Source organism: Brienomyrus brachyistius, chromosome 18, assembly GCF_023856365.1.
Source record: "Brienomyrus brachyistius isolate T26 chromosome 18, BBRACH_0.4, whole genome shotgun sequence".
Classification (NCBI taxonomy): Eukaryota; Metazoa; Chordata; class Actinopteri; order Osteoglossiformes; family Mormyridae; genus Brienomyrus; species Brienomyrus brachyistius.
This window is the reverse complement of record NC_064550.1, coordinates 20,183,776-20,292,260: the sequence shown is the minus strand read 5'-3', so window position 1 is coordinate 20,292,260 and position 108,485 is coordinate 20,183,776. Positions and strand designations below refer to the sequence as shown.

Sequence of the window (108,485 nt, the reverse complement as noted above, 5' to 3'; positions counted from 1 at the left end):
TAAACCCATTGATGGAACTAGCCCCGGGCTAATGCAGAAAGTTTTTAGTTCCCTGAAAGCCATGCAAATCTGCAGCCCAGTTAAATAAAAGCGTCCAGCATTTCCTTAATATGAGGTGAGGCATAGGATTGTTGTATTGTATTTGGTGTTAAGAGTTTCTGTAGGTCGTCTTTGGTTGTGATGTGAGCTTTGAGTGGCTTCGTCCTGCGTGACCAGAACAACATGCTGTGGTATATTGCATCCATCTTGGTATATTACAATTGCTAAGTAACCAGGGCCAAGCACGCTGCTGAAGTCAATAATTTGCTGTACGGAAATATACTTGAATAGGGCTATGATTTTGTTGTCATGGCTTTAGAACATTCTCTGAAAAGAGACAATTCTGAGAAAAGCAGGTTCTCTTGATACATCATCCTTTTGTGGGGAATCAAAAATATTGATGGTCGTTAACATGGAGTTAGGAAGGGACTTGGTTTCTTTGTGCTGGGATGTGGGGTGGATCGAGGTCAGAGGGAGATATGAGTTTCTTCCCCTCACCCACCCCTGTTCCCTGCTGCTGCCTTTGCCTGACAGCCTCTCAACTCAATGTCACATTAATAACTGGAGCCCTGCCAAGTGACTGTCCCCTCCACTGCCGGTCACCGTATAGGAGAGTGGCCTCTGAACCAATTTTAGCATTGGCTTCCTATTGTACTAGTGAGATTTTGCTGACAGTGGAAGCTAAGTGGCCACTTGGGCTACGGTGTGTCGGTACTTAGTCAATTTAGGTACTGGCTGCCTAGGACATCTATACTGAACTACACACACCTGGGATTTCTCCTCATTTAAAACACCTGATTCAACTCCTTGTACCTCTTTGTGTTAATCACCACACAGCTCTTGAGCTGAATCATTTGTGGTGGAACACGGAAAAAACTAAGCTACACAGGACTCTGCCCCCTAGGGCTGGAGTTTGACATGCCTGGCCTGGGGGCTCTAAGGTTTACACTCAGAACAAAGTTAGGTGTTGAAAAAGACAAGGAAGTAGGTCTACTCCACTTTGATTCCAGCACTGCAAACCTCTGGTGGGAGTTTGGGCATAACTTTTTGGAAGCTGTTAAGAACAAGTATGCCGACTTTCTTTCATCTGCGACTGTCCTTAGAGCGGGATGAAGGGCTCTCTGCAGGCCGGCGTAGAAGAGGGTCAGCGAGTGTGATTGCTTTCGGACAGAAAAGTGTAAATAACCCAAAGGCTGCCATGGCAACGCTCAGTGGGGCAACACATAGCCCGTGAAGTACATTCAGTGACACCTCTCTGGCGATTCATGTTTTGCCAAATGCGGATCTGAGGGTAGTGTTGGGGGGGCCGTGGATGATGACACCTGATGGGGGTTCATAGTGACTGCTGAATATTTCTCTTCCACCAGCATCATTATCAGCTTAATGTGCAGTGAAACGTTAGCAGTGGGGCACGGAACACGCACGGAAGCGCCAAGAAAGGTGGTAATTGGGCAGTCATTAGAGGCTACACTGGTAGTCTAGCCACACATGAAGATGACCAGTTGGCACTCTCTGAGACTGAATGCTCAGGCCCAGATTGTGGCAACAGATGACCTAAATTCCTGTGGGTCATCCCACAGCAAGGCTAGGCCTTTTATGTTGGCTCTCATAACCTGCAGATGACCACTGGAGTCTGGCAGGATGTGTCTGGGTGGGATTGCAAATGCTATGGGTGCATGAATGAGGGAAAGATGACAACAAACACAGCAGGACTTGGGTTAAATGCGCTGTGTGTCAGGGTGTCTTATCTATGCGAAAGAAAACTGCTGAAACTTTCGTGCCGTAGTCTAGGTCACTATGACAACCTTGGAAACAAACCCTGAAGGAGACTGTTCTCCACAAACAAAAGCTGCAGCTGTTTTCATGGTCGACCTGACAAGGCCAGTCTTTGTGATTTTTGTGTACATATCTTCCAGAAATGTTTATTCGCCTAAGTACAGCGGTTCCTCCTAAAGTTTAGTCATTTTACATTTCTGCTATGTGATACCACTGTTTAAATTAAGGTTCTTTTTGCTTCACAGGTCTTGTCGCATAATAGTTTATTTATGGAATATATTTATCTCGCCATAAATCGTATACTTTGTGCTGTGTCATGGCAATATGGTTAAAAGTAGGTACACCAGTATGTTGTAAAGCTTTCCTGATGGCTTTCAGCGAAGACAGCAAGAGAAATCAGAGCCAGAAGTCCTTACGATGCTATTTTAACGCACTGTTTGTGTGACGGATTCCAACGTAGCATTTTTTTCATACCTATTCAACTGACTAATGTATCTAGTCAACTGCTGATTACCAGTGCTAACCATTATGGAATCAAGGAGCCAGCAGATTGAAATATATAGGCATTGAATTTGGTCAGATGGTGTTGACACAGCTAATCCTGGCAATATGATGGTGGGCAGGCCGGCTGATGAAGCTAAATCACGTTGCTGGTCAGGACAAACTAGTTTGGTGAAAGACATCGTTTTTTTTTTTTTTTTTTTTAATTCTCCATTTTCATTTTCATTTACACAGCCAAATGCAACACTCGAGTGCTTAATTAACAAGCTAAATTTAGTGAGGTAGTAAATGCTTGTCAGATTAAGGTCCAGAGTTAAAGGCTGCAATGCACCCAGCTCATTATGTCAACATTTAATAGTGGCTACAGAGTTGCCTCGCATGGAGCAGTACTAACAGGATTTGCAGACCTATTGTTCAGCGAAATGCCTCAGCAACTTTTCCAAAACTCAATTTATCGCAGGTGCTACTATGTCCAACCAATAAAGACATTTTCCAATAGCAAGTAATCAGGTAATGAGATTATTGGCATTTGGTTCAGACACCCATGTGACTGGGATTAAGGATTAAGTGCGCTGGTGGCACTGTTTGTCTCCGTTTCACGCCAGTGGCATGTTGATCTTTGCTGGTTTTGTCGCCATAGAGACAGTTGATGCCATCTCAGTTACAGAAAAAAGCAGATGCTTGGATGAAATGATAATGTGTGTGAAGGGCAAGCAGAAAGCATACCTTTGTGGAAGCCCCAAAGGTGTCAAGTGTCTTGTGTGATTTTCATTTACGAATCAAACTGTACAGCCTGTGTATTGAACAGAAATGTCTTTTTTGGAGCTTCAAATTAAAATTGTTCTAACCCAGATACAGCTGCATGGACGAGTAGCCAGAGGAATAAATATATCCACTTGATCAAGATCAAAGGCTTGACAGCCCAACAGTAAAATTGGCTCTAAAGCAGCTTTTGGCTAGTTGAGGAGAGAGGACGAATCCAACCCATTTTGCCCTCCAGCCTAAAAGCTATATCAGAGATGAGCACTACTGAGAGGTAATTTTGTTTGTTTGGTGTTTGTTGCATTGACAGTACAGAATGGAAGCAGGATGACTTCATAACGCATAATTTCCTGTCATTCTTATTTCCCATCTTAAACTGCGGAAATAGTTGCACTTCTCGCACACGCAGGTTTTTACACTTTGTCTCCATCTCTTGAGCAAACATGGTTTCCTAGGGAGAGGGGTACAAGAAGCAGTTCATGTCCACCCAAACAGTTAAGTTCATACAGATCAGTTAGCAAATGCACAAAGACTCTCTAAATAGTGGGGCGAGTGGTGTTCGAGGGGGGGTTTCTCCATTGGAGTTCTCATCATTGTTATGCTTGAATCAAGTCTGGATGAAGTATATCCACATTCCCCTCTGACTCTTCTGCACAGCTACGATGCTTAACATCCAAGACCCTTCTGCGCCCAGCATTTCAGCACTAGAATTATGTTCCTTAACCTTGATCCTACAATTTCCATTCAAGGTAACAGGTTCTGAATGGTGGCGAGATCCTTGATTTCCTTTTGAGTCACAAGTGAAGGAATGGAGCCACTTGCCATTGTCCTTGATCTGACAGTTGGCCAAATAAAAGTGAGCTGACAAGGAGCAATTTCTCAGGCAGCAAACAGACAAAAACCTGAGCAATGGGTCCCCTGTGTTAAGGTATCACGTTAGAAATTACCCAAGGCTTGCCAACGTACGTTTGCCATGTCTTGATTAGGGAACCCAAAATGTAAGTATAGTTTTCAATGCAGACAGCCTACTTAATACATTTTGATATTGCCTGTGAAACTTTAGTTTTACAGTATTTTTGTACTGGAATACATTTAGCATTATCTTGTGATTCACCTTTTTTTTCTTTTTTTAATGAATCACATTGTATGAATCACTTTTCGACTGGAATAGTTATCCTCCACCCCCACCACAGGAAAGGTTCACGTAGGCCAACGTGAAATTATGAGAAGCGCTTACCACGAGTCTATAAAAAGGCACAAAATTTGGCAATCGTTGGGTCTGAGCGAAAGCGGATTCGTGACTGCAGTAGTGTCATCGCTCTGGGTAGATGCACAAGGAGTTGGGGGGGGGGGGGGTGGGGGGTTGCTGATGAAGACATGGAAGAGTCTGCTTGCGCAAGAAACGTGGGTCCATGGAGGACCATCCAACCTCTGAAGCTCAGACGTCCCCTATGCTGATGGAGAAGTTTTATAGCTTGGATGGGAAACAGGAGACCATGTAGGACTTAAAGAAAGTGTTGAATTTATCACTACCAGATTCACTGCAGCTGGCTCCCAAAGGCAGGCTGTAAACAGTGTAGCTCGTAACACTACTGTGGTTAACTGTACTCTTTTAAAGAAATTTATGTTGTTGTGGAAGTGGTATAATTTTTTTTTTAATCGCAAGCACATTTGTTCTGTATAAAGCAAATTGAACAGACAGCAACAGGTTCACCGCTTAAGACAAAATGTCTCTGATGAACCTCTTGCACACAGACCAACTGTTACCATGCAAAGGACTGTTTTTGCATGCAGTAGAGATGATAGCATGAGACGCGGTCATATAACTTTTTTTTAATCTCAACAGCAAGTTAGCTTATGTGTGGTCAACAACGAAGATAAAACGCTGAAGTCTGTATTTCCAAATAGACGCCAGGTTTTCCTGCATACATGAAATGAAATGACACAGACAAAGAACACATTCACTATCCGTACTTTCATCATAGTCATTGTTTATAAATATTGCTATAATACTTTTTAATGGCATATACTGATAGACCAAAATAGCACTGTCAAAAAAGGAGGGGCTAGTCCATAACTCCACACAGTGGGGTTCAGACAGAACTTCTGATGGGGGGGGGTTGTTTTGTACCTTCCTTAAGAACAATTTCCAGAAAGGAAAAAAAAAATCAAGTATTCATTTCTAAATCAAAAAGAGGGAAAAGGCACAGCACTATCACACTGGACACACCATCTGTTGTTTCTTCTAAGCAGATTTCTGGGTCTTAATAATCTAACCCCTAAATTCTACGGTAGCGCAAAACAACAAACCACCAACACATAACTGAACTCCCACTTAGGATGAGGGACCTGTGGTTCCTTGTCTGCTTTTTTTTCTTGAACACCTACAAATGACTGTTTCTCAGTTCTTGGTGGGGGGATACAAAAGCCGTCTGTTGGACAGAGGGGTCATGGGAATTGGAGTCCAGAGCTATAGTGATGCAAACCAGTTCCAGGTTTCGGCTTTTTAATTTCACTGAAAGTCATAAACGGCTGCCTTCTTAACTCACCCCCAATTAGATTTTCTTTCCTCCCTTTCATCTATTTCTTCCTTTGAAAAAAGTGCTTTAAGCCAAATCTCAGCTCTGGTATGTACGCTGCAAACGCTTGCATACATTTTGTAAGATATATATATATATATATATTTTTTTTTTCCTTAAAGAATAAATCACCTTTTTCCTTAGCCAGTTGATTTTTTTTTTTGCAGGCCTACTTCTCAGAGACACCGAGTTCTTTTTTAACTTGTGGTGAGAAAGACTGGTGAGCCTTTGAGTCATCCGATTCCAGTGTCACATGACCAAGAGTCACGCCTGCCCGTGAAGGAGGACACCTGTGAAAGCTTAAGGCTCCTTTCCCACTTCACATGAAAATATTGCTTCAAAATTACTCACAAAAAGACCCGAGGCATGCATGGTCACTGCCGTTTCACACCTCCGGCCCATGCAAGCCAAGACTTCTTCCTATTCTCATATAAAATTTGTGCTCTTACGGGAAAGTGGTCATCTAACACCAACCCCAAGCTGCCTTCACAGTCAGCAGATCCTCACTTTGGAGGGCACGGTCAGCACTCCGGCTGCCTGAGGCTCCTCTGTGTGACGTCACGCACGGGCAAACGCACACGTACGCTGACCACAGGAGCACACCGGCCCAGCCACTCGGCTGCACCTTGTGGGAGATGGTAGCTTATGTGAGAGGGAGGTAGGGAGGATTCGGTAGAGCCTCTGAGGTTTAAAATGTACAAAGTAGAAAAGTCAATATTCTGACTATCATTCCATTTGTGTGGTCAAGTCTCACCTCCCACCGCACCTTAAACCCCACGCCTTTCACACAGCCTTGGCATTTCCAGTGTTTGGTAATACCATTGGTGTTTGGTAATACCATTCCTTGCAGGTGTTACGGCTTAGTTCACCAGCACAAAGCCGTGCTGCGGATCCACCGTCTCCATCATCTCGCAGTCCAGGAACGGGTTGTCGAGCTCGGGCAAAGCCAGGCTCTCGTACCCCACAGTGCAGCCCTCGAGCTGACTCGATGGTGGCGGAGGCTGGCCCGGGTCCAGGGGGTACTGGTGCTGTTCCTGGTGGTGTGGCTCTTGAGAGACCAGACAGCTGAAGTTTGGGGGCTCGGGGAGCTGCGTGGGCAGTGGGATGGGACCCAGGTCTAGGTAGGGGCCCAGGAAGGGGTTGTAGGGCTGGGCCTCAGCGCTGGGTTCCATTAAGGGACTGAGGGGATGCGCACAGGCGAAGGGGGGAGAAGCTTGTGGGCCGCTTTGCGACTGCCCCAGGGGGGGCATTCCCTGTGACTGGCCAGGAGCTGCAGCTTCCAGGTGGCCCATCGAGGGACGTGGAGGGTAGGAGCCCTCCACAATGTGCATTTTGTTGAAATAGGTCTGCAGCTGGGACTGCTTCTGAAGGTGGAGCCTCTTCTGGTATAATCTGTGCCGAAGGGAACAGGCATGGTTGTCGGGCAAGAAGGTGGGCTAAACATAGGAGCAACGCAGCGTCACCTCCCACTGCCAGCCCCGGGGAGAGATATACCTGTGCTCCTGCAGCTGCTGCTCCAGACTCCGCGGGGCCTCCTTGCAGAACATCTGGCAGCTCCCAGGGCTGCTGGCCAAGGGGCCGATATTCTGTGGATACAGTGAAGGTCAGGTGAGACGTCACGGCTTTGTCTTTAAGAGGCGGGGAAGGGAACTATATCCTCAGAATCCTCCATCACAGTCAGACATGTACAGATAAACCTGCAGTCGGGCGCATGCATCACCATAACACCCCCGGCAACCTGTGAACTGCTTGCTAGCTGGCGTTTGGTCATCGCTCACATACCTGCAGTCTGTGTGCAAGATAGTGTGTCTCCAGGCTCTGTCGCCGGGACAGCAAAGGGGGCTGGGCTCCACCGGGGAGCCTGGCCACTCCGTCCTGCCGCAGGGAGACACACGGACATTGCGGTGTGACCATGACGGCCTTGCATAGTCTAACAAGACTGCTTCCTGTCTAACAGGAAGTCTGCCTGTGCTGGACCTTGGATCTCTTCTAGATGCTGTATCCATAGTCATACCCCATTATTATTTTATTATTGTTATTATTATTATTATTATTATTATTATTGTAGTAGTACAGTGGGATTGTATACTGCCATGTATTCTTCAACCAGATTAGGCACCTTCTTGTGAAATCAGCCACTTGTTCAGCCACTTCCTATATGATGCCTGCCCTGGCTTGGTGTCCTGTCGCCTGGCTTTTCATCTGTCAGTGTTTGTGCTGCTAGGTGTCAGAGGTGGACGAGGTGGCACTGACCTGCTGCTGGGGATCCAGAAGGTCTTGCAGATGGGGGTAGGCTCCAGCAGGCCCCAGTGACAGCTCCTCTTCTGGGCCCATCTGACCGTACAGCATCTGCACCTTGTTCAGCTCCAGGATGCCCTTGGTACGGGCGAGGTTCTGCAAATGCTGCCTGAAGGCGACCAGGCCTGGTTGGAGACAGAGGGATGGGGAGCTCAGTCTTGAGGCCAATCAGGTGAACCCTTTGGGTCTGAATAGGCAACAACAGCCTCACATACTTTGCTTCTGAGTTTCACGGATTTCCTCACAGGGATTGGGAAAAAAACCCCCTTATTCTAAGCCTAGCAGTGATTAAGAGCAATTACACACGCTAGGTGATTAAATGTGATGTGGTGCAGCGTGGGCTGCCATCAAAGCGGGGAAAAAAATAGTCACCGAAGAGCTACAGTCATACCTCAAATAATTAGCATCTGAGAGTGTGAACAACATGAGAGTGGGCATGTAGGCAAAGACTCCCGAAACGGTGTGGTACGGTCCGGCCCAAGTTCACGCACCTTGAGTGAGGGAGGTGTCAGAGGCGCGCCGACCCTCTCGGAAGCTGACGGGTGAGTGGTTGTGCGTCTCCCGGTACTGGGAGCTCAGGGCCAGCATGGCGGGGTTGGCGGGTCGTGCTCCCACGAAGGGTGGAGTCACGCGGCCCACAGGGACCGCCTCACTTAGCAAGCTGGTGTCCTCCAACAGGCTGTGGTTGCTGAGCACAGAGCCCATATCGTACTCCGAGTCCATGCTACCCAGCGATGGGTTGTGGGCCAGGCTGAAGAGCTTCCCTGTGTCGAACACACACACATATACACTCAGCAAGCCGGACACACACGCCCAGCCTCCCCCGAACAAACCGCGAATGACTTAATGTGACGTCAGCGCCTTAACAAAACCTGACCGATCCTCCAGAGATTTGACAAACATAAACCCTTGTGGCTGACCCTGAACCAGGCCCGATAACAGGAATTAAACAGATAAAAGTAACAAAATTTTCCACTTCCTGGAGCCGACCTGTAGGGGGCGCTGCGCCAGGCTGGTTGGAGACCTCAGAGAGCGTGTGCCGGCGCTGGCCAAAGCGGGATGCCTGCAGCGCGGTGAGGACATGCACGGGGTCGTCCTCAGTGTCTGGCTCCTCCGTCTCGATGCCCTCATCAATGGATGTCTCCATCATGTTGCTGGGCAGCGAGCCGCTGGCCTTGCGCATTCCCATGGGGGGCAGCGGATCCAGCAGGCAGCCGTTGACCTGGGGGGGAAGGTTGCTATGGTGTCATGCCAGCTCTAGACATGTGCTATTCTCCATCTGCTCCATTTCGCTCTGCGGGCTACAGACTCCATGGAGAGATGCAACTCGTTCTTTGGGAAGAACCCAGCCATATAACTCCCCCCCCCTCCTTTCCAAACCAATGTGAGCCTCCCCAAAACTGCCATCTGCGGGGCCACAGCGAGCAGCAACCCCGTGCTATGAGGCAGCTTGCTTTGACCAGTATGCGACTGGGAAGGACAGCCAGACCATTTCTCCCTAAGCAGAGCTCCTGAGCTTCAGCGATTAGTCACCTACAAGCACGCAGCCAGCAGCGCAGATGCGGCCTGTCTGCGCATAGCTCTCTCAGCAGACGGCGGTCCATCGAAAAAGGCCGGAGGAGCGGCTGCACGCAGAGAGGGGACGGTAGGACACCGGGAAAAGGGCAAATAAACCAAAATGCCTGCAATCACTCCGACACTGCCCCCCCAGCCCCCATACACATGGTATAGCCAAGGGGAAGGGGGGGGCATGTCTGGAATACAGGAACAGGAAGTGTGTTTTGGCTGAGAGGCCTGTCTCACAGGCACACGGAGATGAGTAAGTGTGTGCCCACAAACACACACACACACACACACACACACACACACACACACACACACACACACAGATCATTTGAATGTTGCCAGGGAAACGGGAGCCCTGATCCTAGTTTCCTGAAATGCCCGAAGCCAGGAACGGAGTTGCTCAACGCACAGGGGAAATGCTGCTGCAACAACAGACTGCTTCACCCCCACCCCTCCATGGCTGGACAGCAGCTGCGGCGGCTACGATGACGCACTTGTGCCTTTGCCCTCAAAAAACGGCCACAGAGGCTCTTCCATCCAATCGGAGGAAGAGAAACAATCACCCCCAAAATGAGACACGTAGGAATGTGTCACAGCAGCAGGGTGTGGACCTGCTTGAGAGCTCCACTAAAGGTGACAGAAAACACCCGCAAGAACCTCCTGTTCAAATCTTGGGGATACGTGGTGGTGGCAGGGAGCTCCTGATTAATCAGTATTCAGTTCTACACATGCAGCTATAATTTCTGAGCATGGGGGATGACTGCATGGTCGTGTCCAGGACTGGACCTCTACTGACCTTGGGCGTGCCAACCTCCTCTTCCATGAGGCTGTGCTCAGGTGGGCAGGGGGATTGTGGGAAGGTGAAGGCGTCGGTGGAGGCTGGGAGGAGAACCGGAGAACGCAGGAGCCTCATGTTCTGTGGAAGGAGCCCCACCTGTGGGGGGCCACTGCTTGCCTGCTTGGGAGGAGGGGGGAGGGACTTCATTGTAGTTAAACCCATGAGCGAGAGCATCGCTACAGACACGTTGGCGTCACGCGGACTAGGCCCACGCCCACAGAAGTGGCGCCATGCGGTGGCCAGCGTGTTACCTTGACGACTGTCTGCTCGGCGACGGTGCTGGGGCGGCGCTGCCGGCCGTCGAGCCGCTGCTCCACGGGGAAGCTACAGCGGTGAGCCTTCAGCCTCTCCACCAGCAGGTAGTAGATAGCTGCAAAGTGGTTGTAGCTCTTGCTCTGCAGGGACTGCGAGGGAACAGCTGGGGTCTCACACAAGGCCCGTGCACACCCCCCCGTCCCCCACCCCCCCCCCCAGTCAGCCACATACAGGGGCCTCACCTCGATGGTCTTGTGCTGGTCAATGCCTAGGCTGTGCATGAGCCGTAGCACCTGCTCACTGTACTCGCCCACGCCAGCCTCGCCGCTGCCCTCCCCAGCCGCAGAACCCTGCTGGTACAGCAGGGGGCGCCGCATGGGCACCTCCAGCGCCATCCAGCGGTGCTCCTTGATCTGCGCCACTGACAGCCTCTTGGACGGGTCCAACACAAGCATGCGGCGAATCAGGTGCTCGCAGTCTGGGCATGGGGTGGGGCGAGAGGACGGGAAGTAGGCGTGAGGCACGTTCGGCGCCCCCTACTGCACGCACAGACCCCTCACATATCAAATTTCAGCTCCAGCTGGATTAGAAACATGGAGGTTCCAGTGTGCTGGGCTGGTAATGTGCCACATGTGAACGGGGGGGGGGTTGGTGAGCCAGCCGCACTCTGGTATTGGGCCAAACTGTTGAAGAATAAGAGAGCTGAGGCGTAAAACCAAACACTGAAAACCCTGCGGCTGAACTCAGTGGGCCAGTTAATTTTGTGGGGGGGGGGGGGGGGGGGACACGCATTAAGCCGAAGTGTGTCCCCATTGGCTGTAGGTTTACTGCTGCCGAGCCCGCCCAGGACCATAGGTAACCCAGGAGACCGAGGAAACATCCTGTTTTAATCAACTGTTCAGTATGAAAGGAATGCAGCACGCACGCCGCTCACTGCAGGCTGCCCTCGCTTTGCGGGCGGGCGGGCCGCTGTAGGAACGCGCTCTGCACATTCTGTTCCCTTTACCTCGGGGGGCGATGGCCGGGGGAGCGCCCCACCGGGGTCCCCATCAAAAGCTTGTTAACCTCCCCTGGCCAAAACCCCACGCGAAGGCTTTACAAATGAAGGCGACATTCGGGCACCAGGAATAAATCTGTCAGGATGACTTGTTAACTTTGGTCGAGCGGATCCCTGTCAGAATATGGCTGCGGGCCCAAGGATCACGACTGCTGGTCTCTCATTGGCTGTGAAAGCCTCCACCAAAACATTCTTGTTACCCACGGGCAGCAGGCCCTGAGGCCTGGTAGATGAAATGAAGTAGGACCGATGGTTTGAAGAACACATTCTTCTTGCTGTGCAGTCAAACTTCAAAATGTATGTCTCCAGAGTCGGTTTGTACCTTCGCTCATGAAGTAGGGGATCCGGAAGCGGCCCTCCAGCACACGCTGACGTAGCACGGGCAGCGTGGGTCCATCGAACGGGAGGGCGCCACACACCAGAACGTAGAGGACCACACCCATGCTCTGCACGGACAGGACATGCGGCATCAGTGCATTTGGCGCAGGGACAGCTCTTTCTGTGTGTGCGTATTGGGGGGGGCAAAAGGCATCACCGGGAGGGACTCCCACTGCAACGTGTAAATACCGCATTGGGCAAATACTGCATTAACCCTGAACACTCCTGCTTGACACTCAAACACAGATCCTTGGTGCTATAAAATAGCTGAATGTAGATTTTGGGAACCACAGGCTGATCACACATGCAAATCCACCAGGGAAAGGAGTAGATCACAGAAAACTCCGGATGGCGAGTTCAGGCGGCTGTTAAAGGGATGGGTAGTTTGGGCAGAATCCCCCACGGCTGGATTTGAAGAGGTGATGGACCGCATGACATCACCTACCCAGATATCCAGCTGGGGGCCTTCGTACTGCTGGCCCTCGAAGACCTCTGGGGCGGCGTAGGGGGGGCTGCCACACCATGTGGCCAGAGGCTCCCCCGGTTGAAAGAAGTTGCCAAACCCAAAATCTGTGGGTGACAGGAAGGTGGTTGGAAAAAAAAATCCAAAATTACCCAAAACTTGAAAAGGTGGAATGAGAGGACCTCTGGTTCGGCTCAAGGACACATGCAGTCATTATGTAGGCTGCATAAAGGGGGGAACACATGCATGCACACACACACACACACACACACACCCTTTTGTTGAGTGACTAAAGCGGTAAATAAGAAGGAAAGGAGGAAGAATCCCGAGGGTAGAACTCACAGCCTGCACCGAGCGTGAGGTGCAGTATTTCTGCTGTGCACCAATTCTGTGAGTGAGGTGCATGGTGGTGAGCTACTCCCATTGGATAAAAACGAATGAAACCCCGCCTCTAGTCTCGCTCTGCCTGTTGAAGTTTATCATCACCCCACCCGATCCTGATACCCCCCCCCCCAAACACACACACACATATCACCAGGACGATGGCATCCCAGCATCTCACTTGCACATGCACTCAAGTGTGCACACAATCCTGTTACACAAGCAGGGAGAGACAGCACGAGGCACGGCGACTGCAAGCCAGTAGCCAACAAAGAGCGTGGAACAGGCTGGAAATATCCCATAATTTGCGGCACCTGTACAAGCCACCAAGGATCAAGAACAGAGGCGATGGGGTCTGTAGAGAGAGGGGCCAATTATGTGGTTTTTTTGTGTCATTTTTAAAATGATACGGGTTTCGGCTCAAAGAAATGGGACCCCAGCTGCGCTCCTCATATGGAGAGCCCCCCCAGCACTACCCCCATCGCCCCCACCCAATTTCCTCAGATCTTGTGGCTGTATAACAACTACAGAGTCCATTACAAGTGTCACACAGTCAGGGGGTCAAGTCCCAGTCCGTTCGTTTGGGAGATGTGCTCATCAGGTAAGGGGATGGGGAGCCAGGAAGAGCAGCGCGTCACACCGACTCACGGCAGCCAGGCTGGGGGGAGGGCTGTCACATAATCCCCACACTGGTGTTGGGGGGTGGGGCAACATGAGGAGGCCAACATATTTGTGGCAAAAGAGTGGAAACCGAAAAAACAGTAGCATACAGCCTGGGGGGGGTGTTAAAGAGGTGTTTTTATGGACAGCAGAAGCACCTTATGGGGGGGGTGGAGGCAGGATGTTACTCTCATGACTGAGCGCGGCATTCCAGCTAATGCGATTACTACAGCGTCACTCTTAATACGCTTTTCAGCACTTCGGATAAACATGCCCCCCACCCTCCCCTCCGTAAGCCATCCGGATCAGACCCCCCCCCCCCACCCCGCCGAATAAATGAGGGTGTGTGCAGGGAGGGATCATTCAAATTGACAGCATCAAGGTGAGACGCAAGTACAGCCGGGACACAGCGCGGATGCGCTGACCCAGTTCACGGCTGGAATACTGAACAGGCCGACTGACGTCAATACTCCGCCACTGCCCAGAGGTGGGCACCCGGAGAGGGATGGCGGGGATCGGGGGGGGGGGCTATCAAGTCGCTCTCTGCTCTCCTCCTCGTCCTCCCGCATTTAGAATTGCTTGCTAGCAGCCATCAGGTGCATTTCCTGCACACTGCATGCCTGCAGAATGACGAGTCACCGCGGCGACACAGCTGGACTTTGGGCGGTGCTGTTTCAGTCCCCATAGGAGGCACTGTGGAAGCGCTCTCTCTCGAGGTGATGATGGCGGGTGCGATGAACACAGATTCTGCACAAGGCAGGATTTTTACCCATATAGTTTGTTGGGAGCAGAAAGTGGGTGTGTCCTCCAGACTGAACTGGAGCGCCATCTCCGCACATACACACAGGCAATGTGCATCGCAGGCTGGCTGACTGAGAAGCTCTTTCATGTTTAAGAACAAGGGCGACCCAAAAAAATGTGGGGGGGGGGGCGGAGCAAGGAATTAAATAAAAAAAAAAAATGAACCATGTAGAAAATCGCTTCAGCAGTAAACACACAGAAGCAAACAAACCCTCCTAGCCAAGCAGAGGCTTAGTTATCCTCCAATTTTTAATATTACATGTTGATGCCATTCGATTTAATTTGGCTTTCTGTCCAGAGCCCCATGCAACCCAAAGGGCCTGAATACAGGAGTCAATGAAGGACAATGGCCCCTTAGAGGGGCTGGGGGGCAGCTCAGGTGGACAGGAAAAGCCACCAAGGCACCGATAAGATCTTATCGGCATATGGAGCCGCCCCCGCTAGCGGGAATTCAGGCTCCAAGGTCCAGGCTCACGCGGTGGAACATGTGACCCTCGTGGAAGCTCAGACACCCCTCCTCATGCACACACAGGTAACATATTTAAAGGGAAACTCACAGTGGACAGCGCGCGCATACAGAGCACACTCAGAAAGGTACGGGAATGTCAGCGTTATTAAAGAGGCACGGGGTGCACAGGATTCCGAAGTCGGCCGCGTTGCTAATGTGGTTTATTACGCGACTGCGGTGTCAGTGGGTTTTACTGCCCACAGCTTCCGTTTAAATTCATCCTACGAAAAGCGATTAGACCTAAACTGAGGAGAGAGGAGCAGAGAATGCACAGTAGACTAATTATCCTTATTAAAAAAAAAAAAAAAAAACGCACCTTGGTGAATTTGAGCAGAACCAGCTGAACACTATAACAGGACTCAATTACGGAAGCCCCAACCGCCACTACCTAATTGTATTTCGGGTTTGCCACTAAGCTGCCTGGAAAGCGGCCCCCAGAGGTCCCATAAAGGCAGCTCATCTGGCCTGAAAGCCCACCAGTCACACTGCCTTCTGAAGGGCATTTTGCAGCGGGTGGGGGGGATTTGCTGGGACACTTAAGGACAGTGTAGGTGGGCCAAGCAGCCTGACAGGAGATAATATCATAAATAACAGCGGCATCTGCGTGTCAGTGAGTGAGGTATCTCACGGCGCCTTCACCTGACCTCTGCAGGAGTCAAGCACAACGCGGAGGACAAGGGACCGGGATGCATTAGAGCTCGGAGCCGTGCAGCACCTCCCCTCATTTAACCCCCCCTGAAACGCCAGGCCTCTGGCATCCTCACACAGCCAGTATATAGCTCTGCTTCCCTCATTTCTCAATTTATGGGTGTGCGCCTCTGAATAATATGTATATTTTTTGCAAATTGCAGCCTGGGTCTTCTCTGTTTCTCATTAATGAAGGGCTTCTTCCTTGCTTTATAGGACTTCAGTTTCAGTTTCTAGTAGCCAGATATGAACTGTCCTAGCAGTGCACCTCACACATGCACTTAATGTTTCCCATTCCTTTTGAAGATCACTTGATGTCATCCCCCGATTCATGAGAAACTGTCGGATAAGTTAACAGTCATCTCTGCCATTAGAGAGTCACTTCCGCCCTCTACCTGGCTGGTTTCTGGTCGTTCCCAGTGTCTCCTGCTTCACCTTATTCTTGTGACCTGCTGTCTCAGAAATGTTTTACCTGGAAGTGACCTGTTCCTCAGTGTAGCCGTCTGCCAGCAGAACCAGAATTAAACCAGGATTTAAAAATGCAGATTTGGTTTAAAAATATAGAGTGGTCTCTTAATTTTTTCCAGAGCTGTATGTCTCTCAGCTACAGCACCGAGCACCCTGCCAACTCAGTTCCTCTGGGGCTGGAACTAACTGCTGTACCTTTGAATAAAATGTCAATGCTAAGTATTTTACAACATAGAGAAGCCAAATGCAAATGAGAAAACAACAACAACAACAACAACTATTCTATCAGCACCTGTGACCCGGTGACACACACCCGCACACAAGGGCCTCGGCACCTGCCCCGTTACCTGCCCCATTACCTGCGATCTTGATGTTCATATGTCCATCCAACAGCAGGTTCTCTGCCTTCAGGTCACGGTGGACGATGTGGCGGTTGTGGCAGTACTCCACAGCGGACAGGATTTGCCAGAACTTGCGCCGTGCGTCGGCCTCGCTCAGCCGCCCGTGGCCTGCCAGGTAGTCTGTGGGGAGCAAGGAAGGGGGGGGGGGGCATGTTTACAGTGCGATTTCCAGAGTCCAGGAGTGACACTGACTAACTGGCACAGCAATTTCATAAGGAAGGATAAGAAATCGCACAGAGATCAGAAATCTCCTCGGTGACTGCGACCGGGTCAAGTCCACAAACAGCCCAACAAACAGGAGACGTGGTCCAGGACGTCAACTGGGGAATAGATCCAGAACTGGCTCAAACCGGAGTGTGGCGCAGACCGTGGGATCAGGCTAACAACGACACCAGAAACCTAACATGTAGACACGGCAGTCCTGACCTCTCGTCTGCGTCTCAGATTTTCCGATCCCTTCGGGCCGCCATCTCGAATCCTGACCTGCCGCCAAGGTAGCAGAGCACAGACGAGCATGCCGCGGTCCTGACAGGGGGCCCCGTAGACCCGGTCCTACAGTGATTCCCTCCCGCCTGTCCAGCTCCCCCCCTACTCTTTAGGCACCGTTAAAAAGCATCTGTTTAATGGGGAAAACTCTACACACAGAAATGTCACTTGTGAACCAGAGGCTGTGAAAAAGGCAAACATACAGGGACCACAATACAGGCCCTTACACCCCTCCCCACCAAACCCTCATGCATGAAATGACACGTCTGTGTGATTAACAGTGAGATGAGACTAAGCCAAGGGTCACAGTGAGGTGAAGACCAGCAATACATAGGCTCCAGGCCGCTTCCAGACTGCAATACACAGTAGTAACCGTAGAGACCACCAAGGTGAACATAAATATGAGATCAGAGCACAGTGACTGAACCGTATGGGAACCAGGGTCCAGGACGGCAGTACCCGCAAACAGAGGTATGAGCTTGGAGGGACGATCACGTACACGATTCAGAGTCACAACCCCCCCTAAGCAAGTTGCAGCCACGTCCAACATTCCCATGAACTCTTCTCAGGGGAGGATGACTGAGGGGTGGGTGTGTGCGTGTGGGGGAGGGGGGGGGTGGGATTTGCATGCGACAGCCAGAACAACTGCAACCCTGCGTCGGGGACCCAGACACTAAAAAGGATGGATGGGAAGGGAGGGTGTACATTAATATACAAATCACTGATTAATGCAAATTAGCAAGCGCACTGATTCCTGGGGAGGAACAGAGTGAAAAAGGGAGCCAAATGCAGCTATGTCTATTGCTTTCCTGGGGTGGGGGGCACCCCCTTTGAAAGCCAGGGTGAGTAGAGCACCCTGCAGAGCCGCTCTAACAGGACATCACCCCTCCCCCCCAAAAGCAAGTCAGGAAACACAACAGCCTTTAGGTTTTTAGAAGTCGCACCCCCCCGCCATGGATGCCAGCCTGCCTGAAAGGGCACAAGTGCCCCCCGATGACACATCATGGCCACGTGACCCATGCACCGCGATGACTGCGGCTGCCAACTTCCAGCCCACTTGCTGCAGGGCTTGCCACGCCTCATTAGAGAGCGTTTTCACGGCCCACCGGTTACGGGAGATGGGAGTGCACGCTCGCACGGCCACCTCTCATTGGCTGGCAGTCCCCAGCACCACCAGAGCAGCTGTACCACATCAGGCAGCGGAAGCAGCCTGCTCCCCTCTATACCATCACCGAAAGCACTTTTTCAGGTAACCCTGACCTGATGTGACACCCCACCCCCCACCCGACTTATCCCGCAAACAAGTTGCAGAATCTCTCCCACTACTGAGACCGTTATGTATGTTATGCTAGGGAGGCAGGAACCAGACAGTGTGTGTGTACGTGTGTGTGGGTGTTGGCCCCGGTTGCCGAGAGACTGCACCCAGCCTCTCACCAGGGTAAGGTGATGAATCGGCACCTCCAATAGTTGACGAGGGAGCAGGGAGTCGCTGACATACTTCTGGAATGGAGGGAACCGGCTGTGCGGAGGGGGTGCTGTTCGGTGAGATCTTGGGGAGTGTGAAGCGGTGCGTCATGAAAGGAGAGCAGGGCCGCGTTTAATTAACACCCCGATCAGTCTCCCTGTGTGACAGGCATGAGGCTACGCGTGCGTGTGTGTGTGTGTATGTGTGTGTGTGTGTGTGTGAGGAAGGCAGTGATCGCCCTGGCAGATGGTAAAGCGCAGAGGTGGGATGGGTGGCTAAATGTAAGAGCCGGTCAGACACGTGCCGTCACACTCTGCACGGTGACCCTATGCGGCCACACAGCTGACCACAACCGTGCTACTAATCGGGAGAGATGTCAGCATTGGGAATGTAGTGGGGGCTTCCGAATCGGAACGCCCCTATCCTCCATTGGAGGGGACAGGGACTTAAATTTTGCATATTAATTCTGACCACAACAGGAGTTGACGTAAGTCTCCCATGGGCATTTGCTAAATTTGAGGGGGGGTGGTACGGCGTGCCATTTGGGTTCCTGGGGGGGCAGCGACCAGCGAGGGCCTTGTTGGTGCTGAAAAACAACAATGCAGGCTTCGGTAAGCTCCCGGAACAGCTGCACAGGTTTAAAGGGGATCGAGAGCAAAGTCTGAAGGCCTAAACTCAACTGCGACTTTCAAACACAAACGGCAGGACGGGCTAAAGGTGAGGGGGTGCTGGGGCGGGTGTTGTCATAGCCCTCTGGGAAACACATGGGGAAAGGCGAACGGTGAGGTGACCTGACCTCGCTAACAAGGTAACCATGGACATCGTCACTGCGCTCGCCTCCCAGGGTGATGTGCTCGCCTGGCATCCCGCTCAAACAGAAGAGCTGCTGTCGTCGACCTGCTTTAACAAGGTTTGACTCCTTCTCAGACTCAGATCTGCTGACGAAGGCGTCTGTGTTTCTGACCCGGAGGCCCAGAATGCAAATCTTTGCAAGCCTTGAGCCAGAGGACAAAAGCTAGGCTGCGCCGCATCGAGTCAAGGACGCTGCGCTGCTGGGTTTGGCCGGGTTTCCGTGGCAACGCCCCAGCGGTCACACGGCACATTACGCAGAAGTCAGTCGTACATAATCCCCACTTAAAGACCCCACAACAGCTCCATTACCATAACGCAGGAACTCTCTCCGCATTCAGAGATTCAAAGTTGCTCCAAGGTGAGTAAAGCCTAAATCACGCGAGATGGACAGTTTGGCGGAGATGCTGCAGAGTCTCAAGACATACAGATCATTCCGGTTTGGTGCCGGGTCCGCTAATGATAGATGCCCATCCCATAAGTAGGTTCTTTAAGTGACTTCACGCTCTATGGTTCTGATGGGAATGGGTGTCTCACCACTGGTCACTGACACAACCTGACCACATCGGGGTCAACAAAGCGGGAAGTGGTCTACTGGTAAACGCTCCCGACTGCAAGGGACCCCCAAGTCCGCTTAACCCTTAAGGATCAGTTCCACCATTGCAGAACCACGTATGCAATAACCCATGTTAAAACTAAAGATACCAAAGCAGAAAGCAAAAAAAAAAACAAAACACAACACAACACCAGTGCCTCAGACAGCTGCCTCTGGCTGTCAGGAGCAACAAAGGCATCGTTTGGAAAAAAATGACGGGCGACTCTGGAGGAACTTTTGCAAGCTTCCTTGGTGACACCGTCTCGCCCAAATGCCCGAGGGAGGCTCCTGCCTGCCGGATTATGAAACTGTCCTGCTGTATGGGCCTTCAGCCCTAGACAGACACCAGCTGCCAGATCTCGGCAGTCTTCATGTTCCCCTGTATTATGCGCTGAGAGATTGGAGGGGAAAAAAATTATCATGAAATAAATAACGAAGCGATGAAGATGTTTACAGCAAAGTATTCTGCTGACAGAAAGAGGCACTTTGCCCTCAGCAGCCCCCGTGATCTAAATCCAGCTCGGTGGCTATGGTCAGGCTTCCACACGCTAAAGGTTGGGGGCTTCAACAGAGGTCCAGGCCACTCTACACCACTGACTGCTGTGCAGTTTAATCCCAGGATACCTGACCGGTCATCCACCCCGCTGAGACCAATTCACTGCCTCCCCCCCACCGGACCAATTCACCTGAGATCTTCGGCTGGACAGTGTGAACACACCCGGCTTGATTACCCTCACTGCGAGCATCAAAAGAAATAGTCACTGTGGCGTTACGCTGGATTCCCGAAACGTGACGCTTAAGAAGCAGACCTGATGCCTCCCCCTACTTGCACCCACACTCCTGGCTCACTCCCGCTCCATCTGACCCCGTTTTTCTGACAAGGCGCTCAGGCAGCACACGGCTGACATCGTTTTTTTTTTCCCCTTCTCCCCTTTGCCTGGGAGACGGAGCTGACAAATACCTCTGTTCGGCAGAGTATAATGTAAACACCAGGCGTTTCTCCGCACCGGGATCTCGAGGGGCCTTGAGACGAATGCAACGAGATAATGATTCAGGGTTTTGCGAAAATCCATGGGGCGAATGCGGCAGCTGAGGCATGTAGCAAGGCACGCAATTTCAGACTGGCTGTCGGGGTCATTTTGTGGCTCTGCTGTGCCCAGCAAGCACAAGCCAGCAACGAGAGGTGGGTCCAGACTTATTCACTTTTCCCTGTTACAATCGGGACCCCGAGTCTGAAGGGTTTATTTACTCACAAGTAGCAGGCAGACACAAACATAAATTAGGACGTTCTCAAACCAAAGCACCGGACATTCAAATCTGGGTATCTAGTAGCACAGAAAACATAAGAAATGCAGTAAATAATCAGACCTGCAAATTAGATTTTACATCCTTTGTAGCCTAATGCACTGGTGCCTTAACATCAGAATAACACCATGCTTAGGTTCAACTATGTGTTCAGTCAGTGTGGTCAGTGTGCTCAGCAGGTCAGGATGCTCGGCCTGTGATTGGAAGGTCACCAGTTCATACCCCAGACTCAGCAGATTGATGTCACTGTTGGGGTCCTTCAGCAAGACGTTTAACCACCACAGTTCCTTAAGGGACTATTTTACCCAGCTTTCTCTCCAAAATGCATCTCACTTTGGATAAAGGCATTTGCTAATCAAATATAAAGTTGCAAAAACACAGTGAGCTCACGCAGGCCAAAGCCACAGACCAGACGGATGATCTAAAACTGCCTCGTGGTGTTCATATGAACACTTGCGTCTGCGATCCGTTTTCGCTGTCGCTGAGAACCGGAACCAGAGAGGGCTGAGATCATAACGGCATGGGGGGGGGGGGGGGGGGGCTGAGCGAACAGGCCGAGTGTGGTGACCTCCCAACATGGGTCACATGTGGTCAGAGAGCCGGCTGTTGGGTTTTGCGTATTTATTCACAGCTGTTGTTCCGCAGCGGCATGCCGGGCTGCGCGTGGAGAAGAGACGTGGCCGGGGTCAGGAGGGCACTCACCGAAAATCTCCCCGTTTTTGGCGTACTCGGTCACCAGGTACAGCATGTTCTTCGTCTCCATGACCTGATTGGAGGAAGGAGATGGCATCGTTAGGAGGGGAAAGCAAAACTATTTGCATTTCACATTTTGCTGTGTATGCGTATGTGCCCCCAGCTGCAAGGTGCTATTTGACCGGAGGTGGGTGGGATGCTTGCATCTAAGTGACAGGTCCCCCTCTCCCTTAAAATTCACGGCATCCACCACTGTGTTTGACAGATTTTTGTAGCATGATCAGAATAACAGCGACGCTTTAAATGCTATGATCTGCGCTCCCACCTTGACCACGGGAGCCCCCCCCCCCAAAATTAAGCAGTGATAAGCTGTGTTTTATGAAGCATATTTAAAGTGATTGGGATTAATGCCCAAAACAAGTCTGCACACAAGCAGGATTCATCAGCTAATCCTCCTCAAAACATCCTGGAAGGCATCTGAAGGCCCCGGGCGGTGCTGAAAGAGCGAGTCATAGGGGTCAGAAGTTCACTGCACTTGCTGCTCACTAAAACGTTAAGGCTGGGGCTCCAAAAAAACACTGTCCTCCTCGACATCTTCAAATGCCTGTCAGAAATTTGGCACGGCTCCCGAATATGTCGACCGCAAAATGCTTCTCAGTCCAGACAGAAATTCCTTTCGCCGTGCAGTCAGAAATGTGAAACTCTACATATGGGTATAAGCTCAACCCCCCGCCCCCCCTCCCCCAAACCTGCACTGATTCTGACGCACTTTGGAAGGGAGTAATTGGGTTGGACTACAAAAGCCATGTTGCTTTGCATTTAAACGTGTCATTAGTAAACAAGCCGCGAGGAAAAAGCGAGTAACCCCAAGCCACGCGGCACTGAACCGGGTGTTAATTACAGCTCCTCTGGGTTCAGGAGGTCAGCTTAACGAGGCGGCAGGAGCAGCAACACCTTCAGCTATGGATCCAGTTTTACTGCAAAGATGGAAGCAAAATGGAGAAATCGCTGCAGTGAGCGCACATCTCAGTTCAGTGGCAAACAACATGCCGAGTAGCAGTTATGGAGGTGCCCGGGGCCGGCTACACAAAATATCGAAAGGAATTAAAAGAAAATATTATTTTCCCCCCTCTGTCCACCCACTCCAGATGGGAGCAGTTTGCACAATACCCCCACTTAAATATTTAAAGTTCCCTGAACAAGAGCACGTCTATTTTAATAATTCAGGGACGTGTCCGAGTCCACTTAAGCATTTCCTTCGATTACCTAAATTACGTGACAGCTGTGGGGGGGGGGGGGGGGGGGGGGGATCATGGAAAGGCGGGCAGGAGAGCTGGACGCAGCGCTCTCACCACCTGACCTCACAGATAAACTTCGGGGCTTGCTGGCTGTCCATGCTCACCTTGCGCGATATCACGATATTATCGGCAATCGACGTTGTGAAACAAGTAACCCAGTGTCGGTAACTGACGGGAACTAACCGACGATCATCAGCTTTGTCAGGGAAGGAAGCCAAGGCTACAAACAATAAGACAGCCGAGAGATTTATGGCTCTCAGTTCAACCTTGTACCCTACACTTCCGATGGAGTCTTCTTAATAGATGGACCTCCCCCATTCCCTGCCCCGTGGAACTCCGCAATGCGGAAAGCGGAAAGCGCCACCAGCACTCCTAATCAACCATTTCTTTCTTTCGGTTACAAAATGTAGGTAGCCCTCTTTGTCCACACATGTACTTGCCTGTTTGTGTGTCTGATGATGACGACTCAATTTAACTGTTTAAACGATATTTTAAAATTCTAAATTCTTCTAGATATCACCAGGCCCAGTCCAGGCTCATGGGGGGAAGGGGGGGGCGGACATTAGAAATATGTAAATGAAACTGCAAATTCCACTGAGTGACAGTGAAGTCTACCTACAAAGGCTTGTTTCTGAGGTTTGTTTATGAGTGGGAGCTGCTGTTCCTACTTACAGCGTCTGGCAACAAGCTCGGCCAGGCAGGATTATCGACCGAGGCAGAATCACAAAGCCCCGAAAGCTACTGTAAGCACCTCATGTGACTCTTCGGACGGGGATGGGGACGCGGAAAGAACGCTGTGACGCTGCCGAGGGCCAAACCGGCACTGGGTCGGGATGGGGGGGGGGGGCACTTCAGTGACCTGGAAACCTTACGTAACGGTGGTGACGCTGCCCCAGCTACCACGGCCTCTCGCGATCAAGGGTCTCTACAGGGGAGCATGGCCTGCTGTTAACCTTGGGATTGGGACAGGCGGCAGGCCAGCTGGGACGGGGGGGGGCAGAGCGTTTCATTAGCTACCCATTTATTGCGGACCTGAACTTAGAGGCGTAGTGAGTTTTTCTGAAGCAGAAGGTGTAGAAAAGTGTTATATCAGGATAGGAGTAGAGTGACGCGGTGTATTATCAGTATGCATGGCATTAAAAAGCAAACGACGAAACGGGATTAAAAACAACCACGGCACCCAACGCAGGGCTGCCACGCGTTCCAGCCGGCGCGGGTCTCCCGGGGCGGCGTTTCTGTCATGTTCCTCACAGTGCTGCACACTCAAAGAGAGCTCAGCGAAGCCTCGAGAAGGTGCCGACGGGATCTGGGAACGGCACGCAGGCGTGTGTGTGCCAGAATGGGGGGGGGGGGGGGGGTTCACCTGGTACAGCTTGATAATATGTGGGTGGTCCAGCATCTTCATGATCTTCACCTCCCTGTAGATCTTCTCCAGGTTGACTGCGTCCAGCTGCGTCTTGTCAATGATCTTGATGGCCACCTGCACGTCCGAGATCAGCAGTCAACAATTAACAGCAGGACTCCTGGTCCAGAATTCAGGCAGGATCTCCAAGCCTCAGCAACTGACAATAGTAGGTCGTCATAGATGTACACACACATAGACACACACACACACACACACACACACACACAGGCTCCTGGAGCTGCCATTTTCCATTGATCAGACCATTGCGGGTGAGACACTAAACATACAGCAAGAGAAATGAACGAGCTCTGGGGGAGAAAGAGAGGGAATCTAACACAGCGAGGGACCTGTCTGACCAGATTGGCTATACTGACTTGCCCAGCACAGATCTCCCAGACTGATAGGGCACCATGGCAACATCACCAGGGCTATGCTGGTTTTGCGACCTTTTGTGTACATGCAGTAATCACCTGTGACCATCATTCTGCTGGGTTTGACAATGCCCTGTTAAAGACTACCACTCTATCCAAATAACTGCAAGCACACCGGAGGTTAAATGAACCACGTCAGCCGAGATAGAGAGAGACGAAGGCCAGCAGACACCTGGACTGTAAGTGGGCGAACGAGATGTGGAGGGGGCGGTCCTAGAAGCTGGAACAAAGGCGAGACAGGGGATACAGTCGCTCTAGAATTGGCAACCCCCCTCCCCACCTACCCCAGCAGCTGAAAGCCCTCTTGCACACCAGTGCCAGTGAAAAAAAAACTGTGAGCACACAACCTCAAACCTGGAGGGCAGCACACAACTCAACAAATCTCAGGAGAGGCCCTGCAGGCATTAAAACCTCAAATCAGGGTTGCATGACCTAAATGGCCTCCGTAAAGCCCCGGCAATGTGAACTAGTCACGGTGCGTAACTGGCAACCAACTTGGATTGATGCAAACAGCAGGGTTAACGTGGCGACTCAAGCAGGTCCAGCAGTGACGTCGTACCCGGGAAGCAGATTACACAGAGGTCGTCGCCCAGGGGACGTGCTTGAATGCCTCCTGACCCTGACCACGCGAATCCCCGACTGCCGTCACGTCGGGAGGCTTTCGGGGAATAATCAGGCATTAACGATGCAGACGAGTGGGAGGATTAGCATCTTCCCCAGCTGAAGCTACGTCACTGGTGTAACGAGGACACCCGGTGAGAGAGCGCTTGCGTGCTTAATTACGCCACATGCGGCCAGCCAGTCACCGACCAGGCAGCGTCTTTTTTTGGGGGGGGGGGGGGGGGGGGGCAGACGGGAGTCCTTTGTCTTTTGCCTCCCTGAATGATAAGTGCGACTCTAGTAAGAGGAACCAAATTATTGCAGGGAGGAGGTTTAAACAGTCAGTTTAAGGGGAGGGGTGCATCCTGGAAACCATCTTTAGCTAACAGACACGTCACGCAAGGCAGATGACACGCTTGCACACCCATCGCTCCGACACACCGCCGTGATGCACTCACAGAGATGCACCTCCCTCAGCCCCCGCTGTGGGGCGACCGATGAGCCTGACACATGACCTCACTGCCATTTACCATGTGGACAACAGCAGAGGGGCAAAAAAGCAGCATGAACGATATCGGCGGGTGGCAATCCGGCTTCAAAACGGCCACCCCGGGTGACACGCTCTGAAATAGCGCGCCTTTTCATCCATCAGGTCATGGCCTTCAAGCAACACAAAGCTAGGAGGCTCTCTCGTCACCGGCCTCCCATGTCTGTGACCCAGCTCCATACTGTGGGACCAGTCTGATGCAATCCTATCTTCCAGAACAGCATGAACCATCCCACAGCAATGACAGAAAAGGCCGGGAAGCATTAACAATGCATTCATGTATCTTCTCCTATAAGGTCCCATTAACTCACACGTCAATCATTAAGATGATCAGCAATGCAGAGAATCCTGGCTTCTAACTACAGGGCATTTGTGCTACTGAGCGATTTACACCAGGTTTCAATATTCACAGGGCATAAAACAAGCAATAATCACAACGGAGAAAAAAGTCGTATCTTTCAAGAACAACAACAATCTAATAACATGCTAACTGAGGCTGAAGTCTCACCACACTAGTGAGAAAAGGTGCCTCTACGTCACAGCACTGATATCAGCGGCGTCTTTAATAGGTTGAGGTGTTTCATTAAAAGCAGCCCCTCCTGCTTGCTAACCCGTGGAGCTCCGGCAAAACCCAGGATTAGATTTAATGAAACATTCTGAGAAAACCTGCGTGGATGCCTCCGTGGACGAGGGGCGCAGAGTTGTAAATCGTGGTCCAATGGATGACGAAGATAGCGCCTCGCGGGCCGGCTAACTGTCAACCGTTAACAACGCTAGACCATTTTTGCGGAAGTGGGAACCGTTTGACCACAAAAACAAGAGAAACAGGGCAAATGGAGGAAATCCAAGTGTCAGAATCTCCCGTGGCTAATTTGGAAGGAGGGAGACCTCTGGTAGAAGTCAAAAGAAGAGAGTGTAGTAATAAAGGAAAGAAATGGTCAATACGACACACACCGAAGGCAAAGTTTACCGCTGTGATAAAGCTGAGAATGGTACCAGCATGTACGACGGGCCAATTAGAAAGTAGAGTATAATCGCTAATCAGTTGACACAGGAAAGTCAAGGACAGGCACCATAGAAATTAACAAGTTACAGGGAATAATTAGGTGACCGTGGGTACTCATCTTAATGAGTTTATCTGCTGGGTTCACTAGAACACATTTAGCAATCTTTAGTCCTGTCATTGGCCATAAAACACAACACCCATGGCTTCTTAAATTACATAAGCCATGCAAAGCCTTTTATTTCTCTGCACTATGGGCCCATAGCGTTCACTCTACATGCCGGGCACAACACAGAGGTGAGAGAGGACAGGGCTGATGCTTTATTTGGGATTTTTTTTTACTAAGACTCAGAAAGCTGATGCTTGCCGCTGCACGCCGAGACATTTATGATTGTGTTTCAGTTTTCAGGCTTCCAGTCACGAGGTCAGTTCCCATAATCATTAATGCACGATGCTGTAATACATGGGTCACACTAAAATCGTGTTGCCACAGCACAGCTGCAAAAGCGACATGTGGGAAAGCGGCCAGTTTTGCATGTGTGCCTGCTACTTAATATTAATATTTACCACTTCACACCACAGTACATACTAAACGCAAACATGACCTTCTCCACTCACACCACAGCAGGTAACCTGATGTAAGCACACGCCTTTGAATGGTATCTTTTATATGCTGCATAACCTGGACATCAGCATTGACCTGGAATCATTCAGCTCACGAGTAGCTTTTCAGACTCGCACAGGTCAAATCTGACCTTTTTTGACAGCCTCTGACAGATCAATCCGAGTCGGAATGGGAGGTGAATTCTTAGAGGTGTTGCAATGCTTAAAATCCCCGTTTTATAGAACATGAAATGTCACGATGGGAAAATGTGCTTCACAGAAGCACAACATCCCATCCAACAATTACTTGTGTTTTGTGGAGCAAGTGGATTGCAAGATTTCTTGATGTGTGTGTTCCAAATAAAATAAAATCTGAAGATGCACTGGGGAGAAAGTATGTTTAAATAGCTACATTTTATTATCTGAGCTTACTGAAAGAAGACAATGTGAGTAAATCTTTAGCCATCCCCCCCATATATAACATTAAAAAACACAGAGCACCATAGCCGTGGAAGGACTCAGAACAAAAGCAGAAGTAATTGTTTTAAAGCTAGGGGTAAAAAACCGTTCATATTTTCAGATCACACCTGCAGCTGCGGTTAGGAATAGTGGGAACACGATGTACCTTTATTAGCTGCATGCTGGAAGATACCTGTGGTGGGAATGGACCGGCCATTTAGCACGTCTGTGTGCGGGCTACCGAGCCAGCCAACAACCCTCCCACACACGGAGTCTGTCCAAAAGCGAAAGTTACTACGAAAGTACAGCGAAACTCCCGGACAAGAACTAGCCACCGAGGTGAATCCTATCCTGGGTCAAAACCCGTAACCGTAAAATCGGTTCATTTCTGTTCCGGACCTATCCGGTCCAATCCGGGCCGGACAGGTCCGGTTTCCTCCGGTGTCCCGCAGCTGGAGACTTTAAACGGACGGTGGGCGCACTGACCTCGGGCGGACCGCGGCTGCATTTCGGGGACTTCAAGTGCAAGTTATGCGTTTTTTTCCAAGAAACTACAAGAATCAAAGTGACACGGTGGGTAATTAAACGTGCTCAGCTATTTACTCATTTTTAGGGACTATGAGGAATGGTGCAGCCAAAGCCCCAAGCAAGCAGACAGCTGTTTTACTCACCTCGGTCTTGGTGATGCGGTGTCTCGCCAACTTCACCACGGCAAAATTGCCTTTTCCTAAAGTGCGCTCGATATCGTAAAAACCCACTCGGACCGGACCCCGGTGCGCTGGCTTTAGGTGACAGTCCGCCATGACCATGCTGTAATAGGGGTTGGAGGGTGGCGAAGTGGTTGGGGGGGGGGGGGTACCTCAGCAGTTCCAGCCACCTAACGTGGGTCAGTTAGACAGGGAGTGGGAAGATAAAATAAAACATAAACCCTACAGTAAAAATTTAACAGTTTTAAAACGTGTAGGTTAAATGGTCCCGAGGTAACTTGGAGTACTCTGAGCGCAACTCGGAGAAGCGCAAAATTAAAAAAAAGGAAAGGAAACCCCGCGAACGCGGACACCCGACGAGCTCGGCGGGTCAGTCACATCGCTCCGTCCCCGGCACAAAAAAAGAGGAGGGGAAGCGAAGGGAAGGCGGACAGCTCCCCGACCGTACCGCTCACGGCCCCGCCGGCTGACTGGCCGCAAGACGCGCCGCGCTCTCAGCTCCGCGCGCATTGACGTCAGAGCCACTGGGGGTATTTGCACAGGGGGCGGGGCATTTCGGAGCGGCTCCACAGCTCCCTGCCAGCTCGTCTCCAAGACAACCAGATCCGCCTTTTACGTCAAACGGCGAAGCTATTGCAATCAGCTGTCAGTGCGCTCGCTTGCCCGATCGGCGTAAATATAACACACATTAAGCATATACAGCGAAGAGAAGCTGTAAAAAAAAAGCTTTCAGTAACGTTGACGTTCAGTTACGTGGCTAAAAGGAACGGAGATGGGGGGCGCGTGCTCTTGCGATGTCGTTGGCTTTGAAGTCTCAGGAACAACTTCACAAATTATATTCTAAGCAAATAGCAAAGCACCAAACTTTTGCATCAATGTCAATGGAAATTTTTGCATTTTGTGTGTTACATTAAGGAAGATTTGATTTTATATAAAATAAAATGTATAAACCAGGTGACTGATTACTTTGAATATTGCATAATGTTACTAGAGCACTGATTAAACATTGCACGGCATTATTTCGTCAGACTTAAAATACGTCGTTTTAGTTTTACTTCTAGCCTGAAATTTAGCAAAGCTTATTTTTCCAGTGTTGCAGAAGGCTTGCCTGATGCAACGATCTAATCTTCTCAAGGATGTATACTCCAGAAATACACACGGAATATTGCTAGTCTTTGTCTCGCACTACAGCAATGAAGCAGCGTCATCTGCTGTCTGCTTTGCGAGGAAATGGAAAAATGGCAATAGTGGACAATGGAACAGCTCCTCGGCACTGAAATTTTAAGCACAAAGGATGCATAGAAAATTAACAGTTCTTCAAATAAAATTTTAAATATTTTAATTTCTGTGATTATGGGCACGCACGCACTCACACGCAGGATATTCGTATGGCGCTACAGCGGCGGCACGAAAGGAAATACTTCGCGGAGATCGCGCTGGAAAGTCCCTCTTACTGTTACGTTTCCTACATGTGTGTTCCAGATGTGCTTCCATCATTCCAGTCACATCCTCCTCCAACGCACGCGGTGTCCCCTGCGATTCCTATAATTACCTTTTGAAAATACCAAATTTTTTCCTTTGGTGCATGGAAAGAGACACAAGGTTCCCAGGAGAGGATCCCAGCATATCGCCAGATAAATCAGAGCATGAGGGTAGAGTTGCAGAGGTGACCCCCATCCGATCATCATTGTTATTGTCAATCGATATGTTTGCACAACATGCTATAAACCATATAATGCCATATTATCAATATTATTCCAATTATGCAATCTAACATCGCGCATTGCCAAAAATCTCTCTGTTGGAAACAACGGGGTGCAGACTCATTACCATTAATTTGTTGTTTTGGGTTAAAGTTATTTCTACATGCGTAACAGATAAGTCTCGTCAAATGTGGCTGACAAATGAACAAACGTAAACCGATAAAAAAAATTCGCAGAGGAAGTTATAAATTCATCTCATATTTTCCGTCAGATTTCATTAACGGACAAAAGCTTGGTTTTCCTCTGAGTTTATACATTGGTTTATTGTGGTCTCATATGCAGAACTTGCATCATAGCAAACACATTCCAATATCAATAGGTAAAAAGTGCAGGAGTCTGTATTAAGAGCAGCCACCATTCAGGCAAAACGATTTCTGTATGGTTGTGTCAGTGGGTCTTTTCAGCAGTGACCCTACCTGAACAAATGCATTAAAAGAAGCGGAAAAATAGTCCATGCAAACCTTGCAGGAGCTCTGCTGACACCTGTTTGCCCTGAATTGACTTAAAGACTGCATTTATTTCATCAAGGGTCTGATTCAGCAAGCAACTCCCGCTGGTGTCGGAACAGTCATGGGAGATGGGAAAGCGGACCTTGGGCCAGAGTGGCACATTTCTACTGAAGAGCGAGTTCCATTTCCATCTGAAATATCTTTGATGCAGAAAGGAATCCAACGGGACCAATTGGCTTGCCTTCTCTGATGGGAAACAGGACCAATCGGCTGCCTTCTCTGATGGGAAACGGGACCAATCGGCTGCCTTCTCTGATGGGAAGCGACCGGGTGATTGTATCAAGGGGCACGTGACAGACATGTTTTAGCGGTGAGAAGTGAATCATTGTGAGAGATGTTAGTGTCGGCCTGCCACATCAGCTCTCCGACGAGTTTCTCCAGATCTTCAGGCCCCTGCCTCAGCACAGGAAGTCCCTGGGGGATGAACGGCGCCGGGGGGGGGGCTGACCCCCTCCACCCCACCACTCCACAGGAGTCAGAGCAGCGTGGGTGGCCTGTAGCTTGCTGCAAAGTAGCCGAGCCGAACGTATAGAGAGCTGCTTCATTCGGCAGGGGGGGGCGAGGCTGTTGTCCGGAAGGATGGAGTATGGAGCTGGACATGGGACAGGTTGTGTGTGGGGGGGTGTGAGGACTAGGATCTCTAACGGCTGTCATCTCCCCCCCCCCCCCCCCCAGCGCCTTCACCACAGCTCAGTAGCTGTAAATCTCGTTCTCCACCCATCCGGCCTCGCGATAGTAGCGGCCCCGACCCTGGCACGTCTCGTAGATGTCGTTGGTCACGAAGCCGCTCTCCGTGCTGGCCAGCGTCACAAAGCCACTTTCCGTGTCCCTGCCTGCCAGGTTGTCGTAGTCGCCTGGGGGCGTGTCCGGCGAGGAGCCCAGGAAGGAGGTGTTCTTGATATCGGGGCGCGTGCTGGTCAGGTCGGCGTCATGCTGCTTGCGGATGACGTTGTAGACGTCCGGGCTAGGGCTGTTACAGCGGTCCGCCCAGTATCCCATCTCCTTGGGGCAGGCTTCTTCGGTCTGCTCTTTCCTCCTACGTGAAGACAACCGCAGTGAACACACCGCAGCCATGCCCGGACGGAACCACGGGACCTTACACGGCTTGTCATGGTCGTCCTTACTTTCTGGACAGCAGCTTGAAGCAGAAGACACCGAGGGCTACCAGCAACAACAACAACAAAGGGATGGTAGGGAGCACGATGTACACGATATTCAAGGCATTGTCTGAAATCGACAGAGAAGAGGTCACACAGGCGTCCCAAAATGAACGGCAGAATCTATACGCTTACATCTCCAGCCAATATGCTACACTCTCTTTACATAGCTGGCAATTGTCATCAAAAAGAGAAGCCCAGTGCACAGACAGTGCTTTATAAGGCCACAGTAACCCTAATTAAGATGCAAAAAAAAACTATATTATACAAAACATGTCTAGCATAGTATTTTGCAGTTCTGGCTGCTTGGATTGTGCATATATCCAGAATGACATTGAATTGAGCTTTTTTATAAAACTGGATATTTTACTAGTGCAGTTAAGTACCTTCCAGGCTCCAGGGACAAGGACAAATGTGTGTCCTTAACCACCCTGATACCTACTGCCAGTTTGGCCGTTGATAGAGTTAAAAAAAGCAGAATGGTGTGAGCTATTGTTTACAGAGCTTAATTTTTGCCAGATTTTTTTCCCTCAGCATGCCTCTTTCCAAATAAAAAGTGAATCCAGTCGCTTTGATACCTGTCGGGAGCCTTATTTTAATTTCATTGTCGGCCTCTGTAACTGAAGTATATTTTGGCTTCGGGGAAACAGCTGGGGATTCTGCGAAGAGATTAACGGGCAAAACAAGTGCTTACTTATACAATTATTAACATATAGGGGAAAGACCTTGCAGAATTGATGCCTTAAAACACAGACTCTCCCCAGGTTACGATGGGCTTACATTCCAATAAACCTGTCGTAAGGCAAAAAGATCGTAAGTGAAAATGCATTTAATACAGTACACCTAACCTAACAATCATCACAGCCTAGCCTCTATCTTACCTTAAACATGTTTAGGACACTTAAATTGGCCTACAGCTGGGCAAATGCATTAACACAAAGCCTATGTTACAATGAAGCATGGGATAACTTATGTAATTTATTGAATAATGTACTGAAAGTGAAAATCATTTACCCATCATAAAGTCGAAATATCGTAACACGGACCATCGTAACCCAGGGAGTGTCTGTATATTTATATAACATGAAAATCATTTGAATGTATTGTTTGGATGTTCAGTACGGTAATATCCTGGCAGAGATTTCAAGTAATTTAATTATGTATCCTGGGAAGCAGTTCTGCCTTGAATGGTAGGACATCTACAGTACAGTATTTTAAGGGAATATTTAATTCAATTTAGCCAGCGAGACATAAAATATTCCCTCATATGAACAAAGGGCCTTATATAACAGCTCAATACAAAGTGAAGGAGGAAATTATCTGTGTTACTATCTATGGCCACAAGGTGTCCTCACTTCCACAAACTCGCATTGACAGAGACAGGAGACTATGAGATGGTGGGCTTGAGAAAGCTAAATGGGAAATTTTAAAGAGCATTCATCTGTCCCCAGCCGTGACAGGTCTTTGATCCGCACAGTCCACCGGGCCGTCACAATCGCACGAGCCGGAAACACATTCTGACAGGGGGATGTGACCCTCGGGCTCATACGAGACACTTAATCCAGTGGCAGTGACACGACACGCTGCTGGGGCATTGTCAGGGAGCAAGATACAGCTCCCAGTTCTGAAGGGGAAGGCGAATTTTTACCTGTGTTTGTTGAATTTCCTAGAGCTGTAGGAACGGGCCGTTTCTCTGGAAATGCAAACATTCTATTACTCATCTGCTTCACAGTCAGTCACCTTCAGCTGGCGTCTCTAATGTAACTATTTACTGTGGAGCATAATTAGTGAAACAGATCAGGTTAGGCATTAATCGACCGTGGAAAAACAACATTGTCCCAGTAACCCAATCCAAAAATCATACTCAATTCATTTTTAAATTGTCCCAATTTTCTGAAACACTATGTGAAAGAAACTGAACAATACATGTTGCTAAGTGTGGAATCTATTTGTTTTTTTTCCCCTTCTGTTTCAGACTTGGTTCCAAAAATGAACTAGAAGCATCAGCTGACCTCGTGAGTACTTGCAGATGAAGTTGTTCTTGGTGTTACAGTTGTCGTCGTTCCACTGGAACATGTAGAGGCCACCAAGGCCTGGAGGAGCTGAGGGCTGGTGGTACATGACCACGCACACCTCATACCCGCACGATGGCTCGTCCCAGTGCCAATTCCTGCAGTGCACAAACTCTGTTCAGTGACTGCCGTGACAGTGCCGAAGCTCAACTGCAACATGATCAGACCTCAAGTAAGACCAACCAGTCTTTCTGAGATTAAAATGAAGATTAAAGCTACAGTTAAGCCAGTAGCACTGCACTGCTTATCTCTTGGGATTTGCAGGTTCTGATTCGATTTTCGTTTGTGATTTGCAGTGTTTCCTCAAGTTAAGCGTCTTTGTCCCCAAATGTAAAGACAAACAAGCAAGGTTAAATGATTGGGTGTGTTGTAAATAGAGGACAGCAGATACCTTTCATTAAGGATGTGGCCCTGAAGAGGCAGACCTTAAGAAAACAACTTGAGTTGAGTTGCTCCAGTAAATAATTCAGCTATATAAGTGGGTAAAAATGCTAAGTGGGGAAACTTGCTTTGGAGAAAACCCTCAATTAATCTGCAGCATTTGACACGTGGTTCTTTTCCACTGGCATACGGGAACCAGGCTGTACCCGAGCCGTACCGCGAAAATCTGTAGTTTTAGCATGGTTTCAACTTGCTTCTGTTTTCCACTTACAGAAGGGTCAGTTCAGTAAAGGCGTTGTTGGGCTTGGAGAGTAAAAGTGACAAAAAAACCAAAGAGACTCTTATTTACTGTTTAGATGGTGTATATCTTGCTTTTCCATGTGCTAATTTCCACTAGCATGTCTGCGAGAATCGCCATGTTATGTTAGCATCAAACGCTAGCAGAATTAGCATTAGCCTGCATACATTTGCATTACAAATCCATTATATTCAGCAGTTGTGTAATATTTTTTTTTAAGTAGGTGGTAAGAAATTCTCAAATTCCAAGTTATGGGGAATTTATCAATACATCATGATCTGCGATATCACTAATAATAAATCATGTATAGAACATGCCCTTTTTCCCTTCAGGTAATCCATGCATATCGATGCAGATCACCGGTATCTCCATGCATTTCGACCAATCAGGTGGTGGCGATGCAACCAGCCCAGTTTAGTCATGTTTTTGGCCCTGCTAGCAAAAAGGGCCATGTCAGTTTAAGCATGGGAAGGGTACGGCTCGCCTAATTTACAATGGGATACTGTCTCTTCATGATACGACTCGGGTACCTCAGGTACGATTCGGCTCTTGGTGGCAGTGGAGAAGTACGAACAGTGCAGCAGTGTATGCGAGTTGGATCCCTTCCTCTCTGAGCTGGATCTTGTACCCTACACTTCTCCTGATTCTACACTTTCCCATATTCATTTAAAACAGATAGCCTGCAACCAAGGTTTCTAGCTAGTGGTCAGCGGACATCGCTATTAACCAGCACCGGTAATTCCGCATCGGTCGAGCGTGGGACATCAGACTCGAATCAAAGTGAGAATCGTGCAGTTGTTGTTCATCATGTGGGGTGTAAGTTATCTACGCTGTCAGAAAAAAAAAGAGTAGCAATTTATACCTTTGCTTGTCACTGGGGCTGTAGCCTCAAATGTCTGCCAACGGTACCCTAGCTGAAAGTGAATGTACCTTTTAGTCTAATCTAAGGTACAAAAATGGATTCTGAGGAACATCCCCAAGATACAAACAACATTAACGTACCCCCGATGGTACAAAAATGTTCCTCATAGTCCAATTTACCTACAGGGTACAGCGCCAGTGATAACCAAAGGTACAAATTAACACTCTTATTTCAGACAGTGTACACTGTCAGAAAAAAAGGCTACAGCCCTGGTGGAGTTTTGTTCCCCAAGGTACAAACAACATTAATGTACCCCCGATGGTACGAAACTGTTCCCCAGAGTCCATTTCTGTACCTTAAATTAGATTAAAAGGTTACCTACAGCTAGGGTGCAATTGGCAGACCCTTGAGGGTACAGCCCCAGTCACGTTTCACCTTTCTTCTGACAGTGTCGTGGATGTTATGGGGCTGTATTGGACCTGAAGGCGGCCTTGCTGCCATCCAGCCAGTGGTACTGCTCCGGGCAGTCACTGCTGGCCTCCTGCGAGCTCTGGTCCCGGCGGAGCCCGATCCAGAAGTCGCCATCGTTGGCCCGCAGCTCTTGGATGAAACTCTGGATGAGGCGCTGCTCGCTGTCTGACTCGATGCTAAGCAGCTCGCCGCCGTCGCTGCGGCAGGCCTGGCTCGCCTGCTCAAAGTTCACCTTGCGCCAGCTGTCCTGGAAGTAGGCGATCTTGTAGCAGGGCCGTTCTGTGCCACGCCGGCAAATCCTCTGACCTGGCGGGGATCGTTGGTTTGGGAGGGTCAGAATGCAACTGCCAAATGAAGCGTCCCAATCTGAAGATTCTAGAAGAGCACATGGGACTTGACACCGCCCCCCCGCCCTCCATCCCCCCACCCACATAACACAAAGCTAACTTGTGGTGTAATGTAAGGAGAAAATATTCATGACAGGGGCGTAATCTGCATCAAAGCTCCTAAAGGAGTATGTAGAAACCAGATAAAACAAACATGACCGTAAATAAGTATGTAATTTCATAGTTTCATATTTCAAATACCCAGTTCATACAGATTCATTGTATTTTACTCTAAAGTATTCGGTTTCATCTCAACTGATTAAATCATTTAGGCATTTATGTTTCCATTTATGTCCTGTAAACCGAATCCTAAAGCTCTTAAAATCGAAATAAACTCTCGGCAGCAACTATATGGAAATGATTGATTCTGAAAAGTGTTTGATCACGGCAGCTTCTGCACCCGTTCGTTCTACACAGCCAATTTTTAAATATGCCAGTGAATATTGACCGCGCTACTCCAGCGCGTACCATGCAGCAAACACATCCATGCAGTCATGCAGCGGGACGAATTAAGTGCAAGAACGTACCTCTTGGCTCGTAAAAGTCCGCTTAATTGAAAAAGCAGGATGCAACAAGAAACAGTGCTTTACAAAAAGCGTGGTCACGAAAGAAACCCGTCCCAAAATCCAAAAAATAAACTCGAGTTTCCTCTACAAACAATACAAACACGTAGGGGTACATGACTAAAATGATTTATCTGCACTCAAAAAGTATTAAACAAAACACTACTGCAAAACCGAATATCCCAAGTCTCCTCCTACACAGAATGGTTCGCAAACGTTATTTCCATAAAGCGTCTAGACAAATAAAAATTTAAAGCGTGGTCTACTTTATGTCACAGAAACCCATCTGTTTTAGAATTATTTATAAAAACACTTAAAAGGAAATATCACTTTTAATTTTTTTGATATTTTGTTCATTTAAGAGTTTTGAAAACCCACAGGGAAACATCCCAGGCGTTTTGTCCTCCATACTTACCGCTGAACAGTTTGGACGCAGAAGCCGAACAGCAGCAGAAAGCCAGCACAGCTCGCAACAGCCTCATAAAATCCATATCTTCATATTTTCCACCGTGCAGACCATCCGACTGCTGTTTATATTAGCAGTGTTTGTTTGTTTTATACTGGAAGTACCACGACGTCTCGTCCTTACTATTATTCAGGTCCCTGAGCAAGGAAATGATCGCGGAGGGACTGGGGGCACTAAAGTGTCGCCCCGTTATAAGTTAACATGCCTGCGGATGTCCAATCAGACGGGGATAAAGAGGAGAGGGAGGCAGGCGGCATTTCGGACCGTAAGACGGCGTCATCCATCTGGAGCAGAGCATATGCTGATCCGGAGGGACTGCAAGTTTCTTTTCTAATCGATATGCTCAAAGAAGCGGTCGTTTATAACGGTGACTGCATACCCCAGCCTTGCGTGCTTTAAAATATTTTCTAAATCACTGTTTTCTAAACCCCTATGACCCTCTGCTAAATAAGTGGTTGGATGATGAATTAATGTTCTGAGCTATTCATGTAGCAACAATTAAACCTACAAATAGGCCACAGGAACTCCAATATTTTTAATTAAGTTTAAAGGAAAATGATTCATGTTTACAGTTTGTCGTAATATGTACAATCGTACAACGACAATTAAGTATTATGGTTATGTGAAATTGTTGAATTAAACACACATTTGATGCGTAAAACTTGGCGATACCAATGCAATTTTACAGCCTAATGTTTGCTACAGATTATATTTATATGGTTACATTTTACGCCACTTCAGTAACAAGTGCAATAGTTCGTAAGATGTTTGGCTGACATGTTGCGTCAGGTTAACTTTCAACCCCAAATGCGTCAAACGAAAGTGTGTCAAACGAAATTGATATAGATAAATAAACATATTTTTCTTCTGTAATCTAAATATGTATTTTCACCTTCTTCGGTGATGATTTAGGCTCCACAAAGGTTACTTCAAAAATAGCGACAACAATGTTTTCTTTCTGCTCCGAAACAATTTATTCATTTTGTGGGCATGTAGATCAGGAGGCTCGGGGAGTGGGACTTGCTGACATGTGACAGTCGTTCATGTCTCCTTCGTGACACCAGCCATTAGATCAAACGTCGCACTTCCTCTGCATCCTGGCGTGACTGTTCTGGTGGAGATCTGCTGTCAGACCTGCCACAACACGAAAATGCCCCGAAGAAGTATCTCTCTGGTTGTAGTCCGATCAAACCCGCCGCTCTATCCACTTCTGGATGGATGGACAGTCCTTTACTACGCGATGCGCACATTAATTAACGGTATGTCAGTAAGAAACATGCAGATACGCACAAGTCCCCTCTTAAGTGAAACATATAGGCTAATAATAAAAAATAAAATAAAAATGTACCTGGCATTCCCACTGACTGCGTCCAAAGAGCGACATGTCAGTGGCAAACACGCATTAATAAAACGCACATTAATATTGTGTCAGTCAGCAGTTAACTCGCAGATGTGATTTGTGCTGCGTCTCGCAGGAAATTCAAAGAGAGCATTAAATAATTCTCAGTGACTTGCAATGACTGATGAAAAGGCCCCTGTAATGAAACTGAATTAGCCATCCCGTACTGTAATCGACGTGGACACCATTTAATACAACAGAGCAGAAAATCAATGGCCTTTAAACTGGGATGGCTTCGGCCCACCAGCATGGCAGTTTATTGCGCTATTCTGGGGGAGCCGTAGTGGCCTCTTCATTAGACAGAAACGCTCCTATTGACTCGGGTGGCGCTGTGCGACATGCGCTACTAAACCGCCAGATCTATTCAAAGTTCATTAGCCGCGCCACAGCGCTCGTTAAAATGCATGGGCGTGCAGACAGACGGACGCCTTGTTTAAAGCGCGCTCCATCCCCGTTTCCTGTCGCAGAAAGCTGCACGGTCACCCAGGCCATTTCGACTAAATAAGATTTTCATTAAATCCCCACCCCTCCTCCCACAGATCGGGGGAGAAAAAAAAATCATGGAAATATAATTAGATGCATCTTTCCAATTACTTGTGAAATCTGGCCCATCAATTTGGAAACGCTGGGTGAATTCAGCGTTGTAGAAGAAGGTTCGCAAACTTGCTAATGTGGACACACAGCTATACACACGCATACACACACAAGCACACACACAGAGTAAGAGGGAGAGAGAGAGAGAGAATCCATTTTAAGATGTAGCTTGACTGTATTTCACAAGCCTCTTAGATCCATTCTGTGGTAAGTTCATCCCTAAACCCTTCTATTACAATGTATAGCAATCTAATATCAATTTATTCCAACACTATTCAGCTGTGGTAAATGGACAATCCATTAAAAAAAATGACACATGCAATTCCAATTCATAAACTATGGATGTGTGTATAAACTGTATGTCATAACGAGAATGTAAAATAATGTAACCCAACATAAGACTGCGTATACAATTGTAATGTAATGAGGATATAATGTAGCATAAGAATAGGTCCTGTATTTTTCTCTCACGAAGCAAATACATAGATACAAGCACACTTGCACGTCCTTACACTAACACTCACTCTTCCTGTACACAAACAAACAGATGCGTTTGCAAAAAATACCATCCTTCCTCTACCAGGAAGCTATGGGAAGCCATCTTTGAGTCTATTTCCTGAATCCTCAGAGATTTACTCCAGCGTTATCAGCAGAATAGTCGTAGGCACGCTTTCTATAGCTGTAAATCACAGCCCGTTCTCGGGTTACCGCTCACTTTTGAAAGGATCAATACAAACTGTCCACCCACTGTACAAAGCAATCTCCTCCATTTCAAATTGGGGCTTGTGACACACTTTTAGCAACACTCTCTCGTCTTGACCACACTATGGTGCTTGATAAATCGTAAAACTATTGAAATGACAACATCACCCATGTCATGCTACGTGACATTCATTCCCTAAGAGTGAGAAGAAAATATCTGAAATGTAGTATTGGATGCGAGGAATTATAAAATGTGGAAAAATCAAACTTCTGGCCTTAAAAAAATGTTTTAAGGAACAGTAAAAACCTTACCTTTCAGGCTTGTCACGTTTCCTTGGCTTATACGGCCGGGATACCATCTCTTTCTGTTTGCACATAACAACAGAACATGGGCAAATGTGTTTGAGTGCCGCAGCTCAGAATCCGAGGCCCACAATGAAATGGAAACACAACCTTTCACTAAAAGTGCTAAACGAGGCGCTGAAGTCCTGTATACAGCAAACATCACTGCAGGGGGTGTAGATGGGTATCTGCACTCAGCTAGGGCAGGAACACAGTCACTTTCACTTTGGTCTGACTGGAACTGACCAATGGCAGGGCAGCATAAAATACTAGCAAAGCAAACGAGTGGTTCCAGGTTAGGGCTTCTGGAAGTAACAAAAATAATAATTATTATTGATGCCTAATCGATCCATGTGGGGAAATTCTCTGTATGTCTCTCTGCGGGTGAGAGGAAGCTGGCCATGAAAAGCATGCAGCCAGCCATAGCAGTGCCTGGGGAGCTGGTGGGGGGGTCAAGGGCCTTCCTGAAGATGCGCAGATGTGCTGAGGCCAGGCTCAAAGAGGGGACCTTGATCACAGGCAGACTTCTCCCACTGAGCCACACGCTGCACCATCAAATAATATCGAAATAAACACCAGATAAATGCATAGATACACTTTACTGATCTCAGAGGGACATTCCTTAATATAGATATACAGTATAGAGTCCCATTCGTGATTTTCCATTTCCTTTAAAATCACTCCAGCTCACAGTTTTGAGAATCATTATAGATTCGCATATCACCCCCCCCCCCCCAACCCATCTGCCGCCATGATTTTAGTCCCTGAGGGGCAGAAATACCCCAGGGGAAGATAAACGAGAACAGATCTTCTTAACCCATGTGACCGCCAAGCCCCCCCCCACCCCCCCCCCAGCCTGGCTAACAGTTCGAGAAAAGAGCTGAGACCCAGAGGAAAAAGTGCTGAGGGTTTAAGGGGGGGCCCTAATGGATAGGAGTTAAATAAAATGCCTGGCAGTCAAGGGGGAGGCGGGGCTGCGTTTCTTTCCATTATCGCTGCTGTGAGTCTGTTAGCAGGGACTCAGTTGTAGTTCAACCAACTTTCCCCCGACCCTCATTGCGGTAAGTGCAGGAAAAAAAAAACCTTCCATTATTTTAAGTTATTTTCCGGGAGGCTTTACCTTAATCCGATCCTCTCTTTGTTTTTTCAGCAGCGCCATGATGTCCTGCCTCTTTTTTGCCTGAAAACACACAGCGGGATGGGAGGGCGAGACAGACCGTCAGTCGAGTCAGGCTACCATGACGGAGCTCCTGCACGGACGGCTGTGACTCTTCTGAAGAAGCTCAGTGCTTCCAGCTTATTGCGGTCATGGGTGCCTCCGCTCTAGCGGAGCACATGGGGGTCTCCCCTGAGCCGCGAGGACCCACCGCACCCGGCAATCACGAAGCGAGCCTCGTTACTTTGATTTAGCACAGAGCCCGTGGGCCACAGACGGAGGCGGCGTGACAGCCAGTGTTTAATGTTGCTTGATTAATCCATTACGAATATGGGATGTGTCATTTGTCTAGCACTCGCACTGCACGGCAAGCAAGCTCGCCTTGTAATCTTGTTATTATGACAATGTACTGCGCCTTATAACAAGTCACTAAATCGCCACTTCGATGAAAAACCATGCCACTCCCTACAAGTACCAAGTGTCACATTCCCATATTATTCCAAAATATAAATAATATACCGAAGCCACCCCTATGATCTAGGTAGATCTATCTATCTATCTATCTATCTATCTATCTATCTATCTATCTATCTATCTATCTATCTATCTATCTATCTATCTATCTAATCAGTATGATTATCTATCTCAATCAGTATGATCTATTTATCTCTCAGCAATATTGATAAACACTTCCTAAGACTGAATGTTCTTCAGCATAGGCTTCCAGAAGTCTCTCCGTAATATTGGTGTCTTCAGCCAGCCGCACCCAGACGGCTTTGAACAGGACGCACTGCTTAATACGGCTCCGACGCAGCGGACTGTCACTCTGGAGACTTTGTGAGCTTCGAGGCTGATTACTCTCCATGAGGAAGGAAGGGAAATAAGCATCACGAATCCGCCAAAATCACAGCAAGAACAAAGCAGTTCAAATAATCCTCAATTAATCAGTTAATGAGCAGAAGCTCACTCACCCATAGACCATTTAACTCACATATTTAGTAAGTAAAGCCTTTTCTACTATTTCTTTTTTACAGGCACTGCATAGGTTGATGTTACATTATAAACTCTACACAAACACGGAAAGAAAAGTCTAAAACTATTTGTCAGTTCTATTATTTTATGACTAGCCAGTTGATACAAGAATTAATATCCCCAAACCTGGAGACTGATGAGGTTTCCTGGCTCCCCAACAGGGGGTGCCACTGGAGATTGTGGGCCCCATGAAAGAAAATCATATTGGGCCCCTAACCCAGACCAATCCAATTATGTTCTAAATTTGTTACGGCACCTGTCACTCAGGGGTCCTTGGAATCGTCCCGACTTCTCCGCTCTTTACGGCACCCCTGCTACCCACTGATCCATTTACAAACCACAAAAAAAGGAAACATCCCTATGTATCTAAAATCAATATAAAAAAATATTTTTTTTTCAACCAAATCAGCAGAATTATCACCTGAGGCGCGGAACGCGTCCTCCCTGGGTGGTGGCACTTTACAGTTATTCTCTATTGCTTTGGAGCTTTTCGCAAATGACAATTAACACTTGTGAAAGAAGAAGTGTAATTCCCACACCGTAATGTCACTTCTGCACAGCAGAACGTCATCTCTCATGTAAAAATATATCCCACAGCAGGGGCGGTTCTGCGGGGGGGGCAGTATTGATATGCATGACTCTCTGGGCCCCCCCCCCAATTATGTATGCTACTTGGGTCTGAAATAAATGTATTATTATTACTAGTATTGCTATTTACATTTATATATGTGCGCTAAAATTCTTTGTGCTTGGAACAGGAGAAACACAAACACCTGCGGATTATCTTGACAGACCCTTAACGCGGGTGAGCTGGGTGGTCGAGTCACACGAGTTGGTGAAAAGCGAAGTTAACAGAGAAATAAAAATCAAGCTTGTGGAAGCGAGACGGTCTAAACAAGAAATCAGAGTGAGTTACATGTTTGTAAAAACTGTAAAACTGAATTACAAAGCATTGCATAAATAATCGATTTTCAAAATTGTCTTTTGCTTCATAATACTGGCAATCTAGTGTAAGTACTACTTGACATAAAGGTCAAATGGCCTCCCTAACAGAACACCTGGCCTTAGTCAGACCCCCCACTGAAATGGTCTAGAACCTCACGCTTTTGTTGCCCTTTTGTCATTTTTGTGTTGCCATTTTGAAGTTCTGTGTTACAGTGCTGTGTGACTGTTTTGTTTGCTAATTCACTGTGCTTTGAGATCTGAAGAAATTGCATGTGCATGCGAGTGCTTCCTCTTGCCAGTGAACTTTATATATTGAAATATAGAACCTTGCAATGTTGAAATTGGTGTCTAATGAGGTATCAGTTTCCTAATGAAAAGTGATCAATCAGCGACAATGAGGAAGTGGGAACCAACTACCATTCAGCATTGTGGAGCTCAAGAGTAGTGTCACCCCTCCCTACACGCAGAACACGCGCTGCGTGTAGAGCCCCACGATCCATGGGGGGGCCCCATTTTCTGCAAGGGGACGCATTCCCTGCAAATGCGCAAAGGATGCGCATCGCTGCCGTGAGGCGCGCGTCGAGCACCAAGTCAGCCCAAGGCAGGGCATTTGACCAATCAGCGGTAAAATGCGCCGGTAGGCAGTTGGATCCATGCAGGTGGAGAGATGGCCTCCAAACGGCACTATGAACCGGGAGTCAGCAAAAGAAAGAAAGAGTCAAAACAAGAGGAGGCTCCTGCTTCATTTAAAGGTGGGTTTGTTGTTGAAATAAATAAGAAAAACTTCGTGACATAAACACCCCAGCTGCTAATCATGAGATAGAAGAGAGGATCATTCTGTCTAGATGTGGACTGAAGATTACATTTTCCAGTGGCCCTGATTATCATTTATTGAATGTCTTGTTAACTGCATATACATTCACCTCTGTTGGAAAAGACCTCAGCTTTATAGCCTATCTATGCTTTCAACAGAACTTTTGGGCAATTTTGGGCTTGTTCCATTGTTGAAAGAGGCTGTTCATTTGACTTGTTCCTACTACTAAAGGTTGTAAACCTAAATGGCATTTCGTGATAAAGTCATTTTGTAATGGGGGGGCTCAAAATAAAATTCTGCTTAGGGAGCCAATCTGGCCAGGGGTGGCCTTGCTCAGGAGCAGACTCACACTGATACACTGACAATATATCTAAGCATTTTGATGCTCGTGGTTAAAAAGATACTGATTGTTCTTTTCATTTTGCTAGCACTGACTAATTCACTGGTGGAATCATTTGCTTTTGACACATGAGTTAATTGTTTTGGGTGAGTTACAGGCTTTTGCAGCTAAACCATAGTGTTGTGCTATATGCATGAATAGTTTTGAGAAATGCTCTTATAGTCTGGAGAATGTTAAGCATGTTTCATGAAATGTGCCAAAGCGATCGAGAAAAGCTGTGGTTTACCCAGGGTGATGCCTAGGGGTCTCTGCTAAAAAGGGGACCCAACTAACCTTGCTTAATAAAATTTTAAACTGTACCCCCCGTCAGCAAATTTTTACTGTTGCCAACCTCCCCCTCCCCACCCCAGTGGATAACTTCACCATTGTAAAAAATAGTAGGGGGTCTCTGGCAACTGAAATACCCTGGGGGCTTGTGAGTGTGTTATCCTGCCTCTGTACATAGGGGTATGCACCACTCAGTGGGGATTAGATTCATTTTTGTCTTGCCATCGGCACATTGGTTTAACCCAAAAGCAACACCAGGGATATCTAGGAGAAAGGGACTGGATTACAGCGTGGAGTGTCACAGATCGCTAGCGGGAGGACCATGGGGCCAGAGACGGCTATGAGGAAGGCTCTGACTACAGCGTGAACTGTCACATCACTTCGACAGAAAACAGAGCTCCATCCCCGGCTGGCACTAATGTGCTCTTCAGGAAGATAAATCAATACCTCTCTAATTATCATAAACTCTCTCAGATAAATAGACCCTGAATACATGGCCCCCCTCCCCCCCAGCCTACCCCAGTAATCGGATTAGTGAAGGTGGCTGCTGGGAGCAGCAGCAGGGGAGCCACTGCAGGCAAATTAATCAGTGTGGGACGTGAGTCCCGACCAGGGATGGGCTAAAGCCAGGATGTCAGTCAGCGTTAAGGATTCTTCTGTAGTCCCATGATGCAGCGGGAGGGTGCAGTGTGATAGAGAAACTAAAAGACTAGCAGGCTCACAGGCTCTAGTGGGCTAGATCTCGACCTGTTTCTTCTGGCGCAAGGGGAGTGGTTAAGGATTGAGGAAGGTTGTTGGTTCAAGTCCCTCTTTTGATGCAGGACCATAGAGGAATGAAAAGACTAGCAGGCTCACATTATACTGCAGCACGTAAGTTCTCGACTTGTTACTTTCTCCTGCCACAAGGGGAGTGGTTAAGGATTAGAAAAGGTTGTTGGTTGAAGTCCCCACTAAGATGCTCACTGCTATGCCCAGAATGGTGCTGGATCTGAATTTCTGAATTACAACAAACACATAAATAAGCAAGCTGTAATATCTTCTTTAGGTAAAAGCCACTCAAGCCACTCGAGCACCATGTAAAGAACCGCACTTGATATTGTGCATCTTGATGGTCATTTTAAAGTGTACTGTCACTGTGGATACCTTCTTTCCTGACTGCGGCCAGAGATGGCACCCAGAGGAGGGTATTCTCAATGAAAGACTTCGACCGCATTCCGTAAGAGATTTCAGCCCAGCTCTGCCTTAACTATCCCTTGGCTGTGTTCTTAAGGAGTGCGGTAGAAAGGTAGTGTCAATCATCTTAATCAAAGGCTTTCACTGGTTGCTGCAGGATGGCCACAGAAGTCCTGACTCGTTGCCTCATCCGCCGTTGCTTAGGCCATAAAATGCAAAACCCTGAATGGATTGGCTTCAATTTAACAACTGAAGACCACTCAGGCTCCTCACTATGCCAGGAGCACAGACAGACTGGCACCCGAAGCAGACCTCTTCTCCCCGTGCCACCTCATTGGACGCCGTCACTGCTGGCAGAGGATGCGACACACATCTCCTGGAACAGGGGACTCTGGCAGGAAGGAACTGGTTAGTGCCCGGTGTTTGAAGCAGACGGGCATCAAGCAGCCAGGAGGACAGGAAAAGGATAAGGGCAAAAAAGAGGAATGTGCAAGATATTTCCTATCGGCCAAATCCGTTCTATGTCAGAGAAAGGAAAATTAATGGTACGACCGAAAATAATAACTGCGATCCAAATGTGCGCCGTTTAAAAATATACTAAAGGTATGTATTTCTCCCTCTCAGACCATATGATAGATACGTGGTCTAAAGTATGATGCAAAAAACATACAAACAACATGTAAGGATTTCAATACACAGCAATGATTCAATAAGGATTGACTTGATAATGATAAGGATTTGATTCCACTCCAGCTGGACACATTTTAGATGAATTTTAAGTTTTATAGCGTCCAGCTTATTACATAAAAATAGAGCCAAAATGTTCGTCTTCGAAACAAGTCACCAGAGCTCTGCAAAAAAAAATAATTAAAAAAGACCACAGCACAATTTTTTGTTCACACATTTCTCAATTTCTGGGTGTGGGTCTTTGAATAATATATGTCTTTGTTTTTGCAATCTGCAGCCTGGTCCTTCTCTGTTTCTCATTAATGATGGGCTTCTTCCTGGCTTTATGGAACTTCAGTCCTGCTTCTAGGAGCCTGATATGAACTGTCCTAGCAGTGCACCTCACACCTAAACTTAATGTTTCCCATTCCTCTTGAAGGGCACATGATGTCATCCTACGATTCATGAGAAACGTAAGATAAGTTAACAGTCATCTCTGCCATTAGAGAGTCACTTCCACCCTCTACCTGGCTGGTTTCTGGTCGTTCTCAGTGTCTCCTGCTTCACCTTCTTCTTGTGAACTGCTGTCTTAGGAATTTTGAACCTGGAAGCAGCCTGCTGGTCTGTGTAGCCGTCTGCCAGCAGAACCTCAATTAAACCAGGATTTAAAGATGCAGATTTAAAAAAATACTGAGCGGTCTCTTAATTTTTTCCAGAGCCGTGTACTTACTTTGCACTGCAAAAACTCTCTGAGACTGCATAACTGCAAATGGTAAGATCTTAGCATTAAAAAAATTAAAAGCCATTAAAAATGATAGCAATAAGCAGTGATGGCGATGTGGCTGGTGCAGAGCACGAGAGATTTTAGGCCCCATGAAAGCATATCATATGAGGCTGACCAATCCAGATTTTTTAGGGCCCCCATCTTCAATAGGGCCTTTTATTTAGCCCCCAGCCCCCCAACTCCCTTTATGACCCCCCCCATGCCTGATGTATAGGTTTGTAACAGCTTTACCAGTTTTTGGTCAATTTCCTTCTAAATTTCTTTTCTAATCAATGCTACTGTATTGTAGAACCTCAAACCAGATACTGCAAATACCAATTTAAGCCAGCTAATAAGACCAGTTGCAGCTTCAAGCCTCAAACGGCAGATGTTGACAGCGACTCGGCAGTGCAGTGCTGCCTCGACGGGAACGATGCCTCAGGCCTCCCTTTAAAAACGGCTGAGGACGCGCTTTTTCCGTGATGCGCCCGCCCGTTTTCCCTATTAAGCTGAGAAGACCCAATGTGATTTAAGGCTCGGCAGCCATGGGCGGCCCCATCAGGTTTAATGGTGGAATCTCTCGGCCTCCGCTGGAAGATTCATTTCCTTAATGTGGCGCACGGGGCGGCCGGCAGGAGCACCGTGTGCCAGTGCACTGCCAGCACCGCACTTTGAAAACTGATGATCCCCCGTCATCTGCGGTCAGCACGCCACAGCAGCAGATTCCGGCGGCCCGAGGAGGGCCCCGCTGGCCCGCGTTACGCTCCGCCCATTAACGACCCATTAAAATCCAACGTCAGGGATTCCGGTCCAGTGAAATGGGTTAAAGGTGGTCAGGCAATCTGAATTTCACACAGAATCTTGAAAGGTTTCCCCTAAACGTGCCGCAGTCCTTCACAAATCCACTGCTTCTATTCAGAAGACATTCAGTCAGAACCTGCTTTGATCTCCATCAGGGTTTCCCATCCCAGCCCTCAGGGACCCCCAGACAGCCCATATTTTTGCTGCCTCCCAGCTCCCAGCCGATCGAAGATGCTAAATACCTTGTGTCAGGAGCTAGAAGGGGACAAAAACACAGATCTAAGGGTCCCCGAGGAATGAGTTAGGAAACACTGATCTACATCAGTTTACATTTCTAAAGGTAAGACACCAAGACGGTGGTTGTGTTTGCTCATTGAATTTGGTGAGTGGCAGTGTTGCAACAGAAAGCTCTTCTGGTAAATGCTTAACATTCATTTCAAAATACGCAACAACCAATCAAAGCTAAATTGCAGCATATGAACGATGTAGGTGCAGCTTCCATCCAGCCACCCGACACAGGCCGATGTGGAGGACTGTCTCACTGATGGACTTTAACTAGGACCGGATCACAGTTTACACCTTGCTCTTAGCAAACAATCCAGCTACTTCTCTACCTTTGTCCAGTAATGTTAGCATGCCCAGGGGGGGTTGGGCTGCCAGTTGACCTTGGACCCCCAGAGGTTTTTTTCCACCCTACTTGGGAGTTTTTGGTTCCTGTCCTCCGCTGTCATCTGACTTTCTCTTTCATTTTTCCATTTTCACTGTTTCTGTGTTCTGTCGTTATCTCTGTTAAGGATCTTCCACAACAGACTCCTGTAAAGCGCATTGGGGCAACTTTGTTGTGAATAGTGCTATATAAAAATAAATTGAATTGAATATACTGCAGAGCGGATTTAACATGAAGGAGAGCACAGGGTATTTGATGCAGGCAGGACATGTATAGTTTCTCCCAGCCCTGCAGATGATCCGTGTGATGATGAAGGGACAGAAGAAAGAGCAAAACTCAGATTATACACAATAGAGCAGTGTTTCAGAGATCCAGTCCTCGAGGACCCATAGACGGTCCACGTTTTTGCTTCCTCCCAGCTCCTAGTAGGGAGCAAAAATTAGGACTGTCTGGCAGGTAGCCCAGAGGGAGCAAAAACGTGGACCGTCTTTGGGTCCCTGAGGACCAGATTGGGAAACTCTGCAATAGACCATCAGCATCCATCAGTTGAGGGGGGGAGAAGAGAGAATCAGAGTGGAGTCAGCTAGAGAGAAATTAAAATTTGGTCACTGTCTGCTTCCCCATTGCAGGAAAGGAATGGACATCGATATGTTATTGTTGTAAAATTACCTACAATAAAAGAACATTTATTTCTGAGATCTCTGAGTCGGAATGGTGCTGAGCGGGTTACATTTTATCTACCGCGGCTCGATTCTCACCATCTCCAGGTACTTCTGCTTTTCTGCTGCCCTCTGCCTGCGGTGTGCTGTCTCCAGCAGGTCCTCCTCTTCTGCTGCACAGTAACCAGGGTCAGGTGGCAGAAGACGTCTGTATACCGCGTATAGCGCACGGGAGCCTCAAACATCGTGCTCACCTTTGTTCGGTGTAGATTGTTCAAGAGCTGGAATGTAAAATCAAATGATTTATGAATAGAAATAAATGGCAACTTCACTGCATGCCACTTTTCTCAAATATACTCATTTCGTTAGCGATTTCTTAGAAACCTATGACAATACACCTGACATCCTTTCTCTTATGGTAACCATATATTCCCTTTTTCCCGCACTGCTCCTCATTTTTGGGACCGAAAATGGCTAAAATGTTCGGGATTTTACATTGTTTTATGTTGACATTTGCTTTCTACAGTCAGAATACTGTAGCGCATGTATGGGTTGCTTTGATGCATCTCTGACGCATCTCCGCTGCAAAGTAAAATATGGTCACCCTGCTTTCTGTATTTAGGTACATTTACATACGACACAATCGCTATTTCTGGCTGCACTACCCACTAAGCTGAAATGCATTAAAAGCAGACACCTGGATTCCTGACAGTCAGCGTACACTTACAGGGCTGGGGATCTCCCGCTACTTTAAGCCGCTGACTAATACTCGCAGAAACCAAGCGGGATTCAAGAGGCGGCTGTAAAGTGACGGAACTCCAGAAGACTTTGGCGTAGGTCACATCCTCTATGGAGGATCCGGCAAAAACGGTGAAAAATGCATCCAGTTCATCAAAGTCATCAGCATCCAACTGTTCGGACATGCCTGCTCCCGGAAATGGAAAGGGATCCGTTACCAAGGCGACAGGACGCTACAAGCGGCGAGTGCGGCGTCAAGTAATGGGACTTCTCTAAAACTAAGTGCAAAGTTAAGGCTAAGTATGAGCCTTAGTCTTAAATAGAGCGCACCCGTAAGCGCTTATGTCATTCCTAAAATGCAGCATGTGAGAAACAGTGACATTTTACAACACTCTGCGGGCACGAGCGTATACGAACTAACTCATACCGGATCACAGGAAGTGTTAAACGACCATTATAAGTAACACGTTCAGGGCCGAAAGCACCCTGTTGTGCACCTTTACATTTTTGTATTAGTAGCCAATCCGTTAAGTTATGAAATTCAGTAATAGCAAGAACTCTTAAAGTTTTATAGCTTGGATCTCAAGCCAAGTGTCCAGTTTCAAATGGTTTTTCGCACTGCTGCGCTCCTCTGCTGGTTAATTAAAGAAGTAATGCAGCCCGTTTGCGATAAGGAGACATAAGGAGTTTTAGCTTCTATTGCTCCTGAGTAATACTGTATGAAATGCTGTAGCTCGTTCGTAATTTTCGTATGAGAAAAAAAGAGAAAAGGCTGAAATAAGATTTAAATGGGTAAATGAGAATGTACTTAATATTGACAGCTTTAAGCAGTTAAACCCTGAATAAGTAAGAGAACACCAGATAGAATACCAAACATATTGGGTTTTATTACGCTACATTGGGAAAATGAAACCGTAAAGTTTAAGATAACGTGTGGCTTTTTTCCAGTGAGCCACAGATTACGATACTCCATGGCTAGACAATCATTAGGCCTATACAAAGTGATTTTAATTGATATTACAATCGAAATTAGGGATGAATTTACCAAAAGGTGAGGGTAGACAGTCACCTGGGCCCCCTGAAACTGGGGGCCCCATGAACACAGAATTTCCAGAAGTTACATTTATGGATTGGATTTATGATAATATGATCATTTAAATTATAGCTGCATATCTGTTATTAATGACAGTTTTCAGAATAGACAAAGTCGTCCCTGGTCCCAGCTGTAATGGACTATTCCTACTCTGAAGCTTAACGCTACCCAGCTTCCTTTTTGCACTGGAGTCTAGCAGTAGGCTGCTTGTTGTTTCACTGCCAAGCGAACTGGAACAAAGCAGCCTGACAGCAGAAGAAAAAGGCGTGAAGATACAAGGCTAACATTACATTTCCGGTGTCTTTGCTCCTATCCTGCTAGAGAGGCAGACAAATTGTGAAAAGCCATAGAAAGAACACAAATAAAATGAACGTATGCAAAATGTAAGACTAACCTTTGGTGAGGAGTAAGGCATAGGCTATCCTACGCTACAGCGTAGGGCCAGGACTGAAGATGGAATGGTTGAACTTCTTAAATTTGGTCCATTGATCCACCAGTCAGCAGATTTTAACAACAGCATTCCCAGCCCCTCCCTGATTGGTTAGTTTTACCGCTGGCATCCTACACTTTGATTAGCATGTTATTGATTAGCATTGTTATTGTTATTGGCAGTGCCCTATCCATGTCTCCATAAGAAAAAGTAAGATTAAAAGTACAACTAAGATGACAAGCAGGGAAGTAGCAGAACACTAGCTGTAAGGAGTTCGGTCTAAACCAAAGTACTGAGGTGCTTTGGCCCCACGAATGACCTGGCTGACGCTCTATAGACTTAGATGTTTGTGTTGCTGCTGATACCTCACCGTGCCACAGGAAACTGGTACGTGATGGGGCTCGGGGGCGACTGATTAGCGGAGTGGCTCCAAAACAAGGCGCAAACAAATCAGGCTAAAGAAAATGTGGCTGAAAAATGCAAACAAAAAGGTAGTATCACAGCTGGTCATTACAATTAGGCCAATTTTAAGCCGAGGTATCACTTAAGTTCTGCACTATAGTAATGGATACTTTATTGATCCCCATGGGTAAATTCACTTTACACCTCCCCCAACTTGCTCTCCATAAATGAGAGCAAGCTGGCTGCAAAGGGCGGCCGCCCATAGCAGCACCTGGGGAGCTGGGGGGGTTAAGGGCCTTGCTGAAGGACCCGCAGATGTGCTGGGGCTGGCGCTCAAACCGGTGACCTTCAGAGTCACACTGAAAACGACAGAAGCGTACAGAAGCTTTGTCTGTGGATTAAGGTGAAGAAATGCATGCTGTTCCTGAGTTCTATTGAACATTTACATATACTGAACAAAAATATAAACGCAACACTCTTGTTTCTGCTCCCATTTTTCATGAGATGGACTTAAAGACCTACAATTCATTCCAGATACACAATATTACCATTTCTCTCAAACATTTCTCACAAATCAGTCTAAATGTGTGATAGTGAGCACTTCTGCTTTGCTGAGATAATCCATCCCACCTCACAGGTGTGCCACATCAAGATGCTGATCTGACATCATGGGTAGTGCACAGGTGTACCTTATACTGCCCACAATAAAAGGCCACCCTGGAATGTGCAGTTTTTTGCTTTATTGGGGGTCTGGGGACTCAGAACCGGTCAGTATCTGGTGTGACCACCATTTGCCTCATGCAATGCAACACATCTTCTTCGCATAGAGTTTATCAGATTGTCAATTGTGGCCTGTGGAATGTTGGTCCACTCCTCTTCAATGGCTGTGCGAAGTTGTTGGATATTAGTGGGAACTGGTACACGCTGTCGTATACGCCGGTCAAGCACATCCCAAACATGCTCAACGGGTGACATGTCCGGTGAGTATGCTGGCCATGCAAGAACTGGGACATTTTCAGCTTCCAAGAACTGTGTACAGATCCTTGCAACATGGGGCCGTGCATTATCTGTCTGAGTGGCTGGTCTCAGACGATCTTGGAGGTGAACCTGCTGGATGTGGAGGTCCTGGGCTGGTGTGGTTACACGTGGTCTGCGGTTGTGAGGCCGGTTGGATGTACTGCCATATTCTCTGAAACGCCTTTGGAGACGGCTTATGGTTGAGAAATGAACATTCAATGCATGAGCAACAGATCTGGTTGACATTCCTGCTGTCAGCATGCCAATTGCACGCTCCCTCAATGCTTGTGGCATCTGTGGCATTTTGCTGTGAGACAAAACTGCACATTCCAGGGTGGCCTTTTATTGTGGGCAGTATAAGGTACACCTGTGCACTACCCATGATGTCAGATCAGCATCTTGATGTGGCACACCTGTGAGGTGGGATGGATTATCTCAGCAAAGCAGAAGTGCTCACTATCACACATTTAGACTGATTTGTGAGAAATGTTTGAGAGAAATGGTAATATTGTGTATCTGGAATGAATTGTAGATCTTTAAGTCCATCTCATGAAAAATGGGAGCAAAAACAAAAGTGTTGCGTTTATATTTTTGTTCAGTGTATTTAGTGGTTGGTTTTTCTACAGAAAAAAAATCTCTAACTATGAATTATTCAGTATAACTATTTGAAAAAAATACGGATGTAAAAATGATCGAGACAGACGATTTGTTTTTCAGGTTTATTTTTGAAACACACAGCCACGCAGCACAGACAATATTGTTCAAGGCTTGATTCCTGACCACATCCCATGATGGTGTGACTCACTTTGGTGCTGACCAGACCTGTTGTTCACCTGGCCATGTGGTTAGTGATTACTCAGGGTGCAATCAGCTAACTACACTGCCTGGTGACCACACAGGACAATCCACCTTCATACGTACTTTTATCTCCTGCTATGCTCTACTCACTCAATAACCCCTTGTCAACTGGTAACACTAATGCGGGATTCTTATCGAGCCCCACTGAGTAGGTGCATTACTCACCCAACCTCATAGAGTATTCACTTTACTTACCCAACCTCATGGAGTATTCACTTTACTCACCCAGCCTCAAGGAGTATTCACTTTACAAACCCAACGTCATGGAGTATTCACTTTACTCACCCAACATCATGGAGTATTCTCTTTACTCACCCAACCTCATGGAGTATTCACTTTACTTACCCAACCTCATAGAGTATTCACTTTACTCACCCAGCCTCAAGGAGTATTCACTTTACAAACCCAACCTCATGGAGTATTCACTTTACTCACCCAACATCATGGAGTATTCTCTTTACTCACCCAGCCTCATGGAGTGTTCACTTTACAAACCCAACGTCATGGAGTATTCACTTTACTCACCCAACCTCATGGAGTATTCACTTTACTCACCCAACCTCATGGAGTATTCACTTAACTCACCCAACCTCATGGAGCATTCACTTTACTTACCCAACCTCATGGAGTATTCTCTTTACTCACCCAGCCTCAAGGAGTATTCACTTTACTCACCCAACATCATGGAGTATTCTCTTTACTCACCCAGCCTCAAGGAGTATTCACTTTACTCACCCAGCCACAAAGAGTATTCACTTCAATCACCCAGCCCCAAGTAGGACATATATAACATACCCAGTCCTAGTGAGTATAAATTTCCTCCCGAGATCCAGGCAAAAGCATTTTTTTTATATTATCGTTTTTTTTTTTTTTTTACATATTTAAAAAAACATATTTGAGATGAAATTGGCAAGGTTCATAACGCCACGTATGTCATCTTAAACTCCAAACTGTCCTCTTTAAGGAACATCAGCACTTAGATGAATGGTATTTGTAGTAGGAAAGATATGAGCAAAAGCATAATGTCCTCTACAGAGGAGGAGAATGAATTGCAGGAAGTTAAATTACTTTACACACCCACAAGCCTGTGCACATTAATCCCCCAAGCTCGTGCCATAAACATCAGACTTGGTAATAACTAGAGAAACCCTCTTAAATTAACACCTGAATCTGAAATGAAATCTACTGCAAGAAAAGAACAAAGTATGGAAAAATACAAGCATTCCTGTTTCACCAAGGGAGGTCAAAGAGGCAGAGAGGGAACAGCTCTGCGTTTCATGGAAACGGCCTGTTGTGTTGGCAGTATAGCTAGTGATTGTGGTGTGTGTCAAACAATCAATAACTACACTGCCTGCAGACCAGGCCCCAGCACTCATCCCAGCAGCAATGGAAGCCTAACAGAGGCTGAAAATGCAAATTAGTTGAACGGCAAGCATACAAGTAATAATTTCACAGGTCAGCTTATCTCAGGAATGTAGTTTCTATTAATGTGTCCACTGAATAAAGTTTTAAACTCCTTTGTAATAATTCACGCTATTTATGTCCATGACAGCCTTGGGCAGTGAGCCCTAGGCTCTCACACCTGGTGCCATAAAAACCATTGTTGAAACAGGCTGTGCTTATCATAATAAATATGCTTTAGAACTCATTTGCCAAATGGACATTATAGGTTGTATAATGAATTAGGCTTCAATAGCAATGAAATAGCAATAATTCCAGTACCAGCTTCCAGGTGAGGGGAACAGTTATGGCTTCAGCCCTAGTCGTACAGCATATTTCATATAAGAATTTGGAATGAATCTATCTATCTATCTATCTATCTATCTATCTATCTATCTATCTATCTATCTATCTATCTATCTATCTATCTATCTATCTATCTATCTATCTATCTATCTATCTATCTATCTATCTATCTTCCAATTTCCAGTTATTCTAATGTCCAAATACCTATTATTCACAATCCAGTACACTTTGTAATTCTTAGATGTACCTGTGACAGCGGCCGCTTGCAGTGACCAGCCCCTCCGCGTCTGTGCCGCAGTCCCATGCGCTGGCGTCGGCTTTATAGCGGTAGCGGCGGCAGAACTTCAAACTAAGCGCTCGCAGGAGCGGGACTTATTGGACAGCGGGAAACTGGGCGCTCGCTAACTGGGACGAAGCGGGCTGATTGGCAAGGAGACCGGCCAGCGGATGAACCCCAGCCAAGTGCTGTCAGTGTTTTAGCAACCGCAGCCATTGTAGGCTGCCATAACTGTATACGAACTTCTGACATGTAATATCACGTCCATGTAATACTATCTCGTATTGTGTACTACGAGACAAAAACAAGCTTCCATTCTCTCCTATTAAACATTTCGGCATTCATTGTAAGGATTTAAACACTCTCCCATAAAATATGTAAACACACACACACGCACACACACACGCGCACGCACAATAGGAGAAAAAAAATGTTGGAATATATATATATCGTACTAGGGCATTCGTTTTTTTTTAAATTCACATACATTAAAATTAGGAGTAAGATAAGACTCAAAACACAATATACAGAAGAATAGAAGCTTCAAATCTGGTCAGTCTTCACCATTATTGTTTTTTGTTAATAATTTTTTCGTCCTGTTTTTTATTTTTATTATTTATTTGTTCTGAGACATACCACACCAGAGTCTGGTCCGCAAGACCGTGATTTGTCCACTCAGTCTGCGGTTTTACTGCCGTCAGTCTGCCTCCAGGTTGGCGGCTTGGACTGGGCAGAAGCATCATTCACGTCTGGATATTTGTTTCTGTTGTCATTTGGACTTAATGGGTTCCAAGAGAGTAACACCGGCATCATCTGCGCTCGTGTAATATCTGGCAGTTGGTGTGAAAAGCAGTTGGTATATATGAGGAAATGAGGTAGAGCAGCCTGTCAAGGTCTTAAGCAGCTGCCAGAGGAAGTCACTGGCGTCCGTAAAAGGAAGCGTTCGTCTTACCTGTCTAATTAAATAGCCTGGAGACGGAACTCAGAAACCACAAGGCAGGTCTTCATCCGGAATCCTAGATCCAGGGAGGGGTGGTAGGGGTGGGGGGGATGGGGGAAGTGCAGGAATTAAATAATAAAGTTTAGCTGTGTGGACCGCCTTTGGAGACAATAAAAAAATGTATCATCTCCAGTTGCATTTCCTTCATGTTGTTATGCTGAATTCAGGGGGCCGTGCTGTGAGCGGACAGCGGCAGTGTTGCCTGAGTGTTACCAGAGTAACGCTGTTTGTATGAGGATGCTTTCCTTTCCCTTCATGCCTGGACTTGCCCGCTCAATGCATACTGGCTGCTCATAATTTAATCAGGGTGTATGAGTCTCTGTTAGGCTATTCCTGTTAGCAAACAAGCACTTAGCCTTAACCCCTTACGTCCTTAAGTGCTTTTAATCATATTATAGCTTGTAGTCCCTTAGTTGGTGGCACCCGGTGCCCTGTCCTCTTTATCCCCTTAGGCCGTGGTTTACTTGATGAAGAATCATACTTTCATTCAGGCACGCTACTTGTTCGCCTAGTTTCCATAAACGGCCAAAGTGGAATGACTTCCAGCTATTGCACAGGGAGCAAAGTAGGAGAAAATAAGAGTTGCATCTGCGTCTTTGGGATCTTACTGTTAAATTACAGTGAAAGTTTTCCTGATATAAGCAAAGCTGACTTAAGTTTTACAACTTTTGTTTCCTTTTGGGTCTTTCTCTAGTTATATTCACACTCATTAAACCCTTATTTTAATCTTTTTTTTAAAAAAAAAACAAAAAAAACAAGCATTTTCTACATATATAGATTATAACTGGGTCGTGAAAATTCTGATTGAATGACCTGTAAGTTGCACCTGTTGAGGTCCTCTCCCGAGGGCCTTCTGTAAAAGGAAAAGCTATTTTGTTCTGTTTGACGGTTGTTAGCTTGCCCTGCAATGCATGCTGGGAAAGCCCTTTACCTATCTATATTAGGGGTGCAGCACCGTGCCCTGTGTCTTCACTGCTGTGAGTCACCGCTCTCAATGGGCTCCTGATCACAGCTAGGTGGTGGTGCATTTGGTGCCCCCCTAACTGAGGCTCCACATCATGACCCCCCTCCACCCCCACTCTCCATTCCAAATGGCATATCTGAGTGCTGCACTCTTTGTTCTGTGTAGAATATGTACAGAGTTGGGTAGTTCAGGTCCAGAGCGTAAAAGTCCAGACCGGGATTTTGTTTCAACCAACCAGTTGAACATGAAGAATCACAGTCATAAAGTACTCAACCGGTTGGTTGAAACAAAATCCCGGTCTGGACTTTTACTCTCTGCACCTGAATTACCCAACTCTGATCATATACCTGTAATGTATGTGGTTCTGAAACCAGGGTTGGGCTCAGGGCCGGAATGGGACTGAATTTGAACCCGGGAGTGTTGAGTGGGGGGACAGGGGCGCTGGCAATTCAATTTGTTGTACAGGGTATGATATTCAGTCTGTTCCACAATCCCAGCAGATCATGCCTCCCCCCAGTAATTTTCAATGCATAGTTTGAAAACCACTGACCAACTAATACCTTAAACATAAAGTTATTCCATTTTCCAACCCTTGTCACTAACCCACGACCATAACAATGCACCCAATTCTCCCGCGTAGGCACTCCAGCATAGCTTGGGCTTGTAAACAGCTGTGCTTTGGTTTTTCAAGATAGTCCCAGTATTTATGTCCATTTAGTGCCACTAGAGGGAGACAAAGAACAGAATCTCCAAGCGTCGTCATTTGGGATTCCATCGGAAGCTTCGCTATCTATACCTGACCCAATAAATAACTAGCTGTAAATGAATCAGTATGTCACACGTATTCGGGCAGTAACGAAGTACCATCCTTTACTTGAGTTTTGTACTAAAGTACATTTTCAGAGTATCTGTACTTTACTTGAGTGTTTTTTTTTTCCTCCACTACATTTGTAACAGAAATACTGTTCTATTGATTCCACTACATTTCTATGAAGGTTCTCATCGCTCATTCTTTTGACGTATAGCTTTTCTTAAATGCGATAGGCCACATTGTGTTCGCACTTGGAGAAAAACCAATCTCGGTAAACTTACGCTGTCATTCAAGCTGCTGTTGGGCAGTTATAAAGCTAGAGGTGAGTAACTGGGCTGGTTGTTTTATTTATTTTTTATTTTCTGATAAAGTTGCATCTATAGTAATTCCACTCTATCCCTGATGGACGCATGTGCACGAACACACACACACACACACACACACACACGTACATGTAGGGTATATCTATCCTTATGGGGCCGGCTCATTCACTTCTCTGGGAAAAATGCTAACACTAACTATGACAACCTTAACCCCCACCCTGCCCTAACCATAACCACAAGTAACCAAGCAAAATACAAGAATTTATCCTTTTTTAGTTTTTTTATAGCAGTCACTGAAATAGAGTTTTCCCTTATGGGGACCAGGAAACAAAAAACGTATATTTATCACGTTATGGGGACATTGTGTCCCCATAAGGATAGGTATACCCGCTCGCACACACACACACACACACACACACACACACACACACACACACACACACACACACACACCTGTGTCAGCACACTGGAGGTGGGGTGGGTATTAAGTACAATAATGAAAATGACAATGTCTGTCCTTTTGTCAATTCAATTGTGTTTCTATTGTCATTGTATCATATTCCACAAGCTTTTTATTCTACAGGCTGTTTCAGAGTCATTAGATTCTGTAACTGCACTATGACAGCAATAAAACAATGCATTGACATTAAAAAAGAAAATTTTGAACACTTAAGTATTTTAAAAATCAAGTCCAAGTACTTTGTCCACCTCTGCACTTATTATGGGGAAATTGACTCGAACCAACACCGTACTGTGTTGTGAAGTACTTGATGCATGTGCTTAACCCTCCCCACACAAATAAATATTGGTCTGATAGAATTTTTATATTGTACTACATACATCTCACACACAACCGATTAATGTTTTTTCTTGCATTTAAATTAAGTGTTTTTCTTGTGTTTAAGTGCAAATATCTTTCAAATTTCCCAAAGCCTAAATATTGTTAACATATAATGATGATTAAGTGAATCTAAAATCCCAAAATTCGTCCGAAATCACCTTATTGTCCAGCTGGATAAAGTTCTGTTTGAAAAACACAGACTCACTAAATATTTAGCTCTGTTGAAACTAATTCAGATCTGGTTTAAAATAAGTCTAAAATGAGGAATGATTTAAAATTCCATGAAAGTGCACACCACAGTAGAAATATAATGTGAATATCAACCAAAATATAGCACAAAATACCCAAGCACACTGAAATGAAGGCAAAATTCAAAAAGATATTTCTATTCAACTTTATTGTCTGTTTATTCCATGTAATGTCTCACCAAGTCTGGAGTCTATTCCATGTGTCGGGACACATGGCTCTGGACACTCCAGTCAGGATGTCAGATGAAAACATACCTCAGATAGTATTTAATTTGAACAAACCTTGATTAGAATTTAAAATTCGGGGGGAAAATGTTTCCTGGTTTCCCTGGAAACTGATTGGCTGTCCATCTTCAGTACTAACTTGCCCAATCGGTGTCATAGCGACCTTGAGGTTATCCCAGTGTAAGGCTGAGTGTGTCGTGAAATGAATGCTGCTCCGCGGACCAAGAACTCCCAGTTTCCACGTCCTCGGCCAGCGAGATAAAATGGAGCCTCTCTGCACACATGTAACTAGGCCAGGATTCGAATCCTCAGCTGTGCATGTCAAACGCAGAGACCCTGTACGAGCAGTGGCAGCGCACATCGTGATGGTTTGCTGCTCTCAATCCCCAGGTTAGGACCTGCGATCGGCTGCTGGAACAAACAGCAATGCGCCCTTTTATTTAATTCCGCTCACAAGGAACAATTCTCAGCATATCTTGTTTCCATACTGAATCAGTATTTTAAACAGCCATCATTGCTGTTTCTTACTTCATGGAATATGATCACATTACACTCACTATTGTGGGCTCTTGAGAAATAGCAGCGTAGACATTTAGTGGTGAAGTGATTTATAATTGTTCTTCACTGCAGCTGCTCTCCTCTGGGAATGTGCACATTAGCATTTTAGTTAAAACTGATAAATGCTTGGATATTGAAATTTTACAGTAAAAGCCTTTTTTTTTAATTAAGATGCAGCTCTTAACACTTATTAAATGCATATCTCACACAAGTCTATGACTTGCTATGCATGTTTACTGTCACTAAGCAATCTATCCATCTTCGAGTCACTGAACTGGGTCATGGGAGGCCTGGATGACAGCCCCTCCAGCAGGGGGCATAATGCTGTTTTACACCCTGGAGAAGATGCTAACCCATCCTCCTAATAACATAGGAACAAATGAACGGCGTGGTACAGCACTGGCCAACACCGTCCCTTTACACCTCATACACATGCAGCACTTTTATAAAATGATATTCTATTACAAAACAATAATTTTCAACTTTAACTGTGATAAACTGATGTTCAGATAATAATGCTATCATGCTGATATTCACAGAAGTTTTGTTAAAATGTAAAACATGGAAATTTTTATGTATTAATGTTACAGTAAGAACCTTCTCTGTCCCCTTTGAGACATAACGCTGGCTGGTGTTCTGGGGACGTTCCCCGTAAGCTGGGTTACTGGGGAAGGATTCTCAAGTTCACTTCCTTAGCAGTCCAGTTTGCAATTTTCCATGTCCACCACAAGGGGGGGACAGTGGTCCATGCTTGGTAAGACTTGCACGTCAGTCCCCTCTTTTGCCATGCCTCGGTAAGCCTATGGAACATGACAAATGATTCCAGAAGCCTGGGACACAATGACTGAATGGCATGTGCGATATATGGCCACTATGTCAAGTTGAATTTAGCTTTCGTTGAAAAAACTTTGGTTCACATAAAGATGATCAAGTTCAAAACAATAGCACAAATGTCATGAACTCCCTGAGTGCATAAGAATGGCGTCAGTCGGTTTTGAACCACACTAGCGTCTTAGTGATTGACCTGTAAAAATGTTTTTCAAGAAAGGAAATGTCACTCATCCACCTCACACTTGAGTATCGGGTCACAAATATGTTCTTTCATAAATCTGGGTTTTGGCACAAGTGAACTCACAGATTCCTCTGTTTAACCACCCAAAAGCCAAAGTTGTACATGCAGGAGATCTGAAACAGACATAGCTTTTGTTGCCCACTGAGCCATGCCTTGTTGTCGGCACTATCACCTGTCTCACATGGTGCTTCATTTCTGCAAGGACAAGCCATACCCTGCCATAGGGTGCCGAGGGCGGTGGAAGTGCTGTATCCAATGCACCTACTGTCTAGACAGATGCTCATATAACCAGGATTCACCACCAGCTTTTCGCTAAATGAACATAAGGATCCCAAAAAATCACACACATAGGGTATTGGGTGAATATTTCAGAGAATTACATAACTCGTGCACCACCTGGTGTCAACTATGTGCGCGATTAGACACAACACCTCAAGGGAGTCCTGCAGGGGAGTAAAGATGATGTTCATACGTATATTTACATTTTATTTATTTATTAGATATTTTGCACGTTACATTTTTCAGAAAGTGGGGTCAGACCTGGAACAATTCGAGGTTAAAGGCTGTGCTCAGGGGCCCAACGGTAACATCACTCTGATGAGCCGGGGATTTGAACTGGTGACCTTCTGATCACTATATGCATATAATATTTATATAAAAAAAAAATATATATATATATATTTAAAAATATATATTTAGATAATTTCAGCTAAAATAAAATAAACACAGGAACCCAAGCTGACACATTGTATTTATTTATGTGTATATATATTTATATATATGTTCATATATCATTAGCTCAGCTCTCCCTTATATATATATATATATACCAACTTTGCAACAGTAGAAACAGGTAACAGGAGTTTAATTGCGTTAATTTATTTGGTTTTCCCAGGTAGAATATCCTGATTTCGAATAAACATAAATATTTAATGTATTTTAGGAGTGAATGGATTGAAAATGCCTTCAGTGTGTGTGCAGTAATTCCATCTTGTTTTGGCTCTTATAAATCCATTTCAGCTTCTTGTTTTCCACCTGACTTGGGTGTCTGATGCCTGAAACCACGTCCCTCAAAATGGATCCCGCAACCCAAGCTGATACATTGTATCTGGTGGCATGTGAACTGAGCATCTCCGGAAAGCTGAGAAGGCGAGATGCATTTTAACAGCTGGGGTGTGGTTTTAGCCTTTAGGTACGGGATACACCCAAGTGTCCCCAGGGGCCAAGGTGACCCAATAGGAAACTATATAAGCAAGAGCCCAGCACTGCCCTGTCATTGCCCTTCTATGCCGGGTTGAGCAGGTAGGACTCATGTACACACCATGCTGATGAATATATCAGACAGGAATGACCCCAACAGGTGAGATTCCTGTTCTTGAGTGCTTTACGCGTGAGTCAAAGCTCATTGATCAAATAGGATTCATACTTCTCTCAGTAATCATATATCATAGTCAAATTTGTCAATTGTGTATTTTTTTATTCAAATGGCTCCATTTACTTGACTGTTTTGAACGTTTCTAATATTTAAGAAGCTCTCTTGGGTTTCCTTGGATGTTTTTCTTAGTATTTTTTTTGGGGGGGGGGGGGTGGCAGTTGCTTGCTTGAGAGTGTAATTCTTTGGAGCACGGTAATCCCTTGTTGTGTACAAAACTTCCTAAGTGTGCAACCGAGTTATGATGGCTTCTTCTCTGCATTCCCCCCGCCCAGGAGGCAGAGAACAGAGATGCTTGTTCTGGTGACCTCTGTGATAGCTGTTCTTCTGCTTCCGGGACAGTCTGCCACATACAACTGCTCATCTGTCTACAACAGGATCCCAGGTGAGCTTATCCCACCAAGTCTGAAGCTCTTCATCATGCACCTATTAGAAAATGAGGGATGGCAGCAGTGGCTGGAGATGCTGTCCTACCTTCTGTCCCCTTCCTGTTCAGGGAATGAAGACCTCAAGGTGATCTGTGGGACTGCTCTGATCACGGTGGACGTGAACCTCTGTGCCGTTCAATGGGCAGGCTTTGACCCAGCAAGGCTGGCCGTGAACGGCAAGTACAACAACAGTCTGTGCCGTGGCACCATTGATACCCAAGCTGACCCGCCCATCGTTCGTTTTGAGCTAGCAGTCAACCACACCGAAGAGAACTCATGCTGGCAGACCATGCAGGTGAGCTGGACATGGTGCTAATGCTAACGTTAGTGGTAGCACATTTACCATGATGATCCTCCTGCATGGGCAGGCATGTGAGAATGAAAAGACTGTGTTTAGTGCTCCTGGTGAACAAAATATGCAAGTCATTGACCTAATGTGAATTATACAAGATTATTAAATGACTCTGAGTGATCATGCTAATGCTAGTGATCATGCTAATGACTAAAACCATATGACTCCATATCATTTCGTCCTTTATTTTTTTTTTGGATTCACGGGGACAGGAAGCGAGGCTTAATGACAGAGAAGGGGCTTATCTCCGCAATGTGGCACTTTCTCAAAGGTTGATTAATAAAGACAATTTGGGAAGACAGCCAGCATGTACAGATTTGCCATGTGGCTTCACCATCAAACGGTAGATAATACTTCAATAGTGTTTCTCAAATTGGTTGCACAGTCCCAGTTTATCTTGACATCTTATTACATTCCCATGTTATTAAGCGAAAGCTGTTCTCTGCGACGCTATAGAGTATTTCAAACAGAATTTCACGATAAATCTGGCAACTTCAGGATGGGATCGAAAAACACAATAACGGCAGTTATTCTTCACTAAACTGATATTCTTATGGGTGTGTGGGTAGACTGTAGTGTTCAAACTTTGTTCTAATTGTCGTTCTTTTAATGTTTTTTTGTGACGTGTTACACAGCCTCTCGATCCAGATGCTAACTTGTACGATGTTCATTCATCGGAAGCTCAGCCTAGTTGCATTCGTGCCTATTTGGCTCCCAGATGCTTGTGATGTAAAATGGTTTGTTTCCCTGAGAGACACTCAGAGACAAGGATACTAGCGAAGGTACTTTTGACTAGACCTCCGGCATCCAGGCCTTGGTGGTTGGCAGCTACATCGACATGCCAAAGTCTGCAGATGCTGTCATCAGCTACTCCACAGACCTTTCCTACCACTTCTCCTGCCATTATCCCCTCATGTATTTCTTCAACAACAGCCAGATAACAGCGTGAGTCTGGCTGCCAAGACACACACACACACACACACACACACACACACACACACACACACACGCACACAGACATCGGTTTGTAATTATATCTTTGTGGGGACTCTCCATTCATTTCCATGGGGAAAACTCTAATCTCAGCATGACGACCTTAACCAGCTATAAGCCTAACCATAAGTAATCGAACAAAAATCTTTTTGGTATTTTCAGTCTTTTGATTGCATTCACAAATATTTGTGGGGACCTGAAAAATTGTCCCCACAACGTGAAAATGACAGGTTTTTATCACATTGTAGGGACATTTGGTCCCCACAATGTAATATGAATACAATGCATACACACACACACACACACAGACACACACAAATATATATATATATATTTATATATATATATATATATATATATATATATAAATGAAATGTTAATAGATGCTGTGTCTCCTCAAGGTCTTCAATCTCAGTGGGTACCCATGAACACAATGGTCACTTCTTCAGCAGCCTCAGCATGGGTGTTTACAATGTGAGTATCGGGTTCAGCAGCTCCTCCCACATGACAGGAAAGAAATCGTGAGATCCCTGAATAAAATCACATTACACCACAATGTTGAGTTAAAAATTACTTTAGAAGTCTCCGGAAATGTCTCAAGTCATCTTGCGAATCATGAAATTACTTGAAGATTTCATGCACTACTTCACTTGATTACATGTTTCTAAAAAGTCAGTCATTTCTCATGCAGCTCAATGGAATCTCCAATTACTTCTGCGGTAACACTTTCTGGGGAAATAGCGTAAATGACAAAGGTACTTGCTTTAATTAGAAATGCGATTTCCAGCACACCTGCCATCCATTCAGCACAGAGCCTGGAGTCCATCCTAGGAAGCAAAGGGCACAGCAGCATCCTGGACAGTTTGCCACCCCATTACAAGGCACTTAGTCACATGCAATAAGCAATTAAACCTGCATGTTGTTGCACTATGGGAGGAAACCCAAGCAATATGGGGAGAACATTCACACAGGCAGCGCTGCAGCTCATCAAGTTATTGAGTTAACTGCATTACATCCATTTTCTGAAACTGCTTGTCCTATTCAGGGTCCGGGGGAGGTCTGGAGCCTATCCCAGAGGCTATCAGTGCAAGGCAAAGAGCAACTCAGGATGGGGCACCAACCCATAGCAAGGCACACTCACACACCATTCACTCATGTATGCACTATGGGCAATTTAGTAACTCCAGTTAGCTTCAGCATGGTTTTGGATTGTGGGGGGAAACCAGAGTACCTGGTGAAAACACCATGATGACATGGGGAGAACATGCAAACTCACGGAACCCTGCCGGAGACTCGAACCCAGAGGTGTGAAGCAACAGTGATAACCCCAACACCACCATGCCATCACTGCATTGCTCCCAATAAATGCAAAATGCAGTACTGATTTTTTGCACTTTTCCAAAGGCTAAAGAGAAAGTCCAGCTTACTTTTAAAGGCACTAAATATCTAGTCAAACTATAACTTTAGCGGGCAACCGTTGAAGATCCAAGAGTCAAAAGCTACTGTCAGGCTCTGTCCTCAGACTGACGACAGTCTGCCACGTCCTGCCACACCCTTGACCGTTCCACCTTTGCTGGAATTCCAGGACACTAGCTATAGTTACCCACTCATCGTTCCAGAAGCCGGACTCGCCTTACGTACCAAAGTCTTTGTTGAGGTCAAAGCCACCAACCTCACTGGGAAGTAAGATATGTCCTTTTTACACGCAGTACATTAGTTTCTCCCTGTGAGCCTGAACTTTTATATTAACAATATGCTCTTCTCCACCCAGCTTTCACGTGCTGCTTGACCACTGCTTCGCAACACCCTTTCCTTACAATGTGTTGAGTGGTGAACATCACAGCTTCTTCACGGGGTACAAGGCCATTTTTTTATGTGGTATCTCCTACGTTTTGCCTCCTCCTGTTGATATTGCAGAATGTGAGCTATTTCTGAGTAGCAGCTTGGCTTTAGTTCTGCTATCACTTGACCAACATGCATCTTGCTACCGTAGGTGTCAACTGGATAAGAGGACAGTCATGGAGAAGAATGGAATGGGTTTAAGTGCAAGATTCTTCTTCGAGGTTTTCCGCTTCCTCCAGCACCAGGGCAGGGACAAGTCTAGCATCTACCTCCACTGCATCGTGAGGCTCTGTGAACCCAGCAAGTGCCAGGTGCTCCTCTGCAAGGATACAGCAAGGATACAGTAGAGTCCCTTCTCTCACTGCCCATGTGTTGTGTACCAGACAGGGTGGGGGGAGGGAAAGGGCATGAGGTTTAATGTGCTAGTAGATGGGGAATTTCCCCAACCAATAGAAATTTCTTGTTTCAGGTGTGCTCTAGAAGGAGAAGAAGGTCCCAGGATTTATTTGACTTGCCATCGGCTAATTCCACAACAGTGTCTGCAGGACCAATCCATACCCAAAATCATGGTATGGGCTCTCTGCTTTATAAAACTGTAATGCATTTGCTGTCCTTCATCTCCAGTGAACCGGTTCAGTGGCCCGCGATTGAAGCTCAGTTGATTAGTTAATTAGACCTGCCTGCTGCGGTTGGCCTACATAATTCTATGCCATTTACAGACACTCATGAATGTTGTGATTATCGAAGTGCACAAGACCTACTCTGAGCATGTATTTCATAACCTAACAAATTCAGATTAATATAACCGTGGCATATAGTCTCTTTTTCTGTTATTTTTACAACAGATGAGAGAAAGCAGCCTTCCTTGTTGGTGTACAGTAAGTAGATGTGTCTAACTTGTCTGCCATAAATAGATTGACTACGCAACAGAATTCCTTTAAGATGTCCATACATCCCGGCATGCATATTGAGAGAGCAAGTCAAGGTGTTTTTCTGCACTCCACAGGTGTTGGGGGTCAACCGGAAGACAAACTCCATAATCCTAACCTGGTCGGTGGGGTATTGTTGGGCTCAGGAGGCACCGTACTGCTGATCTTGGGTGGGAAGTTTGTGTTCAAGAAACTTTCCAGGCAAGAAAATGCATTCCGTGCTTCCATTTGGCCGCGCCAATGGCCTTGCTGCCTGGCTCTGTGACCTTGTGTGCTGCAATCAATCTATTAACGGCCAAAGTCATTAGATTCCCGATAGGATTTATTTTTCAATTTATCCTGGTTTGGGGGATAGGGGGCCTGCCCTGGAAGCCTGACTGTCTTTGGACTGTGGAAGAAACCTGGTGGTAATGGAGGGTCCCTGCTGGAAACTCGCACAAAACTTGGGGAACATGCAGACTTCATGCAGGCAGAACAGCGATTCAATGCCCTAACTCTGGACGTGTGAGGCATGAGTGCAGCAAAATGAGCTACTGCAGTACTATAGGGTACCTCTGGCCATTGTAGAATGTTGCGTGCATCCTCTGTCTTGCAGATTTATTTACTGGACAGTATAAATATGCATTGCCCTGGCATGCTGGCTTCACCTATCGCTCTGTAGTCTTCTTAAAATCTTAAATGGGCAATACAAAAATGCCCTGAAGTTGGATGCATTTGGTATTGATATGTGGTTTGATCCACTTGGGATTAACCAGCGCTTGGTAAGATGTATGAAATATAATAACGTCAGTCAGCGTACTGAAAGGCAGCACTGTGGAGAGAAAGTGAATGGAGTATTTGATGAAGTGAAGGGAGTTTCAAGTGTTTTTTAATGGACTGCCGTATATTACAGGCTCAAGATGAACCTTCAGTGAGTCACCACATATTTGTATGGGTCTTTGTGTCCATTAAAGGGGCCTGGTACATTTAAAATGAAAGAACTGTAACTTGCCAAATTGCCCTCTCATCCTCGTCTTAATACATTTGTGGTGTTAAAACGCTGATATTTTCTCATAAATGTTTAACATAACTTAGGGAGCTCGTCGCAGTTGCTACGGAGGTGCAGTGGTTAGTGGTGTTGCCTCACGCCTCCAGTACTCGGGTCTGAGACTCACTGCATTGAGTGAGCCCCACCTCTATGGGTGTGGAAGTTCCATGTTCTCCTTGTGTAGTTCTGGGAGTTCCCCCCCCCCCCCCACACACTCCAAAGTCATGCCTAAATTTTGGTACGTGTAAGTGCCCTGTGATGGATTGGTGGTTTCTGGGACAGGCCCCTTTGATTAAACAAGCATGGAAACTAAATAGCGTATTAAGTCTAACCAGAACAAAAAGTAACAAGAAGTTTGATGTATCAGCACCCAGAACGCTTAGCACCAACTTATCAATACTGAATTTTCCCCAGTAAATAGATATCAGTGTGTTGTTTTGTGTGGTTGCTGTGACATCACAGCACTAGCAAACCCTCATGCTCACATTATGCTCCACAAAACAATTTCATAAAATGAGGAGGATGCAAACCAGGCAGCATGCAAGGACTGGATTCCTTTAATAAACGGTCCATAAGTTAAGCAATTGCATTGAAAACATTAAAAAATAAACTGACGGGGAAACACATGCAGAGAGTTTTGAGTGCTTGACAGTACAATTTTGTGAGCAATCAGAAATTGAAACAGGGAGCGTTTTATAAGTCGAAATTCAAAAATGTTAAAGGCAGGCAGGTAACCATGGCAACATCATTTCGCAACATCATTTCTGAGTGGCACTTATGCTGCGAACGGTAGAAGCTGCACTGGTGTTTGTTGATGATAAACTGTTGTGATAAACAGTGCTTGTGGCTCCCCGACTGTGTCGTCAGCCTTGTTTACCAGTCAGACACAAAGCTGATTCAGTTCAAAGTTTGCCAGATGTCTGTGAGGAGAGCGTTCAGTGTTCCAGAGAAATCCCCACTCAGGGTGCTCAGTCTGCCATGCAGGGGGTGCTCTCGGACCCACCGCGTCTCCGGTCCCTCTGACTGCCGTTTGACCCAAGTGTCAAAGTGCTCAATATAGGCCATGGATCTATGGCAGAACTGGGTCACGCCTTGGGAGAGCTGCTCACCCAAGGCCCCTGAGGGGAGCCTGGCGGCTGCGGATCGCAGTGCCTTCGCTGCCTCCCCCACCCCCCGGCCCAGCTTGGCTGCAGCGTCCCGCCATCGATCCCTCTTATTGGCGTCACCCAACTTGCCTGCTGCCTTGGACACCTGCGTGTCAAAGTTGTCCAGGTGCAACTGCAGCTCCTGTATACCTTGATCCAGCGTACGGACGATCCGGCGCGTGGACTCCTGGCAAGCCGCAGGGCCCGAGGACTCCTCCAGCCTCCCGACATAATGATGGAGTCTACTGCAGAGTTCCTGGACATTACTGCTGAAGATGGTCTGGAGGTGGTGGGTGTGGGTGGCCAAACAGCTCTGGAAGTTCCCGGAACCCAGCCTGGACTGGCCTGTGTAGGATGACAGCTTCTCCTGCAGTCTGCTCAACTCCTGCATCAGGTGGACATGCAGTTTCTCAGACGCTACACTCAACTTGTGCTCGACCTCCTCCACCTGGGGGCTTTGGCCTTCCGATGTGTCTTGGGTGTTCATATCCCTACTATCCATGTGGTTCTTCAAATATCTGAAATATTTATGAAGGAATAAAGAGAGTTATACAAATTTGGAGATTCTTGCTTAAGGCATACAGGCTACAATTGTCTACGAAAACAAATTCTGCATGCCAGTAAGGCGCCCTTCACTGATGAACCTACGCAACATCCTTTGGAGTTTCCGTTTTCACGTTCTCGGTTTTATCTATTATCCAGTTGAGGGATATATCCCAGGGGTCTTCTCTGCTGGAAGAGCTGCCGCCGTTCGGAAATGGGTGTGCTGAAACGGGGCACAAAGAGCTGGTGAGCATCAGTCTCGCTAGGTTGGACAGCTGTGGAGGAGATACTCACCTGCACTTGTCAGGAGGCAGATAGCTAGAAGAGCAATCCACAAGTACTTCATTTTGCTAAACACGAAGAACAAACAGAATAGATTAAATGTAAAAATTCAATATGCACCCAAATAATTCTTTCGTTGGAAAATCCCAATTCAAAATGTCTTGCATTGACGTCCCCATGCTGTAGGGGGCAGTGCAATGTGTCTCTGTGTATCTGCTATTCGTGTCTCAGTAAGGCCCTTACCTGTAAGTTACTGTGTGTGAGGACGTTCCTCTCTCGAATTCCTTCCTTTATAGTTTAGGGCTGTGCTTATCTCTACGACCTGCAGCCTCACTATGTCAATAAAGACCACGTGGAGGGTCAGGCCAGGCATGGGAGTAAATTATAATCAAAACCAGCCAAAACAACCCCCTGGACACCCTTAAATGGGTGGAGACCTCAACCCCCCCACCCCCCAATGCTGCATCCAAAGTTATGTCCATGGGGTTAGGGACTCCTATCTCGGATGTCAGCCATTGCTGAAGATGGGTGGAGGTGGTGGTGTAACCTGGTTTTTTTTTGTCTTCCAACCTTAAGATTTGAACACGATTCCACAACCAACATATACGACCGACAGCAGCCACAACTCAACTCTGCTGTAATGGATCACAAATAAGTGGGCCATCCGAAATTGCTTGGGCATGTCTGTAAGGATGATCACATGCTTATCGTTATTTTAACGTTAAAATAACAGATCGTGCAATTAAAAGAACTGATAGCCTTGAGGCGCTGCGTACACTGTGCTCCAGCCAGCCCAACCAGAATGAGCATGCGATGTATTTGTGTCCTATTGTTTGTTATTGGGTTGGCATCAAGGAGGTGCCAGGCGTTCTTGAGAAAAAAAAACAAGAAAGCGTAGATGCTTGCTGTGGAAAATCACACCTGACCAATCGGAACAGACTTGGTGACGTTTATTGGTATAGGGGAGGTATATTGCTGTGGATTGACTCCTGAGCAGTGTTGCTCTGTTTTCGAGCGCAGGTGCTGTCCGTAACACCTGTGCCTGAAAGGTACACGGAACACCTGGGCCCTCACAACACAAAGCCAAAGACGTCAGAGTTCATGTGGGCTGTCTAGCTCAGTGCAGCGGTGTCTGTAAACTGTGCACGACGTTCCAGCCCGTGCCCTGCTATGGACTTGCATTCAGTCGCGAGTTTCCTTTGCCCCATTCACTGTGCTTCTCAGGATTGCAGGCACATTACGACCCTGTAATGACTTATTTGATAAATAAGCAGTTATTGGAGGTTTATGTGTGGATATTTGGAAAAAAAAAAACTTTTATCATTGCCTCATCCAATGCCCCCCCCCCCCATCCTGGGTGACGACTTGTACCGTTGCCCCCACCCCTTCACTGACTTAATGACCAAGAAAGCATGTGGGACTTAAGGCTAAGCTAGCTGAGAACCACCGATTTATAGCATGGGGTGCTGTTACTGTAATGGAGTGTAACACGTCTTGAAAGCTCCACACAGGGATATTTTATGACTCAAACGTTGCTCCTCAACATGTCTGATCTGGCTGCAGTCCCAGTTTGGCACGTTATGGGACCGCGGTGGATGAGCAGGAGTGCTCTGAGAGTGACGTTGACACCCTGACCACTCTTCTACGTGAAGTCAGGGGAGTATGTGAAAGTTCAGTGATCTTGTCACGGAATTATGACGTGAATGTAGTTATGAGACAGACTGCTAATCAGATTTGGGCTAAAGTCCATGCAAACCACACTGGTCATAAATACGTTGTGTCATACTGCTTGAGTTGAGACCAAAATTAATCACCTACAAATAACAAAGAACTTGTAAAAAAAAATAAGAAAACCTTTTATCAGTTATAGAACGGATGTCCCAGTAAACTGTATATGTCATCTAAAAGGCTACCTCTTAGAAGACACACAAACAACTTGCACCTTATACACATCCAGTAGTGCTGGAAGGAGTTTGACATCGGAGAGGGACTGAATTTACCCCGGCAGGGGGCGTGGGGGTGCGATCTATATCACAACATCGCAGTGGGCAGATATGCACTAGTCACACCAAGAAAGGATGCAATACAAGAAAGATTTTTAAAATGATTTTAGAATAATTAAGATTTCATCATTTAAAATAAGTCTAACACTGTTAAAGGTGCAGTTGCACAACTAAACATAACTAAAAAAAATAACGGATCCATTTGACAAAATGAGTTTGTTTACTCAGATATGACTGCAATCTTTGGTGGGTATATATTGTATCCTCACTCTCTGCATATGCAGCAAATTGGTCTCAGTAATGTGTAGATTCATAATAAAAGATAAGGAACATGCTATTTTTTTATTGGGAAGGGGGGGTATGCTGATATTGGGGCGCCTATTTCTGACACCCCTGAACACATTCCATCTTATTCACTGTTACCCACTGTTACAGACTACGAAGAATGTGCTTCAAACCAGAACTGTAGAGGTTTTTAAAGCCCCGTGCAGGGAAATGTAGTGTAAAGTCATGTGGAGGTGCAGGGAAATGTAGTGTAAAGTCATGTGGAGGTGCAGGGAAATGTAGTGTAAAGTCATGTGGAGGTGCGGGGAAATGTAGTGTAAAGTCATGTGGAGGTGCAGGGAAATGTAGTGTAAAGTCATGTGGAGGTATGGAGGAGCGTCAGGAAGTGAGATGTTAGGGCTTGATTTTATACATTGTGACATACATAAGTTTTAGAGACGTTTAAGGAGGTAGTGTGTAGCTCAGGGGCTTTGGGATCTGTGCCTGTATCCAGAAGGTTGTGGGATTGAATCCCATAGTGCATGGAATAATCATATCACTGTTGGACCTTTGAGCAATATCCTTAACTCCAGCTGTTCTTAGGGACACCGGCTGACTCTGCTCTCTGACCGCAGCACTTGTGCGATATTCGGAACAAAACCAACTAACACATAATAATACTTATCTCAGTGCAACACAGCAATAACACCCAGCAGGGGCATTCAAAGAACCACAACAGGAGTTTGCTTTAGATTGCTTATTTTGCTCAAGAACTTTGTCGAGATTTTTGCATTCACTGGATTAAAACGAAAACTAATTATGAAGAACTAAAACAAACATAAATGACACAAATAATCATACAGTATGGCGTCCTATAACGTGGCATTCATGCAAAACTGTATTAAACAAATTCACTCTATAGCAACAGTGATTATGGGGGAAATGTTTTTGGGCCAAAACACCTAAAAATCCCAACATGACGACCTTAACCATAAGGAATCAAACGAAAGATGAGTTTTTTTTTTTCCTGCATTCACAGATCTTTGTGGGGACCTGAAAAATGGTCCCCACAACATCAAAATGTTTTTTTTACATTTTGGGGGACATTTGGTCCCCACAATGTTTATATAAACATAATATGCACATACACAGACAGACAAACAGACAGACAGACAGATAGACAGACACACACAGATAGACAGGCAGACAGACACAGATAGACAGGCAGACAGACCGACACACACACAAGATAGAAACTAAAAAAGAATTATTAGGGATAATAAATTGCTTAATCTCACAATAAATATGGCCCTTTAATTAAAAAAAAACACCTGAATTTTGCTGGTGTAAGTGGATGTCGGAAGGATGTTACTTGTGAATTAAATGTGCTATATTACCGTTTTAGTGTGTTAAATGAGCGTCATGCAAACAATTGCGAGATGACACACACTGTAGGGATGTGCAGACTGATTTTGAAATATCGATTTTTCCAGTGTAATTGTTTTCTAAATGGATCCATTCTGCCTTGTATTAACAATTCAGGCTGCTGCTGGTATAATGGTGAGGGTGCTGAGGTGTTCTGCATGCGCAGCCTCTGCATTCGCCGTGAGTGTAGCCTGATTGTGTGGCGACATCTGGCCAGATGGGGCAGCCTCCTCTCCCCAAAAACGCATAAAAACATCACATCTCGATCGTCAATATCAGCCTAAGAAATAATTGACATGAATAGACACGACGTGGTGAAACTACAGGGGGAAAACGACTTTTGGATACCAGCAGACCTATTCTGCGAAAGAGGTATCTGGGAAGGTTGCCGTTAATAACTGGGGTGGTTAATAAAATCCCAGGAGAGACCCCCCCCCTCCCGCGTTCTCATTTAAAAGAGCAGACTGGGTTCAACCTTCCCTAGGATGAGTCAGTAACACCATCTACCTTCACGATTTGCCCAAGGCAAGTGCTTTTGTTACCCAATCCATCAGTTTTTCCTTTGTTCCAGATAATTAACTCAGAATTTTTTTTTTTCGAGAGTGGCTTAATTAAGTTCATAACGAGACGTAGAGTGACGTTTTGACGGCCCGTCTGCACCCGATAAATAAGCCGCATACGGAGCTGCGCACCTGCAATTCGACTCGCTTGTTTTGATGCTTTAACAGGCAATCAGGGACGGCCCGATGACCCGAGAAATTACTCCCGCCACTTCAAGGCGAAGTATCTGGGCTATTACAACACAAACCCTGAAAATGTCTTACGTCTGGATCCAGATTTATCAACATTTCGGCGACACAAACCTGTTATCCTGCCCGTGTCCTTGTTTGGCACGCTCCTGTGGGTTTCAGGAGTTTTAGGAAAGTGTTTTAATTAGCACCTGACTGGCTTACTGCCCATATAATTTCTTCAGAAGAGGAAAGACATTTTACTTTAGAGAAGGTTTTTGGAACAAGGTTATATTTTGAGGAGATTAATGATAAAGTAAGAACGCTGTCTCCACCTACTGGTTATAACAAAAATGGATAGTTCTACTCCAGCTGCTCAGCGTGTCAAACCACACGGTGAAACCGGCTGTCGTAGCCCACAGGAACGAGAAGGACTCGGGGGTAACTGGCACCCTGTTTTGGGTGTTTCCCTGCACTGTGGTTTAGCTTGAGGCGTCTATCCTGGACAAACAGTTGGAAGATGGATGGAAGGACGGATGGATAGTGATGAATGGATGGACAGACTAGGGCACATGAACAGTTGTATAGACAGAAGCGATTCTTTGGACTCTGGGGGCCTTAGGCAAAAAAAAATCCATGGGTCCATGGCTGTCTAATTCACCCTTCCCCGGCATGGTAACATTTATTACCTTTACTGTAAAGTGTAAATTAATAATATCAATAAACACAAGCCTTTAATAAACACAAGCCTTTATTTTTCCTTTGGTGAGAAACAGACCACACAAATATAGCTATTTTGTCATTGCAAAGAGCTATGTAATGAGTTCATTGGGGGGGGGGGGGGGGGGGCGTTGCTTGCCCTGCCTGTCTTGTCGCTATACATACAGACAGACTGCCAGAAATGTTCAGACTATATTAAACATACAATAATTTGTCAGTTTCACCAGTTTTACTGCTAGGGTGTGATTTCTTTATAAAATGAAGCTACAAAATATGAAAAATAAAAAAAATGACACTGAACCATGTGGTCGGTTAAGAAGGTTAACCCTTTCACGTAATTATGTAATCGAGTGGGTTGAAAAAGAAACTGCAAAGTTGAAATGGTTTTTTGTGTGTGTGTCTCCCACAAGCAGGGCTTAACTTCTTTGGGGGCACTGGGCTCACGTGGCTAGGATCATCCCCCCCCCCCCCCAAAAAAAAAAAAAAAAAAGAAACAAGAGTGAATTAGAAATGATGAAACATAAATAATCTGCTAATCAGCATTTGGGGCTCTTTCGGTAGAACTCACCAAACGGGGGTAGGGCTGCATCTGATCAGGTGACCAGATTTTAACCGTCCCAATTTTTCCCGATTACCCCAGTGCCCTAGGATGCAATCTACGACCACCTCTCCATTAATCCACCCGGGGGAAAATTGGGTGGGTGAACCTAACATGCTCAGCCCAGTGAGACTCCATATATTGTATTTTCGTCTTGGTTACCAGGTTGAGTGACCTCAGGGCACGTGAGAAAATATTTGCAGCCCGATTTCCTGTGGCGTCAGTCAGGGAGGAACGGTAGGTCACCACAGCAAAAGCAATCATAGCAAGGGCCTGCAGAACTGTGGTTCACTAGGAACAATTTTATAGGGTCGGGACAAATGGCTGGAGAAAAAAATGACAAGCCTAGCAATCTTCAGAAGTTCAGACAGGTAACATTATTTAAGGGGCCATAACAAGAAGTTAAAATGGGTACAGACTCACAGGTCGAGGTCATAATCACACTAGAAAAGAGTGCTGATCTCCGTTTTCGTTCGGGTGTTCCTACCGTTGGATTGTCCCATTGGGCGATTTTTAATCGGCATTAAAAATCGATTTTAATCGATTAATCGTTTTCAGTCTGGTAGCTTTGCAGCACGTTTCACGATTTGAAAATACGATAAGTTAAAAAAAGTTATTGATCCACTGTGGGTAAATTTTTGTTGTCCGAGAGAATTACAAAAATCAATAACTCTCAGTGCAATACCCCCCCCCCCCCCCCCAACACCTCCCCAACCTGAAATAAACATATAACAAGAAAACATAGCGTTCAAGTACAAGTGAGGACAAAACATGGAAAGGTGCATAATATAGTGTATAATTCAGACAATACAGTAATGCATCAAAGACACCTTGGTTAGTGTCCTCTGAGCTGGTGGGGGGGGGGGGGGGAACAGTAGATGAGTGGGTGTGAAGTTGTATCTGAAGAGTATCTGAAGTGCTCAGGTGCCGTTCAGACACACCAGCTCTGTGGAGAGGATGGACCTTGTCATTCAATCTGGAGTCTCCTGAACATCAACCTGCTCTGAACTTTCTTGTGACCTCCCTCTGTGTCGATATGGCAGCCTGTCACTGATCGAATCTCAAAGGCTCAAAGTACCTGTATTACTGCGCCGTTTCTACACATCCTCCTTGGATGGGGACAGCGCCTTGCTGATCCACTCCTGGAATCACTGGACAGACGTGGAACGGGAGCTAGAGACTGACAGGGGAGGGTCCTGGTGGACTGTTTGTAGGGGGGAGGAGGTGTTGGGGATGAGGAAGTCTTTGTCAAACTTGTTAAAGAACAAAGAGGTTTCACACATCAGCCCACTCCTGATCTCCAGCCTCGCCCGAGCCACCGGCCTTGCTGTAACCAGTGACCCACCTCCTCCCTTTTCATACCTCCGTCATGCAGTTGTTTTTAAACTTACATTCAGTCTTCTCTCCATATTCCCTTCTCCCCACCCTGATCTTCCTTTTCATATTTGTCTCTGTGGACCTGACATCCGGCCTCTCAGGCAAAGTCCTCGTCGTCTTATGGAGGAGCCCTTCGGTATCTATCGTAATGCAGGCCCTTTTATGTGGAGAAGGCTGACTCAGTGACGCAGTGATGGAGCCCATCAATGTCCACACAGCCTACAAAATGAGTCTTGGCCAGGCGCCCCCAAGCAGTCCCACGCTGTTTGGTGGTGTAGGGTGGAGTGTAGGGTGGAGTCAGGCGATTTAAAAACATGCCAAAGAGGTTTAAAGCAAGAAGATGCAAGTCTTTTTTTTTATTTGTTGCTACAATAAACTATTTATTATAACATGAATGTAAAATAAAAGAGTTTAACACATATTCATCATGTCCTAAATACCATATTGCTCCTCAATTCCAATTTTAAAAAACCTTTTAGAATGGCTAACAACAGGAGCTTCATTTAAGAAATTATCTTGAAGCTACACTTATATGTGAAGGTTTCAGTGAAAGGAATATTAAGATATTTAGCTGCTTTACTGATGGAAAGCCTTCTTCCTGGCTGTAGTGTTTATGCACTGTTCGTCCTTGTCAAAGAAAAAGAAATGTGAGTATTCAATTAATTCTAACTTAAACATAAACACGTAGTTTTAGTTCGTTCTAATAATCCTAGTTAGTTTTTCCATTCATTTTTAGTTTTTCATTTATATGAGCTCTCAGCCTTGTTCATTATTGTAAAAGTCTGTATCAAAGTGTTAAAATTATACTGATATAACTCTTCAAACTCTGACACCTTTAGAAAACGTTTGCAGGAACATCGCCGATAATCAAAAGGACCCCAGTTCTCCCTGAGGCCGAATACGTTTCTTAATTGCATGTTCTCATACTATCTAAAATATTAGGTTCCCGAGATACGCTCAGAGAAAAACATCACAGTGCTCCCGTGAGGAAAACTGGTATTCTTGGGTTAGAGTCGTAAATTACAAAGATTGCCGGAAGGCCGTTCTTCAAACTGTCACACCGAACACTGCATAGCAGCAGAGATTTTTGAACTATTTCACTCACTTTGCTTTAAGTTGAAAAAGTTGTGGGCAGTTTCTTTGAATCGCATCATTCCCTTGTTGCCCAGGAAATCGCACTGCCCTGTAGGAAATCTTGCCTGGTTTCAGAGTAGCAAGGCCTGGAACAGCCACTGCTGCCATCCAGGGATACATCTGAGTCCTGGGCTGTGGGGGAGAAATGGGGAAAGCCCCCCAGGGTCGAGGGCAACCATCTGTAGACATATGAAAGTCACATGACCCAGATGTGCTTCCTGATTCTGTGGCACTGCACAGGTGAAGATGAAAGCTAGAAAACAGGAAGGGAAGCGTGTGTGAGAACTAGCAGTTCTTCTGCTGTCAGCGCAGCATCCCGCATGGAGATCTGCCCGCTATTTCTGTTGATCTCCATTACGCAGCTTTCCATTGAGTTAAAACCAGTTTCTTTCCAAACCTCCTCCAGTTGTCATCAGCCTTGTGAAATGAGCCTTGGACAAAGATACTGATCTGGATTTCCTGGCAATATTAGGAACCCAATGAGCTGTGTGGATGAGGGCCAAGTCTGATCCAGGATCGCTAATAAATTCAGAAGCCTGTTGTGTTAGCTGCAGCATGGACTAGCCTAATGGACAGGGCATCACTCTCGACATGGTCCTCTCGCAGCACGCACATCGCCAGGGCTGCCTCCACCTGTTCACGGACCGTACTACGCAAATCTTTATTTGGGAGACCCCCTGTCCAGAAAATTGAGGGTTATTCCACTTCCTCTGCAGCTCAGGAAATCCGGGACACCCAGAACCCCAGAAGCCTGTAGCTGGAGCAGGCCCTGGCTGGAGCCCCAATGTCAGTACCACAGAGTCCTGGTTCGGGTACTGAAGTATGTCAAAGTACACGCAAAGACAAGGTACACTGTCCAGACGAAGACGCGAATCAGTTCCGCGGCTCCATGCTGGCTACTGGCCCATGTCATCCGTCTCTGAAATCATGCTTAATGGCTGCTAATTGTGGCATAAGTAATTCTGAGGCATGTCCCTCTGAAGGGTAACAGGAAGCCTTTCCATCTATCCATCTTCCAATGAATTATCATGGTCAGACTCAATGTGGGAGGGAGGGAATCTATCCCTAGCAGCATATGGCACTAGGCAGGGGTATTCCCTAAAAGGGGTGCCAGTCCATCACAGTGCAAGCATACACACACACTACAGGCAAGTTGGAGATCCAGGAGTCAGGTGATCTTTATGTCTTTGTGTTGGCAAAGGAAACTTATGAGACATGGGGAGAACATGAAAACTCAACAGGCGGAGTGGAGGGAGAATTCGAGTCCCCCAGCCTTGGATGTCAGGCAACAGTCCAACACAGTGAGCCTCCCTGACTAGGATATTTTAAGGTTGGGGGCATGAGAGGGGCCACAACTCCTACCGAGAGCCCAAGCTTATCATTAGCCATTGATATGTTTTGAATCAGTGAGTGGCAGCGGAGGAGGCACTCTGGGAGCCAATCAGCTTTCAGCTGGGGTCAGTGTCCCTGTGGCCCCACCCCCCTTTCACGGGATAAGCTAAATTACCAACATAGTGAAGGGTCATGTGGATAAGAATATGCAGTTTACTATTGCAGACTCCATTATCCTTAGTCTGAACTGGTAACTCATTTTCTATCTATCTTGACAGAATGGATGTTAGTAGGACATGGCAGCCACCAGCATACTGACGTGTGATGTGATGGACAGGCAACGGGGGGGACAAAGTGGCCCTTGTTTGCTGGGCTGAAGTGTCCTGGGACACAGTGAGACTTGGGACTGAAGAGGCAGCAGCACCCCTGGGACTCCTTAAGAGTCACTCACCGGAAATGACATTCTACCCGTCCTGTGTCTCTGCCATATCTTGCGCATATCTCACATGCCCACTACTGGGTTTTCACCATGTCCAGGAAGGCTGGCAGGCTGTCAATAAATAGAGGTTCTTTCTGTAGTTATTGTTTCGTGTTGGGAAATTTTATTGGCATCTGATTAATGATTCATTCCTGGGTTTTAACGAATGCTGTGGCTTACTTACAAATACTACCCACACACACAATTTTCTGTTTCACTTATTTCTGAAATTATGGGTGTATGCCTGTGAATAATATGTGCACACACACACATACACACACACACACACACACAAGTTTTTTGTAAACTGCGGCCTGATGCCTCTCTGTTTCTCATTAATGAAGGGCTTCTTCCTTGCTTTATAGGACTTCAGTTTCAGTTTCTAGTAGCCAGATATGAACTGTCCTAGCAGTGCACCTCGCACATGCACTTAATGTTTCCCATTCCTTTTGAAGATCACTTGATGTCATCCTCCGATTCATGAGAAACTGTCGGATAAGTTGACAGTCATCTCTGCCATTAGAGAGTCACTTCCACCCTCTACCTGGCTGGTTTCTGGTCGTTCTCAGTGTCTCCTGTTTAGAAATATAGTGGGAATTCACAGGGGTCACGCACGGCCACAGTACAATGGCTTACCCTCAACCTGGGTGAACCTGGGTGCGTGATCATTGTATCTCCCCTGCCAGGTAAATAAGCATTTTATAATATTCATGAGAGGCCTTCCTGTGTAACTCATGCCCCCTGTTGTGCTAAGAGAGTAAGGGTAGCCAATATTCACAATGAAAGGATTAAAGGCATGCTTTCGTTCACGGTCAGCACATCAATGCTCTGGACAATCACAGCCCAAACTCTAGCTTCAGCAACAAAAATTCCCAGTTTTCCTCTCCATTCTCTGTCTATCTAGCCTTTTCCTTGCAAAAGTTCACCTAAAGATCAGATGGCCTGATTACCCAGAATGCCGGGTGCCCCCTATGAAGCAGAACTTGTTGTAATCGGATTCTTTGTACAGTGGCTGAATCATCACTGGATCCACCAGGGAATGGGTAAGTCTGCACCCCCCAGGGATGCTCTCCAAGGCTACTGGTCTCTGTGTAAACCAGACAAGCACCCAAAGGGGCTGATAAGATGTTACACAAACATACAAACTAAGGCTTTCCTTCTCTGCTGCCATCTAGGGACATCATTATAATCTCCCTTTATGGTCAATACAGAATTAGCTATATTTAGTCTACAGCGTAATAAGCTGTAAAACTGACAAAGATGAACCATTCAGACTAAAACACCTCGCTAATCGTGATCTACATTAAGCTACTGCAGATTAAGAGGGCATTACCGGCATATTTGTATTATAATTTTTTTGCGGTTTTTGTAAATGCGTAAAATCTGTGCTGCGATTTCATCCCTTGTTTCAGTGCTTGATATGTAAGAGTTTATAAAGGAGGCATTTGTTCTTCTGGTCAAATGACTGTGGCACTGTATGTATTAAAAACTCACTGCAGAACTTTGAGTGTGAACCCACGTCACGATGGTCTGACGGTGTTCCATTTCCAAAACACTTCCAAAGAACATCTGGCCGAAAACATGCATATTTGGTCCCAATACACGATGCAGGGACGGTTTATGGCAGAACAAGAAAGGAGGCGTCTGTTTCTGTTTCCCAGGCTGACCTTGCCTGAAATGTGACCCATCACCACGAAATGAGTCTTACGGGTGTATTTCTACCAGTGCGACTTAAGACTCATTTTGTGGTGACGGGTCACAAATGTTTGGTGCTGGAGCCATGCATTTCAAGTCATGTCATGTTTCATTGGCCGTTTGGATCTGGGCGGAAATCTCCCTCGCAAATGCCCCAAATGGTTTCTCCCGATGCCCAACCCCCCTCCCCTCCCCCAGGGACTCACTCGCAGGTTCTCCCACTGTGCGCCGTTCCCCGCTCTTTCCAGTGAAAGGGTGCATGACACATAATGTGGGGAGGATAATAAACAGCGAAATGCCCTGGCTGACTGGGATGGCGACGAGGGACCCCTTTCAGGCTAATTTGGCTGGGGGTGGAAGGCGTGCTTCCGAAAAAAATGCCAGAGAGGAAGATGCATTTGGAAGAACAACAAATCTCTATTCACATTATCACATTTCCCTGCTCAGCCTTTGAAAATGAAATACGATAACTGGAACTGGGTGTGATGCTTAGGATCCGTATGCCAGAACCAAAATGCTGCTGTTTTCCGATTGCCGCCCACGGAACGTCAGTGATTTCACTGTTGTCACAGTACTGTTCTTGCAAGGGTTATATTTGCATAGCTTTTTCATTCGTCATATTGTAACTGATCTCTCTAATGGCAATTCTCTAATTCACAGGATGCCACGATGCTAATAAGCATCATTTAGTGAACAGATGGAAGCCAGTCTCTATTGCTGCGGTTAGTTTGTTTTCAAGCTGCTTGCTGGCCTCCTAAGGGCAGCTTGGAGACTCAGTGGGTTGCCTCACACCTTCAGGGTTGGAGGTTTGAATCTCTCCGAAGCTGTGTGTTGAGTTTATGTATTCTCCCAGTGCCATGTGGCTTTCTTAGGGGTGATTGCAGTCCAAACACATGCTGTTTGGTTAATTGGCATCTCTAAATTATTGGGGGGTAGAGGCCTTGCTCAAGCTTCCCACTGCGACATTGCACTGGGATTTGAACTGGCAACATTCTAAATACAGACAGTGTGCCCTAACCCACTGCGCTGTATGATGATGCTTCACTGGGATCCCAGGGTGTACGTCTGCACTGTGACATGCTTTAGTCTGCCCCCCCAAAAACCTTGAACAGGATGAGTGGAATGGAATGCAGTGCGGCTGGGCAAAGAATCAAATTTTAAGATGAATCGATATATTTTCATATGAGATATAGAACTGCACCCTGCCCCGCCCCTCTCCCTGTACTGCACCCTGCCCCACCTCTCACTGTACTGCACTCTGCCCCGCCCCTCTCCCTGTACTGCACCCTGCCCCACCTCTCACTGTACTGCAGCCTGCCCTGCCTCTCTCCCTTACTGCACCCTGCCCCGCCCCTCTCCCTGTACTGTGCCCAGCCCCACCTCTCACTGTACTGCACCCTGCCCTGCCTGTCTCCCTTACTGCACTCTACCCCGCCCCTCTCCCTGTATTGCGCCCAGCCCCATCTCTCACTGTACTGCACCCTGCCCTGCCTGTCTCCCTTACTGCACTCTATCCCGCCCCTCACCCTGTATTGCGCCCAGCCCTGCCCCTCTCCCATACTGCACCCTGCCCTGCCTCTCTCCCGTACTGCACCCTGCCCTGCCCCTCTAACTGTACTGCACTCTGCCCCGCCCCTCTCCCTGTATTGCGCCCAGCCCCACCTCTCCCTGTACTGCACTCTGCCCCGCCCCTCTCCCTGTACTGCACCCTGCCCCACCTCTCACTGTACTGCAGCCTGCCCTGCCTCTCTCCCTTACTGCACTCTACCCCGCCCCTCTCCCTGTATTGCGCCCAGCCCCACCTCTCACTGTACTGCACCCTGCCCTGCCTCTCTCCCTTACTGCACCCTGCCCCGCCCCTCTCCCTGTACTGTGCCCAGCCCCACCTCTCACTGTACTGCACCCTGCCCTGCCTGTCTCCCTTACTGCACTCTACCCCGCCCCTCTCCCTGTATTGCGCCCAGCCCCACCTCTCACTGTACTGCACCCTGCCCTGCCTGTCTCCCTTACTGCACTCTATCCCGCCCCTCTCCCTGTACTGCACCCTGCCCTGCCTCTCTCCCATACTGCACCCTGCCCTGCCTCTCTAACTGTACTGCACTCTGCCCCGCCCCTCTCCCTGTATTGCGCCCAGCCCCACCTCTCCCTGTACTGCACCCTGCCCCGCCCCTCTAACTGTACTGCACTCTGCCCCGCCCCTCTCCCTGTATTGCGCCCAGCCCCACCTCTCCCTGTACTGCACCCTGCCCCGCCCCTCTAACTGTACTGCACTCTGCCCCGCCCATCTCCTTGTACTGCACCCTGCCTCATGCCTCTCCCTGTACAAAACTTTGTTCCCCCCCCCAAACAATTGTCATGAATTGGGATTTTGTGGTTTTGAGCCATAAAGCACCAACAGAGGGCACTGGTCTGCACTGTCATCTCCCTCCTTGCCACCAATGTAACAAACTCCTCTGTCTCCTCAAAGTTGCAGGTCGCATGAATTTTATGATTCTCCGTTCAGCTTCATTACCGACCTTGTTAGCATTTCGCTAATGTTACCTTGGGTTCGTCTGATTTGTCCCTAAGCGACAGACACTTGACAGTCCTACCCTTCATCAGTTGCCTCCCTTCTGGGGAGGCAGGAACAACACACTCTTGTTCTGAGCTCCATCTAGAGAAGTGACTGCAGTACTGATGATCAAGACAGCATCCATCCCACACAGGTGCCAGCAATGTTCTTAAAGGCAGGGTGAAGACCAGGTGTACAACTCTTCGATATGTGAAGAACTCATTTTTCTTGATGCAGATTTCCTTCCAAGCAGCCCACCCACAGAGGACTGGGAAAGGTGCTCCTGAAAGCATCAGAAAAAACCTGAATTATAAGGCAAAAGGCAGGCTGGAGGAGCCCATCAAAGCCTCAGTGCTGAAGTTCTGGCCTTTTGTGTAGAACAAAGGTGCGTGTGAGTGCTGCTTGGGCAGCGAGCTTAATTGAATTTCTCTTGCTGATCTTTTCGCATTATGTAAAGATGATGTGCAGTTATAAAGACCAGGTTTTCCGTAATGGGTATAATTGCTATATTTTGTTAAGTCACAGAACATGTTAACTGCTTAATGTAAGTCCACAGGATGGAGTAATTGGAAATTGTTAATGATACACATAGGGGGCCGAGAGGGAGGGGGGTGATGCTGCATAATCATCATAACATGCAATATAATCTGAAATTTTAAGAAAAAGGCAAAATATTCTCAGTGATTTGGTGCAGATTAAGGAATTGTCATCTCCACAGTTTTGGTCCATCCAGTGGTTATGCCAGGGCATTTAGGGCGGGCACCAGTGTTTGCTGTGGCACTGGGGTGGTGGTGATGGTAAATGTCGTCAACTGGGGGAAGGAGGGTGGAGATGGTAAAAAGGGGGTGCGACTGATTGGTTAAATTTGGTGTCCGGTCTCCACCCCGAGCCACGCCTCTCTGTCACGTCCTTCTCTGGAGTGGAGGGTGGACTTCGTAGCATATGGTGGGGCTGGATAATTGGCCCACCCCTTCAGCACTCGAGAAATACTGACTGAGTTCAGCTAGGAAGCGAGGAGCCTCTGGGCAGGGAAAATTGCCCTTATTCTTTTAAACTCCACCAACTCACACAAATCAGTCAGCAGGACTCTGAATGAATAAGGGAAAAATTCATATGTATGCACCTCCCATTGCTGGGAAGCCAATTTTCACTTTCCAGCGCTCCTCTCATTTCTGTCTGCTCTCAGTCATTCTCAAATATCTTTTTCAGTGGTATGTTTTTCAGGCATTTGCTCTGATTTAATTTAATTCTTAGCGGCTTGTGTTTATAAGGAAACTGCAAATACAGCGCTTGCAAATTATACACATCCTTATTTCTTTTTAAATGCATATAATTCTATCTTTTATGAACAGCTGGATGTTCAACTGAATGCATGTTTTGATGTTTTGTTGTAAAAGTCACGGCAAAAATGGCGTGTATATGGGAAAATGTGAAGGTTCTGAATGCCCACAGGGAGCAGTGGTCCTCCCATGCAACGCAGAGCCAGATGTTTTATTTGCAATTATGTAATGAGCTGTGGAGGCCCAGTATCACCTGAAATGTTTGTCTGAATGGAATATTTATGGTGTGTAAATGCATGTCACGAGAGTTAGATTTAACACAAGACAGCCAGCGTGCCAATGGGCAAGATGCTAATTTATTAACTGAATGAAGTTGCCCTACAGCCTTCTGAATTTTACACGGGAATGAAAACATGGCAGCAACGGGGGAAGTGAAGGTTCACAACCTCAACTTGTATGAATGACTTTTGGTTCCCAATAGGCTAAATAATGTGATTGACGGCACACAATAATCCCGCCCACTGCACACACCTTTATTGTCATTGTAAAAGCACACAGTGACGTTTTCTTTGCCAGGCAGAAAAGCATCGATCTGGGCAAGAAGACTCTGCATAACTGAGATAGTTATCAAAAAGGCACAGTGGGTGGGAATATAAAAATAAAAAGGAATACATTATGAAAAATTAATAGTGCAGAGAATGAGTGAGTTAAAGTAACAAAATATGATTGAAATAGGCAGCAACAATATTCAAGAGGTAGCAGCAATGGGTAGATAACTGAACAGCAATATTTATTTCTATATGGACTGTTCCATATATATGGACTGGACCACCTGACCACCATCATAGAGCTAATAATAATAATAATAATAACAATAATAATAATAATAATAATAATAATAATAATAATGATCCATCAGCCCATTTCCAAAGAATGCCTATGGAGTTCTGGTCCAGCTGATCTGAATCTGCAGGACTGCAGAGTAATCAGCTGGTGAGGACAGCCATTGCTACAAAATGTAGAGTTGGACTGGATTCAGAAAAGTACTAAAGACGGATCCCTTTCAGAAAGAAACCCTGCAACATTAACCGTGAGAATAGGACAGCAAAAGGGAGCGTATTTCTACAGTGTGGCAGTAATGCTTGTGAGGCTCGTTGTTGAATGGAATTTGCAATATCTTCTTGACAAACTTTGCAAGCAAGTCCTGACTTGTTGGCTCCTTTTACGCCTGAGCGTCGCACTCGGCAAATCGGTGCTAATCCTTCGAGTGGAGAATGTGCCCGACTTTACATGGTCCTTTTGTTTTTGGAGACAAAGCCACGAAACATCTGAAAATTCACGTTTTAAACACTTTCCAATTGAACAAACCTTTTTTTCCCCCACACTATACATATAGGGAGCAGCACTTTCTCACTTTTTTTGGTCCAAATAGTACAGAACCCACCTTCCATGCTGCACTGGAGAGGTACGTAAGCTACTGTGACCTCATGGAGAGACATTTGCCACCTGCTAGGACGGGATAGGATAAGACAGGACAGGAAAGGACAGGACAGGATAGGACAGGACAGGACAGGACAGGACAGGACAGGATAGGACAGGACAGGACAGGACAGGACAGGATAGGACAGGATAGGATAGGACAGGACAGGACAGGATAGGACAGGATAGGATAGGACAGGACAGGACTGGATAGGACAGGATAGTATAGGATAGGATAGGATAGGACAGGACAGGGCAGGACGGGACAGGACAGGACAGGATAGGACAGGATAGGATAGGACAGGACAGGACAGGGCAGGACGGGACAGGACAGGACAGGATAGGACAGGATAGGATAGGACAGGACAGGACAGGACAGGACAGGATAGGATAGGATAGGATAGGATAGGATAGGACAGGACAGGACAGGACAGGATAGGATAGGATAGGATAGGATAGGATAGGACAGGACAGGACAGGACAGGACAGGACAGGACAGGACAGGATAGGATAGGATAGGATAGGATAGGATAGGATAGGACAGGATAGGACAGGATAGGATAGGACAGGACAGGACAGGACAGGACAGGATAGGATAGGATAGGATAGGATAGGATAGGACAGGACAGGACAGGACAGGACAGGACAGGACAGGACAGGATAGGATAGGATAGGATAGGATAGGATAGGATAGGACAGGACAGGACAGGACAGGATAGGATAGGACAGGACAGGACAGGACAGGACAGGATAGGATGCAAGGGTACAACCAATGACGGAAATGTTCAGTCTGGCTATCTACAGGAAACATTGTTAGTCTTTCTGAAGACTACTGTGCTACTGTGACCTTTGGCTGCAATAATTCTGGACCCTAGTCCCCCCAGCCCGAAACTAAACACCCTGCCCCCCCTCGCAGTTTGGTAGAAAGTTACACAGCATTAAAAAAATCTGCATCTTTCTCCAGTCCATTTGCATTTCCTGTAACATCCATACTGAAGTGTGCACCTTATATGTCTCTTTCTGCATGTCAGCCTCTGACCACATAACATGCAGTTTTGCATAGTTTTGTATCAGTGTTGTGCACCATCTGTTTTGTATTGTTTTGCACTTTCTGTATTGTTTTGCATTAGCTACATTGTCTGCACTGTGTTTTGTAACTGAGTGTGGCCAAACAAGTGAGTGATTTGTCGAAGGGTGGAGCAGCTGGGATATGAAATCACTACCATCAAATTTGAGAATGTGGTTCTTTCTCAGAAAGAGAATGATCTGCTCAGTTCCAGGTCACAGGTTCAGGAAAGCAGGACTCTGAGCATGGGAAGATGATTGGGGTAGGTGGAGTGGAGTTTCTTGACGATGCTCATGGTTGACTAATCAGTGTTCACCCCATCTTGACCCAGGGCTATGATCTTTGGGTAGTGATGAAAAATGCGAAGGTCGTGGTGACTAGATGAAATTTCTCTGCAGGACTGCAGAGTTGATTCTCTGTGACAGTGGAGTTCAGTGATCTAGGGGAGCCTTGGTGTTGAGTCACTTTTCCTCTGGGTTGAGTGAAGGCCAGCCGGACTGGTTTAGACACCTGATGAGGAGTCCTCCAGGTTGGCTTCCTTTGAAGTTTTACTGAGCATGTCCCTCTGAGAAGAGACCTCTGGGAGAGATGAAGAACAGCGTGACAACCTGAGTAGCTCTCACTGCTGGCCTGGGAGCTCCTGGGTTGTCCACTCCGCCTGCTGCTGCGTCATCGTATGCTTTGCATTTCAGTCACGCGTTGACAGCTCCAGCATCATCCAGTGCCTCACATGACGGCTGCTGCCATTTTCCCAGAAGATAAGTATAATGGGGAAACAAGGTGACACACACAGTATGGTGTGAAGAAACTCGCTTATCGCAGAGGCATGGTCTTTTTCTCGACCAACCTTTTCAATGGGTTAACCCCAGAGGAATAGTTGATAGCTGCGGAGACCTGACCAAGCTTTCGAAATCCCACCCTTCCCCGCCGGTCATTATTTTTCAAGGCTCGAAGGCATAAAGAATGTCCTTCCACTACCATATAAACTGTAGGTGCCAGATGCTGGTGATCCTGTCCCTTATTAAGCCGTCTTGAGGTTTTATGGGGCAATCAGCTTGCAGATGTTTGCGATTTGGGCGCAGTGCCTGTCTCCAAGCCTGGGCTTTTATCTGTCCCATAGCTGAATGTGTTTAGAGGAGGATAAATCCTGACCACAGGGTTGGGCTGCGTGGAGCACCAGACCGTGGTTTAGTGCTGATTGATTTCAGGGTACCTCATGATGGGGCAATTGTCTCATCTCACCTCATCTTTTAGACTTTTTGCAATATCATAATCCCACAGGCACATTCCCTTTATTGCACTGGGGAACTTTAGTAAATCATTTAAAAAATGACTAACTATCATCTCCACTTTCTCTTCTCTGGTGTTATGCACAACAGGGCCCAAGCTCTTTCATCTTCTGCTTGCAAAGGCACTTACTGTCAAAATCCACCATCTCCTCGTAACTCCTACATAGTGAGACCCTCCAACAACCAAGTCACTCGACCCAGAGAAATGGTCCCACCTCTGTCATTGCTCGAGAGTCGACTTCATGTGTTTCTGTGACTGTAATCTGCCATTTTCAGTTTGATGCGGATTAGAAGTCAAATGCTATCTCAAGAGTAAGGGAATGATTTTCAATTTTCCCATACTGCTCAGCAAAAATCTGTTTGGAAAAAAATGTAAAAATGAGCTGAACCAAATAAAGATTCTTAATTAAAATGATCCTCAAGGCTGCATGACTGAATGTCAAGAGTTGACATCAACAACCGTGCTCATATCTCTCACACTTATTATATAAATCGTGCATTTTTGTTTTCGCTGTCTTTTAGAGTGACTGTTTTATTGGAAAGAAGAATTCAAGGCAAATCAAACCATGCTTATACAAGTATAATGTGGGAAGGAGATAACATTCACCCATAGTAAGTTACAAAATAGGGATTCGCGACGATGGTAAAAAGTGCGAAAAATGGTGAACAGTTCTAGACACAGGGGAGACTGTATATACAGTGCCTGTGAACTTAATCAATGCGATTGAATAATGTAGCACAGACCCAGTGCCGTAAATATTGCTGTAAAACAGCAATCAATACATGGTAAAGTAGGCATCTTCTCAAAGATTAACAGGTTAAGGAACTTTAACGTGTGGCAACAATGTAGCAGGGATAAGTTACACCAACAATCATTGCAATCAACAATCACCATCTGGCCATACAAATTGATTTATGTGATGTGAACTAGGGGATGAATGTAGTGGGTAATAATATGAATGAATGTCAGTTTTCTTTGGGATTATAGAAACTTTCCGAATCTGATGTCCTAAGTATTGATCTCAATGGCACAGCTACTCGCACCAGGAGAATTTAATGTTTCAGCTGTGGAATTTGAGGATTCATTTACCTGATTTCAAAGCATCTGAAGTGAGGCTCTTTAAAATCGAGTACGAGCAGCGTGCAACTGGATAAATGGGATTTGCTAAATTTAGCGAGATTTAAAAGACTAAATTCTAATTTTAATAACACATATTATCATGTTAATAATTTTGTGCGTCTGTTTCTTTATGGTCCAAAGCTTAATATCCAAGTAACTTCAATATATTTAGTTGAATTATTAATTTATTAAAATTGTCCAAACCGTATGAAATCATGCATTGTTTTCCAAATGTATTCATTTGATTTCAGTAGTTATATGACTTCTTTGTATAAGAGTTCCAGTCCTATTGTTGGTTGCTTTGGTACTTGAGACCCATAATTCCCCAGTCAGACTTGGCTTTATAGGATTAGGTTTTATGTACACAGGACTTCTGGGACTGGAGGTGCACCTCTCATTCCACGCATGCTTGCCTCACGTTGTTTTTTGACTGATTGCTGCTGTCCTTCATTCCCTGAGATGTGAAACACAGGGGTGTTTCTGTGCTAAGTCTGATCATGTGAAAAAGGGCAGCGGGTTTGTTTCAATATTTGGCAACGACTAGTAACGATGATGACAGCGTAGATTGTGACTGGAGAAAGTGGCAAATATATAGATCTATTGACATCCAATTAGCCTCAGCATGTTGGTGGACGGAAACCGGAGTACCCTGAGAAAGTCCCACGACGACATGGGGAGAACATGCAAACTCCACACATATGTAACCCAGGGGGAGACTCGAACCCAAGTCCCAGAGGTGTAAGGCAACAGTGCTAACCACTGCACCACCACACTGCGCCATATATAGAACTGCTAATCTCCGATTAGCCCGAGCAGTTTTGTATGTGTTATTGAAGGAAATATTATGCATGTTACTGTAGATGTTCTGGTAATAATAAAAAAAACACAATACATTGTATGTAACAAATTTCAATTTAACTCAGTCTGCGGCCCCTCTGGGACACCCTTGATATTGCCAGTTTTTTTTCAGATTTTACTTATCATATTTCACTACTCAACCCCAAGCAATACTCTATGTTTGAATCAGGCAGTGGGCTGGACGGCACAAATTCCATCGCACCATGGCCTTCAGTAATGCCAGAGGTCTTTTAGCATTTTTTTTCCATTGCCTGTTAGAAGCTTCTGAGGACTCGGCTTCTGATTGTATCCCCCTCTTTGTCGTCGGGTCTTCTCAAAGAATGTAGTAAAACACTCTCATTGTTTTGGCAGTATTTAGACCTCTGTCTGTGCACAGCAGGGGCAGCCTGGATCTCTGATTAGCGAAGCCCTAGATGTGAGGAAGACACCCACACATTTATATTTCAGTTGCTTATATGAATTATGTTATATTTTAATTCTGTTAGTAAGCAAGCGAGTAAATTCAGATTTTTATGCAGCATTAACCTGCTTTTTCTCTCAGCCTTCAAAGCTCTGCCCTTTGGCAGGTGTCACCTGTGCTCATTTTAGGTCGTTTGGACAGAGAAGACAACTGGAGTGGAGAGCGGAGGTGAGGGGAAGGTTGTAGCGTTTCACTGGGACTCATCTGTGTGTAGTCAGAGAGAGGGTGTGATTGCTGACGCTCTCGTGGGGAGAGAAACCTCGTCACTCATTTGATCTCTTGGCAAAGACGTCAGGCCATTTTATGCATGAACATCCTTTCATCCTGTCCTATGCGGGAGTACCTCTCATTATAGAGCATTTGCAATTTCTGCTTAAAACGGATCTGAGGTGGATTCCAAAGACGCCGGCAGTAGGCGATTCGTTTGAGTTGTGCCCCATGGCCCTGTTTGTGTGTCATGCTTTGTTTTTGGGTAAGAGTCGTAGGTCTTTCCAGAGCCAGATTTAGCAGGGCGGGGGCCATGGTCATGACCCTCCCCCCAGCATAAAATATTGCTGTAACAGCTCGAAAAAAACAACTTGGGGCCCGGGTCAACAGTCCAAGTCAGCCCGTGCATAAGTCTGGCTTTGGCTCTTGTTAAGTAGGAAGCCTACAGTGGCAGAGTGTATGTGTATGGATGTGCATGAATGTGTGTGTGTTCGTTTGTGATTTTGGATGCCTCTCCTTTGTATTTTGCTAATGTCGTATAATCTTTGCCCAGTGCGTACATAGGAGATAATCAGGAAGAGGGCAACCAGACCTACAGCACCTCTCTCCACCTCTCTCCAGCTTTAACTCAGGCTGAGTTCGCCCATCAGGCATGTTGCATTGGCCCTGGTTGGTTGAGATGTAGATAGATAACACATTCCACCTCCCCAGTGAATCCGTACGGACCACCGACATGACACATGCAGCACAGTGGCACATAAAAGTCAGGAATGCAGAGCAACTTATAGGTTTATTTAGTTTGCTTTTGCCGTTCGGAAAATGCAATGTCAAGATTTATCCCCCTCTGTCAGTCCTCAATCTCTGGCAAAGAAGCTAATTTTTCCATCCTGCGATGAGTTGAGCACACCTGTTGGGAACATCTCGTGGGTCTGCACCTTCAACGCGCTTGGGGAGAACTTCCCTAAAACAAATTACATGGACATCTTTAATTTATTTTTTATGCACCTACGGCTAGTCAATGATCGAATGCAAGCCTGAGAAAAGGCCGCAAAACAAAACCTGAAGAGGTACAAGGACACTTTATTGCTTTGTCACTTCGCGCCAAGGTGGGGGACAAACCGCTCGCCGTCGTTGATTAGTTTTATTTGTTCTGCCTGCCCGACTTTGACCTGAGGCGTTGTGTTTTCTGTAGCTGGCTGGGTCTGCTTAGCGATGATATATGAGCCTCGGATCGAGAAGAAGATGCTTCCATGCCCCCATGTCCCGCTGTGCATCTCAGTGGCGGCAGACGGAGCTTTTCCGGCATAAACAATAGTTTCCCCATCGTCAACGGCGATGGCCGTTTTAAATAGGGGGTGACGGAATTACCCAGAGGCCTCTGATTGTTTTGGATAATTTGCTGCCAAATGGTTTGTGGCAAAACAAAAAAAAAAAAAATGAAAGCAAGGAAAGAAAGGGTGGCTTGTTTAAAGTCACTTTGTGGTTTAATTTTTTTTATTGTATTAACTGTTGTCCGAGTACAGTAATTTTGGTTAATTAGTCTTGTCACAATAGTATGTGACAAACTGCTAGTTTGTCTAGTTTGCATTCATTTAAAAAACAAGTGTAGGGAGTCGCCCACTGGCCCAATGGCGGAATCCAATGGCGCATCTGAAGGCTGTGAATGTGTGTTGGACCTTCCGAGCGCTCCTGGGAATTACTTACCCTTTTTAATGTATAAAGTATTCTTTTAGACACATATCTGATTCCATTTTATTAAAGACCTTATTTCAGCAAATTGTAGTCATGATGTTTATATTGTTCGGATTACTTCAGGACTCTCCTTTATATTACCAACTCTAATTTACCCCTGATGAAGGAGTCTGATTCGCCTCGGCCGACCGGGCGATCCGCGGGTCTGCTCCACAGGGTTTGTCTTAGAGTTTCGGAAGTTGCCACCATTTAAGACAATGGCAGCCTCTGATTATTCAGGTCCCTTGACTTATAAAATTACGCAAAGGCTCAGTATCCGCCAATCACTGAGCTTGTGGGTGCCTCGGAGATTAAGCCGATGTTTACCCAAACCACACGTACGTCCACCTCAGGGGCTCAGCCGGGGGCAGCCCATATCATAACATGTGTCAACCTCAGCGGCAGTGAAGACGCACGTTTCATAGCGGTAGTTTGTACGAGGCTCACTTTGGGCTTGTCTCAGGGACTCCTCCGATGCTACCCGGTATCTACCTTGTGAACGTCTCAGGGACTATGCCCGGTGCCTAGGAACATAGTTTGTACGTTCCTCAGGGGGTAGACCGGTACCTTTCATCAGCATGTGTTGACCTCAGAGGTTACGTCGGCCTCAGAGGTAACTGAGCGTGTGCGAGCTCCAGAGGTGTAGTTTTGGTATCCACCTAACTTAACCTGGGCAGTCGAGTTTGGGACCCGGATAAAGGGGATTTAACCCAGTGGCTGCAAGATAGTATTTACCACTTTAGTCCTAATCAGGATAGAAGTCCAATCTGTAAAGTTTATAACAAAGTTAGCAAATCAGACAGTCATAAAGTAATCAAAACAACATTTATTAAACATACTACAATATACAATTATTGACATATAGCCACATACTCTTAAATACATTTTCATCAGGACAAATACAATATTAAACAATCACATTCCTCAGCTGAGAGCACAAAGTTCTGCGGAAAGTATCTGACTACAGATGGACTTTCGCGCAGTTCTCTGTCAGAGCTCTGATTACAGAGTGACTCCCCGACTTCTTCTGAGGCCCTTCCTTAAGTATCCAGACCAGGTGATGGCATGTCTCTGAAGACTGACCAATTTCGGTCAATGGTTAATTTTAGGGGCATTGCTGACCTTGGTTCTCAGGTCCCCAGCCAATCAGATCACTTTAGGGGGTGGTCGTAATCATCTTGTTCTACCATGTGAGAGGCTCTCTCATTTTGGTGGGTTTCTATATTAATAATAAGTTTCTATATTTCTCTTAGGGAACGCTATACTGCCTTAAATCTGAGAGTATGATACTCCTCGTCTCATGCCAATTAAAATGAGACCAAACATGAGTGTATTTGTCCCTAAAACCTATGTGTGGTGAGTTATCCTGTTTATAGTGGAAAAGGTGTCTGTGTCTGGAGGCTGACAGCTGTTGTTGCTGTGGATTGACTGTAGGGCTCTGGTCACTCTGGGGGTGAAAGGTCTTGCTTTTCCTGTATTGCTCCAGTTATTCCTATCCAGTCTCTCAGGAGCCGGCAGGCCTTTGCCTTCCTTAAAAGGGGAGGTCTGATGAGTGGAGTCCAGTCTTGCCCGGGCCAGCAGTTCCTTTTCTTGGGGCTCTGAAATTGACTGATGTAGACTTATCAGAGCTGGGGCCGGTGGGGCCTATAGGTTTTATGTCCTTAGACAAGGTAACAAAAAGACACATTTTATCCCCAAAGAATTGTGCTAAACTTTTAGCCCAGAAATACCAATAAACTGTTGCATGCATTTTTTTTCAAAGACGCATACTTCTATATATAACACCTCTATAAAGGTTTTGCCTTAATTTTTTAACTCTCTGTACTTATCAACATAATGAGGTTGGCTGTACTTTTTCATTTTCCATACATTCTTTACATTAGCAGAGAGTGTAACACATATCGCAAAACTCACACTATTTCTGCTCGTGCCTCCTCCGTGGTTTTCGTCCAATCCATCCTTTGAGCTTATCTCAGACAACAAAGGATGCGAGACTGGGGATACCCTGCAAAGGGATTTCAACTGGCGGCTCTGGAGGTGTGACACCACAGTGCTACCCACGGAACAGCCTTGCTACTACGATTGTTGCCACTTGCGGAGACAAACGTGGAGGCGCAGGGCAGCCAGAAAAGCGAGCGATGTGGCGTAGGATACGGTGAGCAGGACCAGTCGGCGGCAGAGATCCGTGCTGCTATCATCCCCCTACTGCTAATCCCTCCCAGTCTCACCCTGTGCAACTTCCCATCTAATTGCTCGCCAACTAATGTTCAAAGACACATCCATCTTCCGCCTTCAGAAGGTGCTACTGAGACCGAACTCGTCAATCCAAACGAGTGAAGGTAATTATCTGGTCTTTGCGGTGCGTTTCAGTCAGTTCTAGGGGGAAAAGGGGGGAAAACTTTTGGGAAACCAGCTTCTCCAAATGCATACACAGTGTCTCTATAACACTTTTGAAATTTTCACATAGTAAATGGACCTTGAATTACCGAAAACTCGGCTGCAATGGGAACTAAAGAGCAGAAATGGCACAAGTGCTGGAGTTAATTAAAAAGAGCTCAGAGGTTCACAGTTCAGTTAAGGACATAACTAAGCAAGCTTTCTGTATCATGTTCTGGCAAAGCGTCTTCGCTGAGATCATACTCACCCTTTACTGTCAAATGAAACATCTATGCAAATGTGCTCTGAAAAAAATCCTCATCCAGGAATTACACATGAATCTTGGAATAATAAATAAAAACCTCACAGACTGTTTTTGCTTTTTGTGGGTAAGAATTATTTCTGATGACGACGCAGGATGAAAACAAACGATCCGTTTCTTAGGGTGACCGAAAATGAGACATGTACAGTCCCAGCAAAAGGTCAGCGATCTCTCAGCCTGATTCACATCTCAGCAACGTGAAAATGCATGAGAAACACACTGTATGGCAGTGGTGTTGTTACTACATCTACAGCTGCACTGTGGTGACCTGAAAAAACAGATTCATGAATGTGTTTTTATGCAGGAACAATTTACATCTGCCTGGGACTTTTTTTTATTGCCCAAAGTAACGTGCAAATCATATGCATTTTTAAAAGTGGAATATTACTAATAAGGATGCAGCTCAAAGGTACAACAGCAGAGCCCATCCCAAACGTGAATCATCAGCCATCAGCTTAGCCATTACCACCCCCTGTTATCCATGTAAACCTACCGTCACGTGGCGTAGCAGCAGAGGTTAAAAATCTGCGCCGTTGCACGACCTCCAGTCATATTTGGTTTCCTTATCATATTTTTTTTTCATCGTCTGATGGATGGTCAATACTCATCCCAGGCTAATTCGAAATGTAATGAACTTTCGATTCACTGGAGGAGATGCTGCTGTCCTGTCTCTGCATCCTGTCCAGGTGCCTCTGTCAGAGGCAGACAGCATGTAATTCGCAGGTGGAAGTCAGGCAAAAAGGCACCGTGAAAGTTGAGGATGAAATGAAAAGCTTGTCGCTGCTTCCTCGTTCCTCTTTGAACGTAACCCTCCCCCCTCCGACACCCCATCCTGGCTTGCACTGGCCATCTGGCATTCCAGTCATTTTCCTGGGTTTGTGGGCCAGCAAAATTAATTGTGGGGGACCCCCTCAATTGGCAAAATTCATCATCACCCCCCTGCCCCCCAGATCGACAAAATATATCATGGAACGTGTGTGAGATGATGGGCCTGTCTGAGTAAAAATCCCAGCCCAGCCCTGCTCCCACTAACATATATTGCCCATTGACGGATTTGTATTGCTCCCCCCCCCCACCCCCCTTTCATGGTCCCGGTAAATGGGAAACGAAGGCAAAAGGGAAAGCTGACGCGATCCATCTGGGAAAGCAGGCCTGGAATAGAAGCGCTCTGAACTCACAGCTCAGTCCGTCAAAGACCAAACATCGCAGCTCGTCTTTGGCTTACAGGACCGGCAGAGAGGTAATATGCGGAGGTAAAGAAAAACACCTGAAGTAGATGCAAGCATTCAATTTCTTCAGCAGGAAAGTCACGCCTGATTAATATAATGTATTCCCTTCGTCTCGGCCGTTTCATGCCTATTTTATAGGCTGTGAATTTCTGCATTTAGATTGTAAATAAAAGGCGATGCCTTTTCTGAATTGGCGTGCGACGGCAGCACAATGACATGGAAATCGTTCTTCTTGACAGAGAGGTACGTGTGCTGCTTTTCAAGGGCTTTTCATAGAATTCCTACAAACGTTATTAAAATCGTTTACTTTAATGTTGATTACAATTTGCCAGATTTTGCTATTAATGGGTAATTTTTGGGCTTGTGTTGCCGAGCAGAGCTGCGGCACAAGGATGAGAGAAAAACCGGAGAGGTTAACTCACTGTCCCCTTTTTCAGCTCAGGCATTTCAGAGTCCATCACCGATAAGGGATGAGAATAGAGCAATGGTAGGCGCACGGACCTGACCTGATCATAGTTTCAAGAGTTGGCACGGGTGAGTGGCTCAGCAGGCTAACTCTCTCTGCCTGTGATCAGAAGGTTGCCAGTTCTAGCCCTTCATCTCAGTCTTGTGGGTGTGAAAAATTACTTTGGCGATATCTTCACTGCCCGATAAAACATACTAAAGGTTAATTATTTACGTGATACTTTTATCCAATGTGACTAAGAGTAGTGGAAAGCTCCAACGGTATTTTTGCAGTGGCTCAGTTAAATCTCTGTGTTTGTGAACGGAAGATCGCTGGTTCCAGCCTGGGCGGCGCAGTGTGGTGGCGGAGTGATTAGCGCTGCTGCCTTACAGCAAGAAGGTCCTGCGTTTGGTTCTCGGTCCGTCTTGTGTGGAGTTCGCACGTTCTCCCCATGTTCACGTGGGTTTTCACCGGGGACTCTGGTGACCCCAGTTATGTTTCAGAAAATGGATGGATGGTTCAAGCCCTGGCTTTAGCAGAACAGTTGCATGTCTGTGATCCCTTGAACAAGACCATAAACCCCAAGCTGTAGGGGCATGTTTGCTGACCCTGTGCTGTGACACCCCCCCCCCCCCCCCACTAAGCTTTAGAAAGCAAGAAGGGGTAGGCAAAGAAAAACATTCCAATGTACTTGTGCAAATGTCAAATAAAGTATTTAGCGTTAATGTGTGGTCGTTGGGATTTTAACTCACAACCTTTGCATTATTAGCAGAATGCTACAGCAGCCAGAGAAATTAGCTCTTACCTCTGCAATCGAAATACTTGACAGATATCTTCTTCTGCTCAGGGTAAGACAACCTGCAGGGCACAGCGGTCCATCTGGAGATGCAAAGGCCTGGATGCCATGTCTCTTGCTCTCTTGCATTGCTATGTCTGAAAGATCTCAAAGACCAGTATTATTATTAAGATAAATAAGTGTTGATTGACTCATAATGGCTACTGATGCGTTCAGCTTTCACTGAGTACAGCTAGGCAGAAAACTCTATGTCAATATATCAATGCGATGGAAATATATTTATTTATTTCCCCTGCTTTGTTTGTCCAGAGATACATGAACAGCGCGTCACTGCACTCGAGGAGTTTCTTCTGCGTGACGTCCTTCGTGGTTTTCTAAGGGACCCGTCGAGATGCTCTGGGCATTAAGTTTCTAACTGCTAAGTTTCTGTGCGCTAACACAGTTTGATCTGCATTTTGCTGACAAGCCTGCTGAATAATTCAGACTGCAAGCCTCCAGTGTGTGTAATTTAGGACTGAATTAACAGTGGTAAATTTCAGCATGAAAGTGCGCTCAGTACTTTAGGTACACAAACCACCCGTGACTTTCAGATTAGCAAAAAAAGGTGTCGGCCTGTTCAGGAAACGGTCAGCGTTTGCCCTGCCTGGAACTGTTAGCCGCAGAGAATGATGTGCTTTCAAGATGTAGAAAGTGGACAGCTTTTTCACTATCTGTGTGCCCTGCCCTTTGAAAAAGAAAGTAAATTGAAACCTTTCCATGCGTTACCGCAAGGTAAATGGTATTATCCCCATATGAAAGGAATCACTGTTCATTTGTTTTGTCCTTGGGTGACCATACGCTCCATATACTGTAACATGGTGGCGCTAACCTTTGTAACTGTATGTTTTAGTGTGAGGGTAATGTAATGTGATGTGAATTCTATTGTTGTTACACATGCCGCTTGCTTTCCGAACACTGAAAAAAAGAAACATGCCAACTGGATTTGGGCTAAGTGTTGCCTTAGGTGCACCGTGCACTCACTGCAGAGTCCAGGTGTTAGGGGTTGATGGATGTAAGCGGAGATTGCCACACTGCCCAGGGATTCCAGTGGCTGATGGCTCTGCCGTAAGCTTTCTTGAGCTGCAGGGGAGCTGCCAGTGGGGCAGCACCTTTCCTTCCCGGGGAGATGGGAACAGCTTGCTTCAGCCAATTGTACCGGAACCAAGGTCTTATTAACGTGCCTCTGATGCATGCTTGAGAAGGTCACTTACCTGTCACAGCTTCGCCTCCAGGTACCTTGTGATCCCGGAGGTCCATTTCCACTTCCTTAGGGAGAAGAGTCATCAGACGTGGTCTTCTCTTCCATGCAAGTGCCGATTTATTAACATAAACCTGAATACCGCTTTGTGGTACCACTGAAAAGTCTATATCCTGCACTGTATTAATAAAACAACGCGCTAAAGCGGAGGGGAAGGAGACATAAACAAGGTTGCTGACTATTTTAGTGATGCTGAACCTTTGTTGCTTGCCATAGCCTTTATTCTTTCCTGTTTCTAAATCCCTGAACAATCATATTTCGATATGCTGAATGCCTTCCACAGCCCCAGAACAGAGATCAGCCTTGACCCTCTGGGAGGGTGGCAGACCCCTGGTTCAGGGCTGTTTAATTGCAATTAGCCCCACCATTAAAGGTTAATAAAGCCTTTTGCCACAGTAGCAGGATCAGGAACGTGACGAAGTGGCCAGAGAAATCAGCCTACAGCAGGGGTCTCAGCCTCTCGCTCAAAGTGCTACATAATGGGCTGAAACTGAAGAACCGGAGAGGTCCACAGCTTACATTTTGGCTACTAGGGAACTTGAAAGGGACAGAGAGCTTCATGTGATGGAAGGATTTCAAGACTGAGATCTGCATGTTTGACATGTTAGTGTGTGTGTGAAGGTGGGTGTGCATGTGACCATCACATGGGAAGCTATTTGGTTTTATATATATATATATATATATATATATATATATACATACATACCACACATATGGAGCTTCATACGTCTACAAGCTGGATCTAGGAGGGATCTTTTCAATCCTGCAAATCCATCTGCTTTTTATTTGCGTTCATTCACCTTGAACTAGATGTTAATGCTGCCACGAATACAACGTCCTGCACCTAAATCTGTAAGGACGTCGAACATGTTGGCATCCTTGGCAGCTGCGCGGTGAAAATCCATTCGTATTTCCGGCACGTTCCTCGGGTTCCGGTCTGTCGATGCACTCGGGACAGAGTGAGCCCAGGGCACTGGGTTGCAGAGGTGACAATAGGACGTGGCTCTCGCAGAATACATTGTAAAACTCACTTGTTTACGAATGAAAATGAATGCGAAAGAATCCTTTTCGTATGTCTCCTTGCCACAGGGGCCGACTGCATGTATAATAATGAGGAAGCCCGTTTGTTCCGAGCACTATATCCTTAAAGTGACAGCAGACATGCTAATGCACAGTCGAGACGTTCAGACGCTCCTCTGGCCACCTTTTCTGGCCCTAATTAGCCAGCTGTGGTCGTCCTTGACATTCTCCCCTCTTCCAGTGAGTGGTGGGAAGCGCAGGAGGGTTAGGAAACTCCGGAAATGACTGTTTGACTGTTTCGAGTCACGGGCCTCAGGCGCTTTGGCGTAGGTCGCTAGTAGTGGGTGACACACACGTGCTCACACAGCAGTTGGCCATTGATAATCGGCTGATGTAAGACCCTACCTTACGCTGTACATTTATATTCATTCAACTCAACGTGCTCCACTTCAGGGTCGACAGACACGGCTCACAGGACAAAAAAATAGACAGCACTGACAGTATTTAGGTTTGCCTAGCATGAGCGTTGCTGACAAGTAATAAATGGCAGAAAGAATGGGCAAGGAACCGCCCACTGGCCCGATGATGGGATATGATTGGCTAGCTGAAGGCTCTGAAGGTCTTTCCAAGTTACGAACCCAAATTAAATCTGAAATTTATACAACTTGGGAGTTGATGTAGTTGTGATCGGCAGATAACTAAATTTGTTACCGGATCGCAATGTCGCACTGGCTCTGATCAAAGGCTGAAGCTGAATTTTTTTTTCTTTGGGAATCCGTAAATATTATCTTTGTTGGAAGGTTGTGGTCATATGGTAATGGGTCTTTGGACACCCAGGTCCCCAAACTATTTTTGTAATTTTTTTTGCACCTGCCTGCCAACAAGGAAAGATTTCCCTAACTTTCTATATCTTTATAGTATTACAATATACTGTTTCAAGACTGACACCATTCAAATGGGATCAAACATAAATACGTATATCAATTGCGTTAACATCAGACAACGTTTCTTGACATTTAGGCTTCCTGTGTAAACTTTGCATGGCCTGGCATAGAGAGCAGAGGATCGAAAAGAGAGGAAGAATGGGATTATAATCAGAAGGTCAGTGAGAATCAGTTGGGGTTGAGATGAAGACATTAGGTGTGATTGGTCCAGAGGTTCAGAGAGATAACCAATCGGATTGTAGAGGAGGTGGGCCCAAGCAACTAGAAGAGGCGGGGCCAACCAATCAGATGTCTTGGTTCTGCCTACTCTAGTTGCTTGGACCCACCTCCTCTATATATAATATGATTGGTTGTCTCTCTGAACCAATAATTTTTCAGTCTGCCCTCAGAACATTTTTGTGCAAAGTGAAACTCCAATCAGCTGGCAAGAGGCTCTTCATATATAGTTTGAAGACCTGCAACCAGTAATTCAAGAAATGCATTATGGTCTAAAAACTGCACGGATGTTTGTTTCTTAACTTTTCTGAATCGTCAGCCTATCTAATAATAGCTTTTGTCATTTTTTTTCTATCCTACCTTCCTGTTTTAAATCAAGTTCTCAGCGCAGTCATCATGTTCCCCAACCACCTCGCTTCCACAGCATAAACACGGGGCGTCGGGAATTATTTATGAATAATCTGCCTCTGAAGAGTATTGAGGTTGCTTGTTTCGGAGCGCGTGTAAATGTTTAGCTGCAGCTGAGCACGTTACTTGTTGCGGCTTTGAGAAGAGGAGAGGAGGTGAGGAGAGGAGGTGATGGCTGAGGAGGTGATGGAGGCGAGGGTGTACGCGTCAGCGCACCACCATCGGGTACCAACAAAGAACGAGCAGAGGTTTCACACTCGCAGCCGGAGAGGATAAGAAAAGCTTTTGCTCTCCCATCTGTTCTCAAAAAACACGCTGCCTTACGTACGCACGACAAAGCGCCCAATTACAAACACGCCCCAAAGAAACACATTTCTCCTGGAAGAGCACTCCTGTGGAGACAGGATTATACATAATGCCTTCATTTTACAATTACGCTTCAATCAAAAATCGGTCTGAATCGTTTGTAAGATAAGTGCTATAAGGTATAATACACATAAGTGTTGCAGATATATGAAGCACGTAATTTATTAGATATTGCAAGGATTCTTTTATCTGTAGCTTAACTCAGGCCTTCACCATGAACAGGACAATCATAGTACTATTAGGCACGCCCCAAATAAACTTCATTTATAGGTAATCTGCATGTCTTCTCGCAGTCAGTTGGATGGTGGAGCTGTAGTGTCAGATCAATGTGACGGCAAGCAAAGGAGTCCAATCTTGTCACCAGAAAACTAAAATAAAATTAAAAAAAAACTTGCCACCCTATCCACATATTCAGCGGCTGCTGAAATGTGCCATGACTGCACTTTCCAAATGGAAGCTTCCTTCTGTAGATCACTTTTACATTTTGGCGCTTTATCCAGAGAGGCCCACGTAGTGAGAGGACATGCCAGTCTTGATTAGTGTGTACACACATCACAGACGCCGCTCGTCCAGCCAGCAGCGCTGAGGGCGGCTGTCTGCGGGCAGCGAGGGCCGTGCCAAGCTGGCAGCTCTCTTTATACACCGCGGGTTGCATGGTGCCCCGGCCGACAGCGGGCAAAGGCATGGGGGGTATCTGCTTCGTAGGCTAATCATGCAGGTAAATGTATTATAGGTGAGAAGTTAAATCGATGATTAAATCTTACCGACAGCTACTGAATGTGGCCTGTTCTTACTGTAAAAAAGAAAACAACCAACAAAAAAAAACGATAAACTGGTATATTAGCTCGTTTGGATAGAGAGAGCTTATCGTGATACTAAAAAGAACATCTTTCTAAAACGTTTTTTGTCATATTGACGATACATTAATTTATCACAGTGTACCAGGGAATCAGCCTGGTAAGAAGTACAAGGCACACAGTACAGGCAGTTTATAAACACCTAGTTTCGTATCTTTGGACTGTGGGAGGAATTATGCACAGCACAGGGGTGGGATTTAAACCCACAGCCATGGTCCCTTATTTATCATTTATGAGATATGGGACAAACAGAGAGTGGGATAGCCTAGAATCGAATATAAGCTGGAGTGCGCAGATCTACCTCGGTCTGAGAAGCTGTCTGTGCTGAATTTCAGAAAAAATATTGCTTATTTTAACGAGCCTTACAAGTTTTTTGAACAATAGCAAACAGTACCCAAGTTTTACAAATGTATCAGTTTTCCGCATTAGAAAATATACCTAAAACCTTTATCTACGTGTCGTTGTCACTGTCAGCGTGACCCAGTAGCCGGCTGTTTTTCTTTGCCTGCAGAAAAAAGGCAGCGTTCGGCTGCCTTCCACATCGCATTTGTATTTTAGCTGACATGTTCATTTACAGCAGCCTGTATGTGCATGAGTGGCACAAAGCAAGAGTAAAATAGATGGAAATCATAGTGCATTATCATGCTGTAATTTCCTGTTGTACTGTAATGCTAGATGTAATTACGTGTGCTGTGGGGACAATCTTCATAAGAGGAATATTATACATCAAACAAAATCATGCATTCATTCTTCAATAGCTGCTTATCCAGTACTGGGTTACCGTGAGCCTGGGGTCAATGGTACCACGCACAAGACACTCTGGATAGGATTCCAGTCCATTGCAAGCTTAAAAAAAAGCCATTTGGATTACTGTATCACTTCCAACTGCTGGCTTATGATGCGAGGATGCTGGACTCCCATAATGAAGTATGGAAAGCGGCAGACGAGCAGGAGTCAGAATTGGAGAGAAATTTTGCAGTTTAGACTGTGAAGCACAAGAGAAACCCTCTGCAGTCCTGACTATCAGTGGAAGTCAGTTTCTCAAATTTATTTATTTAAATGCTTCATGCCAGCAATATGTCACACTCATGGTGATACTTAATAATTTAATTTCCACATCCTTAAGACATAATCTTTGTGTATATATGCTCACTGTGACTGATGATGTATTTAAAAAAAAATGTTATAACATGAATAAATAATTAATATAAATACACGTTAATGTGCATTAGCTCGGTATGGAAACGATCACAGTGGATAAATGCATGTAAACACACTTTATTTAATTTGTGGAAATGTAGCCAGCGAGTCACGTGTCTCAAATGAAAAATCTGTTTTGTAAGTTATTGGCAACGCCCACAAATTTACCCTATACTGCTGAAAAAGCAATATAAAAAAAAAGGAACAACTGCAGAATATTTCGCTTTGATATGGAATTCACCCAGGGCCCAGGGCCGACATGACCATCCATCATCGTTAAAGACAGATACTTAAAAGCAGACTGCCTTTAGCCAAACACAAATATGTTTTCTTCATACCCAGAGCGTTTGTTTATCGTGAAACGCTGCTGGCTGCTACCGCACCTATGAAATTCAAGAAGGAGACAGAGGAAAAGAGTCAACATTGCTCTTAATCCTGAGGCCTGTATCACAGAGCTGGATTTCTTGTTTAGATGGATAGCTAGTGACATTTAACATTACCACCTCCCAGTACTCCCATCATAACTCGACAGTTAGCCTGAAGAGACCAGACTATCTTTGAGGCAAACAGTCTTTCTAAATATATAGTAAATATTACTGTCTACCAAGAAGCCCCCAGTGCCTGCTTTAAATACATGCAGGCAGTTGCTGATATTATAATTTGACTGACGCTGCTTGAAATTCGGTACGGACCGAAAACGTCACCTCCTACTGTGAGCTGAGCATTCTGTAACACAGTTTATAAAATGTTTCCTTTATCCACACGGAAGAATGGTTGTTTATAACTTGTGGTGTTTGAAAAAGGTCCAGCAACTAAATCTGTCTTAATGAGATATCTTAATTCCCCAGCAACTGTGCCCTTCTGCTTTTTTTTACCCCCAGAGTCCTGTATTATCCTGGAATATTCCGCCCCCCTGTACCTTGTCAGTAACTGGACGTCTGGTCAGGATCTTACAGCCTCCCATTGGCCTTAAATCACGGTACACAGTGGATGGGGTGTCGGGGGCATTTCAGGAGAAACACACTCACTTTGATTTTAGCTATCAGCACGGCGTGAACAGATGCTTTGACCAGTCTGGGTCGGCTGATATATGCACTTTTTTACTGATGGAAAATGTGTCCCGCCATGACTCCATCAGCTAAAAGCGTTTGCCCGGAGAGTATCAGCAGAAGTTCACCTCACAACAGAGCAGGAGGAAATGGGGACCTGTTGTTAGATAGTATTCGCCTTCCTCACCATGAACGCCCCGCAACTGTGACCAGGATAAGTGTGGAAGATGAATAGATATGTGGCTCAGCATGGTAGGCTTGTAAAAACTTACCTCAAAATAGTCAATGAAATACTAATGACGTGGTCAAAACAACGGTTTGATCTGAAGTGATTATTAGTTCAAACATGAGAATAACGGGCAGAATGATTTATTTCCAGGTATTAATCTAGATATATTATTAATCTAGATATATTAA

At 46.1% G+C, this 108,485-nt stretch overlaps 4 protein-coding genes and 1 long non-coding RNA gene across 9 annotated transcripts; 2 read left to right on the top strand and 3 right to left on the bottom strand.

The window, feature by feature from the left end:
- Positions 1-4,891: 4,891 nt before the first annotated feature.
- Positions 4,892-29,358, bottom strand: LOC125712728 (serine/threonine-protein kinase SIK2-like). Of its 2 annotated transcripts, none has more exons than XM_048983116.1 (15): positions 28,829-29,358; positions 24,473-24,589; positions 21,821-21,884; positions 16,377-16,538; positions 12,495-12,619; positions 11,994-12,117; positions 10,857-11,092; positions 10,611-10,763; positions 10,318-10,479; positions 8,946-9,177; positions 8,447-8,719; positions 7,911-8,080; positions 7,440-7,532; positions 7,152-7,243; positions 4,892-7,049 (listed from the first exon to the last, which is right to left on the bottom strand). In XM_048983116.1, exons 1-15 carry the CDS (start codon positions 28,964-28,966, stop codon positions 6,518-6,520), a joined length of 2,673 nt encoding a protein of 890 aa, XP_048839073.1. In that variant the 5' UTR covers positions 28,967-29,358; the 3' UTR covers positions 4,892-6,517. The 2 variants fall into 2 exon arrangements, with proteins under 2 accessions (XP_048839073.1, XP_048839074.1); XM_048983117.1 differs by having other exon boundaries at positions 10,318-10,476.
- Positions 28,364-36,452, top strand: LOC125712751 (uncharacterized). Of its 2 annotated transcripts, XR_007383389.1 has the most exons (4): positions 28,364-28,730; positions 34,269-34,537; positions 35,720-35,824; positions 36,356-36,452. It is a non-coding gene; the product is annotated as an uncharacterized LOC125712751 (long non-coding RNA). The 2 variants fall into 2 exon arrangements; XR_007383388.1 differs by lacking the exon at positions 35,720-35,824 and having other exon boundaries at positions 36,356-36,391.
- layna (layilin a) lies at positions 30,875-38,180 on the bottom strand. Of its 2 annotated transcripts, XM_048983136.1 has the most exons (8): positions 37,742-38,180; positions 37,291-37,311; positions 36,386-36,683; positions 34,306-34,463; positions 33,942-33,986; positions 32,872-32,952; positions 32,261-32,363; positions 30,875-32,172 (listed from the first exon to the last, which is right to left on the bottom strand). In XM_048983136.1, exons 1-8 carry the CDS (start codon positions 37,815-37,817, stop codon positions 31,827-31,829), a joined length of 1,128 nt encoding a protein of 375 aa, XP_048839093.1. In that variant the 5' UTR covers positions 37,818-38,180; the 3' UTR covers positions 30,875-31,826. The 2 variants fall into 2 exon arrangements, with proteins under 2 accessions (XP_048839093.1, XP_048839094.1); XM_048983137.1 differs by lacking the exon at positions 37,291-37,311.
- Positions 38,181-38,312: 132 nt separating this feature from the next.
- hoatz (HOATZ cilia and flagella associated protein) lies at positions 38,313-56,888 on the bottom strand. 2 transcript variants are annotated; one of them, XM_048983146.1, is made up of 7 exons: positions 56,704-56,888; positions 50,900-51,097; positions 50,427-50,453; positions 50,272-50,342; positions 41,950-42,009; positions 40,800-40,852; positions 38,313-38,926 (listed from the first exon to the last, which is right to left on the bottom strand). In XM_048983146.1, the coding sequence occupies exons 2-7, from the start codon at positions 51,093-51,095 to the stop codon at positions 38,860-38,862; spliced, it is 474 nt and encodes a 157-aa protein (XP_048839103.1). In that variant the 5' UTR covers positions 51,096-51,097; positions 56,704-56,888; the 3' UTR covers positions 38,313-38,859. The 2 variants fall into 2 exon arrangements, with proteins under 2 accessions (XP_048839103.1, XP_048839102.1); XM_048983145.1 differs by having other exon boundaries at positions 50,272-50,345; positions 56,704-56,886.
- A 7,167-nt stretch (positions 56,889-64,055) lies between these two features.
- LOC125712735 (zona pellucida-like domain-containing protein 1) lies at positions 64,056-69,830 on the top strand. Its single transcript, XM_048983129.1, has 11 exons — positions 64,056-64,135; positions 64,483-64,592; positions 64,704-64,930; positions 65,784-65,932; positions 66,382-66,454; positions 67,566-67,663; positions 67,752-67,835; positions 67,974-68,133; positions 68,292-68,391; positions 68,668-68,700; positions 68,829-69,830. The coding sequence occupies exons 1-11, from the start codon at positions 64,098-64,100 to the stop codon at positions 69,014-69,016; spliced, it is 1,260 nt and encodes a 419-aa protein (XP_048839086.1). The 5' UTR covers positions 64,056-64,097; the 3' UTR covers positions 69,017-69,830.
- Positions 69,831-108,485: the final 38,655 nt, after the last annotated feature.

Excerpts from the sequence above, each read along its gene's own strand:
- LOC125712728 (XM_048983116.1), bottom strand. The coding sequence starts at position 28,966 with ATGGTCATGGCGGACTGTCACCTAAAGCCAGCGCACCGGGGTCCGGTC. Across the intron at positions 12,620-16,376 it reads TATGAACATCAAGATCGCAG|ATTTTGGGTTTGGCAACTTC; the intron begins GTAATGGGGCAG and ends TGTCACCCACAG. Across the intron at positions 10,764-10,856 it reads ACCAGCACAAGACCATCGAG|TCCCTGCAGAGCAAGAGCTA; the intron begins GTGAGGCCCCTG and ends GTTCCCTCGCAG.
- layna (XM_048983136.1), bottom strand. The coding sequence starts at position 37,817 with ATGGATTTTATGAGGCTGTTGCGAGCTGTGCTGGCTTTCTGCTGCTGT. Across the intron at positions 37,312-37,741 it reads TGCGTCCAAACTGTTCAGCG|CGGACTTTTACGAGCCAAGA; the intron begins GTAAGTATGGAG and ends TTTTCAATTAAG. Across the intron at positions 32,364-32,871 it reads TAAAATAAGGCTCCCGACAG|ACAATGCCTTGAATATCGTG; the intron begins GTATCAAAGCGA and ends TGTCGATTTCAG.
- hoatz (XM_048983145.1), bottom strand. The coding sequence starts at position 51,095 with ATGTCCGAACAGTTGGATGCTGATGACTTTGATGAACTGGATGCATTT. Across the intron at positions 50,346-50,426 it reads ACAATCTACACCGAACAAAG|CAGAAGAGGAGGACCTGCTG; the intron begins GTGAGCACGATG and ends GTTACTGTGCAG. Across the intron at positions 42,010-50,271 it reads AGCAGAAGTACCTGGAGATG|GCAAAAAAGAGGCAGGACAT; the intron begins GTGAGAATCGAG and ends GTGTGTTTTCAG.
- LOC125712735 (XM_048983129.1), top strand. The coding sequence starts at position 64,098 with ATGCTGATGAATATATCAGACAGGAATGACCCCAACAG. Across the intron at positions 65,933-66,381 it reads AACAACAGCCAGATAACAGC|GTCTTCAATCTCAGTGGGTA; the intron begins GTGAGTCTGGCT and ends TGTCTCCTCAAG. Across the intron at positions 67,664-67,751 it reads GCCACCAACCTCACTGGGAA|CTTTCACGTGCTGCTTGACC; the intron begins GTAAGATATGTC and ends TTCTCCACCCAG.